Source organism: Amphiprion ocellaris, chromosome 11 (genome assembly GCF_022539595.1).
Source record: "Amphiprion ocellaris isolate individual 3 ecotype Okinawa chromosome 11, ASM2253959v1, whole genome shotgun sequence".
NCBI classification, from domain to species: Eukaryota; Metazoa; Chordata; class Actinopteri; family Pomacentridae; genus Amphiprion; species Amphiprion ocellaris.
Window position 1 is genome coordinate 20,921,990 of NC_072776.1, and position 120,204 is coordinate 21,042,193.

The window sequence follows — 120,204 nt, forward strand, 5'->3', positions numbered from 1 at the left end:
TACTATACTTTTACTTGTGCAATGAAATATTATTCTATGGCATGTTTTAGACGACATATACTCTGATGTTTTCTTGAAAAACATACTATTTTGACAATATACTGTACTATGGCATTTTTTGAACCACATATCATAAATGACGATTTTAGGCAACATCCTATCATTTTGCACTTTTTGGACCACATAATAATCAGTTGGGTTTTTTTTGCTGACATGCTATACTATGAACTACAGGCCATAATATGTTATTCTTGAAAAGTATACTATACTTTGACATTTTCTGAACTACATCCTATACTATGGCATTATACACAGAGTGATTTGGTTACATGTTGATTTATAATCTAGATTTTTTTCTGTTTTGTTTTTTGACAGGATTACCACAGACCTGACCGTGAACACTGTTGACACCCACCTGAGGGAGACGCTGCCTAAGATCTCAAAGCTGCTTGGTCGTGGTCTTTCTGGTCCTGCTCCAGAACGCCTTCATCAACTACGTCTTCTTTTGAAGAGGCCCTCAGATGCTGCAATCTCTGACCTTAAGGAGGAATTGCTACTTTCACTCTGTAACGAGACGGCGGTTATTTTAAAGACCCAGCTCCTGGCAGCTTTGAGTGAAAGTTTAACACCCATCAAAACGGAACTACAAACAATTAAATCTGAGCTGTCGGTCAGTATTTCAAACATCAAGTCCGACCCGGCTGCCCTAAAGCACGCTGTGGGTGAAACGGAAACTTCACTCTCCACATCACCGACAACATCGTCACACTCCAAAGCAGAGCACCTGTCTGCTGAACTTTTAAAAGTGGACTATAAATGTGAAGAATGTGAGCAGCAGCAGACTGTGAGCAGCAGAACAGATGTGATCAGGAAGAAGTCATTTTCTTTTTTCTTTTCTTTCTGGTTGACTTGATGCTGTCAGATGCAGATGTTGGAGCTGATTCTGATCTTTCAGGATAAAAAAGCTGCTTTTCCTTCACAGACTTTTCAGGAAATTATTCTCTCAGGTCTTCTCTGCTATTTATATTTTTATTATCTGTGATTATTTCATTATTTCTTTATTGTAAAATAAAGTTTGAGGCATAAAGACTCATTTAGTTATTTTAATCCTGAAATCTTTGACGTAGCAGAACTAAACTTCCATTTTCCTTCTTGTACTTCTGATACTAGAACTAAATGTATCTTCAACATGGATCATCTGCTTTCAATGAATAAGCAGCAACATCACAACAACAAATGAGACAATTTTCAACAAATTCATGAAACTGATGTCATTTAAAACTATCAGAGTCTGTTTTAGTGTCAAATTAAAGCTGATTACTGACAACTAGAACATTAACGTTACTGTTTTAATCACATTTAAGTTTCCTGAACGTTACATTAATGTCAACCAGCCACAGTTTTATGAACTTAATGAACCACATTGCAGGAACACAACACACTTCAGCTGTTTACATGAAACTCAACACATTAGCTTGATGCTACGTTAGCTTTAATCAGGCTACTGAGCAGCTAGCTCGGTTAGCATCGCTAACATTAAAGCTAATATTTACTATGCTAACTTTCTTCTCTGGTCAACACACACTGAAACAAACTCCACCAACATCTGGAGTGCATGGCACACATTACATCTGACACTAAAGCTGCATATAAAGTGCATTAAAAGCGGCACCGATATGAAAATAAACATTTACTTACCTTATCAGTCCTTTCAGTGTCTGCTGGTAGAATCAGCCTAAGGTAGAAAACTGGTTAAAACAAGCCAACGGGCAGGAAAACTGTGGAAAATGTTCTGCTGCTCCACCGATAAATAAACCAACAGTTATTATATCAGAATTAATCCAAAGGAGGAGAGCAGAGTCTCTGCTGCCTCCTCCATAGGACCTGTCAATCATTCCAGACCGGACTGTCAATCAAGTAGTCCCGCCTCCTGGCTTCGCAAAACTTTAACGCTCTATAAAAAAAAAATCAATATTGATTTATTTTAAGATCGGCCACCTGATCTCTCATTTTGACCATGAAAACTAACGAAAAAAAAATGTATATACAGTCTATGCACCGTACTCAGTTTGGCTCCACACATGCTGATGACCACTTCCGGTCTCAGAAAATGAAAAAACGGACCTTTTTTCGTTTCTGTCTCTTGTTATTCTAAATATAAAACGAAAATCAAAGCATTTAAAAAAAATCTTATGTCCCCTTTTGATCACGAAAAGGAAAAACGCCTTGTATTTCAATTTTAATTTTTGTATTTTAAAACGAAAATCAAATAACCACTCCTTTTTTGTTTTTCAATACCCGTTTCAGAACGGAAAATCCAATTACCAGATCCGTACACGGACCGTAGTGGATGTCTGGTGTCTGTGTGGGCTGTGTGTCTGAATGTTTTTGTAAAAAAAAAAAAAAAAAAAAAAAAACTGGGACTGAAACGAGCGAGAGCTCATATCTGTGCAGGCTGCAGCCGAAAACTACAATTGTAGTTGTCGGCTTAAAAACTACAACTCCCGGCAAAACGTCACTTCCTGTTGATGGGGACGGGAGCCTCTCGGGTATGGACACATAAGAATCATGTGACAGGTCATGGCCACAACGTGATCACGCTTATTTCAACGTAAGAAGTCCTCCAAATACCGGTGGTCTGGTTTATAAAGAGTTTTGTTGTGTGTGCTTTATTGTGTATTTTTACAAACCCATCACTGCAATGAAAAAGCACCCTGAGACCTGGTGAATGTGTGAAATGTTAGTGTAACTCCTAAAATGCCATTTTTCTCTTGTCCCAACCCCCCTGATGACAAAATTGAATCTCACATAGTTAAAACTCCTTTTTTTGGTATTATTTTTTTCGCTGTTGTCTTGTAATTGGGAGTGGGGACACTTTGCTTAGAGTATACAGTATACTGTATCATTCAAGTATCTTTCTATGAATTGGATAATGGTTTGGTGTTTATTCTGAAAGTATTTACTTTCTTTTCACAGTCAGTTTGCTGAATATGAGGCTTCAGTGAGACCACTGCTACAACAGCATAGATGGCATGGCCAGATACATCCAGGAGAAGTCACCAAGTCCAATGAGCTGATGGTCTCCATCCAGATCAAGGACCCATGTCCCCATATCCATGACGTGGGACCACATCATGGTTGATGTGTATGAGCACCTGAGGGAGGTGGAGAGAAAAGAATGAAAGGAGGAGAGGAAAGAAATGGAGGAGAGAAGTAAGAAAGTTAGGGAGGAGATAAATGAAATGGAGAGGAAGAGTAAAGACTTGAAGGAAGAAAAGCAAAAAATGCAGCTGAATCAAGAATTACAGGTGAAAACAAACTTGAAACAGAAATAAAAGAAGATTTTGTCTTTGTTTTCAGTGTGTTCAGAGATTTTACTTTGCATTTGTGAGACTGAGAGAGCTATATAATGCTTCTCGGTCTGTATCACCTTGTACAATGTTATTTAAATGTATATATATTTTACCTGTTTTATCTTTCCCTTCCCTATATACACAATAGTATTGTAAAGTTCAGAGAAACCACTGTCCATGTTTGCTAATGGCTGAGTAGCTTTGCTGTAGTGAGCTTCTTTTAATGATCAACGTAGTTACATCTACACAAGCTACATTTCTCCAAGCATTTCAGAAGCAACAAGCACAATGGAGCTTTCTAAAATAAATCTACTACTTGATGCCACCACCATGCACTAACATGTATGTGTGACTGACAGAAACACTTTGCGTTTGTCCTTAGTGTTGTCTGCAAACACCATCTAGCAGCTTGTCAAAAGACAACTAATAGCTAGCAATGTGTTTTCACATATATTTAACAATACTATTATCATTAATATTATTTTTGTCACGATATTTAGGTGTGTATTTAACTATATATTTTCACTTCCGGGTCTGTATTCTCATTTGTATTTATACAACTTCATAAGCTACATGCTAAAGATACATTTAGCATGTATGTTGCTGTATTGTGGATTGTAATGTTCAGCATTTCTTTTGTGTTATTGTTGCAACATAAAAACAGATGAAAGAAGAATTCCGGTAAAATCTAATATATAAACATTAAGATATAGGGAAATATTCTCTTTTGGACTGTTCTTAGACTAGTTTTGCTTATAATGCCACACCTCATCAGGGATATCAGTTCTTCTGTTGTTCCTCCTCATCCCTCTGGGTCTTTGTGGGAGCTGAAGCAACACAGATGTTGTTTGCCTAGTGGTAAGTCCTGTTAAGATTCTTCTACTGTTCTACTCCCTGTATTGTGTGGCTCACCACAGCATTCTCTGTATTCTGTCTTCTGCTTGTTATGGCTTATGTCACAGATTTTCTTGTTTACTTAGAGCAGTTCTTCAATGGTTTAGTTGAGTTTGATATTTGCCTATTTACACAAAATTAGTTTGTTTCTGATTCAAAAGCAGAGATATTCCACTCTAGCTACTTTTCTGACATGAATAGCCCATTTTTGACTCACACCAGATCATAATTCATTTGAACTGTTGGACTATTCCTTTAAGATGCTCAGCTCTGTTGAATCATTTTCCCATGAGGCATGCTTTCTAACATCTGTACATTTGCATTCCCATTCCTGCCAACTCCTTTTCAAAATGTCTGTTTTGGTTTTCCTGAGTGCCGTTTTCCAGTACAGACATGTACTGGCATTTCTCGTGACAAATTAGCATGTACAGTTAATTTGAAATGGTAAAGCAATGTGTTCTTAAAGGGATCTCATGGAATTCCATAGAAAGGTAAGCATGCTGAATATGGAGGATGATTAGATGAAATCACAAGTATCACTGGATGGATTCTTTGTTAGACTGAGAAAATTTAGCGTGAGCCGCAGTATCCACCTTAATGGGAAATACCCTAAAAACAATTAGCATGCTTAGCATACTAATGAAGCATCTTCCAGGCGATTGATGACAGTGTGGACACATTTGCTTGAACAACAGCTTTCTTGCCAGATGCGATGCAGCGGTAAAGATGCAATTTGGCATCTGGCAAAGGGAGAGAAGTGGGGAAGCAAGCTGCGACTTGCTTATCAAGCAGGAAATCTGTACACAAATTAAATTAATAGCTTTGGATTTTAATGGAGCCGAATTCCAAAGGATGCAAGGAGGCACGAGAGGGAGCATTAACTGACTACAAATGCGAAGTGGTATTTCTTTTTTGACATATTATTTTGCAGATTAAATTTTTACATTAAATAATCATCAGCCTAATTAATATTCCCTAACTGTACTAATACTGACACATTTCAATACATGATAATTTAACATTTTTCTGTATCTGGATAAAATGTACTTTTACTAAAAGGTTCCTTCTGGAGTCTCAGTTTTTCTTTCTCTAAGTGGGTCCACACCATTGGCAGGACCTACACTCCAACCCATGGAAATCACAGGCCATTAATTAACCACAAACACCTGGGAAGTTAAAACGATGTAGAGTTTTGTGGTGTTTTTAAGGTTGTAAAATACCTCCCTCATTGTTTTCTCATAGTGTTTCAGCAAACATATCGTCCATGTACATAAGCAGCTGTCACGGAGCTACATTAGCATTTATGTGGGGTCCAACATGATTTAGCCCTGTTTTAGTTTCCATCACTTCCTACACAGCAACTAAATATTTAACTATATTCACTGACTTCTTTTACTTTGTCATATTGCCATTTGGTGTTAGGTGAGTGCAGTCTCACTCCCAATTTATCACATATGGCAACTTTTTCAGGACCCCTTTCAATGTAAGATATGCCATTTAGTGTCATTTTTCAACAAACAGGATAGTTAGACCTATAAAAATCGGTCACATTAGAAATAGACACCATGAGACAATAACAAAATGCTTTCTCCTGGTGACGTCACTGTCGCTTCTTTTCAGGCAATGAGAAGTCTGCCTTGTGACAAATGCTTAAATGTTGTGACAGAGTGTGTTTGACTACAACCATGATCTCTGCTCAAATTTGACTAGATTTGGTGAATACACTTAACAGTGAGCGAGAGCAAACAAAAAGTAAACAGCAAGTGAAAACGATGCTGAAGTCACAAAATAAAATGAAAGTAAGTGCAAAAATAATGGCCCCTCACAGGACACAAACCTCAGCATCCAGGGTGAAACTTTTAGGACTTGTTAACATTCCACTAGCCTCCAAAAACTCCTGCTGCAAACAGTACCAACGCCAAAGGACTATTGGACAATACAGCAGTATTTAATGTCCTAGGAATGAGAAGGGGTTGGCTGGGCAAGTAGTTCACATTACACATCAATTCGATTCATTATTAATATAAAAGAAAGCGAACAGAGCAGCTTTAAACACACAACTGGAAAAGACATAGCTTCAGGAAGTGTAAAGGGGCCAGTGGTTTACAGCAGAGTACAGAGCAGACCAGTGTGAAATAAATTATGGTTAGTCTTGAAGGGAGACCTGTTATCACTTGACAAACAGGCTTGGCCTTGGTCCGCGAGATCCCAGCCTCAGGTAGTGATGGAGTCAAATGAAACATCCTGTAGGAGTACCTGAGAAGGTCTGTCTGAGGTAACAGTAACAAGTGATTTCATCTGTTGTAAGTTCACCAAATGTGCTGCCAACATCCAACAGTCTGAACAGTCGATTAAAAAACACACCCAAACCTCTGGAGCAGCAGATGATTAAAACTTTGCTCCTTCATTGGCTTCAAACCCTCTGCTTTCATGTTTGACATCTAACCAATACTCATATTGTTAAGCTGGTGTGGTGGCAACATGGCAAGGGTTGGGGGTGGATTCATTTTCATAATCAAACTGAAAGCAACTCACAGGAGGAGACCTGAATCTAATAAGTGATATCCCTGCAGCCATGGGAACAGAACACTGAAGTTTTTCTCACTCTCCCTTTGACAAACAAAGACAGTGGACACGGTTCCATCTGATGATCCAGCAGCTGTGAAGCGTCTGTCCTACAGACCCAAACATCTTTCAACTTTAAACATTAATGGAATGTCCTGCCACAGCTACTTTGTCTGCCATGTAATCTGTCTCTCCGTCTTGACTGGGTATGTTGTGACAACCACTGGCCCTGAATTCATCTGAAGAATTGTGCAACAGATGTGTTCTTTCCTATTTCCTTCTATTTTCATGGCTCATAAGCTTTTAAGCAGATCTTTAGTAACTGCATTAGGACACTGCACAACATATTCAAGTAACTCCTCCATTATGTGAAATATCTTTTTATATTTAAAGTTAGGCCACCCTCTAGTGGAATGAAAGGCACATTGCATATTGGCACATCACTTCCTCTTGTTACTTACCTGAATGTACACATTTGCCTTTTCTCACTATACCTAACTTTCAATTTACTTCTCTGCCTCCTAAAGTTAATTTAAAGGAAGAAAAGGTATGCTGTCAATCAGATTAGCTTATTTTGTGTACATCCTTCTGATAGGGAAGATGGAGTTACTATCCTTCTCATCAATGCATTATGTTTTCAGTGAAATACCTTCAGAAAGGGTTGTGTAGTTGTTCCTTTATCACAAATTACGGTAACTGAGACATTATGGATGATTTACTACTGCAAGAGATATTCCAGTGGCTTAGCTTTCAATACTATTTCCACAATTTACACATAATGTTTGCATGTAGGGCTGCACAGTGGTTAGCACTGTTGCCTTGCAGCTAGAAGATACTTGGTTTGCATCCTGGCCTGGGCCTGGGCCTGGGCCTTTCTGCATGGAGTTTGCATGTTCTCCCTGTGCATGCGTGGGTTTACTCTGGGTACTCCGGCTTCCTCCCACAGTCCAAAAACATGGTGAGGATAATTGGCAACTCTAAATTGTCCGTAGGTGTGAATGTGAGTGTGATTGTTTGTCTCTATGTGTAGCCCTGTGATAGACTGATGACCTGTCCAGGGTGTCCCCTGCGTTCGCAATAGGTCAGCTGGGATAGACTCCAGCTCCCCCTGTGAACCTAATGAAAATTAAGCGGTGTATAGATAATGGCCGGATGGATGGTCATTTGCATGTAGCTGTGCAGGATATTACACACAGAACTGCCAAAACATAACAACAAAACCACCTTCGTTATATTGTGCAGGCCACCAAAAACTGCTCTGACCCATCGGGGTATGCACACTTGACCTGTACGTGTCAAGTAACATCCACATGGATGCTATTATGCAGGGATTTCTGGCAAACCATTACATTGTAAGGAGATGACCAATGTCATTCACTCACCTGTCAGTGGTTTAATGTTATGGCTGATCAGAGTGATTTTACAACTGTTGTATTCTGTTTTCATTTGTATAAACTTCACAAACAATACATCGCCAAAACAGAACAACGGTGTCACTACTCTAAACAATGTTTAATCTAGTTCAGTCAGACTGCATCTGTGGCAAGCTTATACTAAATGCATTTGGATTTGTGCATAAATGACTGTAGGCAGCTGTCGTCTTGAGCTGTGACAACACAGCAAATGTAATTTGTGCAATATCTGTCAGGCACAGAAAAAAGTCAGACCTCTAAAATTCAGGCAAACCTGATCAAACAATATAGAACATGGCAGATGTAGGACATTTGTTTTCCTGTAATACAGTGTGTGTGAAGGCTTAGCAAATCAACATTCAATGAACTGTTTTTTTCACATGAAAATAAACAATATGCTCTGAGTAGCTCATACACTGGGGTATGAATGCGTATGAATGTTGGTGGTGGTCGGAGGGGCTGTAGGCGCAGATTGACAGCCATGCTTCCATCAGTCTGCCCCAGGGCAGCTGTGGCTACAAATGTAGTTTACCACCACCAGAGTGAGAATGTGTGAGTGAATGAATAATGGATTCATTGTACATGCTTTGAGTATGCCTTAATAGAAAAGCGCTATATAAATCTAATCCATTATTATTATTATTGTTATTTGGTTTCCCAAGGTATTTAAAAAAAATTAGAGAATTTAATAATTATTGTTAAATTAAACATTGATTTTTTTTTTAGATTTAGCTGTTGGTACCCAATAACTGCTATGCACCTTGCAGACCAGCAGAGGGCCATGTGATTAATATTTCCTTCTATTGCAAGAAAATCCATCTATCTATCCATTGGTTCTACACCACTTAATCCTCATTAGGGCATCAGGGGGGCTGGAGTCCAGCTGACTTAGGGTGAAAGCAGGGGACACCCTGGACAGGTCACCAGTCCATCACAGAGCTACACAGAGACAAACAATCACACTCACATTCACACCTACGAGCAATTTAGAATCACCAGTTAACCTCAGCATGTTTTTGTACAGTGGGAGGAAGCCGGAGTACCCAGAGTAAACCCATGTATGCACAGGGAGAACATGCATGCTCCATGCAGAAGATCCCAGGCCCATGCTGGGATGCGAACCAGAGATCTGCAAGAAAATCCATCACAAGCATTTCTGTTGATTGTAATTCTGTTAATCATGCAAATGGAAATTAACTTATATGACTTACACGGTGAGAAAAGTATACTATCTCTTTGTGTATTTTTCCGGGTGCTGGATGAACAAAATGTGCAATAAAACTTTAAGAGCATCTGCAGCTCTGTAGCGCTGTTATGTGTTGAGTGTTCTCAAGAGCTCATCCAACAGCACTCTGAGGGGAAATCCACAGCGCTCAGAAGTAGGGAGCACAAAGCAACAAACAGTGCTGCTGCTGGCTTTATCCTGCACTGAACTGAGCTCACACACTGTGGACATTGGCAGTGTATGCTGTCATAACTGGCAGGAGCCATTTGGTGCATGGTTTGCAGTGGATTCAAATTGTGAAAGAGGGGTGGGGGGTGGTGGGGTAGGCGAGTGGCTGCAGATTTTAGGATCTTCTGTCTGTTTCAAAAGGAGAAGGTTTGAGTCTTTTGAAGAAGCACAGGAAATTAAGAGTACTTTAATGGCACACAGGATCTGTTCAATTCTAACCTCTAATCACTACAATAGCTCTAAATTATATGAGGCTACAGCAATTCTCCTTGAACGCTAGCAAAGTCCCTCTCACTTGAGATACTCCATCAAGCTAGAATATCTCAGATAAAAATAAGGCAGGATGCCGACAGTATCCTAATTCAAATGACTTCTTCACTCAAAATTATTTTGAGAGGCAACAATTATGTTGTTGCCCTTAAATGCTAGCGTACCCTTCTTCTGTGAAATGCAACTCTCAGATAAACATGTAGCAAGACACATAGCATTTTCATACAGGAAACCATTATAAACTAAATTAATCTATATGTGAAGAACCGGCAGGCTGTAATTTCCCTTGAATGTTAGCAAAGTCCTTCTCATCTGATCTCATCAGCTCAATATTGTTGATGCAAAACATACTCAGACACTGCATGTTTTTATGGAAGCAAGGTTGCTTCTCCTCTATTAAAACTAACCAACTTAGCAACCAGCAAGCAGGAATTAAAATATGGATTTCATTAAGATATACACAACCATAAACTAAGTTTGAATAAAGTATTATCCACACAAATTGTATCGAAGCAGTACAGCGAGAGGTTCTTAGATCATGGTTGGATGTAATAAGGTAGCTTAGATAAAGGCAACCACTGTGCAAAACAAGCAGCATAAGAACTGTGGCATGAGTGATAATTTACTTCTTATTGAAGGTGTCCAAAATGAGATAAATTGCACTTGCCAGGGTATGTCGGGTGAAACATCTGCACATTACACTTGAAAAAATACAACTGGGAGTTAATGGCTGCACAGCTGTAAATAAGCCAATCATTATAATGCAGAATAGAAATGGCTGGTGCCTTTCAGGCAACGCAAGCAGAACTTGCATCAGAAGGGCTTTGAACCAGAATCCCTCAACAAGAATGACTACACATCAGAGAGGGACTAGTGTATACTAAACAGATATTTTGGAGACAACGCCACCAAAGATCTGAAGCCTCAAAACTTGCAATTTATCAAAAGTACTTTGCTCTAACCAGATTAATTCATGTGACAAAAATTCAAGGACTTTTCGTCTGAACTGGGCTGAATTGCAGGTTGTGCCCCCTGAGACAAGCATGGAACCAAAATAAAACAAGAAAAGCGCTCAGAGAGTGCAGTACTCCGCCAAGGCTGCTCAGTTGTTGTACGATTACTGAGAGATAAGTCCGGGTGGATTTGTAGTAGGATCGCAATCATGTGATCATCAGCAGTCAGCTGGCACAGTGTTCACTTGTTGTCATAGTTACAGTGACATCCTGCCTCTATCTCGCAATGATACAGAAACACATCCGTGGATCCAGACTATAAGCCACATCACTACCAAAATCTAATCAGATGGTCCGTGTGTCATTTCTGACCTTCCCTGAAAATGTCATCCAAATCTGTTATTCTGTTTTTGAGTAATGTTGCACACAGATAAACAGACAAACGTATGCTGATGGTCACATAACTCCGCCATGTTCCAAGGCGGGGTAACAAAAGTGAAGTTGAATGTTTAGTTTCAAACAAAATTACCACAGATCAGGTGAATCACAGTTCATGAATATGGGAGAAGATTTTGTTTGAACAATGCGTGGGGAAGGGACACATTATGCAGAGATTTGGGTGTCCTTCACCAGGAAATTTTGATTATCGGACACTTCATTTTCTGCATTCTTGAATTTCTTGTGTATCAATGTGTACCTCCTCTGCCTCAATTTATGGTATGAAAGTGTTTGTCTGTAGAAAGATAATACCTTTGCTTCTTTCATTTTATTGTTATTATTATTATTATTATTATTATTATTATTGTTTTTTTTTTGTTTTTTTTTTGTTTTTTTACTGAAGGGACAAATGAGTGTGTTCTAAATCCTGAGGGTGACACATCCTCTGCATACCCCTGATATCTACACCTATGTATCCGGGGCTCTGGGGGCCAGTGGGAGTCTCGGACCATAAAGGCCTTTTGTGTAAATCTGACAGTGTACTTGAGGCCTCAACAATGAAGCTGTAATCCTTTTGGTGATGAATTAGTCTCCCCTTTAAAACTTCATGTAGGAATGGTATTCTGTCTGTGACTTTTTTCCCCTGTTGTACACTACTGTTCAAAAGTGTGGGGTCACTTAGACATCTCCTTCTTTTTGAAAGAAAAGCTATTTTTCCCCTCAATTAAGATGGCATTAAATTAATCAGAAATGCAGTCTAGACATTGTTTATGTGGTAAATGACTATTCTAGCTGGAAACGGCTGATTTTTAATGGAATATCTCCATAGGGGTACAGAGGAACATTTCCAGCAACCATCACTCCTGTGTTTTAATAGTACATTGTGTTAGCTAATGGTGTTGAAAGGCTGATTGATGATTAGAAAAGCCTTGTGCAGTTATGTTAGCACATGAATAAAAGTGAGTTTTCATGGAAAACATGAAATTGGCTGGGTGACCCCAAACTTTTTAACGGCAGTGTAAATATGTGGAATTAATCATCAATTCATGATTTAACAAGCAGTCTGTTACAGCCTGGACAGTCATATTTTTTTTTTTTTTTGCCTTCATATACAGACAACAGTAATATATCCTACATGTATGTCCCCCCTTTGCTTTATGTGTGCATACAGTTTATGGGTGTGTGTGTGTCATTCTAAAGAGGGGGCAGGCCTGTGTTAGGACGGAGTGTATGATATATGAGTGTGTGTACTACGTGTAGTAGTAGTAGTGGTGGTGGTTGGAGCTTCATGTGTTGTACCTGGGCGGACACAGCCTGTTATTGTAGTGCATCTATCAATGACTTGAGATGAGCAGGTTGTCCTCCACAGTCACGTGGTCACTGAGCATCCTTGGCAGATCCAGCAGGCTGCGTGGCGTGTCTTCACTGGGTTACAGGATGGACCAGCTCGACTGTGGCCGTCTGTAGCCGCAGCATCTCGTTCGCTTCTAGTTTCCTGCCGCTGGACCGCTCTCCGAAACCGCAGGTAAGGTCGGCGAACGCAATTGTGGATGCAAACGCGCACGGCTTTGAGTTTTGAGTGGGCAACTACGCACTGGCATCAGAACGATCCTGAATCGCCGACTGGGTACTTGCTATGCAACAAAGACGTGCACAGTTCGCAAAGTAAATGGCTGCCAAATGTTACAGATGGGTTACACACAGAAGTGAGACGTGCAGCGATGCAAATCAGTGCTGAGGAGTGGGTCCGTGCAGGCAGGCTGTGGTGTTTGTGTGCACGGCTGCTCTGGGAGGCGGACACGTCTTCATTGTGTGCAGGTGGAGCAGCGCTGCTCCGGATCGGAGGCGGTGGCTTTACCGAGTCTACTACGCTCATCGTGCTTGTTGTGCTGCAGTGTTGGGTGTTTTTTTTTTTTTTTTTTTTTTTTTTGCCTGTGCAGAACAACAACAACAAAAAAGTGCATTTACTTTTAGCGCAGAGGAGGATCAGATCTCATGTAGTGAGCCGCGTAAAACAGTCCAAGTTGAAGCAGAAGCTGGAGGTGGCTCAGGCCACATAGTAGTGACTCAGCATCGTCTGATCAGAGTCAACTACTGGGGCTGGAGAGGGATCCGAAAACTGGACAGCTGCATGTTTTGTTCCTGAGCAAACCAGATCAGTGGAGCTAACCTGACACCTTCTAGCTTCTGTTTTATAAATAAGGGATTTCAGAATTGAGTGCAAGTATTGATTGTTATACCACTTATGTGTGAGGCAGAAGGAGCAGAGTGGGATTTTGAAAGCTGTGTACGTGACAGCATGTCCTCCAGAAGGACTATTGTTATCCATAAACTGAGGCTTCTAGTGCATTCTGTTCGTTTTGGCATAAAAATGATGATTGGCCTCATGTGATTAAAGGCTCAGTCCACTCTAATAACATGCCAGGTATTTTCTCTCTACCTGTAGGGGCATCTTACCATACACATAGCATAGATTTGGTTCATTATTCAGATTTTGAGTGTAAAGTTAAATTTTGTGCAGCTAAATGCTAATGTCAACATGCTAATATGCACACAGGACAGTGCTAACATGCTTGGAAAGGGTTATACTATACTGCATGTGACAGAGGAGCTGTTACTTCACTAAATACTCACAGTAACCAGAATGTCATTTATTCATCAACACAGTCATGTTGAATATCCTTTTAATGAAACCAACAGCCCTGTAATCTGTTTTTTAACACAAATAGAACAAGAAGCCAGTCTAGAATTTTGAATGTTTTGCTAACCTTTAACAGCTAGCTTGACGTTAGCTCCTGACCACATGCTACAGATGGGATTTATGGCTCTTTGAAGGGAGCCAGAACTTGAGGAGCCGTTCCTTTCAAAAGACTGGCTCGTTGTTATATTCATTTATTTTAGAAGTCAACCAGGGGTAACTCGTTTTTATCAAGGAAACAATCACTGGTAGCAGTTGTAAGATACAATGTGGATCAGAATAATTCAGACTTACACATCTCACCAATGTATACTTTATTGAGTTTTATTTATATTTTTTATATACATATATACATTTTATTCTTATTTATTATTTATCTATTTTTTTCTGTATTGTTCAAATGTTCTTGCATGAATTACATTGTTTTTGTTATTGTTTATATATATATCTATGATGTATGGTGGTATAAATTGTTCGTTGACCCGGACTTGAAACAGATGTTCTTCTGACAAATACTGCAATGTGCTTTACCTTCGTCCCCAGAAGAGTGCATCCAAATGCTGCTATATTTCCATTGACTCTGGCTCATTTCATGTTTTTTTTTTTTTTAATCAGTCGCTAATATCTTCTTATTCCTGATAAAGCACTAAATGTGGCTCTGCTCCAGTCTCCCGTCGGACTCGGACAACGCTCACACTCCTCTAAGTTAGCTGTGCATATACACACTTAGACAAAATTGTTGGTACCCCTCGGTTAATGAAAGAAAAACCCACAATGGTCATAGAAATAATTTGAATCTCACAAAAGTAATAATGAATAAAAATTCTATGAAAATTAACCAATGAAAATCAGACATTGCTTTTGAACCATGGTTCAACAGAATTATTCTAAGAAATAAACTCATGAAACAGGCCTGGACAAAAATGATGGTACCCCTAGAAAAGATTGAAAATAATGTGAATATAGGGACATGTTCAATCAAAGTGTGTCATCTAATTAGCATCACAGATGTCTACAAACTTGTAATCAGTCAGTCGGCCTATTTATAGGGTTACAAGTAGTCACTGTGCTGTTTGGTGACATGGTGTGTACCACAGTAAACATGGACCAGAGGAAGCGAAGGAGAGAGTTGTCTCAGGAGATTAGAAAGAAAATTATAGACAAGCATGTTAAAGGTAAAGGCTATAAGACCATCTCCAAGCAGCTTGATGTTCCTGTGACTACAGTTGTACATATTATTCAGAAATTTAAGATCCATGAGACTGTAGCCAACCTCCATGGACGTGGCCGCAGGAGGAAAATTGATGACAAGTCAAAGAGACGGATAATATGAATGGTAACAAAAGAGCCCAGAACAACCTCTAAAGACATTAAAGGTGAACTCCAAGGTCAAGGTACATCAGTGTCAGATCGCACCATCCATCATTGTTTGAGCCAAAGTGGACTTCATGGGAGATGACCAAGGAGGACACCATTGTTGAAAAGAAATCATAAAAAAGCCACACTGGAATTTGCCAAACTGCATGTTGACAAGCCACAAAGCCTCTGGGAGAATGTCCTATGAACAGACGAGACAAAACTGGAACTTTTTTAGCAAGGCACATCAGCTCTATGTTCACAGACACAAAAATGAAGCATATCAAGAAAAGAACACTGTCCCTACTGTGAAACATGGAGGAGGTTCTGTTATGTTCTGGGGCTGCTTTGCTGCATCTGGTACAGGGTGTCTTGAATCTATGCAGGGTACAATGAAATCTCATGACTATCAAGGTATTCTAGAGAGAAATGTGCTGCCCAGTGTCAGAAAGCTTGGTCTCAGTCGCAGGTCATGGGTCTTGCAACAGGATAATGAGCCAAAACACACAGCTAAAAACACTCAAGAATGGCTAAGAGGAAAACATTGGATTATTCTGAAGTGGCCTCTATGAGCCCTGATCTAAATCCTATTGAACATCTGTGGAAGGAGCTGAAACATGCCGTCTGGAGAAGGAACCCTTCAAACCTGAGACAACTGGAGCAGTCTGTTCATGAGGAGTGGACCAGAATACCTGCTGAGAGGTGCAGAAGTCTCACTGACAGTTACAGAAATGGTTTGATAGCAGTGATTGCCTCAAAAGGTTGTGCAACAAAATATTACATTAAGGGTACCATCATTTTTGTCCAGGCCTGTTTCATGAGTTTATTTTTAAAAAATAATTCTGTTAAATCACGTTTCAAAAGCAATTTTCATAGAATTTTTATTTATTATTACTTTTGTCAAATTCACATTATTTCTGTGACCATTGTGGGTTCTTCTTTCATTAATCGAGGGGTACCAACAATTTTGTCCACGTGTGTATAGCTGTGTTCACGTGTATGGAGCGTGTTGTGGACAACTCAAAGTCAGAAATGTCATTAGTCGTTCATGTGAAGGCAGCATGGACTACTCAGACTCATGGGGCACACAGGTGACACGTGAAGAAAGCAATTTTGCCCATACGAACGGCTTGTAACTGCGAACCGGTTCTCATCATTTAAACGAGCCGTTCAAACAACCGACTCATTCGCGAACGCCACATCTCTACTACACACAGCACTCCTCACTGTAAAGTTGTAAAAACATACCTGTGCCAGCATGAACAACAACAGAACCGGCTGATGTCTGGATATAAGCTAAACAACAGCTAACCTAATTGCACAAGGGTTTTCTAATCATCAATTAGTCTTTCAACATGATTAGCTAGCACAATGTAGCATTAAAACACAGGAGTGATGGTTGCTGGAAACGGGCCTCTGTACCACTATGTAGATATTCCATTAATAATCAGCTGTTTCCAGCTAGAATAGTCATTTACCACATTAACAATGTCTAGACTGTATTTCTGATTAATGTCAACTCATTGGAAAAAAATGCTTTTCTTTCAAAAATATGGACATTTCTAAGTGACCCTAAACTTTTGAACACAGTGTATTTCACACATTTTAACACTGCTAATCAATTTAATAGCATTTGCCATGATTATATCATCTTTTACTTTTAGCACATTGTACACAAAGATATTATACTACAGCATATTCTACACCAGATACTCTAGTGAAAACAAGGTAGGGTAATTACCAAATTTCAAATATCTTAAGCCTTGATAGTCCTTTGTGGACACTTGCAGAGCTGAAGTCACAAAGAATGTGCAGTTCCTGTTATTAAAGTACTCTCTAGTCAGCTTTTGGGGACCCTTCCATGTGTGCAGTAGGTTAGCATCTATTTATTTTCTGCATGAACTATCAAATATACGCCCACAGACTCTTGTGTACTAGTGAATGTGGAAAACTTGAGGCAAATGCTACGCTCTTCTTGTCCACATGTACACAAGGGTCAGCTAGGATCTGTATGAAATAAGCTTGAGTCTGCTGGGACACCTTCACTTACGTTCTTGTGCGGCCCAAAATTTGTGTTCATGTAGACTACACTACAAGGCAGTGTACAGTTATGAAATGGTGTCTCTAAAGTGGTCTAGAAAGCAGAATAATAATAACTATGCGCACATGGTGTCCATAGCAGTCTGAGTTCATGTTCACAAGGTAGTATAATCAAGGCCTACCACTGGACATTACTGAGAAACGCGTCACTGTAATGTGTCGCTATATGTGACTGCCCAATGTTGGTTAGCATGCTAATAAGCTACCTACGCTCTAGCTACACACACCAAAGTATTGGACAATTTTTGACCTATTTGGGGGCCTAGATGGAAGGTTCAGGTATTACCTACGACATTAAAATTCATCCTGAGGATAATGTGAGTATCTGCACAAAATATATTCATGCTGGCTTCAATATTTGCCATTTTAAATGTTTTATGTTTACTTTATGTTTAGAGACTAGAAGGAAAGTAATGGGAATCACCTACGCAATTATGCTAATTCTTTAGTTTCAGACAAAAATTAGTTGACAGAATCACCGCACTAAAAACCTAACAGTTCCCATTTACTGTTGGATTTGTGAAATGTAAATTTGTGCTTCTAAAAGTAATTGAATATATTGATTGGTGTGGAAGAAGTGATTCAAAACTATTACATGGCCACTTACCAGTAGATTTAGATGTCTTTTTCTTTTTTTGTAATCAGAGTTAACTGACCTTCAATATTTCATGTTTTCTGTATTTTTTTAAAACAACGTAGTGATAATAGTTGAGCTTGTGACTAATTTTAGGGATAGAAGTTTAAACTGAAGTAGCAGTTGAGCAGTGATCAACTCAAACTGATGTACTTCAAATATTCGAAATATTTTTTTCACGTTTCTTACAATCCCACTGTATGTGTGTACATCTCTGATCAATGCATTCCCACTAAGAGATTTGTTTATTGCCTGCACGCATTAGTTTTGTTCTTAAAGCCTATATTATTGCTGTTGTCTATACGGTGTTGGAGTTTGAGGCTGCTGTACAACTTTGAGCCACCATCTCTGAGTTTGCTGCCCACTAGTCTGTAAATATAGATCTATATATTAAGAAATAGCATGCTGCCTTGTCGGAGGTGGCCTGGTCTGGCCTGGAGTGTGCAGAGTGTTTTTAACCGACAAAAACCTGTGAACGACAACGACGACTTCCTGACCAACAGGGGAGAGCAATGGCTGTCTGTTTTCAGAAGACAAGTGCAGTCTGCACTGACTTTATTTTGGCAGCACTGCCTGTTGTATGAGGCTACCCAGAGTACTGAGTTGTATTGGTGCTGCTTCAGAGTGATACATGGGATTTAACAGGTTAAGTGTGGTTTGCAGTAACTCACGATCTTACACCCTGCCTCTGCACTGTATGTGAAGTCCTGGCCATGTTTGTCAGTGTGTTCTGTCAAACTCTGCAAGATGTCTCTGCACTGATGCCAAGACTGATACTTGGTCAGTGTTTGGTTGAAGTTTGTCCCAGATAATATGATGAACCAGCAACAACAACAGCCAGGCAGAGTAATCTCTAACTGACAATATAATACATTTATAGTTATGTTTATATATATTTATTACTGCGCCAAGGAACACTGCAGAGTTATCTGACGATCGCTGTACATTTGTCCATCTGTCTGTATGTCTTTCTGTTAGCAACATTACTCAAAGACTAGCGGGATTTAGATGAAATTTTCAGGGAAGGTCAGCAATTACACAAGGATCAACTGATTAGATTTTGGGAGTGATGCAGCTTATAGTCTGGATCCATGGATTTGTTAAAGATTTCTGTATTGCGAGATAGTGGCACAGTGTCACTGTAACTATGACAACAACTGAACACTATGTCAGCTGCCTGCTGACGATCGCACGATTGCGATCCCCCTACAAATCGACCGCTGCGGACTTACCAGGACTTATCCATTGGAAATAATACAAGGAACAATTGATTAAATTGTGGGGGTGTTTACATGTCCCATGAATTCCCGCCTCTCGCTACATATTTAGGTCATGTGATTCATTATCCGTGCATAATGTACACATGCATAGCACATGCCTGTGCTCAGTGCAAGCTCATTTTTTATTGAAGATTTCATCCGTCGGAAATGATGCGACTAAGCAACCTTGGCTTCATTTTTTATAAACTTGCTACAAGTAACGTTAGCTAATGTACTGTTATTTGCTAACTTGCCATTAGATAAGTCTGCTATCCATACAGCTATTGTAGCTTATGTGATGCTGTGAATTCAGTTGACGTGTAGCTCAGTGCAGCTACCTGCAGTCAGTACAATCAGACTAATGTAATCATGAGCCACAAGTGAGCAATACAGAACGCAGAAGGAAAAAAGCTAACTAGTGGCTGGCTTGCTAGTTCATTGCAATGGATCTCTAATTAATATTGTTTTAAATGTAGCGATTAAGTACAGTAAGACAGATGAAAGTAACAGCCTTAGCTAATTAAATATGTATGCTGCAGGAATAACACGAGATTATAAATTGATCAAAAGTACAGATAATTAGTATTTATAACGTGAGTCATTTTTCAAGCTTCAACTGAGTTCTGTACTGTATCAGCTAATTTTGTTCTATTTCAAAGTGGAGTTCTGTAGTCTGGAAAGGGATTGTTGATGTTTAGCTGGTCAGCGTAGTTAGCATGTGGCACTTTCCCATTTACAGAACCAAGATTGTGTACGAACTCCAGATTTTTTTCAGTGTACACACAGAATGGACAGTGGCTAGTGGACCATGAGCAGATATTCAGTGAATTTGACAAAAAGCGTACTGGATTAGTGACGCTCACTTGACCTTTAACCATGAAAAGACTGGATCATTCTGAACTAGATCTTTAAAGACATGCTTTCCAACCAGCAGATACAAGGACATCCGTAAAGGAGTCTACTCAGGGGAAAATCACCAGTGATGCTGCATACTTTGTGATTCATAACTGCCTGCGGATTTTTGCCTGGTTTGCCTGCCAGTTGACTGAATTCCTGGACCCATCTGGAGGTCACAGGGTAGGAATCTGAGTTTGGCATCTGTAGCCTAATTTGTAAAGTGCTGCACCAAAGCATAGTTCCATTAGACACAGTGATCCACTGCAGTTACCTTGATTAAATGACGTGCAACAAACGCCAGGTTGCTGAAAAATAGCCACGCAAGCATCCGTGCCTCACTACTCTTGTGCACATCAATCTGTTAGTTATGGTTCTGAACCCCTGCTAATTTACCTGTGACATCTTGAAACTCATCAAACAAATAGTTTGCTGTCAGAGTCATTTAAAAGATAACTCTCCTGTTTCACAAAACATCTCCACAACACACTGCATTAGAGGTTCAAAATATATTGCATGTTACTGCAAAAATACTGTTAATGTGTGCAGTTATGTAGTAGAATTGGCTCAAAGGAATATCTATTTACACCTGTGGCAGCAGGTGTAAATAGATTAGGGATGTCCGGTAATATCAGTAGCCCGATATTGGCATAAAAATATAAAATCGGTCAATATCGTTGTTTTATTTGCCTATCATGAAAATCGATAAAATAATGCCTGGATTTTGCTGGCATTTACTGGCGCACAAATGATGATATGACAATGTATACATTTGGAAAGCCTTGTTGCATTTGCGAATGCATCCAATGGGGGATCCCAATAAAATTAGGCAAGCTAGTGGCATGACTTTTCAGTCTCATGCTAACATTCGTATTGTAGTCAGTGTGTTGTCAAAGGCAATATTTTTGTTCCTTTTCCTGCTCATGCTTTCCTCACTAATGTCAAAATATCAATGAGTAAAATTCACCGTATTGTAGTATCTGTAGTATTGCTTGGCAGTTGAAACTGATGATGGTGTAAGATTAATGACTAGTGTTTTATTACTGCAATGAAATATGTGGTTGATCATCATAGGAGAGTCCGTCCTAAGTCGCCCCCATCCTTTGTACCGTAGACCAGTCGATCACCAAAGGTTTTGTTTTCCCATTATTTTGTGTCTGTTGGCATTCCTCAGCAACACCACGAGTGTGTGTCAGCGCCCCCTTCACGCATTCAAAGGACGAGCCATTCAGAGCTCTCTGATTACACAGATGGTGTGAAGGGGGTGGGACATTCGATATTACTGTCGCAGTGAGTTTAGTGGAGGTGGGCTGGGCAGGAGCTGGGTCAGCTTTGGCCAAGGTGACTGCGCACACCACTGGTGGCCAATTAGTAGACACATGGCACTTCAGATATAATGGAAGGGAGTTTGAGGGGGTGCGGCAAGGTGCTCATGTATTTTTCCATGGCCCAGTCAAACAGGAATACTGCTTACTGGAAGACATGAAACAGTGGGAGTTGCTCAGAATGGATCCGTCTGTGGTTATGCAGAGACAGGTACAGAGACAGAAACTGTCAATTCAATACTTTGTACAACATATCATAGACTTTTATAGCAATTAACCACAGTGCAAAACATCCATGCATCCATTATCTATACATCACTTAATTTTAACTTCAAATAAAATGTACAGAAATGATCTGTTAATGTATTCCAGCTGAATCCTAAAACACTCAACACTGGGTTTTTCTATACATTAATCAAAAATGCCAAGACAAAAGCACATTTATTGCATGTCCAATAATTGCAGCAAAGTGAGAATATGTGTCTCTAGTTTTGAGTTTTTACACACTAAATCATGCTCTACAACTAGACATTTCACACACAAAAAAGAAAGAATGAAATTGTCCATAATTGTAAAACCTTTGAACATAAGAGATGAAGTTTGGGGATGACTGAGAAAGACACTGTTGCTCGTTCTTTGAGATGCAGCGCAGCGTAAAAAGGCCATATTGTGCACAATAATTGCTTAAATGTTCAAGAGACAACCCCAAACTGTTCTGCATCTCAACAGCTTACTTTTATTTGTGCAGTGCCTTGTGCATAATGTGAGCTATGAACCAGATGTAAATGTCTCCAAGGGAGCGAATGAGTCAGCTGAATAAAACTGAGACAGATGTAGAGGCTCTTATTGTGACAGCAGAGCCAAACAGACTGGGTCATTTGGGATTTAGCAGCAATATTCCATCATTTCCCATGATGTCTCTATATCAGCAGCACTCCTATTTTATTTGCTTACTTCAGTCTATCTTGTTTTGTTTCTTCTTTGTACATATTGCAGCTAAACGTAAAACTTTCACAAACCTTTCACAAAACACTGAACTGTTTGCTTCCTCGTAGACCCATGCCATTAAGCCACAAGTGACACAGTTAGCCAGACAATTAAAGAATTGTACAAAGACAATGTAATGACTGCACATCAGAGAGGGACTAGTGTATACTAAACATATTTTGGAGACACCGCCACCAAAGATCTAAAGCCTCAAAACCTGCAATTTATCAAAATCACTTTGCTCTAACCAGATTAGTGCATGTGCAAAAATTCAAGGACTTTTCACCTGAACTGGGCTGAATTGCAGGTTGTGCAACCTGAGACAAGTGTGAAAACAAAATAAAATGAGAAAAGCACTCAGAGAACGCAGTACTCCACCAAAGCTGCTCAGTCCTTGTATTATTTCCGACGGATAAGTCACGATAAGTCTGCAGTGGTTGATTTGTAGTAGGATCGCAATCATGTGATCGTCAGCAGGCAGCTGACATAGTGTTCACTTGTTGTCATAGTTACAGTGACGCCGTGCCGCTATCTTGCAATGATACGGAAATCTTTAACAAAACCATGGATCTAGACTATAACCCACATCACTGCCAAAATCTAATCACGTGGTGCTTGTGTCATTTCTGATCTTCCCTGAAAATTTCATCCAAATCCGTTTTTGACTAATGTTGTGAAAAGACAGACGGACAAACCAGCGCTGATCATCACATAACTCTGCTGCGTTCCTTGGTGGGGTAAAAAACATTACTTTAGTTTTTTATGATTTGTAGCATTACAGCTTTCTCATATTGGGCAAAAGAGACATCTGAGTTCCCTCTACTTCTAGCTATACTGTTTCCATAGATGTGCAGGTTCGTACTGAGGCCGCAATGAGTAAAAATACAGGACATAAGCAAAATCTACCCAGAAACTGCTCATGGTTCAAAGGGTTAAATGGCAGTTGTTTCTACTGGCCTCTTGCCTCCCACCCTGCCTTGAGTAATTGCAGACTAACAATCATTGGCATGCCCATATGGATGAGAGGCACCTGTTTTCCTCCACATAAAACCAATATAGTACACATTTTGTGGTGTGGTATAAACAGAATAATCAAGCAGGACCAAGGTGCCTTCACCTGCTCCTTTATATGCATTTGTGCTTCAGTGATTTTCAAATTAGACTGATTATTGAGAATTAATGCCTGTAGCAGCATATGTTCCTGGACATTCATTTCAAGTAAAGACATCATGTTACATAAAACAATTTGATCCCTGAAACAACATCAGTAACTGTAGTCTAATTTGATTAGTCTGGAGCTGCTAAGATGCTATTTGTAAACATTCCTTTCTCAGATACCTGTGTGCAGTGTAACAGGGACCGCTTGTAGTGACGATCCCACTGAGAGTCATCACCTAGCTCTGGGATTTGTCTCACCTCTGAGGAGTTTTTCCTTTTTTTTTTTGGTTTCACAGCTGAAATGTTCAGCAACCAAAGATCCAAATATTTGTCTCAGGGACACAACTCTAAATGAATGTACATTTTTCTCTGTGTCTGATGAAGTGTAAGCAACTGTGAGCTGTTGAGCACAACATATGACGACACGGTGATTTTTACCTACATATGAAAGTGGAACTAGAGAGTATGCTGAGGAACATCATACAGTATTTCCTGATTATTACTCCGCCAAGGTACGTGGCGGGGTTATGTGAGAATTGGCATACGTTTGTCCATCTGTTTGTCTGTCTGTTCACAACATTACTCAAAAACGGAATAACAGATGGGATGACATTTTCAGGGAAGGTCAGAAATGACACAAGAGCCAAGTGATTAGATTTTGGCAGTGATGTGGCTTATAGTCTGGATCTACGGGTTTGTTAAAGATTTCTGTATCATTGCGAGATAGCAGCACAACGTCACTGTAACTATGACAACAAGTGAACACTGTCAAGCAGATCGACTGCTGCGGACTTATCGGAACTTATCCATCAGAAATCATACAACGACTGAGCTGCCATGGCAGAGTATTGCGTTCTCTGAGTGCTTTTCGTTTTTGTTTATTTATTTTTCAGAGTTTGAAAACAAACTTGGAATCAGCATGTACAACTTTCTGTGAGTGCTCAACGATGTTACCAAAACTGGACAAAAACAGTGTCTCTACATACTATAGATATTGAACTTATATTTACTCTGCCAAGGAACGCGGTGAAGTAATGTGACAATCGGCGTACGTTTGTCTGTCTGTCTGTCCGTTCGCAACATCTCTCAAAAACGGATTTCAATGACATTTTCAGGAAGGTTGGAAATGACACAAGGACCACATGATTAGCTTTTGGCAGTAATGCGACTTATTGTCCGTATCCACGGATTTGTTAGTGTCAAGTAGAAAGCCCAAAAAAAGAAGTGAAATGAGCGAGAGCGACATCACTGTAGTCCAGATAGGGGCCTCTTTTTGTCTGTCAGTGCCCTTTATGTCCATAGCACCGATGAAAGCACCACCAGGTTCATAAGAGATGAATTTATTCATTTAATAATAAGCCCACACGCAATCTTACAGTTGTGAAGCAGCAGTGAAATGCCATGATTAATTATATAATCAAATCAGATTTAGAAGACATTTTTCAGCATTGACTTTGAATGTAATAAATCTATTTCGAACTATGTGTGGGTAGGTGTATACTCCTCAGCATACAGTGATCATGTACAGTATGTGCAGTACACTATGTATGCTTTGTTACTAGCCAAATAATCCTCATATCTGACCACTAACTTCCTCTCCTCTGTCCATTTTCCTGTAGGTTATGCCACCCCAAAGGCTTCCTGGATCTCCAGCCGTGAAAGAGAAGGGCTGATCCCCGTCCTCCTCCAGGTTCCTGCTGCTCTGCACCCCATCTTTCCCCTCCTTCCTTCTCCTGCTAACTCCCCTTTCCAGCGGCACAAACCTGCCCGACTCTCACACCTACATAATCCCTGCCACCCTTGTCATCTTCCACCTCTGAGTGTTTGTCCAGTCACTTCGCCCTCCCTCTCCCACAGCAATTCCTTACCCAGTCTCCTAGTTTTATCCCAGCCACACTAGCTGACATTTCCTGCAGGCCCCTGCTCTCGTGAGAGATCTACTCTTTACCTACTGGCTGCTCGCCAGGCCTCATGGCTACAGGAGGACATGCCCCTGACATAGATGTGTTGATCAACCTACAGCAGGTAGGAATTATTCTTCGATGTTAACTTAATCTGTTGATATAAAACATAATATAGCAAAAAGTTGTTATGTAACTATACTTTGCATTGTTGCCTTGTAGAGTGAGGTATTAAAGTGTAGATTTTTGCACTGTTAGGTCCCATGCAGCTCTAATAATCAACATTTCTTGTAACTTTTATTTATTCAGAGCTAGTCAGCTTCACACTGGGGAGATTCTGTTGTATTTTGGCCTACACTCCTCTCAGGAGGTTCATTGTCCAGGGCTTTTAAATAGCCTTGCATAAAAGCCAGTGACTTTCAGTCTGATGTGAAATGCCTTAATTGGAGCTGAGCGCTGAAGTGTTGAAGAACGCTGTCAGAATCACTGGGGCAAGGAAGGCAACTGACAGTTGTGCTCTTTCTGTGTTTATTCCACTCATAGATGTCTATTACATATAAGCTTGTGCATATTTGCTGTTTAGTTGAGTATTCATGTGAAATCTCCAAAATTGCTGAGCAGTCTGACATATTTTGGAAATATGGTTATCACCTTCTTTCAAAGAGTGCTATGAGATGTTGGAGTTCATTAAGTTTAACCTTGAACCAGAATCGGTTTAGCTTAGATTATCATAAACAGAGCAAACAGGGAGAAACTGGTAGCCTGGCCCATTTCAAAGGTATCAAAAGTAGGCTTACCAGCTCAACTATGTAACACATTATATCTTTCTTTGTAAGTCCTAGAAATAGATAAAAGTATACAAACGACAGTTTTCCATTTTATAAAAATAATTCAAAATATCTACCAACCAGCATTTCTGAAGCGTACTAATGACTACTGTATGCCTCATTTGTGTAGTCTGTACAAACAAAAATGCAAAAAGGACAGTTTGTGGTTTTATGTAACTTTCTCTCAGCAAACAAAAATGTTGCAGTGTCCTCAGAGCAGGTCTGTTGTTGACCTCACTGGGGTCACAGGGGGCTGGAGTCTATCCCAGCTGACTCAGGGTGAAGACAGGGGACACCCTGGACAGGTCACCAGTCTATCACAGGGCTACACATAGAGACAAACAATCACACTCACATTGATACCTATGGACAATTTAGAATCACCATTTAACCTCAGCATGTTTTTACACTGTGGGAGGAAGCCAGAGTGCCCGTTGAAAACCCACACATGCACAGGGAGAACATGCAAACTCCATGCAGAAAGATCCCAGGAAGGCCGGGACGCAAACCATGGATCTTCTACCTTCAAGGCAAAAGTGCTAACCACTAAGCCACTGTGCAGCCCACCCAAAAACATGCTGAAGTTAATTGGTGATTCTAAATTGTCTGTAGGTGTGAATGTGAGTGTGATTGCTTGTCTGTACATGTAGTCCTGTGACAGACTGGTGACCTGTCCGGGGTGTCCCCTGCTTTCACCCTAAGTCAACTGTGATAGACTCCAGACCCCCCATGACCCTAATGAGGATTACACACTGTATAGATAATGGATGGATGGATGGATGGATGGATGGATGGATGGATGGATGGATGGATGGATGGATGGATGGATGGATGGATGGATGGATGGATGGATGGATGGATGAACGGTGAACATGATTTGCCCTTTTCAACTGTCAGTTGATCTTTGGTGATGTAGTATTAAAGGAAGCCAAGGAGTAGGTAGGATTTGGAAAGCACTGAGGCACTGTATGCAAACGTGGACGACTAAGACGTGAAGGACAGTTTGACTTGCAAATCAGCTACAATCTTGCAATGAGAGAGAGATCTGGACAATGAGCATGTAGCAGATCTTACCATGTCTTTTTGTGCAATGGAGTCTCAGCAAGCCAGTTAAACAGTCTCAGAGCTACAGTCGGTTGCCTTTTTAGTAGAGATGCAGCATGGCTGGAAGCTTGAGAGCAGAAAAAGGAAGTGAGAAAGCAAATCTTTTAATTTTGCCAGATAGCTTTGAAATATTTTTTTGATTTAGTGTTATCTCAGTTCTTCGCTGCAACATTCATTTCACACCAATCAGCTGCCAAATAGCTTGTTTATTGGAGTCCAGAGAGCAATGCCTGTGGATCGGTAAAATGTGCTTTATGCTGCACTGTAGGCTGAAAATAATAATTGTTTTTGTTCTTGCTCCCTTTTTCCCAGACCTTGTATTTTTCTAGCTGGATGTGGTATTTCAAAAGGAAGCGTTGGGCTGTAACTGTTCTCTAGCCCCCAGGCGAATGCTGCCCTTTGAAACACCATGTGTATCATGAATGTCAAAAACAAAGGGCTTGTTTCTGTTCTTTCTGAAGGCATTTTTTTTGATATTGCTGCCACACAGTAATAAAAACAGACAGCTTGAATTCCGGTAAGCTGTGCCCTAAAGTTTTAATATTTAGTTAAAAGGGAAATTTATTGACAACAAGCAGTTGTGTTTTCTTAGATTTTACTAAACTATTTGATAACAGTTTGATGTGATTAGAGAATTTCCCCTCTTGAGATCAATAGAGTATATGAAAGAAAAATATGTCCATCCCTTTTCCATTCACGATGCGCACTACCGTTCTAAAATTTGGGGTCACCCAGGCAATTTCATGTTTTCCATGAAAACTCACACTTTTATTCATGTGCTAACATAATTGCACAAGGGTTTTCTAATCATCAATTAGCCTTTCACCATGATTAGCTAACACAATGTAGCATTAGAACACAGGAGTGATGGTTGCTGGAAATGTTCCTCTGTACCTCTATGTAGATATTCCATTAATAATCACCTGTTTCCAGCTAGAATAGTCATTTACCACATTAACAATGTCTAGACTGCATTTCTGATTAATTTAATGTTATCTTCATTGAAAAAATTTTTTTTTTCTTTTAAAAATACGGACATTTCTAAGTGGCCCCAAATTTTTGAATGTTAGTATATATTATAGACATATAGGCTAAACAAAATGAACCTTCACATCTCAGAAAACATAGTTTAAGAAGGATGGTTAATGTAGCAGGATAGCTGGTAAACTATTGGTCACCTTCAGTCACCACACCTCACTGAGCTCACTAGTTTGCTGTCACTTAGAAACATAGTTAGTTTGGTTGGCGTTTTTGTGGAGCAGTTTCCAGTGTGGAGGAGGTTAAGTGGATTGTGCAACTCTACCAAAAAAGCTACAATGGCTTTCTCTGTTTTAGAGTATCCACCTCTCTGTTCCCTTCAAAGTCAGTGTCGGATGATAAACTGGCCGATTTGCATATCAGAGGTCACCAAAGCTGAGCAAAATGCAGAGATTCCATTACCTCATTGATTTTGTCATAAAATTGTGCAGTTTGAACCATTGGTGTGACTGGGCTCTTATCCTTGTTCTTATTTAGTACCATAGACTTTCCTCTCACAACGGAATGATGGTTATCAGGAATGAAAAGAGCACTGAAATGTCTTTAAGGCTGAATTGTTCCCTCAACACACAGATGACTCACTCTGTTGAAAAAGCTCACGTCCTGCGTGTTAGGATGCTTTCTAGCTTTGCTTTAAGTGAAACAGATTAGCCTGTGTTCTCAGGGAGAAACGACGCTGCCAGCTAAGTAGGTGATGTGTCATTATGCACAGTGAGGACCATGTCACCCATGGTGTGCTGAGCATATTGTGACACCGGTTTGAAGGAACTAACAGGCTGACTGCTCACCGACATAAGTGGACCCTTCAATTTTCTACCCTCAATTACTTGTGAACTGTGCATTTAAAACCTGCACCTACAGAATCCTCAGTGACAGAACAGCTTCTCTGCAGTTACCTCCTATAGCTGATCGATGGCGGTAGGACAGACTTTGTTTGTTGTGGTTTGTTGTAAGGATACATCTGTATGGAGGATATGAAAGCAAATTCCTGCAGCCCATCTGAGTCTGGGTTGCCAGAGAAACATTGCCAGCTGCTGCCAGCTTATGTCACCTGAAATTTGTAAAGAAACGTCTTTATGGGTGTTGGTGGTTTTAGCCATTGCATGTGTGTCTTAAGATGCTGTTTGATTCAAACAACACAGACTAGGTTCTACATTCTAACTCTAACTGAAATTTTTAACACTACTTGTAACCTGGAGTAGTGTTTACTTTTTTCTCCTCATGTCCATGCATGTGGAGGTAGCGTGCCAAGGAGCGTAATGAATTGGACAGTGCTGTATGTAATTGCATGATGCTTTTTTATGCCACATGCATGATCATTTTAATTTTTTGATGGAAATCTTTACTTCAGTTGCAGTCCTTAGTGCGCAGGCAGTCAACATAGGTTTCACAAAAATACATCCAGCAAACTTAAACTGCTCCATTGTTGGTCAGTTGTTGCAAACTCCTGTTGTGCAGTGTCATACTTCTTGTGTTTCCATAATGTATTGTATTGTTATGCACATTAAAAGTATGACATTATTGATGTTGATTAGAAGAACAGAGTTAATTCACATCCTGGCTGATGGAAATGTCCATCCATCTATCATCTATACACCGCTTAATCCTCATTAGGGCCATCAGGGGCTGGAGTCTATCCCAGCTGACTTAAGGTGAAGGCAGGGGACACCCTGGACAGGTCACCAGTCTATCACAGGGCTACATATCGAGACAAACAATCACACTCACATTCATACCTACGGACAATTTAGAATCACTAATTAACCTCAGCATGTCTTTGGACGGGCTGCACAGTGGCTTTGGCTTAGCACCGTCTCCTTGCAGCTAGAAGATCCCCAGTTCGCATCCTGGCCTTCCTGGGATCTTTCTGCATGGAGTTTGCATGTTTTCCCTGTGCATGTGTGGGTTTTCTCTGGGATCTCCAGCTTCCTTCCACAGTCCAGAAACATTGATAACTCTAAATTGTTTGTAGGTGTAACCCTGTGATATCCCTTAGCCTTGTGATAGACTGGTGACCTGTCCAGGGTGTCCTCTGCCTTCACCCTAAGTCAGTTGGAATAGACTCTGCCCCCCTGTGACCCTAATGAGGATTTAGAGGTGTATAGATAACGGATGGATGTTTATGGACTGTGGGAGGAAGCCAGAGTACCCAGAGAAAACCCACACATGCACAGGGAGAACATGCAAACTCCACAGTGAAAGATGCCAGTAGGGGATCTTGTAGTGGCGAGGCGACTAGGGGTGGGAATCACGACTCAACAACGGTTTAGAGGCTACGATTCGATTATAAAATGATTTTTGATGCATCTTTAATTCATGTATATTGATGAATTTCGCCTTTTCCGATAAGGGTGGCAGCTTTCTAATTGCTTCCTCGATTGTTCTCTGGTTGGTAGCACCACAGCTGATCAATAACAATGAATATAATAATACTGTAATGCTAATGATATGGATGCCAGTCAGAGGTGTGTGTGTGTGTGTGTGTGAGTGTGTGTGTGTAGTAGTTGTGTCTACATCTTGATAGCAGTTGCCGCAGCAACAACAGCCTGCTGTCTCCCCGACTCCTCCGTCGGATGGGATCAAGTTGCATGGCTTCTCATGTTTGTTGTGTTGACAAAGTATTTTATTTTAGCACGACACAGCTTACTTATAACATGGCTCTTGTCCAGTTCACTTCTGCCGTCGACGTTGTAGAAGCTGAAGTGTTTCACCATGTCTGCTTTTAAATTAGAAGGAACTGTTCAGATCTCACAGCAAGGTGGGTGGCGGTCAGCCATGCTTGTTTTCCTCTGTGCATGTGTGGGTGTGTCCACTCAAGGTGCGCGTCCCAAAGTGTCCTGGAGATGGCGTGTGCCGTGCGTAGTTCCACATTATTTAGAACCTTCTGTATTACCTTAATAAACAGATTTAAATAATTGAAATTTGGACGTTTGTGAGTCGATTCAGATTCGTCCACGTCCGAATCGCGATGCATCTAAGAATCGGAAATTTCCCCCACTCTCAGAGGCGACAGTCCTAACCACCAAGCCACTGTGCAGCCCCTGATAGAAACACCTTTTCCTAATAAGTTCTGATGTAGCAAACATACTGATGAGCTGTTTCTTCTACTTTGCTTGTCTTTGTCTCTTGAGAGCATGAGACACGGTCCTTACCAGCTGACATGAAAGAAGACTTACAACTTGCCCAATTGAAAATAATTCCTGAAGGCTACACTATGTTTGTCTCATAGATGGCTGACGTGTTGTTTGTTCTTCTTCAAGGTTCTTTGGTGGTCGACAAACACCCGCTTTTGTTTCTGGCTGTAACTGACAACCACTACAGTATATTAGAATGTGATAATGCGTCTTAGAACGGACAACACTTGCAGAATAATTCCTTTTGACGGCACGTTGCAGCTACTACAATCATGTTAGAATAACAGCATGAATGGCATAATTCATTAATCACAACATGACAGACAATGTGAAGTTGGTTATTTTAATAACCTTAATACTGAATGGAATAATATTAGTATATAGTATTTTCAGTAGTTGCTAACTAGTATAACATTTGTAATTAGGTCTTTGATTCCTTTGCATTTTTATCTTACAGTAGGCATAAACTCATAGTTGAGTACACTTTGGCATCACTCCAGTGGTTTTATTGGTCTTAATCTGTTAGCCAAACATTTGTTAGCCACAGATAATAAACTAAAAGTGCTCTTTATTTCTGCTGCTGCTTGATATTTTGAGTCCAAAGGAGGTTGGAGAAATAATTGGGCTTGTGAGACACTGAAGTGCATATGATAATTGTACCATGTTTAAGGAAAGTTTGTTTTCTTTCATTCTATTTAAAAAAAATGCTATTCAGTAAAAAGGCACGCATGTTTAAATAATTGCTCATAAACATCAGCTGTACAGTGCAAAGAAAAGCAAAACACTGATGCTGATATTTATGTTAGTTGCGATTTGTTTGTCTGGGAAGTGTGCCAGCTCCTTCAATCAAAGAGGCCCGGCATGAAGGGAGGAGGAAGCTGCTAAATAAAATGAGCAGGAAGCAATAGAAAGCAGAGGACTTCACTGGGGAATGCAAACTGACATATTTAACATATTTTTATCAGTCTGAATTTCACTATGAAGAATTATCTGTTCACATTTAGAATTTAGTCCCCAGTATCTATTTAGCCAACTGTGTGATGAAGACCAACATACAGAGTAGAACTGTCACACACCGAGGCTATGATACTGCACTGTAAAATGTTATTTGTTGTTCCTTTCAAAAATATGAGTGTCAGGGCTGTTAAAAATGTACGAGTCAAAAAGCATTGGTTGATTGATTTAACTGGTCTGAAATATCCCTTGTGGAAAAGTTAGTTTTTTTAATTCAAATTTGGTAGTTTATTGCACTTAAATGTCCATTTTTAACACAATTAATGCAACCTCTTTTGTTGTGTTTGTTGTGAAGTTCAGTTTTTTGCTTAACAGGAAAAACTCCTGCTGGAGTCAGTTGTACCGGATTGATTCAAAGATGTGTTCAGTGACTCAGTCAGCAAATGTGAAGGGCCAGGAACCGGAATCAATACCAGACTTCATTATGGTTATCTTATTTTTCATTATTATGAAGAGAAGCAACCAAGACTTAATTGAACGTGTTAAAGACACACAGCGAGTTTGGAGACGTTTGATAATGCGCTTGTTTGTCTCTTTTCAATACTTAATTCAGTGGGTTGAGTGAACTCCAGCAGAACATTTATTTGTAGCTGCAGCTATTGATTGTTTTTTGTCTATATTCTGCTAATTTTCCTGTCAGTTTACTGGACAATCTGATAACAAATAAGTTAGTCAATATACAGTACAAAAGACAAAATAACAGTTTCCTCCTTCCATCTATTATCTAGACGCTGCTTTATCCTCATTCGGGTCACGGGGGCCTGGAGTCTATCCCAGCTGACTTAGGGTGAAGGCAGGGGACACCTGGACAGGTCACCAGTCTATCACAGGACTACACATAGAGACAAACAATCACACTCACATTCACACCTACGGACAATTTAGTATCACCAATTAACCTCAGTATGTTTTTGGACTGTTGGAGGAAACCCCAAAACCCACACATGCACAGGGAAAACATGCCAACTTCATGCAGAAAGATCCAGGCCCAGGCTGGGATGCGAATCAAGGATCTTCTAGCTGCAAGGTGACAGTGCTAACCACTGAGTCACTGTGCATAGTGGTTTTCCTTTTAGAAAAAAAAAAAGCAACTTAAATTTGATTCTCCCGTACCTGTTTCTCCATCAGAGTTCAAACTAACAGAGCTCACATGGCAAAAGGGAGATCATAGACTGTATTTAAAAAGTGAAATCAACACAGAAGTGTCTCAAACCTGCCCTCTTTCTAACAGCCACCAGGGTCTGACTCCACTGGCTGCAAAAAGTTGGAACTGTAGAAGCCCCTTGGATGAGAGGTGAAACATGTTCAAGAATCTACAAGAGAAGTCCAGTTGATTTTTACTGAAGTTCCTATGATTACCATGACCTGGATGACTGAGAATCTTCACAGACATAGAGTCGGAACGTAAATAAGCCTATGAGAAAATTACCCCACTTCTAAGCTCATCTGTTTCCTTGATAAACATTTCCTTAACGATTTTATGCCCTCACTTACATTTCAAGACTTTTTGAATACAGCACAATGTTCATTCTGTAAGTGAAGGTCAAATTTAATAGACAATAAATCAGGATATGCTTTAAGGCAGAGCTACCTGGTTAGGCAGTGTTTGTTTGTAGCTGTATTACTGCCGGTAGCTAAATCAGCTTTAGTCGGTCTGACAGGTGACAGAACTCCGCACTGCTGGCTCATGTGGTTAACTCAGCTTCAGTTTGCTAGCTGCCAGTGTGCCGCTTGCTGTTGACTGAAACAGAGGAGTCATGTATTCGAGTCTGCACTTTGCTAGCCTATATCTCAACGAGCAGTCATACTGATTCATGTTAAATGCCAACGTTACCTTGTATCAAGTCCCTCTATGGACAGGAGGAGTTCATTTCAGTTTAGAGCTGCTCTTGTTTGTAAGTTCTGAAATAAAAACATAAAAAGAAGAAATAAGGAATTATTGTGGCAGATATTGCTTAAAAAAAATCACAGTAACATGAGAATAAATGCAGAGAATAGCACTAAAATATAAGTATGATGCATTACTACAAATACAAATGAAAATAAGCTAAAATAAATTCATAATAGAGAAGTAAGAATTAAAGCTGCATGCTCAGATTTACAATAACGAGCAGAAATGTAGAAAAAAAGGGATAAAGAAGACACCTCTGATAGGATGCTCTTCATACAGACCTGCAGATATATGGTAGAAATACATGGCAAATTGTCCTTAATTTTATCATTTTGTCATCAGGTTAAACCATGACACATTGCAACACACAGTTGTGGACTCACTAACATTTGTTAAAAAAGCTGCTGAGGAACTGAGACAGTAGTGTGTCTGCTATTGCTAGAAACCTGCTGCTGGTAGCAGAAAATCTTATAGTTGTTCCAATCTCATCTGGATAAGAGCTTTTATGGACTTTTATCTTCGGGAAAGAAAACAATACGTTGTGTATCTTAATTGTTCCAGCATCTTATGGAGACTGTCGACTTCTACAATACATTGTTAAAACAATGTACACATTCTGGATGTCTTGCACATGATTTTATACACCGTTTTCACTATTTTTTAGCATAAATATTAATTATACAAACTATTAAAGTGAATAGTAAATTTAGGTTTAATGATGGATTTTAACGATGGACTACACCATTACTTTTTAGACACTCTGCAGGTTTATATGTTGCATTTGTTTTCAGCTAATACTATGTAGTAATCCTAGCCCTCTTGGTAACTTTAGACCTGAAGTGAAGGTGCAGCACTTTGGAAGTGTTTCCTGATCACTATTGTCAAAGCAATTGTCCTCACAAACAAGGCAAACAGACACACATGCACACACACAAGCCCTCCTGAATACTAGTCAGCAGCTGATAAATATTTTAATGCATCTCTGTGTCTCATCATTGCACTAAATATGAAATATTAATGCCCTAGTAGAAGTTGGCCAGTTCACGAGAAAAGGTTAAATAGCATATTTGTAACTTAAGTGCAGCTCGGCTCTGCTGATCAAACTTTTAATTGAAGCCTCCCCTCCTTATAATTGATTAGCGGTGGCCAGACCAGACAAGTTTCATTTTCATGCATGGAATATTGTGTTTGATGTAGATGGTAACCCACAGTGATGACACTCACAGTAAACAGGCTGGGAGGGGATAAGAGCCCCTATCCAGAATTCATTATCAATATTTATATTAGGTGATTTCAGTCTTCACCTCCACAACATATGTGACTGAAAAATGCATTAGATAACTGCTATGTGCTCTAGTGGTTTTAGAAAACACATCAAAGGGGCCAACCCTAGTGACTCCTGATTATGTTTTACATTTTCCTCCATTAATAAGTGAATCACATGGTGTGTAAATGTCAGTAAATAGTAACATAGATATCATTGCTCCCCAGAGACCAAAATGACTTGATCCAGGGCCCTTTTCTGCCCTGCAAATAGTCCAAAAGCCAATGATATTCAAGAAAACCAGCTAATAATCAGAACTGAGACTTTTAATGATGAATTATTGTAGCTGTGGAACACTCATTTTTCAATTGCTATCCATTATTTGTTATAGCTCAATGCAAAACATCTCTCCGGGTCATTTTTTGGTAACCTTGCTATGTGAGTAAAATTAAATCCATATTTACTACTAATATAACTATCTGCAAGAAAGCAGCTATCGTAAAAGTTGGTCTGTCATATTTTTTTTAGAATTGACAAAAGAAAGTAGCTGCACTACTTAAAGTTATAGCTAAGTCATGTATAGGTTCTAAATATGAGTGCTTTGCATACTACCATCAGTTCTTTGAGCATTATTCTGTCTAAAATACTGCAGCTGTGCCAGTAGAAACAAAGCAGTCTGACATTTAGTTCCCATAGACTAACCTCCATACAGTTGTTTTACATGAATTAATCTGAAAGGCTGTTTTGTCCTTCACATCAACTAAGAAGTACCACTTTGGCTCTTTCTTCTTTTGACAAAGCCATATTTTATCTGTTGAGGCAAAAATTATTATTATATACTAATTATAGTTAGCAAGATTTCCTAAGTGTCCAGACTTTAGGGACACTCTGTACATAAATGTATCCAGTCAAATGTGTCTTAGAGTGGCTGCCTCCATGAGAAGGGACTGTTTGGATGTTAACCGGCAAAAACGTTTTTTACATTTGTAAAGCTGTATGATGGAAGTTGTAAGATGTGATGTAAGTTGCTATGCCTCGTATGCTGTATTTGAATAGATGTATTTGAAACTCACTTGTAACATTAGTCAAATATAAAAGATTTAATTGAAGCCCGTCAACAGAAACATGTAACAGTCACCTCTAATACATTGTGTTTCTTATTTTAGCGGTTCCGAAAATGTCACACTAAAAAAATCTACATTTTACATTATTCTTTTGATTAGTTGCTGAAGCATTCTAAATGTAATATCTATTGTCTTTAAAATACTGTAGCATTTGAACTTGCTTTGAATCTCACTGTATTGTCTGTCGTCCTATTCCTATTGAGACAGAGCCTCCACCACCTGGGCGGGGTTTGCCCACCTCCTGTGTCCTTCCACCCCAACTGATTTCAAAGCTGACATGAAAGACTTTTGAGTCATTTGCACCAACAGAGCTTGAACAGAGGAAACCAGGTTTTCCTTCTCTATTATGTCCTCAGCTTAGAGCATTACTCCTTCTTGCATTTCATCAGGACCATTAAATTCAGGGTCTTACTCTGATGGACAGAGCAAGTTAAGGAAATGAGGAAATGAATCTGGAAATTAGCTTGCAGGAACACAGAGCACCTTAAATAATGAGTACAACTGAACTGGCCCTCCAGTGAAAACAAGACTTTTACAGCTCACTCAGTTTAAAATCTCCCTTTTCTATTCTATCTGGCTACGTCTGCCTCGGTCTTGTGTAGATAGGTAGCTTGGATCATTAAATGCATCCTGTCCCTTCATCCCACTGGTAATTAGGAAGTAATGGAGCCCTGGCACAGAGAAATGTGAGACCACTGAGCAGTAGCCAGAGAGCTCACTGTGCCAGCACCAATCTGAGGCAGAGGGAGCAGCCTGTCTCAGTGATTTAACCTATCAGAGGCACCAATCCTCCGAGGCAGGACACTCCCATCAGTCTTCACTGTCTCCAGGGGCTCTCTCGTGCATTAGGTCTTTGCCGCTTAGCACTTTGTTGTATTGATTTGATGTCTTCTGTACGTGTAGTGGAGGATATACAGACACTACGTGGCTATTCTAATGCTACAGGATTGTTTTAAACTACATTTTGATGTTTCTCCCACGCTACAGACAAAGCAAAAACTGATTTCTGGCTTAAATGTGGGGAAACAATGAAAAGCTTTGTTGCTGCTATCCACAAATCAAAATTTTAAGTCGACACATGCTGTGTGTTGTGCTTCTCTATAATATAGGAACTCCCCCACATGTCTTTGTTCATCCCAGATTGGCATTTTACTGTCATTTGGCATGAATGTGCTCCCTGTGTGGCTGCTATTTCTGATCTCAGAGCCAAGCTGTGTCATGCTAAAGGAGTATCTGATTGGACTACCCGCTTGGGTAATGTGTACAATTTAGCAATCAGGGTGGCACAATTCATGTAATCATCCAGTTCCACATTCATGGCAATGGTGGTATCTTTCTGCGCGAACAGATGCCCTTATGCATCAGAACAAAAAGTCCCCTATAGATTCCATAACAAACTGAAAAACTGACTGCCAGAGGATTGGCCATGTCCCCTTTATGTGCTTTACGACATACAGTTGCTCTTTTGTATTGCCAAACACCATGTTGACTCTTGCTCCTTTTTTCTGTCACGTTGAAGGTGAAGGTGGAGGAGGAGGATGAGGATGGATCTGTGGAGGAACAGGAGGAAGAGGAAGAGGAGGAGGAGAACTGGGAGAAAGCCCTGTCTGTGGAGCGCTTCGGAGACATCATCAGCGACTCTGCTTCCACCAGTGGAGACAGGATGGGCAGACACTACACTGAGAAGGACTTTGAGTGTAAGCAAAGCCACCATGTTCAGTTTATATGTACTGTGACCACATTATATTATAGCCACAGTGACACAATAAACATCACAAACTGTTTCTGTAAGTTAGCACAACCCACATTATGATCCTAAAGTAAGCTAATGAGATATGAATTCATTTGTTTCCATTTGATACTGACATTTTATTTATTATTATATTTCAGGCTGAAACTTATCTTCAGACTTGATTCATAGTATTTTCATCTACATTGACATTATAGTTGATACAGTCTTTGATGCATTTTCAGATTATTGGTATCTGCATTTTCATTGATCGATTATTGATCAATTAAATGCTCTACTTCAAGTCTGAAGCAGCAACCTCTCTGTCAACACTGTGGTCTCAGAAATGTCTCTCAAGCAGAGACTGCAAAAACTGAACAAGAAACATGAGCTGTTGCCACAAACCAGGGCACCACAGTGACTAAGGCTATGCTAACAGCTAGCTGCTAAGTTAGAAGGCAGCCACAAAATTACCTTGAAACAGTCAGGGAAATAATTGTTTATAATGCTTTGTAATGTAAGATTAAGTACATAGAGAAGAACAACAGACGTTTCAGTCAATCTCAGTTGATCCCACATAAACAGGGGAAAGCATCCTAATTTAATCACTCTTATTTCTATTTTACATATTCAGTTATAGTCACCCTTAGTAGTAAAGAAACCTAGTTATAAATGGCAGGTTCTCTGCTATCACGTGCTGTTAAAACATTTCATGTATATCAGTTCCAAATATTGGTTGTCGGTATTTCTTCATTTTCAATAGAAGTTTGAAGTCATTGCCATGAAAGTTTGTATAAACATTTATGGTTCCCAGAGATTCACTCTGCTGGCTGTGGTGATCCGCAGACTTTTTTCACGGCATCATATACATGCACTTGTTAGCATGCTAACATGCTAATCTAGGATGGTAATCTATGGTACACATTAGACTTGCTCAACTGCAGCATGTTACCTTGGTTAACATAGTGACATTAGCATGTAGCTCAAAGCTGTAGACTGAAGGCTGTTGTGTTGTTCTGAAAATACATTATTTTGTCTTTTTTTATCCAACTAAATATACTGTTAAGCCTCAAATCATACATACAAATTGTGGTTTACAGTGAATTTTCATTTGACCAATAGGTTCTGGCTAGAAATGACAAAAGGCGGTAAGATATTGGGTTAAAGATGTTGATGATACATATAAACTATTTTAGTGTAGTTTTTTTCAGTTACAGTTCTACAAAAAAAATATGTCCAACATTGTTGATGCACTTTGAAGTTATTGCAGATGTGTGATAAATGCAGCCCCTATACCATTTCAAATGGTCCTCAGTAACGTGGTATCTTCTTTCATGTTATAGAGCAGGGCTATTCAATTAAAAATTCACTGGGGCCGGATTTTCAGACTAAGAACATGAGCTGGGCCAGATGTTTTTAGCAGACACTGAGCAAAGTTAACCATTTAAAATAAACACAAACAGATAAGATAACAAACACACTGGATGTTTATTAACGTACTGCCACATCCAAAAGGATGTAAACATAACAGAAGAGCAGTACTTAAACTAAACCTGTGCTGAAATACTGCTTCTTTAAATTTTACATTTCAAACACACAACTTCAACACATTTTGATAGGTAAATATAAGCACAGGTTAAGGTGTATATGAACATAAAAACTAAGTGCCGATTAGAAACACCATCTTTTGTTTTGGTCACATCTCAAAGTGCATTAAAAAGTAACTTGCTTAACAGTAACTTTTCAGAACTTGAGACATTTTTCTTCTTTTGAAATAACAAAAAACAGAGTTTGTCCCTGTTCATATTTGGTCTCATCTGAGACAGTCACATCTTCAGTGCATATAATCAAAAAATAAACAGTAGGCACAGTGATAGTTAGTATCCCTTTGAAACGAAATAAAGCTGACATCAAAGTGCATAATAAAGTGCAACTAAGTGAAATAACTGTCAAAACAAAATGTCTTTCTTAAATATTAAACTTATAATAAGTGAACAGAAAATAGTCACATAAATACATAAAACTACCTTTAGTGTCTGCTACAGCACGCTGCTTTGTTGCACTTACCATGTCTCGAAGACATCTGTGGCGAGAATGTTTGACGTGTCAGACCTGTTTGATAGCAGATGTCACACTCGTCTTAACTTTATCGTCCGTTAAAACTTCATCCACGACAGCCAACATGCAGTCCTTCACAGTTTCTGAGTCTGTGAACGGCCTCTTTTTCGTGGCCCTTTCCTGAGCTGTGCAGGTCCGCTTCATTGTAGTACAGCTCCGGTTGTAAGATGCAGTCAAACTTTGAATTATAGCCGCTCTCTCATGACATCCCTCGGGAAGGTTTGTCCGAAACGCGGCATGTTTTTCCAACGTGGTGTCTTCGGACATTATAATCTTTCAGCGCTGCAAAGCACTCGTTGCAGAGTAAACACATTGGTTTGGCGTTCGGACTTGGTGGTAAATAAATAAATACTTGTCAGTCCACGCAGGATTAAACCGACGGTTTTCCTCGCCGATTTGTCCTTTCAGGATAGAAAAAGACATGATGCTAATTTCACCTGTATAGAACTGCTAATGTTAACTTTTCAAACGCGTCTCCTCAACACAATGCATTGTGGGTTAGTTGCTAGGTTACGGCAAGTGTTGCATTCAACGTTCGCAATAATGTTGGAATTTTTGTAAGAACTTGTCGTCTCGAGGGTTGCTTTCGGGCCACATGTGGCCCGCGGACTGCTAGTTGAATAGGGCTGTTTTAGATGGTTGGAAAGGGGTCATTGAGGGGTGGGCCAGTTGTGAGGGGCCCGCGGGCCGCCAGTTGAATAGGCCCGTTATAGAGCATTCTCATAAACTAGAAACTGAGGACGTCTGATGCAGTAGTTTTCCACTCAGTTACTTGTAAACTGTAAGTTGTGGCTAAAACCACATAGCTTTGTGAGCTGCTGTTTAGGTCCATCACTGAGAGAGAGTCGCTGCTCACAAGGAAGGCTAAAAAGCCACATCTGAGTGTTTTTAAGTCCCAGCGGCAACAGTGTAAGGCATAATCAAAAGCACAAGGAGTTCCACACAAAGGGGGTGAAAGCCAAAAGTGACCTCTGCACTGACAATGGTAACGACCAAGAGGAATCCAAGGACTACTACCTCAGCAGTTCTGGTAGATTCAAAAAAGCTCACCTGCCCAAAAAGAAAACTTCTGGTCTTCAGGTCTGTGATCAGATAAGGTCAAAATAGAGTTATTTGGACACAAGGACTTTAACACCAAGAACACCTGTTATCCTGTTATCGTAGATACTGTATTAAGATTGTGGAGGAAAAATTCACTCAGGCAGTACCGGATCTTCCCACATGACAGTGATGTGAAACACACAGCCAAAGTGGTGAAAAGGTGGTTAAAAGAAAACACTATCAAAGTTTTTGACCTGCCCAGCCAGAGTTCAGACCTGAATCCCCTTGAAGATCTATGGAGCACTGAAGACAAGGAAGCCTTCAGCCTCAAGCTTGTTAGCTTTACAAGATTTGATTGATTTGCTGAGGTTAGTAATACAGGCTTTGGACTGAATAGAAGTCCAAAGCCTTTATTTTAAAAAAAAATTTACAAAAAAAACCCCAAAACCAAACAACATAAATAATTAAATGTCTTGTAGCACAGTTTCTTTTTGTCTTTTATCACTTGTTGGTGACATTTTCAGCCAGAAGAAACCTGTTAGTCGAATTCACTATAATTACAAATTTACCATAAGTGTGAGTAATTTTGGGCTTTGCTGTATTGGCGTTAATGTGTGTATAAATACAGTGCATACAAGCAGATCGTGACCTTCTCCATCGTAGTTGTATTAAGAGATCAGGGCACCATATTCTGGGAGTATTTGGGTGGATTAGTGTTGGAGAGATTAGCAGATGAGTGCCACATGGTCTGACAGGAGATAATGGAGGATAAGATTAGATAAAGCTGCTTTCTTTTGATGTTTATTACACAGTGTCTCCATTATTACAGGTTAATTAAAATCTGAAGCTTTTGTTTATGTTGTGTCTTTCAAGTGTTTAATAGGGAATTAGAAGGAGAGAGAGTCTGAGAAAATAGTCTGAGACCATTTTCCCCTTGCATGTTCTATTTAATGGAGTTAAGAGCCATCAACAGTCAACATTATTTGTTCCAATACGGCAGTGGGTGTTGAAAACTCATGACTGTATTCATTTAAGGTGCCATTACATTGTTAAGGTCACATTTTTACTGTATTTGGACTCATTTTTCACTGCAGTACAACAAAAGTATTATTGCATAAATGATAAGAAAGCAAAAACAAAAAGAAAGTTACATTTTTTTTTCTTTATTTCACAAAATTGAAAAACCTAAAATGTACATTTTCCCAATTGGCCACAAGTGTTACTAAAACTTGAAAAAAATGGTGACTCTACTTGCTTTATAAACACTGCCGTTCAAAAGTTTGGGGTCACCCAGGCAATTTCATGTTTTCCATGAAAACTCACACTTTTATTCATGTATAACATAATTGCACAAGGGTTTCCTAATCATCAGTTATTCTTTCAACACCATTAGCTAACAGTAACACAGGAGTGATGGTTGCTGGAAATGGGCCTCTATACCCCTATGTAGATATTCCATTAAAAATCAGCTGTTTCCAGCTACAAAAGTCATTTACCACATTAACAATGTCTAGACTGTAATTCTGATTCATTTAATGTTATCTTCATTGAAAAAAACTGCTTTTCTTCCAAAAATAAGGACATTTCTAAGTGACCCCAAACTTTTGAACGATAGTATATATTACTATGTACATTTTTAATTTGTTTTCATACTTGTCTCCTATCTACTCTGATTAAACACAGCCTGGAGTTCAGCCTATTTCAGGAAAAAAGGGCCTGCTTTTTTTGTCATGTGACTACTGGTCACTGCTCTCAGTTGTGCCAAGAAGGTCAGAATGTTATTTATTCATATATTTTTTTGTTCGTTTGACAGAATCCAGTTAGTGCAATTGGTTTATCTTTGTCATTAAAAACTAAGACATGTAGAATCAATGATTTTAATGGAATATTACAATTTAAAATTTGCTTAATTGTCCTGAAAGAGCTACATCCTACACGAGTAGTTCAATGACTGTCAGGATGTTGAAAATCTCAAATATTCCTTTTGTGTTTACAGTTTCCTGCCTCTGATAAATGGTCTAATTCTTGTGACCTTCTAAAGATGACATGCCAAGGGGTTCAGTAGGGTTCAAGTAAATCCCAGATGAAATACAGTTTTTGCAATGTGTTTGGGGAGAAATCATCCAAGAATTTTCCAGCTCGGAACAATAACTTTGCCTCAATATTACTTCTGTCATCCTGAGGACAACTCGTAAATTAGATTTGCAGCATTAATTTAGTTTCATATCAAAATCCCAATAGAACAGTTGTGCATCATCGGTTCTCACACTTTGCATACACACACACACACACACACACACACACACACACACACACACACACACACACTCACACACACACACTCACACACACAAAGGGACTCAGTATTACAGTGTGTGACAGCATCCGCTCAGTCAGCAGGTATATGCCAGTATATTGGCACTTTGATGTATTTATGACTATTCTCCTTTTTATTTTTTATTTTTTTTATTGCAGATCACAGACACACATTTCACCACACGCACCACCCCTTGTCCACCCACCTGCCTGTGCCACAGCGTTTACGTAAGAGGGTGCACAGTACGGACAGAAGGCGCAAAAAGAAACGTAAGAAAAAAAAGACCTCACTGCCCCCCTCCGATGTGACGCCCACCATACACGAGGTAGACGAGGAAGAGGCGGAGTCTGAGACGGAGGCACCTGGGGTGGCTGCCACGCCCACAGAGCTGCCTGACATCCAGCCACAGGTAAAATAAGTCTGAAGAGCCACGATGAAAGAGATTCCTATGACATGCACACTCTTAGCTGATGTTGAAATGATGTACTGATAGATAGAACCATCTGTTGGCATATTCGTCCCCTCTCACTGATCTTTGTCTTCCTCTCAGTTTAGTTTGGGGAGCCAAGAGGACTTGGAAGAACCCCTGCCACTCACTACTGTCCACACGGAAAACGAAGAGCATCCGCTGTCGAGGAAAACCGCACTGACTCTGATAAAGGAAGCAGCTCATAATGGGGATATTACTGTTCTTGGACAGAATGACGAGGTGGATGGAGAAGAAGCGGCATGCAACAGGTGGGCTATTTCAACATCTTGATATATTTTCTTTGGACCGACTCTTCTGCTGTTTGCATAGTGTTAAAATGTGAAACATATAATAATGGTAAGTCATAAAAAGATTTGCAACTCTGCCCGATTGTGTATCATGTGACAGTATTTACTCATGCTGATGAACCCTGCAGTTTGTCTCTCTTCTAATGAGCCTCTTCCAGCTTTACCTTTCCATTCACTAATGCAATATTTAGCTTTAGTCTCACTGCTTGGCTTCAACAACAGCAATTGTTTTTAGAATACAATTGCATGTTACCCATGCAACTAGATAAACAGAGTTAAGAAATTTCGTTTAGTAAAAGCTAAGACTGAATATGCAGTTGCTGTACATCTAGAGATACATGTTACCCTTTAGCAGTTAGCAGTTATGGAGCCATTGGAACAACTCAGCTCTTATACACATGGGGGAAGTGGGGGAGCTATTACTTAAAATAAGCAAAATGATCTGCCAGCGGAGCAGGAATTATATATATTATAATAAATCTCTAGCCTCTGAAACATTGTAAAGGAGCTGTATTATGCACAATGACTGTATCTCCAATGTCACCATTGACTTTTAAAATATGAAGAAAGACCACCCTCTTTTTTAGTTTTTTTCACCATTGATCAGGACGTCTCCGCCCTTAGGTTTGCAGCCTGTTGTGATGTCACAACAGGATAAGCCCCGCCCCCAGCAGACTCCTCCTCCTCCTCCTTTTGGCTGCTCTGCCACTCACCTAACAGAGCAGATGCAAAGACAGGTGTGCCTGGAGACCTGATTGTAAGGGGGGTGGCCAGCAGCAGCTCAGTTGGAGCTACAGAAAGTAAACCAGCATGTTTGGGCTAACGTCATACACAAGGTAGAACTATCTATCAGTGCTTTGAGCTGGAACTTGAAATACACATTGTCTTTTTTCTTTGTTAAAAAGCAGTATATTTTGGGACCTTTAAGATTAGTGTGGCCCGACTTAATACAAGTACATTTGTCAAGATTTCAGAAAGATTTTCTCAGTATTTTGAGAAATATCCTTAAATGTAGCATCCAGTGCTCTTGCAGTGGTCTTCAAAAAGAGTAAATAGCTTATTTCACAGAGAGAATAGATTATTGAGTTCAAAAGCTATAATCCTGGCCTTGAATATTGTGCTTGAACGACTACAAGAAATGAGCTTGTCTAAAAAAAGAAGTGATTTCAATGCCATGTTGAGTGCTGAGTCACTCTCGACGGATCTCAGCAGGAGACTTTGAGTCTCTTTTCTCAGCTCTTTACTTTGGACAATGAGAAGAGGATCATTGTGAACACGCTAATCAATATCATTTACCCAGCAATCCACTGCATTCATGGTGTCACCGCTTTGCTAATAGTGAAGGTGAATAAAAAAACAACATGACCAAATGAACCTTAAACATAATGGAGCAAATACAGAACCGTTCAATAAGACAGAACATGCATTCGGTTTCAGCTAACATATATAAGTGCAGCTACAAACCTTGAACTTCCCTGGCAGTGCACATGTTTAGAACTCAGAAAACATGTCTGCCTATCATGGAGGATACAAAACATGATTAACAATAACAATGAATTCCATTTGGTCATCATTTGTTCTAAATATAAATGCAGAGATAAAAAGGACAAAAATTCTGACATCCACAAAGCAGTTTGGATCTTGTCAGTGTTGATCAAACAGCTTTAGAATTCTGGCAGTTCTTGTTTTAAGCATTAAATTACTCAAAACTGCTAATAAAATCTCAGTAACAAGTTAGAATGTCTCATTAAGATAATGAAGTGACCAACAAAGCTTGAAATAAGTGAAATGCTCTAAGATTAAAAAAAAAAAAAAAAAGCCTGGTGTGAAATAATATCTTGTCAGACAAAAACAAGCATTTATAACCTTTCTTAGATTTACTTTTTGCAGTGCAGAAACTTGTTGGAAACTAAAACACACCTCAAAAGAGGGTAAATGAAGACTTAAACCGGACCTCACCAACCGGATCTATTCAAGTGCTTGTTTTAGCAAATATCAAACAGGAAAAGCAATCAGAGTGCAGTACTCCGCCGTGGCTTCTCAGTCGTATCATTTCCGATGGCTGAAATCTTGAAAAAAGTCATGACAGAAATCATGGCACCATAAAATGTGGCCATTTAATATAGATGTATCCACAAACAAAATGACCTTGCTCTGAGTACAGGTGTGTATTATGCATGTGTACGTGCGGATACCGAATCGTGTGACCTCAATATGTCGTGGATGGTGGGAATGAATGGGACTCAGAAACACTCGCACAATTTCATCAATTGTTCCTTGTGTCATTTCCACTACACTACGTCAGCAGGCAGCTGACTTAGTATTCACTTATCGTCATAGTTACAGTAACACTGTGTCGTTATCTCGCAATTATACAGAAATCTTTACCAAATCCATGGATCCAGACTAAAAGAAGCATCACCGCCAAAATCATATCACTTGGTCCTTGTGTCATTTCTGAGCTTCCCTGAAAATTTCATCCAAATCCATTCGTCAGTTTTTGAGGTATGTTGCTAACAGACAAACAGATGGACAAACATACACCAATTGTCTTATAACTCCGCCGCGTTCCTTGATGTTGTAATAAGCTGGTTACCTGGCAGAAGCTCAGGCCTTGTCCACACGTAGCCGGGTATCTCACAAAACGAAGATATTTTTCTACGATTCGGCCTATCATCCACACGAAAACGCAGATTTATGTCATCAAAAACGATTCTTTTTAAAAACTCCGACCAAAGTGAAGATTTGCGAATTCTCCGTTTTATGCGTCTGCATGTGGACATCAGTAACCGGGGTTTTGCGTTTCGAAACGTCACCACCTGCGACAAAATATGTTGTTACGTCACATATGCGACCTGTGTTTACATTCGGTAACAGTATGGATGCTCTCACAAGGTTTTGGATGCTGTTTCTTGTACAGGCGCTTTTTACTTGCTTGTTTTTACAAGCCCAGATACTGCTCCACATTCAACAACACAGGCAAAGGACGACGTTAAGGACGGTTATTCTCCACCACCTTGCTAGGATTTGGGGAACTACTGCCACCTAAAGGTCCGGCATGCTTATGAATGTGCTTAAAAACGCACTTATGCGGTTAGGTGTGGATGAAGTTTTTATCTAAAAACGAGGTGGTGTGTACGTAAGTTTTTTTCTAGACGGAGGGGACAGGATATTCGGTTTTACAAAAACCCTGCTACGTGTGGACAAGGCCTGAGTCAAATGTAGGCGTATAGAGATTGCTGAATGCATCCACAAAAGTTCAAACAACTATCAGAATGTGGAAGAGATTTAAGTGACTTTGAGCGTGGCAACATTGTTGGTGCCAGACAGGCATTCTGAATATTTTAAAAACTGCTGATCTAGTGGGATTTTCATGGAAAACCCTCTCTAGAATTTACAGAGAACGGTCAGAAAATGAGAAAAACATCCAGTGAGCAGTGATTCTCTGCATGAAAATGCTGTGTTCATCACAGAGATCAGAAAAGATTGGCTAAACTGTTTTGAACTGATGGAAAGGCAACAACTATACAAATATCCACTTATTGCAACCAAAGAAAAGCATCTCTGAATGCATAATATGTCAAAGTCTAAAGCAGAACAGGTTCTGCTCCTCTCAGCTAAGACCATTAAACTAAATCCACAGTGGGCATACACTCACTAAAATTCAACAATGGAAGATTGGAAAATCATTACCTGGTATGAGGAGTCTCATTTTTGTTGTGATATTTTGATGGAAGGGCCAGAATTTGGCATAAAGCATAAATCCATCCTTTCTTGTTTCAACAGTTCAGACCAGTGGTGCTGGTGTAATGGTGTGGAGATAATGTCTTGGCTCACTCTGGGCCTCTCAGTACAAACTGAGCCACATTTAAATGCCACAGCCTAACCACATCCATCCCTTTATGACCACAGAGTACCCATCCTCTAATTGCTACGTTGAGCAGGGTAACACACCATGTCGTAAAGCTCATATTATCTCAGACTGGCTTATTGAACATGACAATTCATGTTCACTGCCCTCAGGTGGCTTCCATAGTCACCAGCTTCCAATCCAACAGAGGATCTTTAGGAAGTGGTGGAATGGGAGGGTGGCATCATTAAGAAGCTGTAGTAACTGCTTGATGTCAACATGGACAGACAACTGTGAGGGATGTTTCCAGAACCTTGTTGAGCCTGTGTCACAAGGAATCAAAGCATTTTTGAAGGCAAGAGAGGGTCCAACCCAGGATTAGAAAGGTGTAACTACTAAAGTGTACCACCTACAGACTGTATATGAAGATGAACGAACCCTCCACGACTTCACACGTAGATGCCACGAAGAGTGGTTTTGAAGCTCAGTGTGACGGCTCTGGTAGTCGCCATTTTGATGCTACCTGAGTCCTCCTAACTCCTGGCTGATCCAACAATAAACAAAGAGGTGGAATGTGAGCACCCACCTGTCACTCAAAGTGGCCATGTCCTTAAATATGCCTGACTGTAAGATTTACACTACCAGTCAAAAGTTTGGACACGCCTTCTCATTCAGTGGTCCTTATTTAAGAATTTTATACATTGTAGATTAATATTGAAGACATCAATACTATAAAAGAATACCTATGGAATGATGTTGTAAACACAAAAATGTTAATCTTCAGTATTAATCTACAATTTAGAAAATAATACAAATAAATAAAAAGCATTGAATGAGAAGGTGTGTCCAAACTTATGACTGGTAGTGTATATCCGGTTTAAACTGATGAGTTACTTAAAATATTCACATGCTGTCCAGTTCTTGGTTCCAGGGTTTAAGCATGTTTATTTCTGCTGTAAAGTTGGGCACTTTAACACAGGGGTCAATTGTGACTGACTTGCTTTTGGAGCCAACCTCAAGTGGCCATTTGAGAAACTGCAGGTCTTTACACTTCTGAGTTGGCTTCATTTTTCAGCTATGAAGATTGCCACGTTATCAGATGGTAAAGTTGTCTGCTTTTATATATTTTTTGCTCTGTTTTAGTATCGACAAACTGATGAGAAAAATATATAAATGCCTCACTAATGTTCCGCAGCTAAATGCTAATGTAGTCTCTCTGCTGTCTGATGCTGGACAAGTAGCATCCAGAGTGTTTATTAGAACCTCTGCTGCTGAAAACATCAGCCTGCTGAGACTGAAAACAAATATGATTAAAGCAGTGAGACAGAATTAAAGTCATGAGCCATTAAAGGAAAATAACATGCTAGAAGATGCTAAAACACAGAGAGGATGAGGAGGAGCTTCTTCCCATAGGCTGTCCGCCTGTTGAAACTGGAAAAGTAGACCCAGTAGACAATAGACATCAGTTTCATGTTTTCTATAAAAACTCACTTTTATTCATATGCTAACATACAGACCCTTTCCAAAAAATTTGAATACCATGGAAAACTTTATTTATTTCCATAATTCCATTCAAAAAAAATTAAACTTTCATAGATTATAGATTCAGGGCCCACAATTTAAATGATTTCAAGTATTTATTTGTTTATTTTTATATAATTTGAACTTCCAGCTCATAAAACCCACGAAAATAGGAATTCAAAAAATTAGAATACTGTGAAGAAATCAGCCCAAATTTTGCAGGGCATGAATGTTTTGAACTGAGTGTCACACACTAATCATCTACTAAACTCAGAGCACCTGCACAGGTTTCCCCAGGTGTCATTAAATTGTTTCAATTTGGTTCAATTGTCTCAGTTTGGTTCAATATGGGGAAGACTGCAGACTTGACAACTGGCCAGAAGACCATCATTGATACCCTCCATAGGATGGGTAAGCCACAGAAGTTCATAGCTAGTGTTTATTTGTCTGTCTGTGTGTTTGTTAGCAACATTATTCAAAAACGGATTAACAGATTTGGATGAAATTTTCAAGGAAGGTCAGAAATGACACAACGACCAAGGGATTAGATTTTAGCAGTGATGTGGCTTAAAGTCTGGATCCACAGATTTTTTTTTAAAGATTTCAGCCGTTGGAAATAATACGACTGAGCAGCCTTGGCGGAATTGTGTCTAGTTGTGTTTAAGACAAATAGAGAACTTGAATCTTGAATCTTAAAACGCTTTGTGTAAGCAGGTATTGATTATGCAGCTTAAAAGATTATTTGTTGTCAGTTGATGCTATTGTTACTGCAGGGTAATTTCACCATGGAGAGTTTACTGGTAATAAAACATACCTCACACAGGAGTGCGTTGCTGTGGTTACCTGCGGTGTAATATGCCTTTTGTGGACTTGTTTTCCAGCAGGTAGTTAACTTCTCCCAAGCAGATTTTACCTGCTTGCCAGACAAAGAGTAGCATTTTGTCATGTCGGATATGCATAGGAAGTGAATACACCAGTTGATTAAAGATGATTCATTTTGTTCTTCAAAGGTTTATTTTGTGTTCTAAATTTGAAAACTTTAAACAAGTCAGATGCTTTCCTGAGCATCAAAGAACAGAAAACAAGATAGAGCAGACAGCAATAGTGTATTGTTACTTCTCTCTTTGCATACAGAGGTTATATTTTTAGAAATATGAGCATGACTTCAGCTGCTTCATTAGAACTATAACCCTCAAACAGATCACCACCAATAGCTCATGCACTTTTTAAGGCAATTACCATCCACTAATGGCTCCTGCTTAATCCTACATAATATAAGACCCATCTGGCTATCTTACATGCATAACGATCAGAATATGAATTATTTGGTGATGCTTTGAATTATGCATGGGGTTTGCTCCTGTGAGGTCAGGGGCTCCATGGTGATTCAGGTGTTTGTGTTTAGATTTGTGGCTGGATAAAAGCACAGGAACAGCCATGCCTGTGCCATGTAATATTGTGTTGCTGTGTTTGGATGAGCACAGCTCAGGATGACTCAGAGGCTTGTTGAGCAGATCCAGGTCTGACGCTGTGTTGTGATGCCCTCTGTTGGTTAAATCATGGCATTGCAACCAAGAGTCACAAGTGGAAATGTCATTTTGCAGATTTTAACCTTGCAGCACATTAAACACTTATGTTTAATTAAATACTGTGAAGTCAGTTTGTGAAAACATTACTGGCCAGAATCAATACCATAAAATCTTAGAGGAAACAGAAAGAAAGAAATGACAATAGGAACGCGGCAGTTACGATCGGCTTTGATTTGTCCGTTTGTCTGTAAGCAACATTACTCAAAAATGGACTAACGGATTTGGATGAAATTTTCAGGGAAGGTCAGAAATGACAAAAGGACTAAGTGATTAGATTTTGGCAGTGATGTGGCTTATGGTCTGGATCCACGGATTTGGTAAAGATTTCTGTATTACTACAAGATAGCGGCACGGCGTCACTGTAACTAACAAGTGAACACTACGTCAGCTGCCTGCTGATGATCACATGATTGCGATCCTACTACAAATCGACCGCTGCGGACCACGAATTGTTTAAAGATTTCATTCGTCAGAAATCATACGACTAAGCAGCCTTGACAGTACTGCGCTCTCTGAGTGCTTTTCTTGTTTCCTAATATCATGTATGAAACTCATTAAAGCAACATTTAATAAACTTTACATTTTTCTCACCAAAATATTTTTCCTTTGTCAGTGTTCCCCCAGGCTCAGATCCCTCCAGTTCAACCTCCCCCCGTGGCTGGTTCCGCAGGAAGCCCGTCCACCATCGACTGCCTGGGGCCCAGCGAAGCAACTATGATCTGCGAGAGCGGATCTGCATTGGCAGCATGACTGCTCTGGAGACTGCCGTCTACCAGCAGGTGCCCACTGATGAGGCCGAGGCCCAGATGTTGGCCAGCGCTGATCTGGATGACATGAAGAGTAAGAAAGATACTGTGTAATAAAAGGTTCTCAGATGCACTGCGTGGAGGCCCTGTTGGGGGATTTTACATCCTAGATGACAGTTGCTCTGATTGTATTCATAAGCATATTACAACATCCATCCATCCATCATCTATACACCACTTAGTCCTCATTAGGGTCGCTGGGGGGCTGGAGTCTATCCGGGAATGCTGGGAAGGCGAACCGGGAATCTTCTAGCTACAAGGCGAAAGTGTTAACCACCAAGCCACTGTGCAGCCTATACCACAACATGGCCAATTAAAAACCATTCAAAAGGGATTGTATGTTTTGTGTCTGTGTTGTTAAGATTAACAGCTCATTCACAGCAGATACAATTCATCTATGTTCTTATGTCTCTGAAAAACAGTGATTTTTGAAGCTACATATAAGCCAGATGATCCTCAAAGTTGTGACTTTTTACATTTTCCGACATTTTATAACTTACAGATGGAATTAAGTGTAAGTTGCGGCTGTAGTAGAAAGTGACACAGGAGCAAATACAGACTGTATGTGGAGCTGTTGTATATGTAAGCTCACTTTAAACACCATATATAGATATTTTGATCTCCTCAGATATCATCCATAAACTGCATGATCTCATCACTATTTTTGTTACCAATTTTGAAGCTCTCAAAAAGAGATGTGTGGCAGTTTTAATCATAAATAGGGCTGCCACTAAAGACTTTTTGTAATAGTTATTCTAATTGGCCATTTGCGGTTGTTATTTTTTTGCTTTGTGATTATATTTAGCAGCTACAAGGACAAACGATATCAAGGAGCTCTTGCTATGAATGAACAGACAATGCGGTGGTTGTGCCTTTCTGGTGGTACATCTTCCAGAATAGTCAGAATAGCGTTTTCACTCCAGTAGTGCTGCTGTGGTATGTTACCAAAACTTTGCACAGCGTTGCACTCTGATGCAGCTGTAGTGATGACTGCACCTGACTCATGACTGTAGCCAAAAACTCTGCTTTGATGCAACGTTTGTTACAGTGAATTGAAGCTATTTGGGGGAAAAAATGTCAAAAAACGTGTTGGTTTAGAATTTAGGTGTTGCACTATCAGCAATATGAATTATTTCAGCTATGTGTTCTGATCGTGGCAGCTCAGACGCAATTCTGACTTTCTCAATTCATCTTCTAACCAGGGAACCAGTCCTCAGTTGACACAACACATTTTGGAAAAGTTGAAGAAAACAAAAATATGGGTCACAATTCTGATGTTATTTTTAGCTGTAACTGACAACTTTTCTTCTCAAGCTGCTGTGTAGCACGGCAGCAACTCAAAGTACTGTTGTCATGAGTAGAGTTTGACATGTAGCACTATGCACACGGCAAGGTGATTGTTGTTTACAGAAATGATTTTTGGGTTCGGGTTAGTCCACGGTTTCAGTTTGAGGTACACCTGTAAGACAGAATGTAGCTTGCTATAGTAATGTTGCAAAGAAGCCATTCAATCAGTCATCAGTCAAAGCTGAGTGGTGTTGATGGATCATTTTGTACCAACAGAAACATTGTTGCTGACTGTATACTGGACAGCACTGTGTCTGCATATATACATTATATTGCATGTGTATAAGGTACTCTGGAGGAGCTTCCTTCATTGTACAGGATTTGTGGTGAACTATATGTTAGAAAGGCTTTTCAAATGCAGTGCAAGCACTTAATGATATATTTTTGTACCAAAAGCAGGTGAACTATGGTTGTCCCTGTCTACAGATATAACAGTGACTTTTATGTGAAACAGTTTCAATGTTGTAGTGGCTTACTAAGTATCAGAGTTTCAGGGGCACTTTAGAGTCTGATTGAAGAACTACCTTTGTATTTGTTCACTGACACTAAGATATACAGGCCTCTGAGCAGAGGAATTGGAGTTGATTCCCTCCGTTTTTAAATGCACCTTCTGAGATGACTCAGTTTTAGTTTTCACCCACGCCACAACAATGCTGTGGGGGGATCTTTGTGATGTTTCCTTTTTCTAAGTTGTTATATATCAGTCAGTGGCTGTGCTCCTCCATTTCCTCCTCAGGCCCCCATGATAGCACCAGATGTGGTTGTCAAGACATTATTGTTATAACCACAAGCCACGTCTCTATTGCAACTGATGTGGTCACACATGAATATTTTGATGGAAAAAGAACTTTAATTGTTGAACATACATCTGAATTAGAGCATTTTAAATAGTTAAATGTGTCCAGAAAGAATTCATGATATGTTTTGGTCTCAGAGTTCGTTCATCTGCATTCTGCTTTCAAGGCTTTAGTTATCATTTGCAGTTACGATTCAGCTCCCTCTGCTGGCCCTTAAAAATATTACTACACAGTTGTCTATAACTGAAACTACTTAGATTTTAAAATTTTGTTCTGTGACGTCTGTTCCTTTGCAGTAAATGCATCATGGGCCTGCTTATTACGAGATATTATTTTCACTGTTTGTTTCCCTCATATGCACAAAGTTTTTTTTTTTTTAGTGACAGTTCTTTGGTTGTCAAAAGCTTCCTTCACTGATGTCTCAGCAGCTGCTAGTAAGCTTGGGGAAATATGTACAAATTCTATATAATTTATGAAATCCTCCTGTGCAGAACAAAAGCAAGTTCATTTGAATTTCTTGTAAATGTCATATCCTGACATTTACATGCACAGCAGTGACCATTATCCGTTATACTCTAGTCTTTCCTCTGAACTATAATGAGATCTTCTCAGTGGATCAAGACATGTTTTCATTAACTCCCTATCCTCATAATGGATTTCATGACAACAGCATTGGTTCAGTCATTTTTGCTAACCATTGAAACACAATATTACTATTATTCCTGCTTCCTGTAAATGCGACTGAACCTGGGAACGTCTTTTGCCACATCTACTGAATCTCTTGCAACACCGAGGCTGATCATTAACAAGTTTTGTGCGCTGCTGCTTGTGATTTGGCTCCACCATTGGCATCCCACAGATTCTGTCTCATGAAACCAACCCACACAGCTCCTGGCCCACACATGCACAGTTTAAAATAAGCCTCCATCACAGTCACACAAAGGATGGAGGACAGACAAATCACAGCACCCGCTCATATGCTCTCTGTAGATGATTAGCACATGTAGGCTGTTATAATGTAACCAATGCATGATCAAGCATGTCAGGAAAAAGGCTCACTGCAGCTGAGAATACACTTCGCCTGTGTTCTTCGCTTTAAAAAAAAAAAAAAAAGAATAAATAAATTAATAAATGAAACTGATATCTCACTCATGTTGAAATTGTTATTCAGGATAGAAGACAAAGCTGTTGTTCTCCCAAGAAACAGACTGAAACCTAATTGTCTGTAATTAACAGGAAGGAGAAAGTAAATTATATAAAAATAATGGCAAGCAACAACAGGAGAGAAAGACTGGCAGGCAAAAACTCATGTGGCCAAAGAAAAGCCATCTCTCCAAGCACCAGGGTGCATTAATTAACAGAGGGTGCAGTCGATTCCCCTTCAGCAGTGACCCTGCCTCTGGCCTTTCCTGCTTTACCAGAGCAGAGCAATCATTGACCCATCTGCAAACAGAAAGCAGGGCATCGAGAGTCACACAGAGCGAGCTATCGGATTTGTAGCGACTAAAGCTTCACATCGACGAGCCACAAATATCACCTGTTTATGGTCATCTGTTCCATTCTGCTCATTTGAACTTCAAATGCACCCACCGTTAAAACTGTGCTTTTAGGTGCTAAGTTATGCTGTGAATTAGTTTTAGTGTTTTTGTGACCTATGAGCTAAAATAGGCGACAACAGATTATATTAAAATAATATTCATCATTTTGCAAAATGGGGCTGCACAGTGGATTGGTGGTTAGCACTGTTGCCTTTCAGCTGGACGATCCCCGGTTCACATCCTGGCCTGGGCCTGAAACCTTTCTGCATGGAGTTTGCATGTTCTCCCTGTGCATGCATGGGCTTTCTAGGGTTACTCCGGCTTCCTCCTACAGTCCAAAAACATGCTCAGGTTAATTCTAAATTGTCAGTAGGTGTGAATACGAGTGTGTTTGTTTGTTTCTTAGTGTAGCCCTGTGATAGACTGGTGACCTGTCCAGGGTGCCCCCTGCATTCACCCTAAATCTTATTTTATGCTTGACAAGTTCGTGCTTCAACGAGGCTCGTGCTGCTCGGTGGGGACGAATTACATCATTTTAGCAGCCACGCCCCCTCACATGGCCTTTCTCAAGCGGAAAATTTCCGTGTCATGCACCTCCAAATTTTTCTAACAATGCGGACGGAGTGACACAGAAAACTGGCAGAAGAACAGGTGCTCCTAACAGCAGAAGTTCAGAAATATAGGCATTCATACGATTCATCACACAGATCACTGTGATAACTGGGTTTCTGCAAATTACAACTAACTGCTGAAATGCAACTATTTGGTAAAATGCCATGTTGTAAGGGGTGTAAACAATGGCAGACTTCTTCTACTCTAGTTTAGTACTAGAGTAGACTAGGTAGATTTGTGTTTGCGATACACTGCCCCTGCAGTTTGGGAGCAGACGCCGCTTGGAGTATGAAGCCACACATGTTCTCTTGAGCGGATTTCCAAGCATCTCATTTCCGCGCAGCACGTTCGTGTGGAAAACATAACCTACTCTTAAGTCAGCTGGGATAGACTCCAGCCCCCCCACAGCCCTAATGAGGATTAGGCGGTATATAGATAACGGATGGGTCCAGCAGGCATTCAGCAGACTGGCATCATGAGCATTACTACGTCATATGCGCCCTGGGGGAGCTGGAGTCAGTCTTGCAAGACAACAACCAGCTGCATTCTTTCATCAGATTAGTTTCTTCTACAAACACGATGTGTTTGAAGGGCATGTTGAAATTATAGCACAGAGTGTCCCTAAAGTCTGGACACATAGGAAATATCATTAACTATAATTTTTTTGTGCCTCCACAGATTAAATATGGGTGTGTCGAAAGAAGAAAAAGTTGAATTGGTACTTCTCAGTGGACGTGATGGATGGACATAACGAAAGATAGGGTTAGATTTAGGGAAGTGATTTTTTGGGGCTAGCATGAACTTTAGCCATGACCAATTCTTTAGTTTCCGCTGATACATTTGGTCGTCCAGCACAGGGTTTGTCCATGGCACTGCCCATTTCTTTAAACTTTTTTACCACCTTTGCCACCGTGGAAAAACAAGGTGGAATCCTCCTTGGATGACGTGGATTACATTCATCTGCTATCTTTCGATATGTCCATCCTTCACATCCACTGAGAAGTACCAGTTCAATTCTTTCTTCTTTTGACAAAGCCATATTTAATCTGTGGAGGCAAAAAAATTACAGTTAATGAGATTTCTTATGTGTCCAGACTTTAGGGACACTCTGTACTATGAAGACCATCAGTTGGTTCAGACTGTACAGTATCGGAGAAAATCACAGTTTAAATTTAAATTGCATTCACAGCTTAGGTCAGACAAATGTGTTCTATTTATATATTTTCCAAAGATTGTTCAGTTTTATAATAATACATTTTATAATCTGCCTTGAAGCAGTATAAACCAATGGGAAGTGTCATTTAATTGACCGCACCTACAAGTTCAGATTCTATCTAGAGACACAGTGGTTGTACGCTTATGTTAATAAATTGAAATCAGTATTGTACTGCAGGCACAAACACAAAAGGAAGACAGTGAGTCACAATAGCAACATTAGAGCATATGGAGTCCATTTTTATGGAGGATCCTCTCGAGCTCACATTGGTGCACCTGTTGTAGACGAGTCAGACCACAACACCTCAAGGGATGTGTGGTTTCCATGGAGATGCAGGGACAGGAATGACACAGCTCTGTCTGAGAATTAGCCCCATGATATCTCCACTAAGCAGGGTACTACAGCTGATGGGCGTTACACTGCTATTCTAATCAGTTGGATTTAATTTTGATGGTATTATTTGTATACTTCTCCGTATTCTCCTTGGCTTTCCTTGGCTTGGTTTAATGCAGATCAGGTGGAGACGCCAGCCTCTGGAACTTGACCTTTACCCTCCTACACATCGCATGCTTTGAAAGTGATGGCAGCACTATGGCAACAACAGGCATCAGGTCGTCTGCTCTGATTCTCTGTTTCTTGCTTTTCCAGCATCAGTAAAGATCAATAGGCTGTGGACATCGTTAAAAAAGGCGGCACTAACATTTGGCTGACAGGCGGGTCTCACTCAGTAGACCATCCCTTATCAATACATCCTTTCGGAGATGCAGCAAAAGCAAATGCTACCATTTATGTATCTCTCTGATTGTGGATCCAACAGGGGGGCTTCTGCCTGAGGGTTTGGCACCAACATTTTTCTTGGATTTAAGGCAAAAACTGTTTTTGTCACATTGGGAAACCTGTATCTGATATTTATTTTTTGACTGGAAGGTGAATATTCTCATTGACGAATTCTCTGACAGTTTCAGCACTTAAGAGTTGGTTTGTTTGGACATAGGTGCTTTTGCACAACCAGTACGAAGAGGCAGGTGGACCCAAGTTCTTTAGAGCAGTGACCCACAGAGAGCAACGGCGTTCAAGAGTTGGAAGCCCTGGATGAGCAGTGTATCCACTTGGAGAGAGGTGGATAGGAGGAGGTACCGACTGCGGAGATGACAGACATTGAGGGACAGGAGAACCAAGGACATGGGACCACTGATAAGAAGCCTTGCACTGACCACCGTGGACCAGAACATCAGACCAGCGTCCAGAAAGGCCTCGGCACCCCAAACAAGCACCAGCACGAGCACCATGGCTCATCATCAAATATGGACGGGTTTGAGGACTTGGAAGAGTTTGTTTTGGATTTTGATGATTCCGACTTGCTTGAGTCAATCCACACCCAGCTGGGGTCGCCACTCGAGCCTATACGTAAGTTGCGTAAACTTACCTTTCTGTGGCAATTCACCTCTTGTTGCCTAACACTTCATTTCTGTACATTCAGTGTGGAGCTATAAATCATGCACATTTGACATTAGTTGCAGTTACGTAATGATTCTGAGGTTCTGATGCAATGACAGCAATGGGAAATTCACACAGACAAGCCATTCTATTTTTACATGAATAATCAATGGACAGAAGCTCAGTTGTTTCCATTGACTATGCAGCTCACTACTAGTGGAATTAGTGGTAATATAGCTCATTCATTGCCACACACAGAGCAAAGTTGTTCACAATATTGACTTAATTGACATGGGGCTGCTGTTTCCTACTTTTCTATTGATCCAGCAGCCCCCATTTGGCTTTGGGCTCAGCCACAGCTAGAGCGGAAAGATATTTCATTGACAAACCCTTTGTTGTTCTGCGCTTTTATGCCTATTTAGAGACATGACGCATTAGTCCTTTGAAGAAGCTAGTTTTCAGCACATACAAAAGAAATTAAAGTGGTCAAAATGCAACATGATACCACATTATAAGCACTGACAAGTTCAGTCAAGGGCTGCATGATAATGGAAAAAACTGACATTGCAATAATTCATTTTTACTGGAATGAGAACAAAAAAATTCACTCGACATGGATAACTCTATATTAAAATCATTAAATATTCTAGAGTGATTAGGTTGGTTCGATTGCGAACCATGTAAAACCTTTTTTATATGGTGAAACACTGGCAAAGACATCAAAAAATAGTTTTTTTTGCTCTAAATCAAGGATTTAAATCAATGTAAATCATAATCAGTTGATTATGATTTACATTGATTTAAATTCCTGTGGTCAAAGAGATTGTCATAATAGCAACCACAATAGCAATTAGCCTTTTTACCATAATTATCAATTATACTTGATTTTAGAAATAAAATAATTTCCTTGTGCATTTTCAAACATAAATAAACAGAGCACTGTTTTCACTTCCATGTTGTGTAACATTCCTGTCAGTGTACAAATTGGTTCATCAAAATAAGACTCAAAAAGGGTTCTTCATTATCTGAATTCAGTGAATCTCCAGGAAACTAGATAGAAAATAATAGTATACCCAAAATGCCTTACTGGCTCAGTATCTGCTTACTTGTAGGCTAGTTTTCCATTATTCCCTGAATGCCTCACTTGAAGGCTACTTTGGTCACTTGTGAGGCGACGCACAGATGAGCCTCTAGTGTCCTAACTCAGTTACTTCAGCACAGCAACTGTGTGACCAAAAATGGTATTAAAACAGTGAACCAGTGTGTTCTAATATCATATTTTCAAATCTGTGGTCCCTAGAGGGTGAATACTATTGATTGATAATGCCTTTTCCCCTCTAGTAACAGTGAGTTTGACCAACATCCTTTTATATACCTTATGATGTCCACATCTACTGAGTGGATTGATGTGAGTCAGACTATTCATGCTCCATAGTCCGTAACAGTTGCCATCATGAATAACAGTTTACAACTCGCATGCTGAATGTGCTCTGAAGACACTTGTGGTGGCAAAGTTTTTAGTCACACAACTTACTAATGAGCAAACATTTTCGATATAGATGTACAGTGACAGAAGAAATTATCCAAAAATGTAGACATATTTAGTTGTAAGATTGTGGTTTCTGTCTTGTATTTTGCACACATGCTGAAATTGTTAATGAATTAAAATCAATATTGCAGTGTCGTATCCCTGAAATTTGTAATGCCCAACCTCATTTCGAAGTCTCGTACCGTATGATTTTGTACATAAGTCCAGCCTTTCTTTACATTAAAACTTAATTTCACAAAATTACCAAAATGACAGTTGACAGAACAAGCCCAGGAAATGCTAGTGTAGGTATAAACTAGTTGGGTCCCAAATAGTGCTGCAATCAGTACACAAAATTCATGGCTCCAAGCGTTATTTGGTTTTGGGGTCATGATGTTGTGCATTTTCGTTAGAGTTGAATAAACAAAGGGAGGATAACTTGTTTTCCAGACTGTTTTAGTGTAGTTCTACTAACTGACATATTTGGACCATGCTGTCATAAATGACATGACTTGTTTGAAGTCTTTCCACACACCTACCCAACTTCAATTGAACAGTTCCTTTTCATTGAACCACCTCTCTTTGTCCATTTTTGCTGTAGCTAACAGGAAAACCATAGTGCTTTCACTCAATGGTAGCTCTGGACTCCCATTTAAGATTTTCATTCTGACGGCAGCGGCATCCATGCTACATGTAGTTAGCTAACGTAGCTGACTGTACTGATTGATTAATTTTATTATTTTTGTGTCACGCACACAAGCGTTCCCAACCCTCATGGGTTTACAAGACACCGCTGTACTAGCATTGCAACAATACATCCAAAACACACATTATTCTGCTGCTCAGTTCTCAAACAAAATATGTCGTCTTCTGTCCTAGGCCTGGCAAAGAAACTCTGCCATGAAAAAGGTTCCCCTTCTAAAACATAACTCAAGTTATTCATGGTAATCCACCCAAAAGAAATCAAGATAAACAGAGGACATCTTACTGAAAAGTACCTTGCTTCCATGTTTGTATACTGGACTGTAAAACATGTACTAGCGGCATGTTGTAGCTAACCAATTGGAAATGTCAAAAGATTCTGGATGAAATGAATTTACGTTCTGGGAGTGTGACATTGTAGGTAAAAGGATCATTTCGCACAGTATTTTTTAGCTCCCAGGACATACCCCTAGACTTTACAAAAAGATCCATGATCCTTCGTGACGCCGTCCATAGACTTTGCATAGGGTATCCCGAACAGCCGAGTTGAAGCTCAGTGTGGTGGCTTCGGCCACTCGTCTTGACAGTTCCTGATTCCTCCTAACTCCTGAGTTATCCATAAATGAGTGAAGAGATGGAGCATTAGTGGAGCTGAAGTAGGCCATGAACAGTACTGCGATGGCACCCACCTTTTGCTCAAAGTGGCCACTCCCTTAACTCTGCAAAACTTAAACTTGTGAACTATATAGTACAATTTAATCATGTGTATAGTTATTATGAATGAAGGAAAATATCTATAGAGACCAAACCTGATTTTTTTGTACCGGGCTGTTCGTTTGCGTTTGACATTTTCGCATGTCGGTCTATGGGGCCTGACTCTACTTTGGAGGCAGACTCAAATAACCTGTCAAGGAACTGCAATTTCTGGCACGTCTACACTGGTTTAATTTGTCAGCTTGAAGGGTGCCACACGGGCATACTGAACCAAGGAACTTTCTTAATGAACATCATGTATGGAGTGGTTTGGGTTGAATACACGTACCATGGTTTTGAACTAAAGCTTATTAAAGCTTGTAGTTCATATTTATTCATGTAATTAGAAATATGTTGCATATTAGATTTTTGCGATAATTTGCTTTTCTCAGGTCAACAATACAATGAATTATTCATAGCCCGCAAATATGTTGGGTTGTGATTTTGGTAGCTAAAAAGGTATTATTTGATATTCTTCACATTTATTTAATGTTAAATTTGTACATAGATCTGTATGAAATAAAATAGTGGTTAAGTATAGAGAAAGCCCAGATGACTGACTGACTGACTGACTGACTATCTATCTATCTATCTATCTATCTATCTATCTATCTATCTATCTATCTATCTATCTATCTATCTATCTATCTATCTATCTATCTATCTATCTATCTATCTATCTATCTATCTATCTATCTATCTATCTATCTATCTATCTATCTATCTATCTATCTATCTATCTATCTATCTATCTATCTATCTATCTATCTATCGACCACGTGATACGTGGTCCATGATTTGCCACAAGATTCTAAAGCCAGTGTTTAATACTGAAGAAAAGTATGTGTAATTCAGACTTGACTGCTATGTGTCGACTCTTCTATTCCTGAAGTGGTTCCAATTTTCATAGTATATGGTTTGAAGTATTTACCTATGTGAACTTAGCCAAGGAGGTGTGGGTATCCCCAGATTTAAGCTTGAGGTACTAAATTGTTACTCAGTTACTGTAGATGGTTCAAATACTTTGTTATTTCATGCATACTGTCTACTCAGCAAGGAAAAAAGGTCTGGGACAAAGTCAGACCGCTTTTAAAGAAGAGCAAAATTAAGTCCTTTTCACCTGAACTTCCTTACCTTGTCTTTGCTCTGCCCTGTAGTGAGAAAATCAGCTCATCCAAATCAGCTAGAACAGTTCATACGAGGCCGAACTTTAGAGCTTTTCCCCTTGGGAGGCTGTCCAAAATGAAATACAGCCTAACTTCATTTTGATTTCCATTCCTCTATGTTTCCCTGAGGACAGCATGACGCAGCAGTATGGAACACTTATGGCAGTTTATACACACTTATACAGCCTCCAGCTGCTCATGTAAAAATTAAACAAACAATGTTTGTTTAGCAAGACATCATACTGAGCCATAGGCCTGTTACTCAGCTGTCCCCTCGATCTTTACCATGACCTACAAAACCCCAGGCTCTAACTTAACCTTGTGTTCTTTAGGCTTTTCCTGTTACAGCATGGTAACATCAAATCATGTTCTGCTAGAAAAATAGTTAACCGAAATATAAATAAATGTAATTTGCAGCTAAGACATGCAAAACCTTTAAGTGATGCCTAAATGTAATCAAATAACTACATGTTGCCATTTATCGTTTAAAAATCTCATACTAAGTCTTGCAATGATACATTATTTTTACCCAATTATATAGTAATCCTAGCCTTAAATTATGCACCACTCTCCACACAGTCCGTTTGCCTTTGACTTTGCATGTCCCTGTTTCTTTATTCAAATTAAGTGACCACCCAAGCCTCCTGCTCTGTTACATGGCAAGTCAGTCTCATGAAAAGACTCATTATCCTAAATTCAATAAAATATGATTTGCGGGTCAAGGAAATTGACACTGAAATCACTTTTTTTGAACTGACAAATATGTGGGGGCAAAACCACCTCCTCTGGAACAGTTTCCCATGGCACACTAACTGTAGAATCTCTCTCACCCATGTAGCTTTTGCCTCCCGCTACTGGATATTCTTCTGTCAGCTGGAAAACCCTACAGAGCTATAAATTAGATTTCTGGCTCTCCAGCTTGGAGCACAGTTTCTAACTGAAACAGGATGTTCAATGTGTTCCTAGTCTTAATAAGTGCAATTCAGGGTACTGCTGACAGAATGAGTTAAGCTGGTCGCTGAATTAATTTAGACGTCATGAACTTAGCAATGTTGATCTTTCGCTTTATTTGACTTGAAATACTTGTTGTTCTTCAGGTCACAGATTTGAGGACAACCCCGGGGTGCGACGCCATTTGGTAAAGAAATCGTCCCGATGTCAGATGACCCGGAGCAGCAACAGTTCTACACCACTGTCCAGCCTGAAGAAAAAGAAGAGGGCAGCAGATAAGAAAACTCATGAGGTCGGCAGCACAGTGGCATATATATATATATATATATATATATATATATATATATATATATATATATATATATATATATATATATATATATATATATATATATATATATAAAAAAAAATGTGTGCGTGTATATATCAGTGTTAAACTGGATATTGACCACTGAGTGAATCTTTCAGTTTGCAGTTAACAGCTGCCTTAGTTAACATGTTAAAGCAGGGGTGTCAAACTCATTTTAGTTCAGGCCCACATAAAACCCAATGTGATCTCAACTGGGCCGGACCAGTAAAATCAGAGCATAATAACCTATAAATAACCACAACTCCAAATATTTCCCTTAGTTTTAGTGCAAAAAAATAGAATTTTGAAAATAAAATCAAATCTAAGGAACTACCTTTTTGCAAAATATTATGAACAAACTCAAGTTTCTAAAGAAAAATAAGTTCAATTTCAACAATATTATGCCTCAGTTTATCATTTACACGCTACAATTTACAGGGCTCCGCAGTGGCTTGGTGGTTAGCACTTTTTCCTTGCAGCAAGAAGATCCCCAGTTCATGTCCCAGCCTTCCTGGGATCTTTCAGCATGGAGTTTTCCTGTTCTCCCTGTGCATGTGTGGGCTTTCTCCAGGTACTCTGGCTTCCTCCCATAGTTCTAAAACATTCTGAGGTTAATTGGTAACTCTAAATTGTATGTAGGTGTGAATGTGAGAGTGATTGTTTGTCTCTATATGTAATCCTGTGATAGACTGGTGACCTGTCCAGGGTGTCCCCTGCCTTCACCATAAATCAGCTGGGATAGACTCCAGCCCCCCGCGACCCTAACGAGGATGTTTAAGTGTGTATTTAGATACGAATGGATGGACATTACAACTTACAGATCACAGTGGATCTACAAAGGCACAAAACATTTAGTCACAAGTATCTGGAACTGAACAATAGTATTCTACTTTATTATCAAAACAACTTGTCAAGGTGTAGAAATTATTAAAACTTTTACAGTTTTATGGATTTACAATTTGCAGTCAGTGTCATCTCTGCAATTTTTACACTTTGCAAAGTCACCCACGTGCCAGATTGGACCCTCTGGTGGGCAGCTTTTGGCCCGCGGACCGTAAGTTTGATGCCCCTGTGTTAAAACAATCATCTTTAAAGCACCATCAATGATTTTTGTGGCCACATGGAGGCAGTGGAGCAACATGTAAACACAGAAACGCTGTGTAAAAACAGTGACACATCATCATCTTATCAGCTATTTGTTGATTGGAAGGTACTGTAGTGGGTTAATCTGTGTATTTTATTTTGCTGAAAGCAGCTGCTGTGTGCCGTTGTAAACAAGTTAAATGACAGAACTGAAAATTAACCAGAACGCCAAGTTAATGTGCTGGCAGTCAAACCAAAAGAACAAGCTTTAATAAATCCAAACAGACCAGCAGAGCTGAGGCGTTCTGTAGAGCTGCATGATAATTGTGTGTGCTTTTTATCACTAATGGCGCCCCCCATCGCATTTCACACAGTCCTTTGATCCACTGATATTGTACAAATATTGAGCAGTGCAGCTTTAATTCAGGTTTCTGTCTGGAGCTCGTACACAGTCTACCAAATTGTTTCCTCTCAGTTTGAAGGCAAAAATGTCACAAAAAACAGAAATAAAATCAGTCTTTTTTTCTGTCTGAGAACAAAATGTGACATATTGTCCCTCCAAACCACTTTATTACCCTGAGTTATGCCCAAAACCACTCATATTTTTCTATTGGTTGGCAGCGTGTGCTGTCTGTGTCACTGCATTAACTGTCTTTGATTATAATCATCATTTCCCCCGTCTGTATAGCATGCTTTAGTAATAAAGAAGAGAGAGAAGTGGAAAACAAATTGCATTGGAGATAGGAACTTGGAGAATTACGGGGGTTGTTCACAGCTTTTAATCTGTTTCCAGAAACTTGATCATGCACTATTAGCAGCTTGATAGATGAGTCAGAGCCTCCTAATAATACCCAGCTGTTTAATGTGTTCCAAAAGTAATCTTGGACAGTTACATATGAAATGTAAATCTTGTGCTTTAGTGCTTATGTTTCCGTCCTGCTTCATGTCCAGTTGTTCGTGGAGCTGAACGAGCTGATTGTGGAGAAAGACCATGAAATGCGCTGGAAGGAGCGTGCTCGCTGGATCAAGTTTGAGGAGGATGTGGAGGAGGAGACTGACCGCTGGGGCAAACCTCATGTGGCCTCGCTCTCCTTCCGCAGCTTGCTGGAGCTTCGCCGCACCATCACACAAGGTAAAACGCTCCTGCATGCATACAGCAGCAGAGCACATCCTCAGTCCTATGGTTTAACTGTTTCCATGTGCAGCTGAAATCAAATCCACAAGGATAAACATGACATACAGAAGAATCTGAACTGGTTTACTAGGTTGACAGCAGTGCTGTGTGCTTTTGGCTTGAAGTTTTCACAGAAATATGCAGGCTTGAAACAAAAACTCCCTATCACCAATGAACCACACTTCTGTCTGTAAAGAAATTCTTTTCAGATAATCCTGTCACAGCAGACGTATTGGATCCCCATTTTCTTCTACCTTCCCTCTCTAGGTGCCATCCTTTTGGACCTTGAGCAGAACTCTCTGCCCGGCATCGCCCATCTGGTGGTGGAGACGATGATCATCTCTGATCAGATCAGAGCAGAGGACCGAGCCAGCGTTCTGCGGGCTCTGCTTCTCAAACACAGGTTAGGAACCACGTTCACACTTGCGTTAACATTCCAAACAAGTCTTATCTGATGTACTTTGCTGAGAGAGAACAGTTTGATCATCTGTGTCAGTCCAGGAGGGTTCCTCTAGGGTTATCAGGGCATTTAAAGGACAAATTGCCAACATTAGTAGGAACTTGTGGAATATGAATAACTCTCTGAAGCTCCTGTATGACTGTAGGCAAATATTTTGCAGGTATGTGATGCTTTCTTATCAACTTCCTCAGACTCTTCTTGACTGGAACTTGGCTTCAGTAAGCTGCATCTTAACAGTTTTGATGTGCTTATAAAGCCAGACATAAAGAGCAGCCGATTTAAGAAATGCAAGAGTCTAATCTGAACAAGTAAAGATGCAGATATACACCGATCAGCCACAACATTATGACCACTGAGAGGTGAAGTGAATAACATTGACCATCTTGTTATACTGCAACATTCTGCTGGGAAACCTTGAGTCCTGACATTCATGTGGATGTTTGACATGTACCACCCACCTAAACATTACAGCTTAGTCTGGATCCATGGATTTGTTTCAGATTTCTGTATTGTGAGATAGCGGCATGGCGTCACTGTAACTATGACAACAAATGAACACTACATCAGCTGCCTGCTGACGATGACATGATTGCGATCCTACTACAAATCGACCGCCGCGGACTTACCCGGACTAATCAGTCGAAAATGATACAAGGAACAGTCGATTAAATTGTGGGGGTGTTTCAGAGTCCCATCAATTCCTGCCACCCGCTACATATTTAGGTCACGTGATTCGGTATCCGTACATGACAAACACATGCATAACACATGCCTGTGCTCAGTGCAAGGTAATTTTTTATTAAAGATCTCATCCGTCGGAAATGATACAATGATACTACGCTCTCTGAGTGCTTTTCTTGATTTAAATAGTGACAACAGAAAGTGTTTGACTCAGATGCCATTTGATTAAGTAATTATTTGGATTATAAGAATATATAAATCAAACAGCAAAGTATGTAGAATCAGTTTGTGAATCCCCATGAAGTTTTGACATTTCAGCTTTACAAACAGCTGATTTTTTTGTCTTTATTTTACAGATTAACTTTCTGTCCACCAACTGTCAGTCACTTAATTAACTAAATTTTCATGTAATTTTAAGTTGATCCAAGTTTTTGTTGTTTGCCAGTGTTGATTTACAGTAGATTGGCGATTACTTGCTTATTTTGTGTTTATTTTTGAAGTCAGAAAAAACTCCTGTTCATAGTTTTGGTCTGGGATGTTAGTTACCATGACGACATGTAGCCATATTTTGTGAGACCAGATTTGGTTGTTTCTTTATCCATGTATTAACCGCCCTGTCAGTCATGGGTGGTGTGGATGCAGCTTTGTTTACATTTTGTTTCTGGATTGTAAGTTTGGGAGTATCAAGAATTAAATCCAAGCCTTCCTACTCATTAATCATTATCCTACGGTGAAGGTTGTTTAAAAAAATGAATAACCCAGGGAGCTGAGCTGGGACTTTCCAAAAAGTGACATTTAACAAGACTTGGCTCATCAACTGGAGTACTTCCCCGAGGTTGACTAAACTGCAAATGTCAAGACTGTGCTGTAGCTGCACTGAGTCTTAAAGCTTACACTGTCAGACTATGTTTCTTTGTGGAGATCATGGTGGACCTGATGTCTATCTTTGTTAAAGGGAAATATTAGACTTTCCCTTTTTTCTGTCAGAAAGATTATGTTACAATGTCAGATAATTACAGCAAACATGGTCAAACTTTCAAAGAATGAGGTACATGTATGTAGAAGAAATCCTTGTAGGGAGAAAAGCTCTGAATACTAAGTTTCCAACGGTTTTTTTCTACTTTGGCGACAGACTGATGCCGGGTCATTGGGTCAGGTCATTTCTTTTGACGGCCATTAGCATGACGACAAAGACAAACTATGACCTTTTTAGTAAATGTATATACTACTGATGGGACACAATAACAATTTTTAAAATGTCTAATTAGAGGCTTTGTAATTAATGAATCAGGATTAATCACATTTTTGTCAAATAGCACTATTTGACACAATAAGCAAAGTTTTTCAATTCAAGCAAATGTTGATTGATGACTGAATCGATGAAGAGACAACAAAAATGTTTATGTTTCATTTATATTTATGTGTGCATTTTTGATCGGACTACTACATTCATAGATTACTGCAAACTCAACTTGAAATTATAGCTATTATATTCAACATTTTAAGACTTTATTTAAACTCAGGCACTTTCAATGTCTTGAAAAGTGGTCTGCTGTGGCTGCATCATTTGCCGGTACCAGGGCTGTCTAGCTAACGTTAGCTCTGGTGCTAACAGCACCATGTTTTGCATTGAGCTGATACCGTCGGCTTGAAGTGCTGCGGTGATAAGAAAACTCTTTGTTGCACAATTTGCACACAACCACGCTTTTGTCCAAGCTGCCATCAGGAAATGTTGTAAACGATAACTTTCTGCTCAATGAGAGTGCGGTCTCATCTTCCTTCACCAAACTTTCTTGTGCACTGATGTCACTCAGTGCGTCCTGAGTATCTTCTTCACGGCGGGCAAACAGACTTTAGGTTCATTACCGCCACCTACTGGGCTGGAGTGTTCATCAGTGTTAGTGGTGTGCCAGAAATTAGGGAACTGAGAAAGGTGCGATTAAATGCCTATTTTTTAACGCGTTATTTTTTTCTGTAATTAATTAATCGAAATTTACATGTTAAAGCCCCAGCCTATGTATATACGCAACCTCACAAAACATTCTACTTTTTTGTATTATAGTCCTTTAATGTACTCCAGCATACAAATAACTGATTTGGGATACTTTGCAGCCATTTGGCAAGAGCAGAATAATACTGGTATACCAGTAGTATTTCCATTCCCACACAAACATAATAGAATGAAAGAGCAACTTTGTACTGATGAAAAAAATGGAGAAAAGTGGACTTAAAACATGCTAGCAAAATGCCTCCCATAGCATGAAAGAGCCACCAGACCTCCTCTCTTTGGAAGTCAAGGGCTCAGGTTTTTCCTCTAATTTGTCACCCATCTATATGTAGTAATTTTTTTTTTTATATATGGCTTGTGATTAAAAGACTAAATCCACACTTATGTTACACAATAAGCAGGTAGTAATTGCAATGTTTACCAAACAGTCATCCTGATGTAGTCTCTCTGCAGTTGTTTCTGCCATCCATCCCTTTCTCTGGATCAGATTTGGGCTTGAACATAAATAAATGGATTAGAGAAGTTACCATTTCAAATCAAAAGCGCAAAATTGTGGTACTTAGTAGGTTTGAAGTCTGCTTTCAGAACTTCCATGTCAGCGTCAGCATGAGGTGGTGCTCCCAAGCTAAGAAAGTGTGGGGTTTTTTTTGTTTGTTTGCTTGTTTTTTAAATCCTGTTTCAGGCAGTTGATAAACACATGAACTGCATGAATGCAGTATGAAATAAATCGTGATTTGTGAATCATGTAAAGTTGCACTAGTGGAGTCTCAAAATATACACATAGAGCTGGATATATCACTGATATTTCCCCTTTAAGGCTGTTTTTAATCTGATTTTGTGTCGAATTTACTTCTAGTTTGACCACAAGAGTGCGTTCCAGTCTAATTACCACACAGTGAGAATGAAAAAGACGGTTTAAAGAAAATACTGGACCTGGCTAGCTTAAGACTTCATAAATCCAGGCTTATTTTATGTCTAAGATGTTTGGTTTGAAATGAGACAGGCCTCGAGATAAATGGAAAATGGCTAGCTATCAAGGTATCTGGGTGTCTTCATTTTTAAAGTTTACCGTTTCCTGACAACAAGGTCAGTTGTTATTTTCACTCATGAATTTTTGGTGCTTTGTCATTTCTGTATGAGCAGATTTACAGCCAGACAAGTCAGCCAGTGCTGGTATCAAAGTTGATGGTGTTGAAAGTTCTTGAGTGCAATGTTAAACCAGAAAAAGTGTACATGAGCAGATTTGGGAAGGGGATGGTCATTGCTGAACTCCACAACATGCCTTTAGGTGCCACAATCCCAATTCAAAGAGCCATTAGTCACCATGATTTGAGTTCACAAAACGCCACAGGGGATTGCTACTTCAGATCCTGTGCGCTTTTAGATATAAAGTCAGATAAACACAAACATGCGGATGCCGCTCAAACTGTAGCTCTCTCCAGTGGTTCCCATTTATTGATTGGCACTTGCATTGACATGCAGCTATGCTGACCCGACACACATGGCCAATGGAATACTGCACTACAACATAGATTATTCAGTTACATAACAGAAGAAAAAAAAACAGTTAGCGAAATGTGAGCTGTCACACTGAATTGCCAGTGGAAAGATATGACATGAATGTAAGAACTACATGTTGCCATTGTGCTCGCTAATTGTCCATTTATTATTTTCTGCCATTGATGATTTCAAATTCAGTATTCTGCATTTAACATCTTTATAAGGTCTCCTAATAAAGCCTGCCAATTGAAGTCCTCTCCTGACTTTTCCTCTTACGCCACCATTGTATGACTTTTTTTGTGAAATGTCTCAACAGCTATGGAGCTAAAATAGGACAGTATGAGTTGTCATTGGAAACAAAGGATTTGTCATTGATGAAAAAAGTAGGTTTTTTTTTCAGAGACAATTTTTTTTCAAAGACAACTTTCTGTCTCTCTTTTGGCTTGAAGGGGAGGAGTCTGAGGGGTCAAAGTTGTCTTTGAAAAAGAATGTCTTAAAAAAAACTTTGTTAAAAAAAATGTATTTTCAATGACAAATTTTATTTTCAATGACAAATCATTATTTCTTCAATGACAAATGTTATTTTTGATGAGAAATTTTTTTTTTCCAATGGCAATCCATACTGTCCCTGTTTTATCTTTATAAACAACTAGTAAATGAATTGCAGTGAAAAGTAGCAAATACAGTAAGATGAAACTCTGAAGAGTTTAGTGATCCCATGTGACATTCTCCTAGTGCCATTACGATATCAGATCTTTCACTTTGACTGTGAAATACTTCACCTGCTCTGTAGCTCAGAAATCCATTGGTGCCAGATGATGAATCCTAAAGAAAGGGTTTCTTTAATAGTAGCAGCAAGCAGACAATGAGCAGATTGCCATTAATTTGATATCTCTGAACTTTATGAGATCAAATGTTAGAAATGCCTAAACTAACTCTACTTTGTGATTCTAGTAATTAGTAATTATTCTATTTAACAACTAAATGATGAAAGAAATAAATGAAAATATTAATACCCCACTAAAAATACTCCACCACAAGTAAAACCTGCATTCAAAATCTTACTAAGATTTAACTATGCAAGTATTATAAGGACATATACCTAAAATATCAAGGTAAAAGTACTCATTGTGCAGTAAAATAGTTTCTGTCAGTGTTTAAATTAATGTTAATGCGCCATTAATGTGTGTGTTGTATTTTACTGCTGTTGATGTTAAAGTTTATGCTAATTTTAACTACTTTAGATACTGTATGGTACAGTAGGGTACATTTACAGCACTGTATTCTGTAAGGTCATTATAGTGTTACAGTGTTGCACTGAGTAAGTAAAAAGTGTTTGTCTTATCCTGATAATATGAGGTAGAGTGAGACATTCAATCAAGGCTGACAGTGCTATGAAAATATGAAAAATAGAAGAGCGGAAAACTATTTGATGATTTCAATTCCAGCGTATCATGTGATTCACTGTTTTCTTCGTCTTCTATTATGCTAAAAAGGTTATGCTAACATGTTGTGGGACACATGTTCCGTGCATAATAATTATTATTTAAAATATTATGTTGATTTAAAGAAATGGTCCAATAATTACAAGAGACATCAATGAAAAAAATAATGCAAAAAAAGGGAGATTTAAATGTCATTTTAGTTGTTTTATTTGAGATTCAATTTGGTCATCAGAGGGGTGGGACAGGAGAAAAATGTCAACTCCAGGAATAAGGGGGAACTCCAGACTTACTTGGTATTTTTGAAAATATTTTCGAACATTCTTTTCTCCTACTTTTTTTAAAATTTGGTCTCAGGACGTAAATTAATGCAACAACTGCACAAGTGTTACACAACAGTGACACAGTTACAACTGCACAACAGTTACACAACAGTTTGCACATGGATTATTTGAAACTTGATGGGTGGGACGTAAAATGTCCTTCAGTTCTGCAATGATCCATATACTGTAATATATAAATGTACACATGCTCAGTATAGATCCAGTGTTTGCTGTTTGTGAGCTTTAGATTGAATCACACATTTTTCCTCAGCAGATGGACTTCACCCAGTTGTCATGGCAGTATAGACAGACTTCAGGTACTTTCAGCCACATTATCTTAAACACTTATCTTTTATTGTGTGATACAGTGCAATAGAAAATATTGCAGCATGATGACTCTTTAAAAGTTTGGATTGTACTGTTGAATGCAAATCAGCAAGCATCATAAACATATTTTTGACTAAATCCGCTGCGTTTTTGTGTAAAACGTAATGTCCACGAGATGAATTTTGCACACATGCTCACAAAGTGACACAACAGATGCAAGCAAAAGGAGCAGGCCAGCATGCCTTCGTTCCATCTTTCGCTGCCTTTCCACATAAATTCCCAGCATGTCACTGGCTGCATCCACAGGGACAAAAACACTCTGTCATTAGAGTCATCACCAGCCTGAGATACCAGATTTACGATGTGGAAAGAAACACACTGAGGTGCTGCTAAAATTTTAGCTCATAGCTTACTCAGACCACTTTAGGGATCCTTTGGAAACATCTTAAGCACAATTCGCTTCAGTGTCGCACCTCGTTCTTTTGTCTCGGGCCGCTGTCGTGTCCAATTTGAGTGCAGTCTTATTGGACCATGTGGGCCTAATGAGTGAGCTGATGTCACCAGTGGACTGAACAGTGATGTAATGAAACTGTGTTGAAAAACTTGGCTAGTATAAGACACTAAATACTTCTTTTTAAGAGGGGGCGAAATGTGCTCACCATCACATGCACAAGAGCACAGAAAATGAGGCCACACAGATTAGTCTCTGGCTCGTTTACTGATGTTTAGTGCAAATATCACACTTTGAAAAGCTAATTTTCTTGAAACAGCTTTCTAATTAGCTTGACCTGAAAAGTGGGTTAGATTTGGATGACTTTTTAAAATTTATGAGCTACATTGCAGCTGCATGAGGTAAAGCTCTTCAACACGCTGAATGAACAAAAGGTGGATTAGGTGGATAAGAATCACAGCTGCGCTGGGCATTTCTTCAGTCCTAATTATTCTGCAGCGTACTTCAGCTTAATTACCCAATTATTCATGTTTTTGAAAATCATAACGGCAATCCTATCATTTTAAATTCCAGCATATTCAAGCTGTAGAGCTAACATTTAGACATACTTCCTCTCATACTTTCTGATGTTTGTGAGAAAAACTTTAGAGCAGTTGAGCCTGAATGTATACTTTTGACCTTTAACAGTAGTTGGATGAAATCCTCTTAATAGGAACTTAACTAACTGCATGAAAACATCATTCACAGATATCTTGCCTAAAGTATTGGGATTTCTGAATTGTTACTGTGTTTTGCTTTGATTCTTTCAAGCTGTAGTCTGTGAGTTTTTAAATACATTTATCAGTGTTTTTCAAATAAAGTGAAATTAAATACAAGGACTTATTAGTGATATACTGAGAAAAATCCTTACTCTACTAAGTGGTTTTTAGCCTCAAGTAGTGCTACTCTGTGGATGGCACTGTTCATTGGTCCATCACTTTGGTCCAGATGTCATGTCTAAACAACTGGACACTGGATGTCACTAGAGCACCAACATCCCAGACCAAAATTTCATTTACAGATGGAAAGGTTGTGTGCACGAAAGACAACAAAAAATAATCCAGCCACAAAACATTAGCTGTTGTCAACTGGAGTAACATTAACTCTCTTCACCTGTCTCTCCTTCCTTCTACTCATCATCTCCATTCCGCTCTGTGTGTGTCTGTTTCCACGGTCTGTTGGACCGGAGCAGACAAATGTGGAAACAGACAAACAAGAACCGGTGCTTAAATAGGGCATATAAACTAGGTAAATGAAATACCTTTGTTCCGAAATTATTTGGATTTGTATTTCGCCAGCTGAACTGTGTTTTTGCATTTCCAGTGCAGTGTGGGGATCACTCTCAGGCCCTGTTTATACGTCAACGATTTTAGGAAGAAATGCAAAGGTTTTGTTGCATTTTGGCCTCTGGTTTACTCCGAAATGGCATTTTAGATGACCTAAAATGGAAATGTTTGAACACGGCCTCCAGAGTGGAATTTTTCTCAAATGCAATAGCCTCCATTGCCGTGTGAACGAGTAGCTGGAGTTTTCAGTGAGAGTGCTGACGTCATGCTTCGCTTTGTGAATGCGGATTGCACTTAATTCTAGTTGCCATGCACGACAGGAACAATGGTGGAAAAAACCAGGTTGTGCTTGTGATGCTGAATCTATTGAATTTATTGTATCTCCTTCAGCAAAATGTGCATTTGTTGCGCCATTACTGCAATCAGCGAAGACACATTCAATATATACGGCAGATAATCAGCCCATCTCTACATTGGCTGTGCTTCTTCCAGACTGTGAAGGAACAGATAGTGGTAATGTGGGGTGTGCCTCTGCAAAGTTACAACGCTGACTACCAGCCTGGCATGCTGCACACTACAGCGTTTTCAGTCCTTCCACCGTTAACACATTTTTTTCCCACTCCATTATCGTGCAAACCCAACAAGGAAAAGGAAATACTTTTGTGTTTTCAGGTGGCATGTTGTTGTGTAAACAGGATCTCAAGGTACGTGTCCACAGGATCCGTCAATTTTACGCATCCCGTTCATTGTCTATGTGAAACACACTGCGTTGCATGCTGGTTCTGTTGCGGTACGTTTCGAGCTGCGATCCAATGTGTCACCCTGGAGCTGCCTGCTGCTCATTTGCAGAAAATAGACTTGACTCTACTTTCTGCAAATTCCATGATGTGAGCGGAGGTCCGACGTATCGTGAAGCTTTTGTCAAATGTCTAAAATAGCTGTCATTGAACTAAAATGAGGGCAGATTCAGCAACTGCACAGCTTATTTCTTGCCTCAAATGCTTTCCGAAATACTTTTTGCTGAACTGTTCCTGTAATAAAAGAGAAAGTTTGCGACCGAGCCGCCACGTTGGTCTGATGTTTCTACCGGACTGAAGCTCAAGTGCTGTCATGTGACCACGTAGTGGCCCGCCAGTGAACCGATTTTCAGATGTGCCGCATTTGCATCCAAGAAAAATGGATCATGTGGACACATACCATCAGTTTGTTAATAAGCTTTAGGAGAGCCAACTATTTCAAAGAGAGGGACTTATATGCACTGTTACACACTTACATGCATGTATGACCTGAGCTGCCATCAAAATATAGAACAGAGAAGCTCAGATTATAACACAAACAGAGGTAGCAGGACCGTATTCTTTACTAAGACCTGCTGCTGTATTAATGCTATACCAATGTTCAAAATCTTGCATATTCATATATCTTTTTTATTGACTTATAATCTAGAACCATTACAAGGTCAAACTTTACGATAATGGCGATATGGCGATCACCAAGTGAAATGAAATGAGGTAAAATAACTGGAAAATCACTAGGTGCTGTAAATTTTGATATTGTTCTTCCATCAGGTTCAAAATTTTAATTTGTACTTATACTGCTTTGCTCCCTAAACTGTAATGCTAATGGCATTCCCATCAATCTCAACTGTACTTATGTACATATACGTTTGAAAATGTAAGTGTGCTGACATTGACATTAGCTGAAAGACTCTTCTTTATGTTCTGTTTTTTTTTTCTCCCCATAGCCATCCAAGCGATCTGAAACATCGTTTTCACCGCCACCACTCAACCAGCAGCCTTCACGGCCCCTTCAGTCACAACCATGTCCAGGACTCCAATCTGCCCCTGGTGGCTGAAGAGCACGATGAACATCCAGATAACAAAGGGGGGGTATACGACCCCAAACAAGATGTGTTTGTCAGCCTTTTTGTAGGTTTCCTTTGTTTTCTTTATTTGGCACTTCTTTGTCACTAGTTCTGAAGGTCACTTCATTTTACACACCTCATTGAATCATGTGAGAGGCTCCTGACAGAGATCAGAGGAATAAGGGATCTGGCCAATGAAAGACTGTGATGTAGTTGAAACAGTGCAGGCATGTCGCAAGCTACATATGTTTTACCAAAGCCAAAGTAAGTGATTAAGTAGTTTTGACAAGAATCCACCAGGGTAATTGAACTCAGCTATCTAAATGGACAGAGATAAAAGCGACGCAGAGCTGTCTTGTTCTAGTTTATGGTTTGCATTAAGTTCTAAGAATCACCAGTAAGCATAGATTTAAGCATGATTACGCTAAATTCCTGATGGGAGGCCTGTGGCTCTTGCGTTATTCTTAGAAACACCACTCCATGAGGTCAGAAGTCATGTAGGTAGTTCTTGAAGTCGGAGAAACCAAGTCTCCTTGTGCCACATGTGTTGAATTATGTTCTCAACCAACAGGTGCTTCCAGTTAAAGCTTCTTGATAGGTTAACTGTGAAAACTTAATGTTCCCCATGGCTTAAAATGTTGGCAAATTTAAAGCAGCCTATTAAAAAAATTCTCCTCAAACATAAAGAACCTGTTAAGCAGCTGTGTGGTTTAAAATGAACTGCATAGGGACATTAGAATATGACTGTTGATGCATACATTCCCACAGTACTTTCACATTATTGGTCCCACGCACTGCTATGGTGTCACATCACATTGGTTGGGACAATAATGTGGGTAATCTTTGTACTGTTCTTCCTCCAAGAAATCTCTCCACCCTCTGCCTCCTGAGAGCCATCCAGCTTGCGCCAGATCTATGAAACTCCTCGCCAAGATTCCCAAAGACGCTGAAGCTGTCATTGTTTTAGTTGGTAAGCTCAGGGGACATAGATCAGTTAGAGGAATTATGTGTTTTCTTTTCTTCTCTGTTTTTATAAACCGCTGGGGGCTTAATCTGCTCGTTGTAAATTCTCCATTAGACAGGCCCTCAGTGGAAAATGATTAAATTACATGAGAAGAACCACTAACAGTACTGACTTCTGTGTATTCTGCTTTAAGCCTTGCGTGTGAGAAATTGCAAATTACTAAACATGTGTTGTGGTTTTCTTTCCCTCCAAGGGTGTGTTGAATTTCTGGAGCAGCCAGCGATGGCCTTTGTCAGGCTGAATGATGCCGTCCTCCTGGAGTCAGTGCTTGAGGTTCCTGTCCCTGTTCGATTTATTTTCGTCCTGATCGGCCCCAGTCAGTCCAATGTGGACTATCATGAGATTGGACGTTCCTTCTCCACTCTCATGTCTGACAAGGTAGGCACTGCATGAAATGATATGAACCATCTCAATAACTCGGTCATTTCACTGTTATATTCTGATTTTAGTGAGTCTGTGACATCTGTACACCTGCTGTGCGTTTGCAGTAACATATGGGATTCAATTTAGTCATCAGGGGGAGGGACAAGAGAAAAATGTCATTTTAGGGGGACCTCCAAACTTATTTTTTTTTTTTGTAAATATTTTCAAACATTCTTTTCTCCTAGTTTTTTTTTTTTTTTTTAGATTTGGTCTCAGGACAAGTAAATTTACATAAAAACTGCACATTTTAGTATTTTGTACATGAATTATTTGAAATTTGATGGGTGGGACGTAAAATGTCCTCCAATTCTGGAGTGACCCATTTATTAACCTTCTGAATCCAAGCGATTTTTATGTGTGTTTGCACTCCATACATATTTTCTCCCTGAGGGCTCACTCACTGCAGTATAAAACCCTGGATATCCATGGAAACAGTACAACCACAGCTGAAAAACAGCTAGATAGATAGTTAGTTCTTTCATGTACAGTATTTTTTCCAAATGCCCACAGGTGTTACTATTACCCCCTTTAGGCTTTAGGTAATATTGATATTTTGCTTCTTATATTATAAATGTGTTCCATAGTAGTCTTCTCTCTGTGGTGTGTAAGCACTGCCTGCAAATCAGCCAAATAATCCCTAGATTTTTAATCATGTGACTGTTATTCACAGTGGGGTGACTAATAGCTTCTTGGTTGCACTGAGGAGGGCAGAATCTTTTGTCTTTTACAGGTTCTCATTAGTGCCAATGGTAGGGCCAATTCTTAAATCAGACATGTAGAATAATACGATTTTAATGGGAGATGGCAATTTAAGGCTTAGGTTTGCCGACAGAATTCCATGTCACACATGATTAGTTTGAGGACTGTCAAAATGTTGAATATCCAATAATTTATTCCATTTTACAGTTTCTGTCTCTGATAAATGCTGCATTTTTACAGATTTTGTAAAGATAACATGCCTTTCACACCTGCTGGTGGGTTTTGGGGTTCAGAGGCAGATCAGACAAGTATTATACAACATGGTTCGCTCATGTGACTCTGAAGAACTCATTCAAAAAAAACAAAGAAGCACATATTATGGATGATTCTATTTATTATTATACCATTTTGTGTACAAATTCAAAAAAGTCAGAATCTTTACTGCAAGGCTTTAAAACTCATCATTTTTTCTTTTCTTACATAAAGGACAGCCCAGAAAATTATTCTTGTATTGTAAAATGGAGTCTAAAATTAGAGAAATAATGACAATAAACCCACTTCTTAGCTTGACTTGCCTGCAGTTGGCATTCTGGTGCTGACATTCAGTTGTGTTTTGTTGTAGAACTTCCATGAAGTGGCCTACTTTGCTGACGATAGACAGGACCTCCTGAATGGTATCAATGAATTCTTGGACTGCAGCATTGTCATTCCACCCTCCGACGTGGAGGGCAAAGACCTCCTGAAGACAGTGGCTGACTTCCAGAAGCAGATGCTGCGCAAGAGAAAGGAAAGAGAGCTCAAGAAGCAGCAGTCCTCATTTGGATTGGAGCAGGACAACAAAGGTGCTCTGTCAAGTCATTTTTTCCAGGAAAAAAAAAACAAAAACATTTACTATGTTTGAAGGAGGCACTTCTGATTCTGTAAATCAAGAGTTTTACAGCTATGCACTCACACATAGATGGTTTTAAATCCTGTGCAGCCCATTCCTTGCATTTGAGTTTCTAAAAAATAGCTGTGAATAATTTTTACAGCCAGAAAACAAGAAGAAAATTACTATTGCACCTGGAGTAGATTTACAAATTACATGAAACCATCTCTGGTGCAGAAAGGAAGGTATTGGCATTTATAGCGTAAATATGGGGAAAGAGATCTTTTAAAACAAACCAGACATGGCAATAGTCCATTTAAATACTTAATACTCTGACTTTTCTCCTCGTCTGTGGTGCTCAACCCAAAGCCCACTGGTTTCCACTAAGGACATAAATCTTTGAAAACAGGTTACACCACCAGTCAAAAGTTTTCAGTTCTTAAAGTAATGATGGACTGTCATTTCTCTTTACTTCGCTGATTGGTTCTTGCCATAATATGGATTCTAGCAGCTGATGAATAGGGCTGTCAACTGTGCACCAACTTGACTTCTGTACAACACAACTGAGGTCCCAACCCCATTAAGAAGGCAAGAAATTCCACAAATTAACCTTGACAAGGCACACCTGTGAAGTGAAAACTATTTCAGGTGACTACCTCATGAAGCTCATACAGAGAATGTCAAGAGTGTGCAAAGCTGTAATCAAAGTAAAGGGTGGCTATTTTGAAGAATCTAAAATATAAAACATGTTTTGACTTATTTCACACTTTTTTGTTTATTACATAATTCCATATGAGTTCATTCATAGTTTTGATGCCTTCAGTGAGAATCTATGATGTAAATATTCATGATAATTTAAACAAAAAAAAACATTAAATGAGAAGGTGTGTCCAAATTTTTGACTGGTAGTGTATAAATATAAAGATTCTTTAAAAAAAAAAAACCAAAAAAAAAAAAAAAACAAGCACACGCACAATGAGTTCCACAAACAGGTATACACTCATTTTCAACCAAACTCACTCAGGCAAGAGTGATTGGTTCATTTGTTGGAGCCTAAGTTCAGCGTATTAATACACACTAATCATGGTATTAAAGAAACATGTAAAGTCTCTTTAGTTAGTTTCGGTCTTTCCATGGAAAAATCTATGGTGTAGGGTGATTGTGAGTTGCAGTCTAGTTTTTGTTTGTGGGGTTTAGACTTGCATTTCAGATTGTGGCCTTAATGTTAATTGTTATGCTCAGGAGTAGTTCCTTTGTGTGATGAAACCTGTGTTAACTCTTCCAGAGGTGAGTCCGGAGGAGGAAGAGGAGGGAGACCAGGAAGTGGACCCATTAAAGCGCTCAGGGATCCCATTCGGAGGCCTGATCCATGACATCCGTCGGCGCTACCCACACTATGTCAGCGACCTAAAAGATGCTCTGGACATGCAGTGCATCGCGGCCGTCATCTTCATCTATTTTGCCGCGCTGTCACCCACGATTACATTCGGAGGCCTGCTGGGTAAACTCAAACTCCAAACAACATGAAGAAAACTGGATTCCATGTCACAGTTATACTTAATCTAAGTTATCTATGTCTTTGTGACTATTTGCACATACAGGGGAGAAAACAGACGGCATGATGGGAGTGACTGAGCTCATTGTTTCTACTGCAGCTCTTGGAGTTATATTCTCGTTGCTTGCTGGTCAGCCACTTCTCATCATCGGCTTCTCAGGACCCTTACTGGTGTTTGAAGAAGCCTTCTACAAGGTACTTTAACTGAACACATAGTAAACGTACACTTTACATAAAGTAACTGGTCAGGTAACTAACACGTCTTGTCGTTCAGTTCTGTCAGGCCCAAAACTTTGAGTATCTGACTGCTCGAGTGTGGATCGGTTTCTGGCTCATCTTCATTGTTCTGGTGATTGTGGCAGCAGAGGGCAGTTTCCTTGTCCGCTACATCTCACCTTTTACCCAGGAGATTTTTGCCTTCCTTATCTCCCTCATCTTCATTTATGAGACTTTCTCTAAGCTCATCAAGGTAACTACCCAAATATCTGACAACACACAAAACTCTAAAAGAATTTAACCAGCAAAAACACTTAATATGCATTATTCTCCATTCGAGGATACCAGAAGAATTCCTCAGTATCTGTTTTCTCCTCATTTAATTAAATTTATTGCACGGTGTTTACACAGCTGTGAACAGAGTTTTCCATACATTTGTGAAGACCACGTATATCATAGCAGTGCTGTGTTTCTACTGACTCCTACAGGTTTTAATTTTCTGTGGTGGAATCATTAAAACACATGTCTTTGTCGCAAAAACAATCATGCATATTGGTTCTTTCATAGATTTGTTATGGATCTTCTGGAAATATTACAAACTCTGCTGTGTCAAAAATATACTAACAGCAACTTCAATTATCAGTTTTGGTGATGTAGAAAATTCCATTAATCAAGTTTATTTAGTCGCTTCTTGTGACTTCTTGTGAGTAATTACAATTGACTACAGCTGGTGACTCCTCAGAGCCAATTGAATTAGGGATCATTTGATCCACTCAGAATCAAACACTATAGTTGTAGTTGTAATCTTTGACTTTAAAAAGTCAGGAAAGTCATTTGAATCAATTTCAAAGCAACTACAGATCCCAGAAGCATGTGTGCAAACAACAACTGTTGGGGTTTAAGTCCTGACTTAAAATCAACCAAAAGCCTGTGGACCACGATGAAGAAATATGTCTGTGTCTGAAAGCCAACAAATTTAGCTGAGCTGCACCAATTCTGTCAGGAGCAGTGACCAAAGATACAACCAAAAGCTTGCAGATAGCTACCAAAAGCACCCAGCTGAGGTGAAAATGGCCAAGGGATATTTAACCAAATACTTGCATTATTGTATGTATATTTTTGACCCAACAGATTTTGTCATATTTCTAGAGAAGCTAAAAAAAATCGATGAAAGAACCAAAGTGCATAATTTTCTTTTCTGTTCTTTTTGTTTTTCTTTGTGTGTGTGACAGATGTGTTGTGTTTCAAGGATTCTGTCATAGAAAATTAAGAGGTATAAGAGTCATTGGATACCATGAATATGCATGGTCTTTACAACTGTATGTAGGCTTTTGTTCACAACTGTTAGATCAAATAATTGGGTTTAATCCTACCCCTATCATATGTGCAACAAGCCAACATACCCAGTTAATATAAACAACTTGAGACTCTCTTCTTGTTTTTAGGTGTTTAGGGAACATCCACTGATGGCATTGTACCCCTCCGACTTCAACCCGACTGCTGAGATGCAAAATTTTGGTGATCCTGTCTTCAACCAGCCCAACACTGCTCTTTTGTCTTTAGTGCTCATGATGGGCACTTTCTTCGTGGCATTCTTCCTCAGGAAGTTCAGAAACAGTCGGTTTTTAGGTGGCAAGGTAATCTCTTTAAAGTTTTATTTCCAACAGTTGAGCTTATTTTGGGAATGTTAAGACACCCTATTGATATTTCTCCTAAAATTGCACCAAGAGAAACCTAACAAATGTATGCAATGCATTTTGTTTCCCCTAAACACGGATGCCTTTTTGAACATTGCTGCCACTAACTGCTGTAGAAAAATTTAAAATCTTCTGCAGAGATCCATGTCACATCTTGCTCATACATGTCTTGACATACTGTACTAACAGAACCAGCACCACTTCATGAAACATTGCTCTTTAGCACTAGTGTTAAAAAAAAGAAAAAATCCTCAGGCTACCTTTTAATCCATTGTCGTCGGGGAAAAAAAGATAATGCTTAATGTGTATTGCCAACATACCTTATATATAAAAAAAATCCCTTTATGTGTTGAATTTTTTCCTTTCAAATGCAGTTCATTGTTTCAGTTTGGATGATTATATGATGTTTCCAGCATAGCTACAAAGAAACTTGAGACAGGAATGTTTTTCAGCTGTCTAAATTCAAATTTTCCAGTATAGCAGAAACTGCAAATAATGCCTCAAGCTTTAATTTTAGCCACCATAAATTCTGTTGCTTGTGTCAATTTTCAGTTCAGAAGTTCTAAATAGCAAAGGGATTGTTTTGAAAACAGTTTATATCGGTCATATCAAGGCACCCAGAGTAAATATTCCCTTTTTCTGCTTAATCATTGTCTCATACTGCTGTAAACTGTCTTATTGGGCATTATGATGCATTTCTACTTTATTTATCATTTGCTTTCTCGATATCCGCAGGCCAGAAGAATTATTGGTGACTTTGGCATCCCGATCTCAATCTTAGTTTCGGTTCTGGTGGATTACTCAATTACTGACACTTACACACAGGTAACTTCACTGTCAATCATCTTAGCCACAGCAACAGTTTAGCTGCATTTGATTAAAGTTCTAATAAATCTGTGCCTTTTTTCACTGCTGAAGCATGACTGTTTTTACTTTTAGAAACTCAATGTGCCATCAGGATTTTCAGTCACCTCCCCTGACAAGAGAGGCTGGTTCATCAGTCCCTTTGGTGACAAGCAACCTTTTCCAACCTGGATGATGGGAGCGTCTGTTGTCCCTGCCCTTCTTGTCTTCATTCTCATCTTCATGGAAACTCAAATCACTTCGTGCGTAAACTATGATTGTCTACAGCTTTATCGTACTAGGTGTAGAGCATGTGTGTGTAATAGTAAAGTGTATGCTTTCTGAATTGTCTTTCTCAGCATTAGTATTTTAAAAATTTTCCTGTTGTTTCTCCAATCTCTCAGATTAATAGTCAGTAAGAAGGAGCGTCGTCTGGTTAAAGGTTCCGGCTTCCACCTGGATCTCCTGCTCATTGTTATCCTCGGTGCTATCTGCCCGCTGTTCGGCCTGCCGTGGCTCACTGCAGCCACGGTGCGCTCTGTCACTCATGTCAATGCACTCACGGTCATGAGCAAGGCCACGGCTCCCGGCGAAAAGCCAATGATCCAGGAGGTGAAAGAACAGAGGCTGACCGGGCTTCTGGTGGCTGTTCTTGTTGGTAAGGAAAGGAAAGGAAAGAAAGGACTGGTCTACAAAACCAGCCCTGAAAAGCTACTGTCAAATTTAGCTTAGCAGCTGCAGTTAGGCAGGCACGCCTTTCAAGATTTGTTTTCCTGCACATGCCATAAAGTTGTGCAAGAGGTTCTTTTGGAGTAATACTCAAAGTCTCAATAAGCCAGAAAACAGAACTAAATGTGAACCAGAAAAGCACTCAGAGAGCACAGTACTCTGGCAAGGCTGCTCAGTCATTGTATCATTTCCGACGGCTGAAATCTTGAAAAACTTTGTGTCAGAAATCACGGCACCATAGAATGTGACCATTTAATATAGATGTACCCGCAAACAAAACTACCTCGCGCTGAGCACAGGAGTGTGTTATGCATGTGTACATTATGTACGAATCGCGTGACCTAAATATGTAGCGGGCAGCAGGAATTGATGGGACTCGGAAACACCCCCACAATTTAATTAATTGCTCCTTGTAACATTTCCAATGAATAAGTCCTGATAAGTCCACATCGGTTGATTTGTAGTAGGATCGCAATCATGCGATCGTCGGCCAGCAGCTGATGTAGTGTTCACTTGTAGTCATTGTTAGAGTGACGCCATGCCGCTATCTCGCAATGATACAGAATCTAGCAAATCCGTGGATCCAGACTATAACTATTTTGTGACCTTCCCTGGAAACTTCATCCAAATCCATCTGTTGCTAACAGACAGACAACTGTTCGCCGATCATGACGTTGCAGCCCCCAAAACGTATCCATTCCACAACACTCAGCTACCACATATAAATACCTGGCTCTCTTTCTTCCTTGTGCCTCCTCCATTCATTCTCTCCAGGAGACAATAAGCTCCCAGCAAACTTGCATGGTTTCCAGAGGCATTACACCCATGTCAGGCTTTAGTGTGGTGGCTACAATGGTGTCCAGGGAGCTGCCAGTCTCTACCTGTTGTGAGCAGCCTGCCCTGGGCCTTTAAGTGGGCGAGTCTGTTCTGCTGCTGGAACCAAAGCCATGGTGCACTTTTTTGGATGTTGCTGCTTGATGTTGCTGATGAGGATGCAGATGGTGTCTGCTGCTGCCTGCAGACTTAGTCATGGCGCCAATGATGCCCCCCCTCTCCTAAGGTTACTTTGAATGGAAAATGAAATGAAAAAAGTTCAGCAGGCGCCATCCTGAGATGACTATAACTCATGCTGAGCTTATATGGCTGAAAGTAACAGCTGATGCAATGTTACATCATCACCTACACATAAAATGCTATCTGATGCAATATAAAAGAAATATTTTCATATATTCAGGTTATTCACACAATTACAATTGTAAGGGGTGATGCATTTTCTTTGAACACCAGTACATCTGACCTACAAAACATAAATAAGTTTCTTCATTTACTTCAGTGTCTCATATGTGGATCATGAACTGCTGAGGCTGCTGACTTTTTGCCTGGATGATGTTGGTTTTTCCTCTTGTCACACAACACCATGTATGCCACCATCACATACATACTTAAAGCTATTTTACAGGATTCTTATTTCAAAACAAGTAAGCTAGAAGCAGTCAGTGAGGAGTAGATTCCAACCAACACAGCTGAAAACCTCAGACTAAGAATCCTGCTTTACTGTGGCTTCCTGTGTGAAAGTAGAGACCTGCTGATTTATCGATGACAGTGATTCAATGCTGAGAGGTCGTTCTGCCACCATTATCTTTGTAAACTGCATATGTTTTGTGCAGGAGCGGAAAGCTTGACAGGTGAAGCAACAGTAACTAAGGCAGTAACAGTGCTCAGGGAACAGTTAATTGGTTGGTGGAATGCTCCTTTTCAGACCCATTATGTAATTACTATTACTTTCCATAACCGCAAATGTATCTGTAATTAATCAAGAAAAGTCTGAGTTCCACAAAAAGTGGTGGTACTTTCATTACAATTCACAACAGATAAATCTGAGCAACACACAACAGTGCACCTGGAAGAGATAAAGAGGAATCTTAACTACTGGCCAATTCCAGAATAGTTACAGTATTTTGTTTTGGGGCTGCAGGGTTTTTATATATATATATATATATATATATATATATATATATATATATATATATATATATATATATATATATATATATATATATATATATATATATATATATATATATATATATATATATATATATATATATATATATATATATATATATATATATATAAATAAATAAATAAATAAATAAATAAAAAATATATATGTGTGTGTATTTTTTACACAACATTAATTACAGTGGTGGAATTTCCTGGCAAGTAGTTGTTATGAGAGGCAAACATGAGCTGGAAGGTACAGAGTGGCACTTCTGCAGCTCCTGCATGTCTAGACATTCATGAAGTATGACTCAGCCTCTGCTACAGCTTAAAATGATTTTACATTCTGTTTACAAATTGTCTTCGAAATGAACCGAAGCCGTCGCTATTCCAAATGAAAACTCGATTCGAAATGCAGCGTCGAACATCGCAGGATTGTTTTTATCCTCTTGCTTGTGCTGTTTGCCAGTTGAATGTCTTGTTTCGATTAAGGTAGGGCTCCCAAAGCAGCCTTAAGTAGAGTTTGATCCAGTTTTGTATACAACCATAGTGAGTCATCATGGTGCTTGAGCTTTTGTTTGATTGAAGTGCTGTTTGGATTAGGAGCGAGACTTTTTGGATTACCCCAGAGAGGGTTTCGACCAGGGCATCAGAACAGGGAATGTGTTTCAAATAAACGGCACTGACAGTGTGTTTGTTTTTAAGGGCCGTTCCCTTGTCGAATGAATAATTTTCTCCACAGTTGAAAATTATTATACATGTGTGCAGCATTAAAAATAAAACAGAAATATCGTGTAAAAGCTTCCCTTTTAACCCCTCTTTGCCCATCAGGTATGTCCATAGTGATGACCGATATGCTCCGCCTCATCCCTCTGGCTGTTCTCTTTGGTATCTTCCTGTACATGGGGGTCACCTCTCTGACGGGCATCCAGCTCTATGAACGTATTACACTCATGGTGACGCCTGCCAAGCACCACCCTGACCACATCTACGTCACCAAGGTAACAATAACAATGTTTACATGGTCTCTGTTGTCAGTGGGAGGACAGAGACACTGAATCCAGCAAACTTCATCCACCCTGAACTTTTGAGTTACTTCAGTCAGTATGGAAAAAAAACACACAGACTGGGATGTTGAAGAGTGAGAGACATAACAGAACATCTCAGAATAAGGACACTCTCCTGTAAAAAACATTACTAAACACCACTATTCTGGTACAGAGTTTTGGTTTTTAGCTTAGTTTTGAAAGAGTAGCCTCATCATTCAGCGTTATTATGAGAGTTGCAGAAGTTTGGACCCCAAGCTGACAGTTACTTCAACAGCTGAGGATAAATAGTTTCATTTCTGGCTGCCTGATGAAGTAGAACTTGGGGGTAGCGAGGTAACTTCAGGTTTAACTCTGGGTTTTCAGGACTGGGCTATGATGCTGGTTCACATCTTACTTTCTTACTTATTTTCACATAAATTATGCTATACACTTAATCTGCTTCAGAGTAAGAGAACCACCTATTGACCAACCGGTTCTCTTGCAAAATAGTACTTGTTGTTCCTAGAGCCTTCAGTTATCAGGCACCTCTCCTGTGGAACCAGCTCCCAGTTTGGGTTCGGGAGGCGGACACCCTCTCTATTTTTAAGACCAGGCTTAAAACCTTCCTTTTCGACAAAGCTTATAGTTAGGGCTGACTGGGTGACCCTGACGGGGTGAGCTGGTGTTTTCATTTGCACAACTGACTTCCCCTCTTGACGTCCCTTTAGTTTGCCCCTAGTTATGCTGCTATAGGCCTAGGCTGCTGGGGAACCTCTCTGGATGCACTGAGCCCTTCTCTAACTACCTATGTATTTACTATATATACCATTATTGCATTACATTCACTCTGTTTCTTTCTGTGTCCTTTCTCCGAGTGTCCCTGGTCCCAGAGCTGGATGCTGGATGCTTCAGATGTGTGGTTGTGTTTTATGGTCCTTGTGTCCCACCCCCCCACCTCTCTATCTCTACCCCTCTATCTGTATCCCTCTATCTCTACCTCTACCCCTCTATCTCTACCTCTCTACTTCTTCTGTCCCTCTCAACCCGCCCGGCCAGCAGGCAGATGGGTCCCCCCACATTAGAGCCGGGTTCTGCTCGAGGTTTTTTTCCCTGTTAAAAGGGTGTTTTCCTTGCCACTGTCGCCTTTTGGCTTGCTCTGGGGGTCAGGCATATGGGTTCTGTAAAGCGTCTCGAGACAATTTGACTGTAATTGGCGCTATATAAATAAAATTGAATTGAATTGAATTGAATTGAATTGAATTGAATTGAATTGAATTGAATTGAATTGAAGATCCTGGGGGTCTCTGACCATGCACAGTTAGAAGGTCTTTGAGGAGGGAAAGTACTTATAGAGTCCATGTAAACCCTTTTTTTTCTTTAATGAGCATAGATATGAGAGATTCTCAGGTGAGTCTTCCGTGCTTTATTGTTTATTCTCATGACTGCAGGCAATTTCATTGTTCTGTAGGCCTTTGCATAGCGATATATCCCAAAACTGGGACAAAGCAATAAAGCAATAAAGTCTTGTTTACCATATGAGATTTGCAAGCTACTTACTGTTGTTAATTTAAATTGAACAAATTTAAATTTGGTTTTTAGCAACAATGTTGCAGCTGAAAGAACATCATGCTAAAATTGGCATACATGCTATATACAAAAGCTATACGCTACTGTTTAAAAGTTTTGGGTCACCCAGGCAATGTCATGTTTTCTATGAAAACTCACACTTTTATTCATGTGCTAACGTAATTGCACAAGGGTTTTCTAATCATCAATTAGACACCACTAGCTAACACAATGTAGCATTAGAACACAGGAGTAATGGGTGCTGGAAATGAGCCTCCGCACCCCTATGAAGATATTCCATTAAAAATCAGCCATTTAGAGCTAGAATAGTCATTTACCACATTAACAATGTCTAGATAAAGGACATTTCTAAGTGACTCTGAACTTTTGAACAGTAGTGTATATAAGCAACAAATTTTTAAAAAAGTAATAATGTAATAACAGTACAATTGTAGTTTAATTATAGCCAGGTCCTACTAATGCCTTAATGATGACATTACACATTCACATGGTTTTTGCCAGCTGTCATTGTGCTTTGGCTGCAGTAGCTGTGTGTGTTGCTTTTAGCCTGTATTATATTTTTATGCCTCGTATTGGTTTAGGATTATAGTTTGTTCGTTATGTAAGAAATATATCTTTCTAGACCTGTCTGGCCCTCCTGTGTCAACACGCTCATAGATAGATTCATAAACCCTGGGTTGACTGAACAAGTTGATAACTGACTTCATGAGGCTGCTTAGCCTGACTGTGGTTATTAGGTTTAGTGAGGCCAGATAACAATAACATGTCCTGGGTGTTTTGAACTGGCTTCACAGTACAGGCCTCAGTTATCACCCTGCGCTGAATTTACATCTAATCGTTAAAATACAGTACACTTTATGCTTCCTCTGCATTACCGCTGTCAAACATTACAGTGACTTTCATCCAAATGTGTAGGTCACCATTCCATGGTTCACCACTGAAGTATTGTCTTGATGTAGTAGGTGATGATGGACGCTGTCAGTGGAACCCTATTCTCATTTAACCAGCCCGTTTTGCATTACAGAATAGTCTGGCTGCCCTTTGTTTTCATTCTGCTATAGGGGGAAAAAAAACGCTCCACCTTGTTTCTTTAACAAATTATAATTGTCTTGGATGAAACTAAGCGAAGGATGCGGCTTCAGTGTTCACTCAAAATAGTGACAGGTAGAATTGTTTTGGTGGAACATTTTACATGCAGGGAGACGGGCGATGTCAATGAAATTGATAATCCACTGAAGAAACTAGCAGCGCTGCCTTACCGCACCATCCAGATTTTCGTAGACTGCTACCATGTTGTTGTTTCCCATAGCAAAGGGGATGTTAAATGTGGTAGCACGCAGATAAGAGAAGGCAGGACGAAGCCACCTGAGATGAGTAGACAGTGGAAGGCTGTAGCGTATATCTGGTGAGTCAGACTACTAGAAACCTGGTCAAGATGTTTCCATACTGTGGCACCAGACTTTGTACAGTAGTACTCCAGTCATCATGACTGTGCTTTGAAAAACACAGGCCTCGCTATCTTTCATGTGTTTGTATGGAGTGGCTGTGTGCATTGTAACTTTCTCCTGCTTACCTCTTAATCATAGTAACCAAAGATAAATTTGTGATACCTTTCAAGAGATGTGTCACACCGTTATAGATATTTTTCCAGTGTTTTGCCTACTGATAAACATTCATACTTTACACATGGACCTCTCTGTATTTCATGTCCCACCGGTACCTGAAACAATATGACCCAACCGACCCTTTAATGATTTTTAGAGCACAGGGCTATGTTTTCGGACTAAATGCCCGCCTAGCAGAACCTAATTTAGTTTAGTCAGACAATAAAACAAGAACCTTACAAATTGATCACCAAATCTCTTCTGGCGCTTCAGAAAATCATTCATCATTCACTGCATCATTACATATCATCATAACTTACAGTACAGCCCGAGACTTGAAAAGAAATTCACCGTCAGTCCCATATTTTAAAAGCCAATATGAGTGAATTTGCATTTTCTTATTTTTTTAATGTTTATTCCAAGAAAGAATAACTTAAAACCCAGTTTCTGTTGCTCATTTTCCACAAATGCCTAAATGCAGCGTTTTCCACTAGATGGAGCCAAAAACATGTAAGATTTTCTTTATGGAAGCAAACTGTTGGGGAGTGGTGTGTTTAATGTGTCTTTATATGCATCTTTGAGTGTCTCTGTGTGTCTGTGCTGTGGCCTATGGTTTAAAGCTTTTCAACCCAGTCACCACCGCATGTGTGTTGTTTCAGGTGAAGACATGGCGGATGAACATGTTCACCATCATCCAGCTGGCATGCATCGTGGCTCTGTGGGTAGTGAAGTCCACTGTGGCCTCGCTGGCGTTCCCCTTCGTCCTCATCATGACGGTGCCGCTGCGCCGCCTCATCCTCTCCAGGATCTTCGAGGAACGTGAGCTCCAGGCGGTAGGTTTGGGTAGCAGTGAGATTCCAGGAATGTTTGAAACCTTGCCACCATCGTCTAGTCCCACATCGCCTCGGGATACTTATTTTACAGCAAATTTAACATTAGATGGAAGTTGCCATGTTTTTGTGCCTGTCTAGTACTAACCTCTGTTAAAGAAAAGCTACAAAGGAACTTCACCCCTGACATTCCTGATGATTTTCTGCTCTGTGATCATGGAAGACTTTCCCATACAAATATTTTCAAATGATAGGCAAATATTTCTTTTTGCTCTGGGTTTCTAACCAGACAAAGATTCGTAGTCCTTCCAGAAGCTGGGTTTTAGGTTTTCTTGGATAGAGTTGCTAAACCCATGCATGTCATCACTGTAAGATTAAAACCTTCCATTTCCAAAATGTCAACCTTTTTTTAAGAGCGAGGATAAACAGCTTTGCGCTTAACTTGACCGCTATTCATGTTGTGGTCATCCAAAGGTCTCATGAACCTCTGGCACCGTAGAACTGCCCCCAAACCACCTTAAAATGAAGTAAAATTACCAAAATTGAGTCTATGATGTAAGAACCCTCAACCCTTCTAACCTTAACCTTGTATGAACCAGATAATAAATGTATCTTTTCACAGTTTTTATTTCTTTGCCTTACTTTGTTCTACCACAGATGATTGGTATTTGGAAGAAGAGCAATGAAAGAGCAATGAAAGAGCAATGAAAGAGCAAGGGGAAAAATCATAAATTGTGGCCTTTTAGTTCTGGTTTTCTTGTTTTCACACTGGTACTGTTAAGCATGACCAACGCATGAACCTATAGAAAACTCCTTTATTGGATCATTTTAATGATCAATAGGAGTCACATAGAAGGATCAAATTCCAGTGAATTGCAGAAATTATTGTTGCACTTTAATGAGCTTTATGTGTTTGTTTACTTGTTTTGTGGAAATAATTGATTTGGACCATCGCTAGTTGAGATAATTTTGTAATATGATATTGCCAAGGAATACAGGGGTGCTTGAAAGTTTGTGAAAGTAATGGTTTATTTATTGAGAAATAAATCATCCTATATTAACAAGTATGTGAACTTTAGAACTGAAATTAGAGGAAGTCAGGTTAAGTGTCTGGCCTATTTTATTAAAAGAATAATTTATTAGTCTGATCTTTACATCACATGTTTGTGGAAGTGTCTCATGGCACAAAGAAAGGAGATTTTTAAATACCTCAGAAAAAGAGTTGTTGCTCATCAAGGCTGGAAAATGTTAGAAAACATGTCTATGAAGTTTGGACTCCACCGACACATAGTGAGACTGTTGTCACTCCAAGAGCAAGTCATGTAATAGTCCGGCAGGTCATAAAGAAAGCACGGTAACTTCTAACAAATTAAATGTCCTTCTGACTTTTGCTAATGTTAATGTTCCTGAGTCTGTTCCTGTGTCTGTAATTTGCTAAAGATCACATGGGCATCAGAAGGCTATTAGAAAAATGTGTTGTGGATGGATGAGAACAAAGCAGTCTTTTAGCTTTAAATGAAAAGCATAATGTTTGGAGAAAAGACAACACTACATTGCAACCTAAAAACCTCAGCCCATCTCTTAAGCATGGTGGTGGTAGTATCATGGTTTGGGCCAAATATGGCTCATCATCATTAATCGAACAACGGAATATAAATTATACCAGATAATTCTACTTGTAAATTCTTCATACATTTTTAGTTACAAATATTGTGTGGTTGCTACATTTCAATCATGTGCAGAGACACACAAATGTTGATGTTACCAAAAACATATGCATTGCTTGTGTGCTGTATGTAAAAGACTGTACTCTAATTTAATAAAAATAGTTATTAATTTAATAACACTTTAATAATTGGGTTATGTTCACTGTCAAGTTTGTATGCTAAATATGCCAGAAGTATGTAAATTTAGCTTAGCATAACAGGAAGGTAGGCTTAAAGCACTGCAGTCTAGTCGGTAGTCAAAATTAGTTACTAGCTGTTTTTGGATGTGTCCAGGCTTAGATAATTTAGCCGGCTAGTTAAGTTAGACATGTAAGTCATAATAATTGCAGCTTGCACTTGGCTAGAAAGCAAAGCATTTCCCAAAATGTAAAAAAAAAAAAATCTTTTCATAATTAACAAAATTGACAGTAATTAAACTGTTTAATTCATGCTAAAGGCACCTATCTGGTATCATGAAATCCAGCTACAAGGTGACTTACAGTAGAAACACCTCTTTGCATCGTCTCAGGCTGATATTTTATTTCACACCGGAGCTTAATTGACACCTCACTTGGAATAAAAATGACCAAAGATAATTTGTGTTTTCACAGCTGGATTGTGATGAAGATTCTCCAAACTTTGATGAAGATGGACGAGACGAGTACAACGAGATCCACATGCTTGTGTAAATTTGAACTGGACCCAGCCAATAGGACCTCCTTCATCCTCCAGCTCTGACCAATCAGAGCAAGCAAGCCTCTTTGGGAACCTCAGTGTCTCTGGGTAGCAGTGACAAAGTGAGAGGAGCTACTGTAATGGTGTTTCTAAAATATACAAAAGCTATAGCTGGATAAGCACTTCTTACCTTTGTTTATACCAGTTTTTTAAAACGGCACAGCTGATGTTAGGTCTTTGTGGTGGTGGTGTTGTGTTTAACCTCCCTGAAGACGTTATTCTGTCAGAGACCACAAAATAGATCTGAATGCATACCTGAAGTGGACGATACAAATCTAGTTAAACACAAAACTTACATGAACACTTTTTATCCCTTTAATTACTCTGCAGGTTCTGGGCATAAGTGCAATGATGACGTGACCTCTAGGACTACAGCAGGCTGAAATATTTAGGCAAATTTTGGCACTGAACAGTGAAAAAAAAATCAATTGGCTGTATTTTTTCATGAAAAAAGTGGATTTTCATCAAATTCATAACTGTTCAGATGAATTGACTCTGTCAAAGCCCTGAATGAATTTCACTGCCTTTGTAGTTTAGCTGCCTTTTTTCCTTTATACTCCTGCCCTTGCCTATAGGTTGCAATGATGTGCAAACAAGGAGTTAAGTAGTCCTTTTCCTTTCTGTACAGACTTTTAGAAATGAGCACTTTGACTGGGCAAAAGTTCACTCTTGTCGCTGCCAACCGAGCTCCCTGGCACAAAGCCCTCTCTCTAAATGTAGTCTCCCCTTGAAGCCAAAATCCCTGGAGGCTGTGCAAGCCTCTTCAAGGGTTGTTACTGTACTTTGTTAGGTGTTTAATGCCCTACATACCAGTCCACTGATCTCATTATTGTGACCTTGGATGTATAAGTAAATAGCTAACATGGTCTCAACCTTATTTTTCTACTTTGTTGTATCTATTTATTTTGTGACCTGTTGGACTTAATGCCAGATTCTCAGTTGTGTTTATACTCCAAATAGCTTCGACTACTATAAGAGTTAGTATAAAATAAAAAAGAACATTGTGTAGGTTGACATGTTCAAAACAGAATATATGTCATTATTCATCCATTCTTTCATCTTCTCTGCAAGATTTCCATAGCGTGGTGCATTTTTCAACAGATGTCATGAATAATATAATAACACTCGACTGGAAAAGCACAGAAACTGAGCAAACACACAAGTAGTGAAAACGATGGGGAGCAGTCGAGTGTTGGCAGGATGTATGAATGATGCATTGTACAGAAAGACTGTGAGCTTGGAATTATAATGTACCATCTGTGTTCATAGTTGTTTTAAAATACCAAGAGATTTCTTTTTCACTTCTATATTGCGAGCCCACTATAGAACACTTCTCAGAAATGTTCCTTCTGTCACACACAATGCATCTTTCATAACATGAAATGACACACAATTAAATAGGAGAAGTAACCATTTTGTAACAAAAGTCAGAATTTGATGGGATTTCACTGAGGACTGTATGTTTGACTATCTTCAGACAAATGGTCCCAGCAGCTAAATATTTCATCTTTTAGCGGTAGTCCATGAATGTTGACCGATGGGGGAAAAAAAAAAAAAAAAAGCCTGATCTGAACCATTGAGATGTTAGTTGGATGGTCAGTAACTGCTGTCCAAAACATATTTCTTTTTAAGAAGAGGGAGTAGCATAGAAGTGAGCCAATATATTTGATTTATTCTTATTTTTTGCATTTATTGACCTCCTTTTTATAACTGACTCATTTGGGAAACCTTATTTCCTCTGTTTCCTGAAAAGTCATGGATAATCTTTTTTTTCTTTTGAAACACGGTTCATAGTCCATTGTATTCCGACAAGACTTGATAACTGATCACGTTCAAGGACAGTATAGATGGCACGAGTTCTAACCCTAACTCAAACTTCATGCTCTGGGAGTTAGCCAGAAAGAGTTAACCAATTCAGAACAGAAGCTTTGTGCACACTGTCCCGATTCTCAAATAACTACTTCAATATTTAGTCAATAAATGTAAAATTTTCTGAGAAAAGTGTAGATAGAAAAGTCAGTAAAGACAGAGACTGTGTGGCAGCTCAGGACGTTTCTGTAAATCTGTACCAAATACTACAGAAGCCCTGAAAGGTCATGGCGAGAATATTTGTTGGACTGCTTTTGCATTAAGTCTCAGTACTTCTGCGTTCCCTCACCATAACTTTTGTTTTACCTTGCACAGGTTTTGTGTTACTTCATAGTATGTGTCACCATTAATCCATGGAGAAAGCCTGAGTTGTATTGTGGAACAATATCATGTCTTATAACCATATAAAAGAAGGGCGTAGTCTCCAAATCGGAAAGTAAAGCCAACCCAAAGGTGACTTAAACCTGCACTCTTTCTAACGGCCACCTGGGGGCGACTTCTGTGGTTGCAAAAAGAAATTTATTGTACAGAAGCTTGTAAGAAAACAATCGTATTTCTCACTTGATTTGTTACCTCAGAAAAACTATTTCCAGAATGAGATTATGGTCTCAGTCAAGTCAAGTCAAATGTCAAGTCTCCTTCAATACAGCATGATGTTCATTTTATGAAATATGTTCCCATCTAGAGTAAAACCAACAATAAAGCAAAGTATGTTTAAGGGCAAAGCTACCATGCCATTGACAGGTTGCTAACATATCAGTGTGTCCTCAAGTTCTCAACCCTCACTTGTTGACCAAGATGGCGACGGCCAAATTCGAGGTTTTAAGACTTAAGACTATGTCCATTTTTTTCTGTCTATGATTATAATAGACTGTTGCTTGTTGTGACTACAGTGACAGTTGGTGTACCCTCAGCTGTGGCTATCAGGGTCTAGTCTGTACCATTGCATTTAGAAAAGTAACTTCATCATGCAGACTTGGGATGGCACATCTGTCACTACAACTGTAGCCATAGTTATGCTTTGCTTGTTACAGTTATGGCTGCAACAAATTCAGTTTAAATGATTCTAACGCTGACTTAATTCTGTAGTTGTGTCTGTATAGTGATGGTTTGGTTTGCTGAGCGTTGTACTGAACTTATTATATTGTTAGGTTTAGGGGTTAGGGTTAGGATATCCTGGATATCTTTGGTGTTTTGACAACATGTGTCATAGAAGCATCACAAACAGTAGTACAGCTGGACATATCCATAATTCCTTAGATTTAACCACAGAAGCAGCAGTTCTTAGCAAAAAAACATATATCCAGCCACAGTTTCACCATCCCAGCCAGGCTGTGCTCACAGAGATTGGCCATTTAAAATGAATAATGAGCACTAAATGCATTGTGTAAATTGTCACATCATCTCCCCGTCCTGCAGAGCCTTTAACTGGCACCGGAACAACACGCTAACAACACGCTAACTGTATGAATTCTATTGCAAGGTAATGCAAAAGTAGTCGTCAAAGTGTTGTTGCCGTGATCTTTCAGGCATCCCTTAAAAGACAACTAAACCTCATTGAAAACATATTTGTAAGAATCAGCAGTGCACTATAATGTATCCATGCTAACCACATCTCATTTCACATAACCATGTCCTACATTATGAGCCATGCAACAATTCTGTCTCAGGGGATACTGACCTTTGATCTGTAAATAGTGCTTCCCAGCCTTTAGTTTGTCGTTCTTTTGTGTACATAAAGCGGTCAAGGCAATCCAACACTTGCAATGTAAAAATATATGACTTACAGTCCAGGCTTTTATGTTATACAATGGAGAAAAGAAGGTCAGGGAATGAGAATGAATGTGTTTAATGCAGTGAAGTGATGCAGAAGTTTAACCATAAATGAATCTTTTGCTCCCTGATTGTTCTCTTTAGATGTACACTTGAAGCTCCACTTTGATGTGAAGCGTACACCTGCTGCAGTCTGTGTTTAATTCTGCAGCTCCCCAAGTTAATGAGTCATAGAATGTGCTTTACATTAGCCCTCTGTAGCAGTTTCATTGAAAATGGGCTGCGTTATTAATGGACCTTTTCAACCATGTGTTTATGTTGCAGAGTTTGAAGAATGCAATGGCAAAGTAAGGGCAAAGACACTGGGATGTTTTCTCTATTACACTTGCTCCACTATATTCATGACATTATTGAATGTATGTGTTTCACTGACTGGGTTTGCAAGGGCATGATTTTATATATGGAAGGTCATTCATGACAAAGCTATTGAGTGACTGCAATTTTAGACAAGATTTTAAAATGCTGAAAATCAGCAACCACTACACAAATTGCCACAGTAGAAACATGAAAAAAGGTTTCTCAAACAGTTTTTTTTTTGTTTTTTGTTTTATTTTTCTCCTGGTCTGAAATTAGTTGACTTTAAAGAATGTTACACTCCCGGTTCCCAGATTTCCAGAAAACAAAGTAAAAATGATTTTTCCCTTAATATTTTCTCTGTAAGTAAGCAGTTAATGGTCCTCTGCTCTTGGAAGTCCCACAGTGCTTTTGGCTGTTTATAATCCTTTCATGTAAAGTTCAACTGGAGGCCGAGCTACTCTTTAGAAATTTCCTGAGCTGTCAATAGCTGTGTTTCCATCAAACTCTTCAGCAAATGTGAAGCAAACTTTCAAAAGTCACAAAAAAAATGAAGAAAATGCAAACTAGACTCGTTTCAAATACGCTCTCCAAAGCAAATTAACTAGGCTGTGTTGTGCCATCAGAAAGTAGCAGTATAGGCTACTATCAGTTTAACACTGATTTCTGATTAATGTTCACTGTGTCAGAACTGAATTAGAAAAGGTGTTTGCATCTCCCATGAAGTGCATCAACTCTCCTTTTTAAGAAATTTAAAAACCAAATCAAGCAAGCATTAAAACCTTTTTTGCTAAATTGAGAATCCTTTTTCCAGATTTTGCTGTTACCACTGACTGTCTCTCATGTGCTTCATCAAAAAATGCTTTAAAAATATTTCAACACAGCAGGTGTAACTGTAACCCTAAAAAATACTTTGAGAAAAGTAGAAACATATAGTAAAACTTGGTTTTACTCCAATTTTTGTTAACATATACCATGTACACCACCATTCAAAACTTTGGGTTCACTTATCAATGTCCTTAATTTTTAAAAAGAAAAGCATTTTTTTTTCAATGAAGATGGCATTAAATTCATCAGAAACACAGTCTAGACATTGTTAATGTGGTAAATGACTATTCTAGCTGGAAATGGCTGATTTTAAATGAAATATCTACATAGGAGTACAGAGACCTATTTCCAGCAACCATCACTCCTGTGTTCTAATTGTGTTAGCTAATGGTGTTGAAAGGCTAACTGATGATTAGAAAACCCCTGTGCAATTATGTTAGCACATGAATAAAAGTGTGAGTTTTCATGGAAAACATGACATTGTCTGGGTGACCCCAAACTTTTGAACCGTAATGTATCTGTCCATGCAAGCATCTTGTTTACCGGCTTGATTTTAACTTTAAATATGTTTTGTGTTTGATAAATCATTTTGTTATAATTAGACTTCTGTGCGTAACCAACACAGGTGAATAGTTAATAATATTCACAACACTTCAGTGCAATGCAATGAAAAACAGAGATTAGTTGGACACCAACTGTGATTGTCTGTCCAAAAACTTCTCGATCAAACTGGGAACAAAGATTAGTAATTCTGTTAATTTTTTTGATAAAAAATAACAGTAAATTCGCCTTTTAACTAGGCTTTAGTGGTTCACTTTTTAGCCAAAGGTAGTGTTACAAATTAGAGGATGACCTGAACCCTTCACCCCTATGGTGAGAGCATCTAGTGCCGCCGTTATGGGGCTACTCCGGATCACTTATACGGAGTTCTGAATGATCACCTTAATAATTAAATTATATCCTGATGAGACTCGTCTCTTTCAGGATGACAATGCTACCATCCGTAGGGAATGAGCAGTTTGATGAAAATGAAAGGAATCATTTTTCCTTCAGCTGTTGGCCTAACATGCTCTCCACCACCATCATCAAAACACCAAATGTGGGAATATGTTTTGGACGAATGGTGTTCAGTTGCTCCAGGAGAGTTCCAGAGACTTGGAGAATCAGTACCAAAGTGCTAAGGGAATGTTTTGATGGCACATGGTCTCCCAATACATTAGTGGAACACTTTAAGCTGGTTTTTCCTTTAATTTATCTCCCATCTGTATATATCTGCTGTGCTGATTGACCCGCAGTGGTAAAGAAGTCACAAGGATTTATGCCCTTTGTTGTCTGAGAATACAAGTCTGTTCGACCATTCAACACTTCCACGCGCTTTTGTTATGACAAGAATTGGTGTGTCTGAGTTCGCCAAGACTGAACTGGTGAATATATTCTTAGCAAAACATCCTTTCAGTATTTACACAAGAGAAAAAGTGGAATTGCGGGTATTATTTAAGATAATAAAAGGTGCGGTGCTACCACTCGGTACTGTCTGGCTGTTAGATGTTGAAACACGCAAGATGAAAAGGAAAATAGTTTTTTGACCCTAAAAAAGTTCTGCCACGTCAATGTTCAGAGTTTACCGCATTTCGTCGCCTTATACCTCCATGGTAGCAGCGCAGACCACCCACTCAAATCTAAGACTTGGCTCTGTTATTTTTGAACCTACTCTAATTGAACATCATCGCTTTGAGTAAAGATGTCTGGCAATCTTGGAGCTTTAGCATATGGAATAATGTATTGAGTTCAACCATTACATAACTATAAATCAGATATGTATGAAATGTGATAAACGACTATATGGAAGGTTGCTCGAGCTGATATTTTCTCAAGAGCAAAAGAATTATAGTGGACAGTATAGTTTGGATATGATGGAAAAGCCCTTCATTTCTCTTTAATTGCACTGTATACCAAAGGATTAGTTCCTTAGCAGGCTCCGTGTCCTAATTTTGGTCTTCAGTGTCACATTTTGCTGATCTCCTATGTTGTAAATTTAATATTATTCTTTTCAGTTTTCCTATTTTGTGGATAGTTCTTTTTTATTCCGTGAAACACTTTAACATAACAGCTTTGATTTGGGTGTTGTGATAGGTATGTTCAGTCAGAAACAGCTATTATTTTTTACAACAATGCCACAACAATTTTTGTCAAAGCATTGTTAAAGCTGCATTAGGTAACTTTTAAACCTTTCAACAGAGCAACAAGTCCAGTCAGGCTCTAATGTGTTAGCAGGTAATGATAGATCTATTCATATAATTCTTACAAACTCTTTGGAGTCCACTAGTTCTTGAGAAAACTGGCAGACTATTCTTTGGACTGGATAGACACTGGACTCTCCTCACTGCCTTGTTTACTGCAGCTCTCTGCCAGTCGACTCTCAGTGAGATCAGCATCCATTTCACATTATAGGGAATCAATAAATCAGTGCTGGAATTCGAACCATTGCCTAATGGAGCTTTACAATGTTTTGTCGAGGTCTGCACAACAATCTTTTTACATATACTTTACCAATCGGATTATAAATGAATGAAATGCAACATGTTTGCTTTCATACCAGACTGACATTGAGGTCGTGTGAATACTTAAATAGCAGGTCTAGCTTGCTATGGCTGTAAAGAGGTTTTCAAACTCCTGTAAAACATTATTTTTTTTGTCTGAAATAAATATTTATTATGTGTTTCAAATACAAACAGAATCGTTCTATTTTTATTTTATTTATTTTTTTTTTTTTCGTCTGTGGTAAAAATAAGGTCACAAAACAGATTATACAAGTATCAGTAGTTGTGAAAGACTACTGGAATGAAGTTGGACTGAACCAGTGCAGTAAATCATTGTTCAGGCTTTGTTTTTGTCTACTTACCATAGGTGGGTGGGGTTGAACATATATGACAAAATAATGAGTTCCAGAAAGTAGAAGTCATTCACAGAAAAGCATTCAGAGAGTCAAGTATAATTTTTTATGTCTACAGAATGTATGATATGCTAAAACCTCACAGTACACGGAGCCACAGAGAAATATAGAACATTCTTCTATACATTTTGAGGAGAAAAATTACTACAACAATAAATAGCTTGACAGTTTCTTGCAAAGAAATATGAGCCATTCGTGGGGTGCACTTCTGATTTAATGGAATGTTTAAAAATTTGAATATATAGATTTTAGATTACTGGGAAATTATGTGCAATACTTCCTTGTAACAGGTCTGGTTGGGTATGTTGGTGTGTGTGCATGTATATAATATTTCAAGAGCAGTGGTGGGACTTCTTAAACTGGGTCACTGTCACTGTTCTGATTATATAATTGTTTCATACTGTACATACAGTATTTCAACAGAGGTAAACACAGATGTTACTACAATGTCCTGAAACACACTGCAGTGAGAGTAGCTGAGGATCTGAGGTGTTTAATATTTTATATATCATTTATCTAAAATTAATGTGCATTGGCTTTGGGATGACCTGGGATTTGAATGTCCTGAATCTTTGCACCAGAGGTAGTGAATGCAGTTTGTAAGACCCACTGTCAGAATGGACATTATTACAAAAACACAGCTGAAAAGTATACTGCTATTTACCTATTTATCAGTCTAGTACATCAGAACCCCAGAGAACCAGACCTCTCTGTGTTCTATGTAGTGAGGTGAACACACAGAAGGGGCAGCAACAGTGTGGCAATGACTGAAGGTGCTGTTAACATGATGAGAGTGGAGAGTGAGGGGTCGTGGACCTGTCCACAGAGCGAAAAGTACGTCTGATGAACCTCCAAGAACAGCTCATCGACCAGAAACTTGTGACCCCTGCACCAAGATATATTGGCCCAGTGGTCCACGCACACTTTCAGTTCATAGTAGATGCTGCAGAGGAAGAGAGCAAGGCAGAAGAGAAAATGAAGATCACTCAACAATCCCAAGAATATGACTGATAATATTGTGAGGCTTTGGGAATTCAAATAGTTGTAGGCTGAGAATCTGATCTCACCAATTTAATATACACTACTGGTCAAAAGTTTTAGAACACCCCAATTTTTCCTTTTTTTTAAAATTGGAAAGTATGCATGTTAATGTCTCATTGTACTGAAAGCATAGAACAAATAAACAAATTAAGTTTTTAAAAAAATCAAAGTAGAAACCAAAATGTATTCTAAACTTTTGACTCATCAAAGTAGCCACCTTTGGCAGGTAAAACAGCTAAACACACTTGTGGCATACTTTCCACAATAGAAATGAAATATTCTTCAGAAAGTTCTTCCCAACTCTGTTGCAGAAGTTCCCATAAATGTGTGACACTTTGTAGGTTGCTTTGCTTTCACTCTTCTGTCCAGTTCATCCCAAACCAGCTCCATGAGGTTTAAGTCTGGAGACTGTGCTGCCACTGCATGTTTTCAAGCTTACCATCTTGTTCTTTTTTCCTCATGTAGTTCTGGCATATAGCTTGGACTTATGTTTTGGGTCATTATCTTGCTGTAAGATGAACCTCTGACCAACTAGGAACATACCAGAGGATACTGCATGGTGCTGCAGAATGCTGTGGTAGTCGTTTTGGTTCAGGGTTCCTCTCACTCTGTACAAGTCATTGACCCTGGATTCAGCAAAACAGCCCCAGACCATCATGCTTCCTCCTCCATGTTATACAGCTGATGTCACACACTGAGGAACCATCCTTTCTCCTACTCGATGGTGTACAAAAATCCTGCGTGATGAGCCAAAGATTTCAAATTTTGATTCATCAGTCCATAATACCTTCTTCCAGTTTTCAGTAGTCCATAGGTGGTGTTTCATGGACCAGACAAGCCTCTTTTTCTTATTCTGACATCTCAGCAATGGTTTTCTTGCTACAACTTGATCTGTCAAACCTGCAACTCCAAGTCTTCTCTTCACAGTTGAAACTGAGACTTGCTTTCTACAACCACTATTGAGCTGTTCTTGAAGCTGTTGTCCTGTGAGCTCCTATCACCAAGCTGTTGACTCTCAGAAACTTGTCTTCTGATTCTGTTGTGGCTTTGGATCTTCCAGACCTCTTCCTATCAGAGTTTCCCCCAGTTTCTGAGCCTTTTGATGGTGAAGAAAACCGTACTCACTGATACCTTGACTTTCCTCACAATTTCTCTGTAGGAAAGACCTACATTTTTAAGTGTCATGATGGTCTGTCTCTCTTCTATTGTTAACTGCATTTTCCTTCTTTTTTCTCTCTGGCAGTTCACCACTTACTTTTGTACCATTCCAAGCTATTCATTGGACTTGAACCACTTGAATTTCAATTAAAAAAAACTGGAAATTGGGGCATTCTCAAACTTTTGACCAGTAGTATATATTGCACCTTTATACCTTAGCAGCTCCTTGTAGCCCTTCACAGTGTTTTCTATTCTCCTATTCACACACACTCACACAACATTGGCAGCATAGGTGCTAACATGGCTAACATACCACTGGGAGCAAAATAGGGTTCAGTGTCTTGGCCAAGGATACAGTGAAGTACAATGAATATCATTCCTACATATAGGTTTCAGTTGTTGTGTTACAGATGCATATTAATACATGTACAACACAGTAGGGCTTAGACCCGAATATCCAAATATCTGAATATTTGGTCTCTACGGTGGTATCCAAATATTTATTTTGAGATCTGAATATTATTATTATTATTATTATTATTATTATTATTATTATTATTATTATTATTATTATTATTATTATTATTATTATTATTATTATTATATTCAAGCCTTAATACAATTTAAATGGGTGAATTATATAAAAATGTACACCCTGTACAAAAGTCATGAGGGAGGAAATTAGTTATAGAGACCAAAACAGTGTTTGTACTGGACTGTAAACATGTTTATTTCTGCTGTAAATTTGAGATATTTAACGGGGGTCTACAGGGATTGACTCACTCTTGCCACCAGCCTCAAGTGGCCATTCAAAGAAAGGCAGTTTTTGGCACTTTGGCATTGACTTCATTTTTGAACCCTAGAGTTTCCTTCTTGCTTTTAGTCATATTTCAACAAAAGCAATATTCCCTACATGTATATTTCTGTTTCCAAAAGTATAAAACTAAAACAAATGAAGTATAAACATCAAAGTCACACTAATGTTTATGTAATGTACGATAAGCAACAGTTATTACAAATGATTCCAATGCTATCACATTATGCAACATTATTTTCTAGGTCTCAGAAGTCAGAAATAACTTTTGTCACTATAAATAGAGCATCAGAGCATTAAACACTGAGCCTGAGCCAGCCAAAAGAATAAAACTGTGAAGTGTGAGGTTCTTTACTGTAATAATAATAATAAAAAGTGAGCTGAACTAAGACATGTATTTAGAATGTCATCACTAGTGTTTTGCAGAGATGATTTATTATTACCTGACATTTAAATAGCTTGGCACTGACTTTAAAGCTGCAACTTTGATGATTTTTTTTTGAGATACTGTAGAGTGGCAACAGCCAAAAACATCTAGCCTCAGCGACTCCAAGCTTTTTACAAATGGAGAAATCAGCCACTGATGTTTAAGATGCAGCTTACGTTTCATGCTTAAGTATTAAATTGTCATGTCCTTGGGATGGAGGAGTTACCAAAGACCCAGTAAAGCAGCATAAATCACACAGCCAGTTGTCACTGCAGTATTTTTGTGTGGAAAACATCCACTGAGATTCAGTTGAGCCTGACAGCTGGAAGCCTGATCAACAAGCTGGGATCCCTGTGATGATGGATGCTCCACCCTAACACACTATTTGAGCTGTATGAGACCTCAGACCCAAGCTATGTTAACTGTAAAATATGGATTATTACAGCCATAATTAAAGTCTACTGCAGTCCACTGTAGGTAGCGTGGCAAAAGCTAGAGTCTCCACAAACAACTGCTGTCTGGAAATATGAGCCCAGGAGCAACAGTCTAGCAGGTTTTCATTAAAATATGACTAATTAGCTGAAGCTTTGACCAGCACCGAGTGTAGCCAGGAGACAGGAAAGTATCTGACTTTCCCATGACTAAAGGTTATATATCTTTACTGAAAAGGCAATAAAAAAGTGTAATGTTCCACTTATCCAGCCTTCCTGTGTTTTCACTCACTGTGCTCTACAAGGCTGAGCTCACATGAATACCAAGGCTCAAACAGCAACCATTAACACAGACTCACGAATGCATTAATGGTTGATTAATCACCCACAACTTATTGGAGTCTTGTACCTCATGTGATCTACTTGTCCCCCTCCAATTCAGTTAATTTGTATCTATATATATGACCACATTAGACAAAAAAAAAAAAAAGAATCTTTACCGTTTTACAGCTGGCCATGGGCACTTGTCCTGGTAGCCACTTGTCTCCATGTTCTTGCTGAAGTCTGACATGCAGTTTTCAACATGACTATCAAACATGTTCTGGTCACATGCTGGAACAACAAATTTCTCAGCCATTCCTAAAGAAAATGACACTGTAAAAGATAAGAGAGGGTGAGCAATCTTAACCAAATTCAAGCCAATGAAACAAGAACTAATATCACAGACGCCAGCATCATTAATCTCCTTAATCTCATTAATTTGATATGCTGTCAATAACACTGACAAACACTGAAGTCGCTTTCGTTAGACACTAGATCAGTGTTTCAAGTTTTTGATTTATGCAGAACTGATTAGAAAGCTATAATTGTGTTTAACATTAGTTGCATTTGCAGGACCACATACACTGTGCAGCCTAGCAGAATACTCCTAAATGATTCAATCAAAGTTCATGCTAAGCGACTAAAATGGAAAGAGAAGAAATTACATGTCCATGCTGTCATTTTCAGCTCTGCAAGATCTCCATTCACAAAGTCTAACTGACAAACAACATCATAATATACAACAATATCAAGGAAGCCTGCTATGTCGCATAACTGCATTTGATACTCACTCAGAAATACAGTTTCCTTTATCAGACATTTTCGAATGGTGCATCGCACATGTTTATCTGTTGTTTAAAGAAGTTAGTTTTTTGTTTGTTCGTTTTAACCTTATAAACATGTTTATGCATGCATGTTTCTCTATATTTTAGGCAACATATCATATGTAGGGCAGCAACTGAGGATTGTTTTAATTGTCGGTTATTATCTCTGGGCTGCACACTGGCTCAGTGGTTAGCACCGTCGCCTTGCTGCTAGAAGATCCCCGGTTTGCATTCCCATCTTCCCAGGATCTTTCTGCATGGAGTTTGTATGTTCTCCTTGTGCATGTGTGGGTTTTCTCCAGATTCTCTGGCTTCCTCACAGTCCAAAAATAATCAACCCCCGCAACCCTACTGAGGATTAAGCTGTGTGTAGATGATGGATGGATGGATTATTATCTCCATTAACTGATTCATTTTTTGGTCTATAAAATGTCACAAAATTGTGAAATATGAGGGAAGATGTCCAAATATATCTTGCTTTGCACATAACCAAAGATAATAGATTTTATCTAAGATGGAATCAGAGAATTTATGGGGTTTTGGGGGGGTTGTTTCTTAAAAAAAATACTGGAAGCAATAAATCAATTACCAAAATAGTTGGTGAAGAATTTAATAATAAACAACTTTTCCACCACGAAGCTGTAGTGCGCTGATGGCAGTCGGAAAAACAGATTTAGACAGCCAGAATTTCATACTTGACCAACCAATCCAGTCAACTTGCTATTGGGACTTTTTGTATCCTTATTCCTCTTCGTTGATTTCTTTATCTTATCTTTATCAACTTGCCGTTGTGTAGTATAGAGTAACTTTACAGTGTGTAAGGAATGTTGTCGGTGAGCTGGTGTGCTGAGCTGCACTGAGTGGGGAGGGGTGTTTAAGACAGAGGCTGGGACTACATAGATCTAGAGGACGCAATTGTGTCGAGTTAAATCGAAACCCTTTGAGGCAGGAAGGAATTATTTTCATGGAAAAACTTGAATACACAAATGAGTTTTTAAGGAATAAATCAACTGAATGCAGCTTGAGCACTTAAATTGCTGTGAAGACACTCACATCTAACGCATCCACATTATATGACTATTGCAGCAAACTTTGAGCAGTTTTGGATATCTTTTGCTTTAAAATTTGTCCTGAATAATAAGCATGTAAATTCCACATTCACTCTTTTTTGGTTCACATTGGCTGTGTACCTGACTGTATGTAGATTCTGGCTTACCTGTCCAGGTGAAGAGAAGTGCCAGGAGGTGCACAGTCAAGATCATCTATTTAAAAAAAAAAAAAAAAAAAAATCATGACATTAACATAAATAATTGCACATAATAGCTTTTATTAATGTGTCACAGGGCAGATTTTTTCTATGTGAGTCAATTCAGACCAGCTGTTGCAGCAAGAATGCACATTAAGTGATGGACTGATTTTACATGCATTCTCCGCATGAGTGTTTTCACTAGTGGACTGCTGGTGGTGGTGCAGTGGCCAGATGAGTGCTCTGCTTCCTCTGTACAAAACTTAATTCTCCATAATGTGTGTTGTCTCAGTTGTGGATATCGCTCATGTCCAGGCAAACAGGCTGACACTTTGTCCAGCTGGAAAATCCGCTGCTTTTCTCTGCTTCCTCCCCCACACTCGAGTGATAATGAGGAAGGCAGGGCTATAATTAAATGCATGAGAAATCACGAAGGCAATGCGTGATCTCTGGACCCCAACTTTCTCTGGTGTGAAAGGGGTTCACAATTACAGATCAAGAGAAAAAAATACCCCTGTTTCTTACAGGTAGTAGATCTGCTAGTCTTGAAATGTAGAATGCAACCTGAATTCTGTGTCTTCTAGAGATTTTTGCCATTTTCACCTCAAGCCCAGCCACATATACTTTAATAATAATAAAAAAAACAATAAATGTGTATGAAACAGACATGATGTCCATCTGCTTCCTGGCCATTCCTACAAACTAATGAATTTATCTCGTGGGAGGCAGACACTGAAAACAGATGTTACCAGGGAATGCAGTGAGAGGAGGCATTTTCTTTTCTTAGTAATATTCGTAAGATGAGCACATGTAATGTCTGTGCATGTATGAAACAAATATATCATCAGTAATGTGAATGATCAAACTGTCAAGAAGTTATTTCAACGTCAAACTAATTTTAAACACTTCCTAAAAGTCCATCCAACATGCACCAACAACATGCATTAGTCATGTAAGTAACATTTAAAGTTATGAAGCCCTGAAGAAAGATTAGACATTCTATAAGCACATACCTCAGATCTTATGTTGCTCTTAATTTTTTTCTTCCTCTTTTAGATTCGCAGTGAATAAAAAAACCTGTGCTGGGGATGCGTCCAATTGTTTATCAGCCAACTATTAGATGCACAACTGGTCAAACAAAGCTGCTGTGGTGATCTGGTCCAGTTCCTTATCAGTGCAACTCGGAGCTAATTGGATTGTGCAACAGCAATGGACAGGCTGCTTCCTTTCCCAGACTGGGCCTGGCTGTTCCCATGCTGCCCAAAGGCATGTTCCACTCACAACCCCCCAGGGACGCTTGAACTGAAAGCCTCAGTGTCAAAAAGCCTGCCCAGTGGTATTCCATAAATATATTTAAAGTCACTGTTTATGTTTTGTGGAGCATTTTATTCCCATCCAGGGTCAGAGGTGTCCAGTGGGAGGGGTGGGAGGGTTGGAGATTAGGGGATGGACTCTATTGGAATGTCAGCAGATGCACAGACAGACAATCACATACGATTTACAGTTTCAAGCTCACCTTAAGTGCTGTGAAAGGACTCAGAGCAGCACTTTCAATGCATTCACTATTAGAGATACACGTGTGTGAACCGATGCACACAGATTTGGTTTTATTTTCATTTAATTTCATTTTAGAAAGCATTTTTACCCCTGGAGATCTGTCTTAAATTTTCACTCTGTTAGTGACAAACCTGAGGAACTAAATCGGTTAACCTACAGTGTGGAACTTTCTCTATCATTACTCTACTTCAGGTGTGGTTTCGAGTCCAAACATATATGACTGGGGCACCCAAGTACCTCAGCGGGTTGAGTGGGTGACCCATGAACAGGTGCTATCAACCCTGATGCAGTGACCATGGGTTCGATTCCAGCTCACAGTCATTTGCTGCAGGTATTCCCCCCTTTCTTCTCCCTAATTTCCTGTCTGCCTCTCTACTAACCTGTCTAATAAAGCCAACAAAAGGCCAAATAACATTTATGACTGAATTGCTCCAGTTTTTCTACTTTTGCAGTGTATTGTGAAGTAGTTTTACAGTGTTTCAGCAGAGTTGTAGGTGAGCTGGTGTGCTAGAGCTACAGTGAGTAGGGAGGGGCAGATGGGGAAAGAGGCAGGGACTTTAAAGATCTACATATTGTAGAGGAAGCAACAGCTTTGTGTTACATTAATGACATTTGTTGGCAGGGGGGGTTACTTTCATGTAAAAACCTTCTAAGTGTGTAACTTTGATACACATATATGAGTTTTTAAGGGTTGACTCATAACTGCATTTGATACTCTGTCAGTAATACTATTTCCTTTATCAGACATCACACATGTTTATCTGTTGTTTAAAGCAGTTTTTTCCCAGTTATAAATGTGTTTATATGTTGCATGTTTTTCTATATTTTAGGCAACATGTCATTTGTAGGGCTGCAACTGATGATTATTTTTATTGTCGATTATTATCTCCATTAACTGATTAATTGTTTGGTCTTTAAAACATCACAAAATTGTGAAAAATGAGGGAAGATGTCCAAAAGTGTGTAACTTTGATACACAGATACGGGTTTTTTAAAGGGTTAACTGAATGAGAGAGACTTGAAAGCTTTTCCACAGAAAGTAGCTGTGTCTGGAAAGTGAGGTTGATGTGAGTGGTGAAACGCAGGCAAATGGTAAAGCTGTATAAACCAATACAATCTGCTGAAAGATGCTAAAAGGCTCCACAGAACTCAAAAGAATTGCAGATTCACTTGGGAATTCTCTGTGGGTTTTGGACACTTTAACATTTACAGTACACAGTGATGTGAGCCATTGTTTACATACAAATGTTGATGAGTGCAGTTTTAAATTAAGTTTCAATCTTTTATTGGTATTATGGAATTCAAAGGATATAGGACTTTTTTTTTTTTTTTTTTTTTTAGCTGTGTGGCTTACGAATATGAATCCTCTGTTATGAGAAGTTGAAGGATGCTGTGATTGTAGCTCTACAGTGGACTGAGCCAGAACTCAGGCTGACTGTGGTGCCAAACCTCTCATTACATTTTGATTAAGGTGACCGCTGGATACTGGATTCAAACTCAGCCCCAGCTCTCCATGCACAGCTACTGTTTGATAAAATTAAGGTTGGACAGAGTCCTGGTTCTTGCTCCAGGGCTCTTTGAGGTTCTCTAGAGTAATTACTTGATAATCTGCCACTGTGCCTGCTTCCCCAAGCACACGAAGAACACTGCAGATAGTTATTTTCTTAAAACCTTTAATCTTACATTATATATATGTGGTGAATATTGACAGCTTTTGCTGAACTGAAAAGACTTCTTAACCATTTTGACCTTTGGAATAAAACTGCAGCATAAACAAATGCATGCAGATTAAGAAAAATTGTATAATTTTGTATAAACAACAAAAATAATATCAAAAAAAGGTAAGCTTTCTATTTTATTACATTACTTTCAATTCTTTCTTTTTAATGCTGCAATCTCACGAGTCTCCTGTGGATTGTTTTATATAAGAATGCTCCTAAATATAGACTTCCTTTTCATTCCCCTCTTTTGAATTATACGCATGACTGAGGAAAATGACTGACTGTGGAAAATGTGACCACCTTTCTGTGGTATTCCATTTGTCTCCACTAAATCCCTCTTTGAGAGATGGATCTTTCAGGGGCCCAGTTAAAATATCTCTCAGCACGGCACTATCAGGTTGTTCCGCTTAAGTGTAAAATTAAACGTTCCAACATTGTGCAGCTATTGCCCATTCATTCGCAGTTGCTAAGCAGCGTGTACACACAGTATCATCATAATGCATTCATGAATGGAGAAATGTTGAAGAGTGATCATAAGAAAACATTTCCATTTCCCTAAACTAAAGGTATTATAGTGTAAGTGACAGAACAAACAGAGTACACAGCCCACAGACACGGTTTGCTAAATGCTGTGTTCCTGTAGAAGGTGACGCACGTGCTGTTTGGACAGACTTCCTCATCTGTACTGTACTGTACATTCAGGCAGAAACATGAGTAGAATGAAGAAGGCAATTGGAGAGCATAATTCTTTGTTTATACCCACAAACTCATCCTAACTCATTTTCCACACGTTCATTACATGAATTCCCACCAGCAGCGGATATATTTGTAAAAATCCTGCTATTGCTGGTATTTGTATGACTTGCTTTTAAAGTTGGATCAAGCCAATGTGAGTGGATAAGTAGGATATGATCATCAGGTAAGTAGGTATAGGTAGCATGAGAGAGAAATACACCACAAAACCTAGCAACAAGAAAAGCACTCGAAGAGTGCAATACTCCGCCAAGGCTGTTCATTCCCCCATATGGCATTGTCAGAAATGCAGCTATTTTTTTTTTTTTTTTTTTTTTTAGAAATGCAGGATTTGTTTATTAGTTATGTATGATCAGAAATAGAATGTGACCATTTAATATAGATGTACCCACAAACAAAACGACCTTGCGCTGAGCACAGGCATGTGTTAAGCATGTGTACGTTATGTACGGATACCTGAATATGTAGTGGGGGTGGGAATTGATGGGACTTGGAAACACCCCAACAATTTAATCAATTGTTCTTTGCATCATTTCTGACTGATAAATCCCTATAAGGCCACAGCGGTCGATTTGTAGTAGGATCACAATCATGTGATCGTCAGCAGGAAGCTGATGTGGTGTTCACTTGTAGTCATAGTTACAGTGCCACTGTACCGCTATCTCACAATGATACAGAAATCTTTAACAAATCCATGGATCCAGACTATAAGCCACATCACTGTCAAAATCTAATCATTTGGTCTTTGTGTCATTTCTGACCTTCCCTGTAAATGTCATCCAAATCCATCAGTACGTTTTTGAGTAATGTTGAGAACAGACAGACAGACAGACAGACAGATAGACAGACGGACAAACCAACGCCAAATGTCACATTACTTTGCTTCATTCTTTGCCGGAATAATGAAGAACTATTTACCAATTTCACTATGCTGAAATCACTTATTAAACTTTCCAGTTCTCACAGTCTTTTGGAGTCAGCGCTATGAACTTATTTGTGAAAGCCAGTCTCTTCTACCTTTTGTAGTTTGGTGAGTCATAGGGTATGTTGCCTCTTGTGAGCTTTCAGCCCCAATGTTTCTGTTAAATAATGATCCGCAGTGCTCTAAGAAACATCTTCTCCAAGATCTTTCAACCTCTGACTGAGTCGCTGGCATAACTGGTGTCTTTTACCCTTCTCATCAGATCTTTGGCTCTTGCAGTTAGGCCTGATTGACCTCCTTTGTTGTACCTTTGCCACCACTTCTGTACCCATCGGATACTTCTGCCAAGGGCTTGAGCTACCTGCTGCTGAGTTTTTCCTGCATTCCAAAGAGCAGTGGCCTGTGCATGAATCTCAGACTCTGAAAGAATAGCTTTTCCACCCTTACTCTTGGCCATGATAACTACGGTTCAAAATTTGGTTTTGAGTTTAATGCATTTTCGTCAACCAAGAAATTTATATACTGGCACCACTGTTCCCTCTAAGCTGCGCACCTGTGCACTGCTTACACGGTCTCTGCGCACAGAAAATCTGCGCTGCGCACAAAACAAAAATCCAACCTAAATTGTAAATAAAATAAACACGTAACAAGTCATTCTGTTCTATTTTTCAATGTGAATCAGTGAGTGACCGGTGACTGGCTGCTGCAGCCAATGATGTGATACACATACATATTTACCATAGACTGTATATAATGGTATTTACGCAGCTAATCAACGTTAGACGTCCTTATGTGCAGCTACCGTTGTTCTCATAGATATGAATGAGTAGATAGGACACGCCCCTTTGAGCTGCGTGCTACAGCGAGGCTAAGCTAGTGGGGGAAAAGTTTCAGTGCATTCCGTTGATGTAGACGGCGTGAAAACGGAAACAAGAAGTATGCCGTCTCACTGTGCTGCATACAATTACACACTGCGTTGTACGATTGAGACAAGGAAACTTGGAATGACTTTTCATAGGTAAGAATAGTTTTTGGCTCTTTTTTCATTATGAAATCTTGTTGAGAGCTTCCAGTCTATGAGAGCTAATAGTTAGCCACTAGCAAAACACTAAGGCGAGCTAGCAGCTTGACAACCAAATGCCAGACGATTAATAGTAGCTGTAGTATAGTTGTACAAGCAGTAGTAGTAATACTAAAAGTACAAGCAGCAGTTGTAGTATAAACAGCTGTTAGAGTCGTAGAAGTAGTATCAGCATTTGTAATAGTATTACAAGTTGTAGTAGCAGTGCCAGTATCAGCAGCAGTAGTGTGTACTACCACTACTACTAGTAGTAGTCACATTGCTGTTACTACCACCAATACTACCAATAGTAGTTATAGAGCCTAACTCATGTATATCCAGATTAACATCTATGTTCTTCCTCCAAACCCATTTTATGATTGGGATTACAGGCAGTTCTTTAGGACTGCTCTCAAATAATTGAAATGTTACAAAACAAGGTTATACTTATCAAATTAAATAGCTCTGGTCTCCAGTATATTGGCAAATTTGGTTCTTTGTACTTAATTTATTAGCATGATTTCTTTTTAATATGTTGTGTACAGACTTAATTACTTCTCTGTCTACTTTTCTTACTCCATGAAGGTTTCCCAGAGACGATGGGTTGAGGAGGAATTGGAAGTTTGTCAGCTTAGACCTGGTGTCATTCCATCAGTGTTAAACTTCCCGGCTCATCTTGGAGTACGTGCCAGAAAGACCACGACCAAGCAGCCTTGAGATCTTAGACAGCGTCTCCCTGAGGTGGGTGTTGACGGTGTTCACAGTCAGGTCTGTGGTAATCCCGTCAAAAAACAAAACAGAAAAAAATCTAGATTATAAATCAACATGTAACCAAAGCACTCTGTGTATAACGCCATAGTATAGGATGTAGTTCAGAAAATGTCAAAGTATAGTATGCTTTACTCAAGAATAACATAGTATGGCCTGTAGTTCATAGTACAGCATGTCGGCAAGAAAAAAAAACAAAACATAGATTATTATGTGGTTCAAAAAGCACAAAATAGGATGTTGCCTAAAATTGTCATGTATGATATGTGGTTCAAAAAATGTCATAGTGCAGTATATTGTCTAAATAGTATGTAATTCAAGAAAACATCAGAGTATAATATGTCATCTAAAAAATGCCATAGAATAATAATTTCATTGCACAAGTAAAAGTATAGTAACTTTTAAAACTGTTCGAATTATTATATGTTGCTAAAAAAAACCTAAAAAAACTAAAACAAAAAAACGTCACAGTAATATGTCAATTGAGAAAGCCTATAGTATAGCGTGTCGCCCAACAAACATCATAGTATAGCATGTCGCTCTAAAACCATCACAGTATAGCCTTTAGTCCACAGCTGTCAGTAGGTGAGGAGCAACACAAAAATAGTCCAAATGCTGGTTTCCAGAGGGTTAGACGAGAATTTATTTGCAAGAGTAAGTTTACAACACAACATGTGAGGGGGTTAAAAACAAATGGGTGTTAGTAAAATAAAAATAAATAAACAGAACTAAAAGTGAACTTCATGTTGACATTGATGGGCATTCCAACCAGGAACAAAGTAAAAGATAATCAATACGAAAAAAAACTCTTCCTGTTCACCTCTTAAAACCCAAAAACAAACTGCAGTAGCACCCTAAACTAAAACTACCAATGGGTTTCCTGTTCTCCTTTCTGAACAATTCAAAGGTCCCTCTCTATCTCCCCACACATCCACCAACCACTGGAACACATCTCCAAAGTTCTGCCGGGCCAGCTCAGCTTCCCCTCAGAAGAAGTGCTGCCACCTGCCAGATGAAGGAGCCTTTTGAGAGGCAGCTGGCATCGTGATTGGACTGTACTTTGGTCTGTTCCAATCCAGCTTCAGCTCCAGAGACGGCAGGCGGAACGAGTCAACGGAGGCCGGGTGGACGAAGGCATGCAGCTGAGTACAATCCAGAAAACAACAGAGGAGGAGTGCAGCAGCCCAGGACCAGAACAAACAGAGTAGCATCATATGTCTCTTAGAAAACATCATAGTATAGCCTTTGGTATGAAAAAACGCCATCATATACATCGTATATTGTACAAATAAGTCAAAGGAAAGAGACATACATTGTAGAATTGCAGTAATTGTGGGCTGAATGATTTACTGATTATCAGTATTTTATTTTTTACTGATTTACGGTAATAAATACATTTAAAAATGGCGCTACTTTGGCTCTGAACCTTTATCTACCTGTGGTCACTCTGTCTTCTGGAGTGATTTGACTGGTTATACGTAACGAATAAAACTCCTTTCACTTAACATCTGTAAACAAAACAAAAATGTATTAACAAAGTTTTCTGTTAGAGTTTGTGTTCTTCTAAGTTTAACTCCAAGATATTAAATACTTTCATTTACTGCAAATGAATATCTACTCCAAATGTCTCACTAATAATCATTGTCAGCCTTAAAAACCCACAAAACACCCCTCTATACTCGACCACACTTAGTACAATCCGGTTCCCCCTTCTATAAATCTGCTTAGAATCTTCCACTTCCTGTTTGTCAAAGTGGCCTTCTACCTGGACAGGTTTTGTTGGAGCTCATGCAACAAACATTTTGGGTAACTGCACTTTAATATGGATGGGTGACACTGAATTAGAGTCTGTTTTAATGAGACTGAGTTCAGATGTGTAGCTCTGTCATTAAATAGTAAATTATTTCTCAGAATTCACAGAGGAAAGTCTGAAATGTTTGCTAGGTTAGCGTCCCACATGTTCTTTGGCTCAGCTAAAGCTAACTCTCTCCAACTTCTGGATCTCTTGAGTTGCTTGTTAAAATATCTTGCTAGAGGTGCTGAAGCTCAGAAAGTCTGAGATGTTTGTTCAAAATAAGCTCATTCTCAAGTCTTATCTGAACTCTTTTGTTTGAACTTTCCCTAAACTTAAGAGTTAATGACAGAGCAGCACATCCAGACTGTCTCATTTATGTAGAGATTCAACTTCAGTGTCATTCATTGATGTTAAAGTGCAGTTTTTCAAATGTTTATTGCACATGCTCCCGACCAAACCAGTCCAGGTGGAAGACGATGTGAAGAGAAAGCTCCAGAGGATGAATATCACACATTTACATTGGAAATTAATGTCCTTTAATTAGAAATTGTCATGCAAAAGTTGGATTTCCCTTTAATGATGTTCAAATCTTTGTTGAGTGTTTTGTTGATGTTGGTTTCTAAATGTTTTCTGACACTCGGCCCCAAAGATTAAAACCTTCTACGGCTCACAAGCTGCAACAATTCACACATTATCAACTATCTTTCTGACTAAACTAAGATAAAAAGTGAAAAACTGCCTGATTCCTGCATCATGAATGTAAATCTTTTTGGTTTTTATGACAGTAAACTGAATATATTTGGGTTTGACATTTTATAAACCAAAACAAGAAATGAATTACTGGAGAAAACAATCAACAGATTAATGGACAAAGAAAATGTGTTTTCCAACATATATGGCTGAATTACTCCATTACAAGATACATACAATTTGAATTCAATTTTATTTATATAACGCCAATTACAGGTCAAATTGTCTCAAGACACTTTATTTTTATATTTTTTGTCACATTTAAAATATGACAAAGTAAGAAATTTAAAGCTCTTGACTAATCCAATTAATTACTTGGTTTTTAAGAGACTAATCGACAACTAAAATAACTTTCTCCACTAAAACTGATAAACATAAGGTCAAATAGAAGGAACAGTTTTAAATACTGCAGTCCCACGATGACAAGAATAAAGTTTGTCAACAAAAACTAAATCTGCTGGTGGATTCCTTTAAAAACCTAATAAATGATAATAAAGTGTGATACTAAAGGTTTGTGGTGCTAAAAATGTCAAAGTAAAGATATCAAGTTGAACATCAGGATGGAGGTTGAAAAAAGTTGACCTTCTTTCATTTCTCTGGAGCCGACTCCATGGATTTTATGGATGGTGGTTAAAGACCTGCTCTTCTAGTCGTCTTCCTTCTAGTCGCTGTAAAAAGTCAGTCCATCCTGGCCGACTTCAACACCTCTTCATGACAACTTGTTCTGCCTCCGACCTGGTGGAAACTCCAGAAACTCGGGAAAACCCATGGAGACTCGAAGAACTCGTGGAGACTCGAAGAACTCGTGAGGCGGGGGAAGGTGTGGTGGGTGGTGGGGGAGTAGAGGGGGGAGACCGCCACCCACCTCCCCGCCTACTCTCCGCCCTGACTCCACCCAGACTCCGCCTTGGCTCCACCCATGTGGTCACTTCAGGAACTACGATGTCAAAGGGACGACGAATTTATTTCTTTTTATCTGATCTGTAGCTCAGTGAGTTAAGGATTTGCCTATGGAGCTGCAGGTCGCTGGTTCAAGACCAGACTCTGCTTAAATTTTATCAAAATCCTGACAAAGACAAAGAAAGAAAAGTGCCAGTGGCGGGTCTTGAACCTGCGACCTTCCACTTGGTAGTCCTCTTCTTATCCTCCTGAGCTACTCGCTCAGATACTAATTCTTCTTTTTTTTGCGCATTTATCATCTATTTTTTGTCGTTTTCGAGTTTTTTTTTTAACTTGTGTCTCGACTCGACCGTTTTTTTCAGGAGGTTGGACTTCAGCCTTTGTGCTGGAGGGTGGAACCCTCAGTTCCAAGACTTTCCAAGCCTCCAGACCTCCCGAGTCCTCAGGACCTGAGCTTTCACACAGTCTGAGGGCTGAAATTTTCTAAGTTCCACAGTAGTTCTCTGTTAGATATAACTTTCATACAGTCCAAGGACTGATATCTTCTAAGTTCCTGAGTAGTTCTC

General features: G+C 39.3%; 2 protein-coding genes and 1 long non-coding RNA gene across 4 annotated transcripts in view; 1 reads left to right on the top strand and 2 right to left on the bottom strand.

Annotated features, from left to right (window-relative positions):
- Positions 1-2,193, bottom strand: part of LOC129350071 (uncharacterized) — an 11,580-nt gene extending 9,387 nt beyond the window's left edge. Inside the window, exon 1 of the long non-coding RNA XR_008603292.1 lies at positions 416-2,193. This is a non-coding gene — a long non-coding RNA (uncharacterized LOC129350071). The remainder of the gene's footprint in view (positions 1-415) is intronic.
- A 10,469-nt stretch (positions 2,194-12,662) lies between these two features.
- On the top strand, positions 12,663-99,420 carry slc4a3 (solute carrier family 4 member 3). Of its 2 annotated transcripts, XM_023291237.3 has the most exons (23): positions 12,663-12,863; positions 25,369-25,774; positions 38,566-38,743; positions 44,410-44,660; positions 44,802-44,989; positions 52,602-52,828; positions 64,988-65,133; positions 67,225-67,405; positions 67,715-67,850; positions 77,709-77,892; positions 78,693-78,798; positions 79,046-79,230; positions 80,597-80,816; positions 82,128-82,343; positions 82,444-82,592; positions 82,672-82,866; positions 84,059-84,250; positions 85,046-85,135; positions 85,250-85,416; positions 85,558-85,811; positions 88,715-88,884; positions 92,762-92,935; positions 95,250-99,420. In XM_023291237.3, exons 2-23 carry the CDS (start codon positions 25,721-25,723, stop codon positions 95,325-95,327), a joined length of 3,741 nt encoding a protein of 1,246 aa, XP_023147005.2. In that variant the 5' UTR covers positions 12,663-12,863; positions 25,369-25,720; the 3' UTR covers positions 95,328-99,420. The 2 variants fall into 2 exon arrangements, with proteins under 2 accessions (XP_023147005.2, XP_035813571.2); XM_035957678.2 differs by lacking the exons at positions 12,663-12,863; positions 25,369-25,774; positions 38,566-38,743; ... (1 more) ...; positions 44,802-44,989; positions 52,602-52,828 and adding an exon at positions 59,031-59,711.
- A 2,596-nt stretch (positions 99,421-102,016) lies between these two features.
- LOC111582529 (receptor activity-modifying protein 1-like) lies at positions 102,017-110,661 on the bottom strand. Its single transcript, XM_023291239.3, has 4 exons — positions 110,426-110,661; positions 109,383-109,428; positions 107,522-107,675; positions 102,017-104,093 (listed from the first exon to the last, which is right to left on the bottom strand). The coding sequence occupies exons 2-4, from the start codon at positions 109,426-109,428 to the stop codon at positions 103,868-103,870; spliced, it is 426 nt and encodes a 141-aa protein (XP_023147007.1). The 5' UTR covers positions 110,426-110,661; the 3' UTR covers positions 102,017-103,867.
- Positions 110,662-120,204: the final 9,543 nt, after the last annotated feature.

What these genes read in the sequence shown, in the direction of transcription:
- slc4a3 (XM_023291237.3), top strand. Translation starts at nt 25,721, where the DNA reads ATGGCTACAGGAGGACATGCCCCTGACATAGATGTGTTGATCAACCTA. An exon ending in CCACTCTCATGTCTGACAAG is followed by an intron (nt 79,231 to 80,596) that starts GTAGGCACTGCA and finishes GTTTTGTTGTAG; the next exon opens with AACTTCCATGAAGTGGCCTA. An exon ending in AGGAACGTGAGCTCCAGGCG is followed by an intron (nt 92,936 to 95,249) that starts GTAGGTTTGGGT and finishes GTGTTTTCACAG; the next exon opens with CTGGATTGTGATGAAGATTC.
- LOC111582529 (XM_023291239.3), bottom strand. Translation starts at nt 109,428, where the DNA reads ATGATCTTGACTGTGCACCTCCTGGCACTTCTCTTCACCTGGACAG. An exon ending in ACTTCTCTTCACCTGGACAG is followed by an intron (nt 107,676 to 109,382) that starts GTAAGCCAGAAT and finishes TATCTTTTACAG; the next exon opens with TGTCATTTTCTTTAGGAATG. An exon ending in CCATGGCCAGCTGTAAAACG is followed by an intron (nt 104,094 to 107,521) that starts GTAAAGATTCTT and finishes CTTCCTCTGCAG; the next exon opens with CATCTACTATGAACTGAAAG.